The 144,179-nt window shown below is 35.3% G+C and overlaps 4 protein-coding genes and 11 pseudogenes across 4 annotated transcripts; 3 read left to right on the top strand and 12 right to left on the bottom strand.

Moving 5' to 3' along the window:
* Positions 1 to 6,672: 6,672 nt before the first annotated feature.
* On the top strand, positions 6,673 to 7,536 carry OR4C11D (olfactory receptor family 4 subfamily C member 11D). Its single transcript, NM_001391208.1, is given in 1 exon segment — positions 6,673 to 7,536. A coding segment is annotated over 1 exon segment (864 nt).
* On the top strand, positions 32,098 to 32,985 carry OR4S22P (olfactory receptor family 4 subfamily S member 22, pseudogene; annotated as a pseudogene).
* On the bottom strand, positions 33,978 to 34,845 carry OR4P75P (olfactory receptor family 4 subfamily P member 75, pseudogene; annotated as a pseudogene).
* On the bottom strand, positions 45,775 to 46,698 carry OR4C1D (olfactory receptor family 4 subfamily C member 1D). Its single transcript, NM_001391680.1, has one exon. It carries the CDS (start codon positions 46,696 to 46,698, stop codon positions 45,775 to 45,777), a length of 924 nt encoding a protein of 307 aa, NP_001378609.1.
* OR4C230P (olfactory receptor family 4 subfamily C member 230, pseudogene) lies at positions 52,041 to 52,972 on the bottom strand (annotated as a pseudogene).
* On the bottom strand, positions 74,212 to 75,106 carry OR4A152P (olfactory receptor family 4 subfamily A member 152, pseudogene; annotated as a pseudogene).
* OR4AZ1P (olfactory receptor family 4 subfamily AZ member 1, pseudogene) lies at positions 85,178 to 85,856 on the bottom strand (annotated as a pseudogene).
* Positions 87,963 to 88,886, bottom strand: OR4A47D (olfactory receptor family 4 subfamily A member 47D). The gene has a single exon (NM_001391852.1). The coding sequence runs from the start codon at positions 88,884 to 88,886 to the stop codon at positions 87,963 to 87,965; it is 924 nt and encodes a 307-aa protein (NP_001378781.1).
* Positions 101,172 to 102,062, bottom strand: OR4A141BP (olfactory receptor family 4 subfamily A member 141B, pseudogene; annotated as a pseudogene).
* Positions 107,466 to 108,263, bottom strand: OR4C250BP (olfactory receptor family 4 subfamily C member 250B, pseudogene; annotated as a pseudogene).
* OR4A47 (olfactory receptor family 4 subfamily A member 47) lies at positions 110,356 to 111,287 on the bottom strand. Its single transcript, NM_001391853.1, is given in 2 exon segments — positions 110,356 to 110,382; positions 110,385 to 111,287. Coding segments are annotated over 2 exon segments (930 nt in total).
* On the bottom strand, positions 123,658 to 124,378 carry OR4BD1P (olfactory receptor family 4 subfamily BD member 1, pseudogene; annotated as a pseudogene).
* On the top strand, positions 130,016 to 130,920 carry OR4C308P (olfactory receptor family 4 subfamily C member 308, pseudogene; annotated as a pseudogene).
* On the bottom strand, positions 134,056 to 134,985 carry OR4C301BP (olfactory receptor family 4 subfamily C member 301B, pseudogene; annotated as a pseudogene).
* OR4C229P (olfactory receptor family 4 subfamily C member 229, pseudogene) lies at positions 142,211 to 143,102 on the bottom strand (annotated as a pseudogene).

Raw genomic sequence — 144,179 nt, forward strand, 5'->3', positions numbered from 1 at the left:
TGAAATCCTGGGCCTAAATTTTTGTCTGTAAACTAGAGATGAAAATAGTCCCTGTTTTATTGACTTGTCATGAGAATTAAACAAGATAGTATACATAAAATCTTAGGAAAAAAAAGAAAATTCAGCATATGCTATCTATTTTCATCATAATATAGATTTTTCAAAATATTTACTGAAATTTATATTTTTAAAAATAACAGCCACTATATATGTTTACTAAGTATTTTTATCTTATTCAGAAAATGCAATTTATGATTATAATGGAAGGTAAATTTTCAGTTAAAATTAAAAGTCAAGAACTGTTTTAATAGGATTAAATAGAAACCTAAGAGAAGGTTAAACACATTGGTATTGCTTAAGTAAAAAATAAAACAGAGTCTTGACAATATGCTCCAGCCTCTTTATGTTTTGCATGATCAGATTTAAAGATGACTTATATGGGGAATCTAAAAAATAAAGAAAGAAGGAAAAGTCAGACTTGTACAAATAGAAAACAGAAAAGTGTTTGCCAGGTGCTGGAGGGTGGGGAAAATAGGGAGAGGTTGGTAAAAGGGTAGAAATTTTCAGCTATAAGATGAATAAGGTCTGAGGATCTAATGTAAAACATGGTGACTATAGTTGAAAACATGGTGACTGTACTGTGTAACTGAAATGTGCTAAGCCTGTAGAACTCAAATGTTCTCACACACACCAAAAGATAAATATGTGAGGTGATGGATGTGTTAATTAACTAGTTGAGGGGAATCCTTTCACAATGTGTACAATATATCAAACATCAAATCACCATGATGTACCCCATAAATAACTTAGAATTTTATATGTCATTTATGCCTCAATAAATCTGAAATTAAAAAAACAAAAAGTGTATACCTTATATAAAGGGAGGAGAGGAACATCTGCTGGTTTTGAGCATGTGAAGACATATTCAAAAATGAGGCGGATGGACATAAACTCAGATTGGCATCTTGCATGCAATTGAGGTTTGAAAATAGAAGAGATAAGAGAAGCAGAAATCTCAGAATATTCACACATACAGTCAGGTGCTGCATAATGATGTTTCGGCCAATAATGGACCACATATATGATGATGGTCCCATGAGATCAGTACCATATAGCCTAGAGGTGTAGTAGGCTATACCATCTAGGCTTGTGTAAGTACATTCTATGATGTTCACACAATGATGGAATCACGTACTGATGCATTTCTCAGAACATGTGCCCATCATTAAGTGACTCATGACTGTCGTGTACCTTTGTAGTACTGATACCGACCCGGATATCAGTTTCCCCACATTAAACCCAGCATATATAGGGTTAAAACCAAAACACTCATTCCCTGCTTACTCTCTGGCTTCCTGGCTCCAGAATCCACTATTCCCCATGGAGACAGACACCATCAAGGACAAGCAGCTGGACTATCTCCCCCCACAAAGAGATACAGACTGGTGGGAAAGCTGCTGACCAGCAAGGTCGTGGGTTTCCTCCTCTCTGTAAGTCTCTCAAGGCCAAAGACAGGCTGGTGGGAAAGCTCTGACCAGCAAGGCCATATGCTCCCCCTCCCCTACCTAAAGGCCCAGATAAAAACCCTTCCTTTTAGCTTTTCGGGGAGTTTGGGATTTCAGTGTTAGCTGCCCTCTCTCCTTGCTCAGCACTGTGCAAAAATAAAATTCCCACTTTCTTCCACCACACCCGGTGTCAGAGATTGGCTTGCTGTGTAACGGGTGAGTGAACTCACTTCAGGTTTGGTAACAATACAGTTTGAAATTAGGAAGTGTGATGCTTCTGACTTTGTTTTTCATTCTCAGTAACACTTTAGGTATTCAAAGTCTTTTGTGATTGTATATAAATTTTAGTATTGTTTGTTCTATTTATGTGAAAAATGTCACTGAAATTTTGATAAGGATTGTGTTGAATTCTACAGATGGCTTTGAGTAGTCTAGTCAATTTAACAGTATTAACTCTTCCAATCCATGAAAAGGAAATGTTCTTCCATTTGTTTGTATCTTCTTTGATTTCTTTCATCAAAGTTGTTTAGGATTCATTGTATGGATATTTCATTTTATTGGTTAAATTTATTTCTGAGTATTTTACTGTTTTTGATGCTATTGTGAGCAGGATTGTTTTCTTTATTTCTTTTTTAGATGTTCTGTTTTAGTGTGCATAAACACAACTGATTTCTGTATGTTGATTTTATATCCTGCAACTTTACTGAATTTGTGGATTCATTCTGACATTTTTTTCAGTGGAGTCTTTAGGATTTTCTCTATATAAGATCATACCATCTGCAAACAGAAACATTTTTACTTCTTTCCAATTTGAATGCCTTTTATTTATCATGCCTGATTACTCTAGCTAGGATTTCCAGTACAATGTTGAATAGGAGTGGTAAGCATGGATATCCTTGAATTATTCCAGGACTTAGAGGAAAATGTTTCAACTTTTCACATTTTAGTATGATGTTAGCTGTGGGTTTGTCATATATAACCTTTATTATGTTGAAGTATGTTCCTTCTATACCCAATTTATCAAGTTTTTTTATCATGAAAGTATGTTGTATTTTGTCTAATGCTTTTTCTGCGTCTATTGAGACAATTGTATGATTTTTAGCATTCATTTTATTAGTATGGTGTGTCACATTTAGGGCTCCAAGAATACTCAATGGAGAAAAGACAGTCTCTTCAATAAATGATGTTGGGAAAACTGGATAACAACATGCAGAAAAATGAAATTGAACCTCTATCTTACACTCCTCACAAAAATTAACTTGAAATGGATTAAAGACTTAAACACAAGATCTGATACCATAAAACTTCTAGAAGTAAACAGAGGGAAAATCTCCTTGACAAAATCTCCTTGGCAAAAAGTTTTTGTATATGACATCAAAAGCAAAAATCAATAAGTTGAACTATAATAAACTGAAAATCTTCACAGGAAGAGAAACAATCAAAAAAGTGAAAAGACAACTTATGGGATGGGGGAAAATATTTACAAACCTTATATCTGATAAGGGGTTAATATCCAAAATATAGGAACTGAACAGAAGTTTTTTCAAGGACGACATCCAATAGCCAACAAGAACAGGAAAAAAAGTGTCCAACATCAATAATCATCAGGGGAATGTAAATCAAAATCACAATAGGATATCACCTCACACCTGTTAGAATGGCTATCATGAAGAAGACAAGAGATAACAAATGCTGGTGAAGATGTAGAGAAAAGGGAACCCAACTGCACTATTGGTGAGAAGATAAATTAGTACAGTCAAATTGAAGATTAAGTTCTTTATTACATCTGGCTCATATTTCTTAATTGGAAGGGAAGGGACTCTTAAGGGAATGACATTTCCCACACTCCTATATTTTGCATCATTCATGTTTAAGTACTCCTACAGGGAAGGCAAAAGAGGCATTTTCCAGTCAAAATCTTGTGTGAGAGTGGATTTCACAAAGCATGAAATAAAGCTGTGATCATCCCTTGTGCCTTCTGGCATGCAGGTGAGAACCTAGCCTCTTTGTGAGATCTAAGAAATCCTGATCCCAGATAATCAGGAAGAATATTAAAATCATTTTTTAAATCTCTTTTAGGTAAGGGTCCCCTTAATGTCTTGGGAAGAAAAGTGGGCAGTTGAATACCCTAACTTTTACATGAGCTCTTATCAAAACTGGTAAGATTTGTATTGGAGATTAACTTAGTTATATTTAGTATTTAGAGAAAATAAATCTGATGAATGCTGCAGTGTGCATCTCATACTTAAAAGGCACTTGTGGAAGGGTAAAATGTTTAGGAAATTTTCCAGAAGTGTTTTATGATCTAAACTGAGAAGATGGAAATAAAAGACATGCACGGCAGCTCATGATGGAAATGGACCCTAGGTAAGGGCTATTTTTAGACAGGAGTATGAGAGAGAAGCCAATGGAAATAATACCTGTTTGAGTGTTCCAGGAAATGTTCCAAGGAGATGATGACTTTGCTGTGAATATAGTAGGGTGTAGGCTTCCCTTCTCAATGATATTTGCTTACAGAATAGGGTTGAACACTACTGAATTGTATCTATAGGAAATTCTCTTAATTCTTTGACTATTTCAAAAAATATTTGTTATTAAATACATATTTTCTGCTAGATGCTTAAATTCAGCAGTGAACAAATAAAAATTACTTTCGTTATGTTGCTTCATTATAACGTATGTCACTCATATCTATCACTCTAATTTTTACATATATATGTATATACGTATATATCAATTTTGTGAGCTGTATAAACGTGTCAGTCTGTCTATATCTCTATCTTGTGACTTAGATACATAGATGATAGATAGATAGACTATAGAGAGATAATCATTTTATAATACTTAATTGCTAGAAACTGCAAACAACTTTTCACTTGTTTGCTAAAGAGTTTGACAAAGAGAATATTTGCAAAACTTCTAAGACTGCAAGTGAACCTGTAGTTAGTGGCATTCTGGGGCTATGTAACGTGGTAAAGAGTACCGAGTTCCAGAACTGCCTCTATAGCTGACTCACTGTCTTACCCAAACTCCTAGATCTTACTGTGATCTAAGAATTTTGCTGTCCCTCCAGCATAAATCACAAGACAGTGGTTATTGTTACGTAATATGCCAATGTGAATAACAAATCATTCCTAAGGTAAAGATTTTAGAAGCTTTACTTTTAATGCAGTGTGATTAAGACATTTTCAAATATTATCAAAGGGAATATATTAAAAGGCAGGTCATCTTTCCACCTCTGACATTAACAATGCAATTTCCCCACCTAGAGACCACAATTGTCATGCTATTTTGGTACTTTCCTAAATACAATTAATTTATATGTGTATGTGTATGTGATATATATTATTCTACTGTTAATGAGTATATTAAATTCTTAAGCACAGCCTTCTGAACTCTTTCACTTTACAACATATTTTAGAAAAAATGTCATCTATATCGTTCATTTTGATTCATAATTGCATAAAGAACATTCCATGATTTATGCAGCTTCCTTCTGATGGCCATTGAAGTTGTGTCCTGTCTTTTGCTACCATAGAAAAGGATGCAAAGATTGTCTTTGTGCCTGTGAGTGAGATTTTCCACAGTAAATGAAACCGCTAGACTTACATCCATATGCAGTTGTAATATCATGGATGTTGAAAATCACTCCCTAAGAGATTGCACCCACTTAAACTCCTACCAAAAATGTGGAGATTGATCATTTCCCACATTATTTTCAGTACTATTTGTTAAATGACACTTAGCAAAAAGATCACTGTTAATATGATAGGTGAAAAAGATATCTAATTGGAATTTAAATTTGAATGTATTTAGCTGTGAAGGAAAGGTTTTCTTTGAAATCAGTTTATTGTCCATTACTCACTTATGCTGTCTTTGTAACAATTGATCTCTAAAATCCATCTATGGATTTTATCCATCGACGAGATTATGCTTCTGTCTGGCATATATGTCATATATATATTTTACCAGTTTGGTGCTTATCTTATGCTTTTCATTGTGCTATTATCTGGAGAATATACATGAGAGGAACGTAAAAGAATTCGTCTACCGTTTGGTATATATGAATGAGTATTAATTCCCTTCTATTTATATCTTTTCTTACTGAAGTCAATGTATGGGAAATTCAAGAATATAGATCCCAAAAATTTTATTGAAAAGTTTCAGCTATGACTTGGAGCTTCTTGAGCTCATTTTCTAAATCCCTGGTGCTTAACATTACAAGAAATTTGAAAGAACATTCTGATATATGGCAAACATTCTCCCTCTATTTTTTCTTAGTTTTCATCTCAGTATCTCCTTATGTCTTAATAAAATATGTTGAAAGACTCAGAAAAATAATGAATAATGGGATGAATTTAACTTTGGACACAGAGTATAATTTAAAAAGTATAAACTTTAATGATAGAAGTTGAATTTAGGACTGTAAACTATGGGAAAAGTTTGAGAAGTAAAGTGAAAGGAAATAAACTTCATCAAGGAAAAAAATTAAAATAAGTCTCATGATCCTGGATCAACTAACCCAGTGTTCATTGCTAAATTTGTGTCTGTTTTTATCTCAGTCTCCCTCACTCTCTCAACCTGTGTGTGTGTGTTTGGGTTTTATTAAGGAAGTTTTGTTTTGATATCATTCCTTGAATATTCAGAGTATTTACCAGAAGATATTTTATAACTGGACTACCAGGTTTATGTAATGTGAAAGCATATTAGAATAAATCATTCACAAGTTTTCTCTATTTTTTCAACATGCTTCTAATAGGTCTTCACTGAAAACTAAAGAAAGACATTCAGCTCAAGAAGTTATCCATTCATACTAAAACTCCTAAATCAATGTTTATTATGCCTGAAGAATCATTTAATTTTTCATTATTTATATATTTTGTTGTTTTCATAAACAGTCAGGTAAACATATTGAATAAATCTTTTCATTTCTATTTTATTCAGAGAAAACAACACAGAAGTTGGTGATCACCCGTGGATAAGTGGCACTTCCACAATACAGTACATGTATTTGACCTTCAAATGTAGTATTTATTTCATAATTTTTCTCCTTTGCAGATTACCTATTTCTACCCCACATTTTGCCTGCTTCGACTGAAACAATGAAAATAACAGTGTAACTGACTTCATACTGTTAGGATTGACACAAGATCCTGTGAGGCAGAAAATGGTGTTTGTAATCTTCTTCATTTTCTATGTGGGAACTGTGGTGGGGAATTTGCTTATTATTGTGACCATCAAGTCCAACCAGACGCTTGAGACCCCCATGTACTTCTTCCTATTTTACTTGTCCCTTGCTGATTCGTGCTTTTCAACTTCCACGGCTCCAAGACTAATTGTGAATGCTCTCTCTGCCACAACAATCATATCTTACAATGAGTGCATGACCCAAGTCTTTGCACTACATTTATTTGGCTGCATGGAAATCTTTGTCCTCATACGCATGGCCATGGATCGCTATGTAGCCATCTGTAAGCCCTTACATTACCCAACTATTATGAGCGCGCAGGTCTGCCTCACCCTGATTGTTCTTGCATGGATAGGGTCTTTTATACATTCTATAGCTCAGATTATCCTGGCCTTGAGATTGCCTTTCTGTGGACCCAATTTGATTGATCATTATTGCTGTGATTTGCAGCCCTTGCTGAAACTCGCATGCATGGACACTTATTTAATCAACCTGTTGTTGGTGTCTAACAGTGGGGCTATTTGCTCAAGTAGTTTTGTGATTCTGATGACCTCATACATTGTTATTTTGCATTCACTGAGAAATCACAGTGCAGAAGGGAGGAACAAAGCTCTCTCCACTTGCACTTCCCACATCATTGTAGTTATCTTATTTTTTGGTCCATGTATATTCATATATACACGCCCCCCAACCACTCTCCCCATGGACAAGATGGTAGCAGTATTTTATACTATTGGCACACCCTTTCTCAACCCACTCATCTACACACTGAGGAATTCACAAGTGAAAAATGCAATGAGAAAATTATGGCATATCAAAATTACCTCCGGAACCAAAAAATGAATTGCGGGCCTCAGTTGATTATTTATTGAGTCATGGTTCAACTCAATCTGTACAGATATCAAATATGATAGTGTACATCCTGACTCCCCCATGCAATCTAATAAAATGTGCCTGATTGTCTTACCTTTTTCTGTGCTTCTGCCCTCAGATAGTAGCTCCCCTCCTATCTTCAGCCTCTTTCTCTTCCGACGCTTTCTCTACCTGAGAGCTCAATTCTGCTTTTGCAGATGGTGAAATACACTTCACAACACTGTCTATACTCTGGTTCAATAAGAAGAGAGACACTACACGATCACAACTGTTCAAGCATGTGGGCATCTATAAGTAAAGTGTAGCTAGTTTTCTATGATTAGTAATTCCCTCTTTAGCACCTCAGATAAAGTATTCTGTTTTTTCTTGAACACTTCCAGAGCAAAGGAACTTTGTGTATCAAGAAGTTCATTACATTACCTCATTATTTTTTCTTGAAAAGTTGCATATTATTGAATCAAAGGATTTTTTTATATAATAATATTCTAAAATAGTTTTTCTTAATGTTTTCTTTGCTTGTTAAGATAATTGGGGTTTTATGTATGGGATTTTATAAATGTAATGTGACAGAGACCTTGAGATAGTCAGCTGTTTGTGTGATTGTATATAGGAGCTACAACAGTAGAATCCTACAATTCTAAGAGGTAAGAAAGTAAAATAATGTATGTTGTCAGGACTTAATGAAAATTAAAAATACACAAGAGATACTACCTATACTCTGAGAATGAAGTGTATAGAAGTAGAACCCGGTTTGAAGAAAAAGAAATGTATATTATTTTTTAAAGTGGGATTATGTCAATGAAACAAAAGAAAGTAACATGGACATTAAAGAAATACTACTCTTGTCTATAATTAGTGGAGATAGAATCCATTACTGCAGCAGGAAGCTGCTTTCTTTCTCTATGTGTGCTTCCCAATACAGGGGTAGTACAGAATCATAAGTTAGAATTGCCAATAGAATGTTGGTGCCCAGAGTGGGCAGAGCAGATTAACACCTGTGCCTTGGATGTGAATGCTGGGGGTAATATCATGGACTTTTAATATTTATCAATTTCAGTATACTAAAGTGTATGACAATCTTAGTAACTCTTACAAGATTCCGTTTCATTTTTAATACTGATTCTCCTTATTTAAATGGAAAACCTTACCAATACTAATATTATTCTCCTGTCAAAGATTATTTTAAAATAAATTCATTTAAAATAACACAAGTTTTCAGTTTTGTCACTTCTTTTTGCTTCCCAAAACATTATGAAGCTCAGCGTCTGCACTGGTGTCCCATAGTGGCATGTCGTGCATGAGGAGTGTCATTAAATTAACTCTGAGTGGAGATGTTATGATTCATCATAAATTTACCTAATTTACTTCTCTATAACACCAGCACTGGCAAACACACACATGCACACACACACACACACACACACACACACATACTAGACAGGCTTTCATGGTGATTTGCATCTTAGATGAATAATTGATGGTAGGAGGTATAGAAGAAAAGAAATAAACTAAAATATAATGAAAAACATCAAAACTGTAAAATAGAAGTCAAAGCTACAAAGGGGAAGAAAAATTGGAAGGGTTTGAGTGGTTCAAAAGCACTTTTAGTCAAATTAAAACTGGGAAAATGAAGTAAAATTTTTTAAATTTCTGGATATCATATCCATCCAATAGATGCCTTTGAAGTGATTGCCAGCCCTAAAAAGCACTTCATCTAAAAGAAAAACTATGAATTCTAGTTTTCCTTTTATTTTAGGAACAACTAGTGTCTGATATATGTCCAAAGCTTTCTGGTTATCATGTTCGTGTCTCACAAAAATAGTACAAAGTCATGTTTTCCTATGGAAAATATACGGATGAAAAATCTAAAGGTGAGAGAAATAAACAAATTCCTTGGGGTTGTTTTGCTAAGTATGGTAACCAATGTTTTAAACCACTTCTATGTGTGATTCCAAGTCAGTAACAAACACCTCTATTCTGTATTGTGTCTTATTTCAAATATCTTCGTAAATGGCAGAAAACACCGTAAATATTAAGAAGTTGTTGCAGTGATCATAAACTACACTCATTTTAGCATCAAGGTAGGTGATAGACTGTAAAGATTAAGAGTATAATCTCTGAAGTCAGACTGCGTGAATCTGAATGCTGACTTTAACACTTTTGTTAACAGCTTTATTGAGAGTTTTTGGCAACAAAAATTGCATATATTTGACTTTTACACCTTGATGTTTTGAGATATCTATAATGTGAAAAGATAACCCCAATTAAACTAATTAACATACCCATTGTCTCTACCTAGTTTCCACTGTGTGTGTGTGTGTGTGTGTGTGTGTGTGATGACATTTAAGATCTACCCTCTTTGCAAATTCAAGTATACAATATGGTATTTGTAATTATAGTTTTCATGCTATATATTAGATCTCTAGAACTTATTCATTCTACATAACTGAAACCTTGTACCCTTTGACCAACATCTTTCCATTTCCCATAACCCCTGTACCCTGGTAACCAACATTCAGTTCTCAGCTTCTATGACTTGAGGTCTTAGGGGTTTGGGGAGAGCCTGGGGGTTTTATTGAGGTCGAAGGTGAAGACCTAGGGTCTCTAGAACTCACTGTTCATTGGCAAATTCAGAACATAAGAGAGGCAATTTAAAGAATGAGAAGAGAGAAAAAAAGAAGAAAAATAACAAGAGCCTCAAATAGCCAGTTATCTAAATCAACCAGGATCTCTAAAAAAGGGAGCTTCATGGGGTGGGGTGGAGGCCCACATCCTGGCTCTTTATCTACTCACATGGCTGGGAATATATTTATTTAAGATAGCCTGCCTTGAAGTGGATGCCTTTTTTTTTTCTTCTTAAAGATTGACACCTGAGCTAACATCTGTTGCCAATCTTTTATTTTTCCTTCTTTTCTTCTTCCTCTTCCCAAAGCCCCCAGTATGTAGGTGTATATTCTAGTTGTAGGTCCTTCTGGCTATGCTATGTGGGACGCCACCTCAGCATGGCCTGATGAGCTGTGCTATGTCCATGCCTAAGATCCGAACTGGCGAAACCCCAGGTTTCTGAAGTGGAGCGTGCAAACTTAACCACTAAGCTGTGGGGTGGCCCCTGGATGCTTCTTTAAAATGGATGTGTTGGCAGTCAAAGCTTAAGTCAGGCACTTACATTATAAAAAGAATATGCATATGAAAGATGTATGTATATTTACATATATATCAAATATATGTACAAAAGTATATATGCACACATACACTCATAATGTATTTTCTTTTCTATTTATTCATCATTTGACAGAGATTTAGGTTGTTTCCATATCTTGGGTATTTTGACTAATGCTGCACTGAAAATGAAACTGCAGAAATCTCTTTGAGTTCCTGTTTTAATCCTTTGGATGTATTCAGAAGCGGGATCGCTGTATTATATGGTAGTTTGATATTTAATTTTTGGGGGAACCTCCCTACTGTTTTCCATAGTGGCTGTACCAATGTACATCCCCATCAACAGTGCACAAGCATTCCCTTTTGTCTACATCTTAACCAAAACTTCTTAGCTCTTGTCTTTTTGATCATATTTATTCTAAGTATAAGATGATACCTCCTTATGGTTTTGATTTGCATTTCTCTGATGATTAGTGATGTTGAGCACCTTTTCATGTACCTGTTGGCCACTTGTATGTCTTTGGAAAAATGTCCATTCCATTCTTCTGGCTATTTTTTAATCAGATTATTTGTTTTTATTGGTATTGAGTCATACGAGTTCTTTATATATTTTGGATATTAACCATTTATCAGGTAGATGGTTTGTAAATATTGTCTCCCACCCTGTAGATTTACTTTTCATTTTATTGATTGTTTCTTTTGCTGTGCAAAAGCTTTTTAGTTTGCTATAGTCCCACTTGTTGATTTTTGCTATTTTGCTTATGCTTTTGATGTATCCAAAAACTTTTTCCAAGACTAATGTCAAGGAGTTTTTCCCTATGTTTTCTTCTAGGAATTTTATGATTTCAGGTTTAACATTTAAGATTTTAATACATTTTGGGTTAATTTTTGACAGTGATGTAAGATATGGGCGGAATTTCATTTTTCTGAATGTGGTTATCCAGTTTCCATACATCATTTATCAAAGAGATTATCGATTCTCCATTGAGTATTCTTATCTTTGTCAAATATTCGTTGACCATACATTCCTGGTTGTATTTCTGGGCACTTAATTCTGGTCCATTGATGTGTGGCTATTTTAATGCCAGTCCCAAACAATTTAGATTATAGTGTATGGTATAGTTTGAAATCATGAAGTGTGATACCTCCAGTTTTGTTCTTCTTTCTCAGAATTGATTTGGTTATTTAGGGTCTTTTGTTGTTCCATATTTATTTTAGAATTATTTCTTCTATTTTTGTGAAAAATGCCATTGGAATTTTTGTAAAGATTACAGTAAATAATAGGTTACTTTGGGTAGCATGGACATTTTAACAATATCACTTCTTTCAATCTGTGAACATGAAATGTCTTTCCATTTGTTGGTTTCTTCTTTAATTTCTCCCATGAAAGTCTTTTAGCTTTCCATGTTCCAGATCTTTCCCCTCTTTGGTCAAATTTATACCTAAGTGTTTTATTGTTTTTTGTGCTATTGTGAATGTGATATTTTTAAATTTCTTTTTCAGGTGTTTTATTGTTAGTGTACAGAAATGCAACTGATTTAAGTATGTTGATTTTGTATCCTTCAAATTTAGTAAGTTTGTTTATTCATTCTAAAAGTATTTTGGTTGAGTCTTTAGAATTTTCTACACATAAGATCATATCATCTCTAAACAGATACAGCATTAGTTTCTCCTTTTCAATTTGGATGCATTTTATTTCTTTTTCTTGCCTAATTGCTCTGCCTAGCATTTCTGGTACTATGTTGAATAGGAGTGGTGAGAGTGGATACACTTGACTTGTTCCCTACCTTGGAGGAAAAGCTTTCAAACTTTCACCATTGAGTATGATGTTAGTAATGGATTTGTTATATATGACCTTTATTATCTTGTGGTATGCTTCATGTATATGCAATTTTTGAGTGATTTTATCAATGAAAGGATGTTGTATTTTGTCAAATGTCTTTTCTGTATCTATTGAGATGATGCTATGATTTTCCTCTTTCATTCTATTAATGTAGTATATCACATTTGTTGATTTGTGTATTTTGGGCCATCCTTGCATCCCAGAGATAATTCCCATTAAACCATAGTGTATAATCCTTAATGTGCTGTTAAATTCAATTTACGATATTTTTTGCATCTTTATTCATCAAGTATATCGACCTGTAGTTTTCCTTTCTTGTAATCTCATTATCTGGCTTTGATGTCCGGGTAATGTTGGCTTCATAAAATGAATTTAGAGTACACCTTCCTTTTTAATATTTTGGAGATGATATATCATTGTGGTTTTCACTTGCATTTCTCTGATTAATTGAGATGTTGAGCACCATTTCAGATATGTATTAGCTATTTGAATTTCTTCTTTTGAGAAGCATCTATTTATAACTTTGGCCCATTTTTAATTGAATAATTTGTATTTTGGGTGTTGAGGTACATATATTCCTTATATATTTTCAGTATTAACCCCATATTCAATGTATAGTTGGCAAATATTTTTCCTTTCTGTACGTTGCCTTTTTATGTTGATTTTTATTTATTTATTTGTTTGTTTGCTTGTTTATTTTTGAGGAAGATTAGCCCTGAACTAACATCTGCCACTAATCCTCCTATTTTTCCTCAGTCAGATTGACCCTGAGCTAACATCTGTGCCCATCATTCTCTACTTTGTACATGGGATGCCTGCCATAGCATGGCTTGATAAGCTGTGCATAGGTCTGTGCCCAGGATCTAAACCTGTGAACCCGAGGCTGACAAAGCAGAGCAGATGAACTTAACTGCTACACCACTGGGCCAGCCTCTGTTGATTTTGTTTTCTGTGCAGAAGCTTCTAAATTTGATGTAATCACACATATATTTTTATTTTCATTGCTTTTCTTTTTCATGTCATATCCAAAACAATTATTGTCAAGGCCAACATCAAGAAAGTTTTTCCCTGTATTTTCTCAAGAATTTTATGGTTTTAGGTCTTACATTAAAGTATTAATCCATTTTGAGTTGATTTTTTGTACCTTGTAAGGTAGGCATCCAGTTTCCATCTTTCCCTCTAGATATGCAGTTTTAACGACCCCCTTTGTTGAAGAGACTATCCTTTTCACATTATGTGTTCTTGTTTCCTTGTTGAACATCAGTGGACCATACCTGCATGGGTTTATTTCTGGGTTCTATATTCTGTTCCAAGATGCTTGGCTATTAGGGGTCTTTTGTGGTTCCATATGAATTTTAGAATAGTTTTCTATCTATTTCTGTGAAACACATTGGGATTTTACAGAGATTACATTGAATCTGTAGATCACTTTGGGTATTAATACATTTTAACAGTATTAGTACTTCTGACACATGAGTATAGGATGTCTTTCCGTTTATGTGTGTCCTTTTAAATTTTCATCAATGTTTTATAATTTCAATGTAGAAGACTTCCATCTCTTTATGTAGGTCAATTCCTAAGTATTTATTATTTTTATTTCTAACATGGATTCTGTTCTTAATTTCCATTTCAGGTACTTCCTTGTTTTTCTATTGTAATGCCATTGCTTTTTATACATTGAATATGTATCAACTTTACTGAATTTATTAGTTCTAATGGTTTTTTTGTACAGTCTTTGGGTTTTCTAAGTATATAATCATGTCATCTGGAAACAGAGGTAATTTTACCTCTTCTCTTCCAACTTGGTTGCCTTTTATTTTCTTTACTTGCCTAAGTGCTCTGGCTAGGACTTTCAGTACTCTGTTTAGCAGAAGTGGTGAGAGTGGGCATCTTTGTTTTGTTCTGGATTGTAAAAGAAAAGCTGTCAGTTTTTCATCATAGAGAATGGTAGCTGTGGATTTTTTATATAAAACCTTATTTTATTGAGTTCTGTTCCTCCTATACTTATTTTGTTAAAGAGTTTTTATCACAAAAAGGTGTGGAATTTTGTCAAACACTTTTTCTACATCTAGTGAGATAATCATGTGATTTTTGTCTTTCATTCTGTTAATATGGTATAAGACTTTTACTAATTTTCATATGTTTAACCATCCTTGCATCACAGGTATAAATCTCAGATGGCTGTGGTGAATGATTCTCTTAAGATGCTATTGAATTTAGTTTGATAGTGTTTTATTGAGGACTTTTGCATCAATGCTCATCGGGGAAATTGGCATAAAGTTTTCTTTTCTTGTGTTGTCTTTATCTGATTTTAGCATCAGCAATGCTGGTCTCAAAAATCTTTGGAAGTATTCTCTCTTCTTCTACTTTTTGGAAGAGTGTAAAAAGTTTTGGTATTTGTGGTTATTTGAATGTTTGGTAGAATTCATCAGTAAAGCTTTCTGGTCCTGGACCTGTTTTTGTAAGAAAGTTCTTGATTCAATCTTCTTGTTTGTTATTGGTCTGTTCACGCTTTCTGTTTCTTATTGATTCAATCTTGGTAGGATGTTTCTAAGAATTTATCCATTTCTTTGGGTTATTGTTTATGATAGTCCCTTATGATCTTTTATATTCCTGTGTCATCCATTGAACTATCACCTCCTTCATTTCTGATTTTATTTGTGAGTCCTTTTTGATTCTTAGTCTAGGTGATGCTTTATTGATTTTGTTTATCTGTTTAAGAAAACAAATCTTATTTTCATTGATTTTACTGTTATTTTTCTTTCCACTATTTCATTTATTTCTGCTCTAATATTTCCTACTTCCTTTCTCATGCTATTTTTTGGTTCAGATAGTTAATATGTATTCCATTACTGTTGGTGCAAATTTCTCTATATGTCTGCTAGGTCTATTTAATCTATTGTGTTAAGTCAGCTGCTTCCTTATTGATGTTGTGCCTGGATGTTCGATCTAGTATTGAAGTGGGAGTATTGAAGTGCCCTACTATTATTGTATTGCTCCATCTTTCTCCCTTCAGTTATGTTAATATTTTCTTTATATATTTTGGTGCTCTGATGTTGTGTGCATATATTTTTATAATTGTTATGTTCTCTTGATGAATTCACCCTTTTATCATTATATAATGTCCTTCATTTCCTTTGACCATTTTTGACTTAAAGACTATTTTTTCTGACATAAGTATAGCCACACCTGCTCACTTTTATTTATTGTTAACATTGAGTAGTATTGTGTGTATGTGTATGTGTGTGAGTATATACATATACATAAGGCATCTTATTTATCCATTCATCTGTAGAAGGGCACTTGATTTGCTTCTACATCTTGCCTATTGTGAATAATGCTGCAATGAATATAGGAGTGAATAAACCTCTTTGGATCATTGATTTCAAGTTCTTGGATAAATACCAAGTCGTGGGATAGCTGGATCATATGGTATTTCTGTTTTTATTTTTTTGAGAAGTCTCCAAACTGTTTTCCAAAGTGGCAGCACCAGTTTGCACTCTGATCAGCAGTGCATGAGGGTTCCCTTTTCTCCACATCCTCTCCAACGTTTGTTGTTTTTTGTCTTGCTAACTGTAGCCATTCTGACCAGTGTAAGGTGATATCTAATTACAGTTTTGATTTGCATTTCCCAAATAATTAGTGATTTTGAACATGCTTTCATGTTTTGTTGGCCATCTGTGTATCTTTTTTGGAAAAATGTCTGTTCCTATCCTCTGCCAATTTTTTTGATTGTTTTTTTGCTGTTGTTGAATTGTATGAGTTCTTTGTATATTGTGGGGATCAACCAATGTTGATAAATGATTTGCAAATATTTTATCCCAGTTTTGGGGTTATCTTTTTGCTTTCTTCGTTGTCTCCTTTGCTTTGCAAAAGATTTTTAGTCTGATGTAGTCCTATTTGTTAACTTTTTCTTTTGTTTCCCTTGCCTGAGTAGACATGGTATTTGAAAATATGCTGCTAAGACCGATGTCAAATAGTGTACTCCCTATATTTTATTCCAGGAGTTTTGTGGTTTCAGATCTAACGTTCAAGTCTTTGAACTATTTTTAGTTAATTTTGTGTATGGTGAAAGATAGAGGTCTATTTTCATTCTTTGCATGTGGCTGTCCAATTTTCCCATTATCATTTATTGAAGAGACTTTCCTTTCTCTATTGGAAGTTCTTGGCTCCTTTGTTGAAGATTAACTGTCCATAGATGTATGATTTTATTTATAGGCTTTTAATTCTGTCCCATTGATTTGTGTCTGTTTTTGTGCCAGTACTATGCTGTTTTGATTACCATAGGTGTGTATTATATTTTAAAATGAGGGATTGTGATGGCCCCAGCTGTGTTCTTTTTTCTCAGGACTCCTCTGGTTATTTGCGGTCTTTTGCTGTTCCATATAAATTTTAGAATTCTTTGTTCTATTTCTGTGAAAAACGTTTTTGGAACTTTGATAAAGATTTCATTGAATCTGGAAATTGCTTTAGGAAGTATGGACATTTTAACTGTGTTAATACTTCCAATCCAAAAGCATTGAATGTCTTTACATTTCTTTTCGTTGTCTTCAATTTTCTTCAACAATGTTTTATAGTTTTCAGTGTACAGATTTTTCAACTCTTTGCTTAAGTTTATTCCTAGGTATTTTATTCTTTTTGTTGCAATTGTAAGTGGGATTGTATTCTTAATTTCTCTTTCTGCTACTTCTTTGTTAATGTATAGAAGCACAACTGATTTTTGTATGTTGATTTTTGTATCCTGCTACTTGACCATACTCATTTATTATTTCTAAAAGTTTTTTAGTGGATTCTTTAGGGTTTTCTGTATATAAAATCATATCATCTGCAAATAGTGACAGTTTCACTTCTTCCTTTCCAATTTGATCCCTTTTATTTCTTTTTCTTGCCTGATTGCTCTAAGACTTCTAGTACTATGTTAAATAAGAGTAGTGAAAGTGCACATCCTAGGCTGGTTCCTGTTCTTAGAGGGATAAATTTCAGGTTTTCTCCATTGAGAATGATATTAGCTGTGGGTTTGTGGTATATGGCCTTTATTATGTTGAAGTGCTTACCTTCTATGGCAATTTTATTCAGAGTTTTTATGATAAATGGATGCTAAATCTTGTGAGATGCTTTCTCTGCATCTGTTGAGATGATAATGTGATTTTTATTCTTCATTTTGTTAACATGGTGTATCATGTTGATTGGTTTGTGGATGTTAAACCATCCCAGCATCCCTGAAATAAATCCGACCTGATCATATTGTATGACCTTTTTAATGTATTATTGTATTTGATTTGCTAGTATTTTGTTGAGTATTTTTGCATTGATGTTCATCAGTGATATTGGCCTGTAATTTTCATTTTTTTGTGTTGTCCTTGCCTGGTTCTGGTATAAGGCTTATGTTGACTTCTTAGAAAGAGTTAGGAAGCTTCCTTTCCTCTTTAACCTATTGGATGAGTTTGCAAAGGAGAGGTATTAAGTATTCTTTGAATGTTTGGCAGAATTTGCCAGGGAAGCCATCTGGTCCTGGATGTGTATTTTTTGGGAGGTTTTGGATTACTATTTCGATCTCCTTACTGGTGATTTGTCTATTCAAATTCTCTATTTCTTTTTGATTCAGTTTTTGAAGGTTGTATGACTCTGAGAATTTATCTATTTCTTCTAGATTATCCAATTTGTTGACATATAGCTTTTCATAGTATTCTCTTATAATTTTTTGTATTTCTGAGGTGCTCATTGTAATTTCTCCTCTTTCATATCTAATTTTATTTGTAAAGTATTCTTTCTTTTTTTCTCGGTGAGCCTAGATAAAGGTATTTCAATTTTGTCTGTCTTTTCAAAGAATCAGCTCTTGATTTCATTGATTTTTTCTGTTTTTTTTTAGTCTGTTTCATTTATTTTGCTCTGATTTTTAAAATTTCCTTCCTTCTACTCATTTTGGGCATTGTTGTTCTTTTTCCACTTCCTTTAGGTGCACTGTTAGATTGTTTATTTGGGATCTTTCTTCTTTGTTGAGGCAAGCCTGTACTACTATAAACTTCGCTCTTGAGAACTGCTTCTGCTGTATCCCACAGACTTTGGCAGGTCGTATTTTCATTTTCATTTGTCTCCAGGTATTTCTTGGTTTCTCCTTTGATTTCTTCATTGACCTGATCATTGTTCAGTAGCATTTTGTTTAATATCCACATATTTGCAGCTTTTCTGATTTTCTTCCTGTATTTGATTTCTAGTTTCTTAGCTTAGTGGTCAGAAAAGATGCTTGGTATTATTTCAATCTTCTTAAATTTATTGAGACTTGTTTTGGGGTCTAATAAGTGATCAGTCTTGGAGAATGTTCCATGTGCATTTGAAAAGAACATGTATTCTTTGGTTTGGGGATGGAATGTTTATATATATCTACTAAGTCCATCTGGTCTAATGTGTCTTTTAAGACCAATGTTTCCTTATTGATCTTGTTTGGATGATCTATCCATTGGTGTAAATGGAGCGTTAAAGTCTTCTGCTATTATTGTGTTACTATTTCTCCTTTTATGTCTGTTAATAATTGCTTTATATATTTAGGTGCTCCTATGTTGGGTGCATAGATATTTACAAGTGTTATGTCCTCTTGTTGGATTGTTCCCTTTATCATTATGTAGTGCCCTTCTCTGTCTCTTGTTACAGTTTTTGTTTTAAAATCTATTTTTTCTGATATATGTATTGCTACCTCTGCTTTCTTTTCTTTGCCATTTGCATGGAGTATCTTTTCCCATCCCTTCAGTTTCAGTTTGTGAGTGTCTTTAGGTCTGAGATTTGTCTCTTGCATGAGGCATAAATATGCATCTTGATTTTTATCCAACTGACCATCCTATGCCTTCTGATTGGAACATTAAGTCCATCAATATTTAAGGTAGTTATTGATAAATATGTACTTATTGACATTTTGTGGTTTTTTTCTATGTGTTTTACTAGTACTTCTTTGTTTCTTTCTTCTTCCCTTGCTCTCTTCTCTTGTGGTTTGATGGCTTCCTTTAGTATTATGTTTGAGTTCCTTTCTCTTAATTACTTGCCTATTTATTACAAGTTTCTGGTTTGGGATTACCATGAGGTTCATATATAATAGTTTACATATACAGCAATCTATTTTAAGTTGATGGTCGCTTTAGTTTGACTTCTTTCTAAAAGCTCTATTCTTTTACTCCTCTCCTCCCAGATTTTATGTTTCGATATCATATCTAACCTCTTTGTGTGTGTGTGTGTGTGTATCCACTACTCTCTTATCATTGAAATAGGTAATTCTAGTACTTTTGTCTGTTGACCTTCATAGGTGTTGATCTGCAAACTTTACCTTATTTTTGCCTTTATCAGTGATTCTATTGCCTTTTTGTTTCTGATAATTTTCTTATTCCTATTTGTAGTCTTCTCTTTCCCACTTAAATAAGGCCCTTTAACATTTCTTGTCAAACTGGTTTCTTGGTGATAGACTCCTTTAATTTTCTCTTGTCTAGGAATCTCTTTATGTCTCCTTCCATTCTGAATGTTAACTTTGCCAGGTAGAGTACTCTTGGCTGTTGACTTTTTCCTTTAAGCACTTTAAATATATTTTGCTACTCCCTTCTGTCCTGTAAAGTTTCTACTGAGAAGTTAACTGATCGCTTTATGGGCTTTTTTGTATGTCACCTGTTGCCTTTCTCTTGCAGCTTTTACGATTCTCTCTTTATCTTTAATTTTGGACATTTTAATTGTAATGTGTCTTGGTGTGGGCCTCTTTGGGTTTATCTTGTTTGGTACGCTCTGTGCTTCCTGTACTTGCATGTCTGTTTCCTTCATTTGGTTAGGAAAGTTTTCAGCCATGATATCTTCAAATAGATTTTCTGCCTATTTGTCTCTCTCTTCTCCTTCTAGGACACCTATAATACAAATGTTTCTGTGCTTGATGTTGTCCAAGAGGTCCCTTAGATTGTTCTCATACTTTTTAATTCCTTTTCTTTTATCTGTCCAGCTTGGGTGATTTCCTCTAGTCTTTCATCCAGCTCACTGATCCATTCTTCTGTATCATCTACTCTGCTATTGAGTGCCTCTATTGAATTTTTCATTTCCAATATTCTATTCTTCATTTCTGATTGGTTCTTATTTATATTTTCCAATTCGTTGTTGATGTTCTCACTGTGTTCATCCATTCTTCTCCCAAGATCAGTGAGCATCCTTATGATTTTTGAACTCTTTGTGAGGTAGATTGTTATTCACTTACTTCTTTCCTGGAGTTTTGCCCTGTTCCCTTGCTTGGAATATTTTCCTTTGCCTCCTCATTTTGCCTCTTTCTATGCACTTATATCTGTGTAGCAGGTGAGTCAGCTATGTCTCCTGATCTTGGAGAATTGACCTTATGTGGGAGACACCTATTGAGGCCCAGCCATGTGCTACCCTCTTGTCACCACTTCTAGATGTTCCATGAGTAACTCCTGTGTGGGCTACATGTGTCCTTCTGCTGTGGCTGGGTTACTCCTGCTGCAAGTGCCCAGGCAGGCTACGCTATCCCCTGGTCAGCTGGTTGTAATGCTCAGCTGCATATTGCTGTTATGGACCCTTCAGTCAATTTATTTGGTTTGGTTTGCCCCAACAGTTGGCTGCAATGTCGAATAGCACATTTGTGGTGCAGTTTTTGTGTTAAATGTGTGGTGCCCCATCATGGTTGGTTGATAGGTTCAGGAGCTTACAATTGCTCTAGGCCTCTGGGCTGCACTGTTATTGTCAGCTGTCTCAGGATTACAGCTGAGTGGCACTGACCCCAGGCATGGGAGTACCCAATTCTTTCAGGCTTTCTAAAGTGGGGGCAGATCCCTTATGTGGCTGTTTGAGATGCACAGGTCTACAGCCTCTGATAAACCCCATGGCCCATGGATCCAAACCCACCATCAACACAGTCCTGGCCTGTCCATACATCCTGAGTCTCTGGAGTGGACCCAGTTGCCCCACTGCAGAGGCCCCCACACACTCCACCAATGCTCCACACACTCCACAATCTCCTCATGCCTGCCCAGCCCCACAGAGAGGAACCACTCATTCGCCTGCAGAGGATCCAGGCACTCAGTCTATGCACGTCAAAAAGTTGCCCTAGGGCTTGCTGTTGAGTGGAGCCAGGCCCTTGGTTGGACTGCCTGCCCCAGCTCAGATGGATTAAATGAACTCTCCAGCGGGTGGGGCAGACCCTGAGCTAACAGGCCAAGTGAAGAACTCCAATGGCGTCTGCCAGTATCTTTGCCAGCATGCCTGTACTAGGTCACAATATTGGCTGCTGTCAATGTCTCAGTCCTTTGGGAAGTCTCTTTTCACCAAAGAGCCATAGATCTTTCTTTCTGGTGATTTTAGGTTGTTTTCTGAAATGGGTCAGTTTTTGTGTGGACCCTTTAAGAGGTGACTTTTATCTGCTTATGTCTGATAGCTCTTCTAGAGGTATTCCCTGTTGTAGTTAATAGCCAGCAAAGCCAGATATTATGACACTTGTCACAGTTGTGTCGAGTCTGAAGAATGCTTATAGCAGTAATTTTCCTCTACTCAGTTTCCCCACTCCTCCAGGAAAGGCTGCCTACCTTCAGATTGCTCCTGCCTGGCTGTGAAGCTCCATGGACCACAAAGGTGGCTTTTTTCTCTCCAAACAGGAATTTCTGTCTCTTCTGCCTCTGTCAGGATTGTCCCTTGATGCAGAGGTTCTCTTTAGCCAGTTTGCTGTTCTCTCTCAGTGGTAATTGTTCCAAAAATAGTTGTAACTTGGTTGTGTTAATGGAAGGAGGTGAGTTCAGAGTCTGCCTATGCCACCATCTTAACACCAACCTCTCTTTGCTCTTTCTGAGTCAGCAGAAAGTACCAGATTCAAATAATTAGTGGGGATATTAATAATGGGAAAGCTATTCATGAGTGGAAGTGAGGGTACTGTGTACCTCTGCTCAATTTTGCTGTGAACCTAAAACTCCTCAAAAAATAAAGTCTATTAAAAATAGATGTCAATAGAGAATATAGAGTTGAATGCTAAACAAAAAACACCTACTCACTTAGCTCAAAAGAATAGAGGAGAGAAAGAAAATAATTTAAAAAGGGGACAAAGGAAGGAGTAAATTACAATAAGATGAACTTAACTCCAAAAATGTACAATTGCATTAAATGCAAATACTCTGGATATAAAAGACAGAAGCTGTCAGAATAGACATAATAATCTTCAGCAAAAGAAAGAAATGAACTAATGATACTCACCTAAACACCATGAATCTCAAAAGTAGAGAGACCATACACAAATGGGTAAATGCTGTGGTTCAATTTATGTGAAAAGTTCTTGAATAGGCAAAAGTGAAATAGAGTGAAACAAATCAAAATAGTGGTTGCATCTTGGGGTACTTACTGAAAGGGGCATGACAGGACTTTCTGAGTTAATGAAAGTATTCTGGATCTCGAATTTGTTAATGGTTACATGAGTATATACATTTATCAAACTCATCAAACCATATATTAAAAGCTATGCATTTCATTGTATGTAAAATTTTTCTCAGAAAAAGAATTCTATTAAAGAAAAACTTATCAATATCTCTACATCCCAATAAAAATTGCTGATCAATCTATTGATCATTTCTATAGAAAAAAACAGAACTGCAATTGTCATTAAGAATTTCATTCTCATAAGTGGAAAACGTATGAATATTTTATTGAAAATTAGTACATAATAGTGACTTTGAATAGTTCCATTGGACTTCACCAAAATGAAAACTTTTGTACTGAAAATTATGTCACCAACAAAGTGAAGAGCCAACCCTCAGATTGGAAGAGAATACTTGCTAATCATGTGTCTGAAAGGAACTTGTTTCTAGAATATATAAAGAACTCCTATCACTTAATAATAAAAAGACAATAATCCAATTAAAAGTTGGAAAAACATCTGAATAAAGAGATCTTCACAGAATAAATACAAATGGTCAAAAGCACATGAAAAGGTGGTCAACATCTTCAGTCATTAGGAAATGTAAACCTAAGCCATACTGAGATACCATTTCATATCCACTATGCTGTCAGAATCAAAAGACAGACAACAATAAGTGTTGGTGAGGATGTGGAGTAATTGGAATTCTTGTACAATGCTGGTGGTAATATAAAATGCTGCAATCACTTCAGAAAACAGTTTGGCATTTCCTTAAAAGATTAAAGATATAATTACCAATAACCCAGCAATTTCACTCTTAGGTGTCTATCCAAGAGAAATGAAAATACATATTCCACAAAAACTTATACATCAATGTTCATAGAAGCATTATTCATAGTAGCCAAAATGGCAAAACAACTCACATGTCAATTAACTGCTGAATGCATAAATGATATACATAAAGTGAAATATTATTATTAATAAAAATGAAATAAATACTGATACTTGCCACAACATGGATGAAAATCTAAGAACATGATGCTCAGTGAAAGAAGCAGGTTATAAAAGACAACATACTGTATGAATCCTTTCATATGAAATGTCCAGAAAAGCCATAGTGAAAATCCATAGTGAAAGAAAGCAGATTACTGCTTGACTAGGGTTGCTGGTGATGGTGGTAGATAATGAAGAGTGACCGCTAGTCGCTATGAGATTTCTTTCTTGAGTGACAAAGATGTTGTAAAGTTAGATAGTGTTGGTGGTTGCACAGATATACATACTAAAAACCATTAAGTTATACACTTTAAATGAACAAACTGTATAGGATGTGAATTATATCTCAACAAAGCTGTTAAAAATAGATAAACACTAAACCTAGAGATCATTAACTATCATTAAAAATTTATTTTCCAGGAATGTACATTGTGTAAATATGTTATTAAAAAGTTAGTATATAACAGTGACTTTGAATCCCTAATTATCATGATTAAAATTTCAATTGATCAACATTGTATTTGATAATTTAATGTATATAATTCATACAGAATGACTGCTTGTAAATTTTATTATTAGGAATATTATTTCTCATGTAGCAAGAGAAAAGCCCACCTGTTTTTAATCTGTAAAATGGTACCATATGAACTTCACCTTTGACATCTTCTTCAGCAGCCAAGTTCAGAGCACAATGCTGCCCATCAAGGGCAAACGTCCTACATGTTACTAGAGTTCCAGGTGCCCAAGGTGCCTCAGGGTGAGAAAACATGAGAACTTGGACCTTCAAATTATCTTAACCTTTGGACTGGCAGAGTGATTCCCTTATCCATGCTCCAAAATAATAGCATACCTTTGAGTGGATAATACACAGTAACTTCACCTGAAACAAGATCCTCAAAAGATTCATATTTTTGTTTCTCAATATCAAAGGCCACAACCCTTATTACCTAGACCAATAAATAGACTCAAATATCAACGTGACACAAGTAAAGCTCTGAATGTGAAAGGAAACAGCCTCTACCCCCAATGTATTTGCAGGACTTCACAAATCTAAAATTGTGGGAGCTAGGAGAACAGTTTTGAGGAATGGATCTTGAAAGTGTCAGATTTGAGTGGCAGGAGGAATCTAATTCTGGATAAAGATATTCTGGATATTGAATAAGGACTTGGTATTCAATATTTTGGCAATCTCCATGGGCAGACATCTCCTTGGAGCTTGGATAAGATTATGGATTATAACAAATTACATGGAGGTGCATGAGCTTCCTGGGAGAGAGGAGAGGCTGACAAGGGATCAGTTTGCCAGAGGAACTGTGTTGTTGAGGATAGGAGAATACCCAGACCTCTTGAGAATTATTCGATATAATATCTGACCTTGCACTGATAGAAGAAACTTAAAATACTATCATAATCCTCCAGTTAGACTGGAGGCTTATGAAGGCCACATGATAAATTGAGTTTTGGTACAAGACTGCCTCAGAGTAGGTTTGATGTGTCAATGAATATATGCTGTGATTATTTCCCCATTCCTCAAATATTTAATTGTAATATATGTATACATAACACCTGGAAGAAACCGCTTGTTGATTCTTCCATAATAAGAGCTCCTATGTCAAAGACAAAATAGGAAATCAGAAATGAAACCATATTTTGCAAGGAATTTCAAAGATAAAAGTAACCACAAAAGATTTGAAGGATTGAAGTTTTGCATAATATCACCATTTAATTAATTTGTCTCACCCATGCAAAAAGCAGATGGATTATAGCATATGACTTACATGACTTTGGACTGTTATAATATCATTTAGGTAGTATTCCCAGTGGAAGATTCAGTGAATGATGTCTTAACCTTATTGGAGTATCAGATCCTCTAGTACTTGGTTTGTAGCTCTTCGCCAACACAATGAGAGAGTAGAAGAAAATAAATTCACCTTATGAGGCAAGGACAATAGAACCTTGCCTGAGGGCCATATTATCTCTTGTCATTTTTTTCATATCAGAATCCCAGCAAATTTAATCTTCTGAACACTGTGCAAAACATCCAATTGTCCAATATAGTGATGACACCATTATGCTAAATGGACTAGTGAGCAAGAATTAACAAGTATCCTATATAACCCAGTGTATACATTGGCCACAACTCTTGCAATTCCTACCATTAAAAAGCAGAATATATCTCTATTTACTTTTATCTGAGCTAACCTTTTGACACATGTCACGTGTAACCTTTCAACCACATGAGTAGAATGTGGTAAAAAGTGATGTTGTACGATTCCTGAAGCTTGGCTTGAGAAGCCTTGAAGATTTAGTTTTCATGAAACAATAACTTCCTTGAAACAATTATGGTGTGCTGGAGCCCAATCTACACTACTGGAGAATGAGAGAGAACTGAAGTATCTGAATCAATTGCCAGATATATGAATGAAGGCATAGTGGACCTTCTACTCCATTCAAACCATCAGTGTTTCCAGGTAGAATCAGTAGAAAAAACACCCAGTTTGATCCAACCCAAATTGCAGAATCATAATCACATAAGTATTTTTATTTTGAGCCTTTAAGTTTTGGTTTTGTGATTTAAAACAACTAACTTTTGGATTAAATTGTGTGGTTTTAAACCACTAATTTTTGGCTTAGTACTGTTATCCAGTACATAACAATAGGCAACTTACACACTTCCAAGTTCATACAGGCAGAAAGCAGAAGATAGCCATTGTGAAGTTTCAGGGGATTGTCACATGGTTAGAGTTCTTAGGAGTCCTGTGGTCTGGAGGATGCAGAGATTCCCTCAATGTAAAAGTAGTGTTTTCTATTCATGTCTTCTACCATTAAGAAAGAGGCATAGTACTTCATGGGCCTTTAAATTTCAGAGATAATATATATTGTAAATGGGGGTGCTATTCCAAATCATTTATTTGATGACTAGGGAGACTGCTGGTTTTCAGTAGCTTCTGCTGACAAAGGCAAAGCAAAAAAGAATCAAATCCCTTTTGTGTGAAGTTAAATTTACCTGAGATTTTAAGCAACTGAGACGTAACAGCTAAACGTAAAGGAGATCAAGTCCCAGTGGTTGGAGTAGCAAGTTGATGAATATCAGTTATAGCCCTAAGAACAGCCACGGCAGTAGAGAATATGTTTTGATTTTTTTACCCTACTTCATGTCTTATGAGCAAACTAGAAGTGGCTAGCTTCTTGAAGAAGTCGATTTATGCCTCTGATCTCTCCTTTAGTGGAAGAAGGAATTTCCCTCTCCAAAAAGACCCTATTATCATTATAAAATACAAGCAGATATAAGTAGCAAAAGGGTGAACTCTACTGAGCTTCATTTGTATGAAGAATCACCCAGATTCCTATACTTGCCTTGCTTGTAGCCAGAGACAGTCTATCAATGGTCCACACTTTACCATGATATTAAGAGATCATAGATGAAACTATTCTCCATCTTAAGTTCACTTATGGGTTTGACTTGACAGGACCTTGGCTTCACCCATGTGGGCATTTCTGGAATCCTTCCTCAGAGATTCTGTGTTGTTCCTGAGGTGATAGATACTATGTTTCATGATTGGAGCCTAAGTATGCCTAATGGCTTTCCCATCAAGCTTACATCTTGCTGTGAATGCCCCAGATGCTAATTTGGACTATTCCTTCCATTACAACTGCAGGAAGTGTCCAGGACATGGCCAGAAACTGTGGGGAAAGTGGCTCACTGTGGGGAGAACCTTGGCCAAAGGGAAAGGGGACATAATGGATACACTGTTTACAGATGGTTTGAAAAACGAACATATAGCCTCTCTTAAAAGGTCCAGTGGATCAAGAAATCAGCTGTGCTTACTACCAAGTGGTGGCAGCTCATAAGTTCCCTCTAAGAATATGAACAATTAAGAGTATTATGACTTTTGGGACATTGCAAGAAAAAGGAAGAAGGAGGTGAGATGAGGATGGAAAGGTGAAAGAAAGAAAAGCAAGAATGAAGGGAAAGAAAAGAGTAGGAATAGAAAAAAATAAAAAAGAATATTAGTAGTCAAGAGTCAACCTTAATGGTTTGCAGTCAACAAGTAAAAGGAGGAAAGCCTGCACTATGTTTCATCCCAGGTATAGGCTGGAATTGAACTTCTTCCCATCATTTTCTCCAGAAAACAGCAGAGATCCAACTGCAAACAAAAGCAGTGAACCCCAATAGACTATTGAGTCCACTATTTTCCAATCAAATAGAACTTTCAAATGACTAGAATAAGTAAAATTCAATAGCGATATAGGCCAAAAAGAGATATTTTAATATATGTTATATTAAATATCTATTTAATATATATACTGAAGCACATTAGTCCAATGAACAATCATAAAACAATTACTTCTTTTTGTTCAACTTCTTTATTTTTATTGAGGTAACATTGGTTTATTATATTATATAAATTTCAGTGTATATCATTATATTTCATTTTCTGTGTAGACTACATCATGTTCACCACCCAAAGAGTAATTGACACCCATCACTGTATGCATATGCCCTATTACCTCTTTCATCCTCTTCCCTCCCTCCTTCTGTTATAATTATTTTTGTTTGCAGAAATGCGTAAGATTAGTGTTTGGTCTTAAACATAAGAATTGATCAGGTTTTAAATTTATCAAATAAAGGAAAATTTTCAATTTTTTTTTAGCAAATTGAAAAGGCATCTGGAAATTAAAACTCGTTAGTTTTCTGATGTGATCCTGATTATGGAGGGAAACTGGGAGAAAGACTTTCTCCAAGGTCATTAACATTTTGCATCATTCTCTTTAAGAAGACCTTACACGAAGTAGAGAAAAGAGCATTTGTTGTCAAAGATACTGTGACATGGCAGATTTCAGTAGGTGAGAGACAGAACCGTGAACAATAAATACAACCTCTATCAGCCTTTGAGTTTTTGGGGTCAGAGATTCTCTGGTACTAATAAGGCAATTTACAAAGCATCACTCTCACTTTATTTTGGACAGCCGTACCCAAATTATCTCAGGAAAGACAGGAAAATAAAGCAAAACTCAAGCCCTGGACAAAACTAGTGAGATTGTTTTTATTCTAAAACTAATATAAAACATTTGCAGAAAAAGAGAATTCAATTAAATATCTATATTGTGAATAACTGTAATACAATTGCAAGACATTTGTAGGGGCACTAGCCAGTGTGCCCCTTTAAAAACAATGTATCCTTGAAGCTCCTTGTCTGGACTACATGCCAGCACTCATGATGATAACAGTCCTGGGCTTGGCCAACCCAACTGCTTTCTCGTGAGATAGTTAGAACAAGGACCCTCACAGTCTGAGGGAACATAGAGGCCCTCTAATGGGGGCTCTGGCCCTCGGAATGCAGGTCATACAGGGACAGTCCCCCATGGCAAGCATGCAGCCTTTGTTCCTCTGCCTACTTACACAAGCTTCTCTCAGGGGGCAGTAGTGGATGCATATTGCCTGTCCCACCAGCCACACTGGACCTTCCCTGTAAGTTAATTCCCCAGTGAACCAATATGTCTTGTTTGCTGTCTCTGGGTTTTTTCTTTGGTCTCTGGGCAACCTGTCCTGCACTGGCCACCCAGCTGGGCATGTGGTAGAACAACCCTGTTTTCAGAAATAAGGGGAGAATACAATTATTAAGATGATGATAAGGTAATGAAATGCATCCATACGTGACTATCACATAGGGTAACATGATGGTGAATAAGAAAATGCCAATAATTTCAAAATAAATTGAGGCATTACCATGTTTGAAATGCTCAGAAAGTTGACAGAGGAATTCTTTGAGATGGGTCTTGATTCAAGGAGAAAGAAGAATTCCTTTAGGACTTAGCGTATGTACAGTGGTGGAACAAGTCTCAGTCTTCTAGATGAAAAGCAAGCAACACAACTCATGGTTGTCAAAAACTACTAGGATTTGAGCTCTCTAAAGTTGAAGGACTCTCTCAGTGAGAGTAGTAATTTTTAATTCAGAAAGAAAAACCAGAGGGGAATGAGCATGTAAAAAAAACATAGGGATGTGCTTGAGTCTGAATTTGAATTATTCCTATTCCTATTATTATTATTTTGTAATATATAAGAAAAGGTACACTTGTACTGACTGCTCTGTCAACACTATTATACAGACCTGAGGAAACACAGCCCTGTAGTTTCCCAAAAGCTAGAAGTGCAAGGCACAATGTTTCTTCAAAGGGATAGCCAAGAACAGAGATCAGTCAGAGTTGTAAGCACTAACTTGCAATGAAGTTGCCTTAGGTGGGCAAAATTCCTAATAATTATATAAGATTCTGTGCAATCCTATCCTAACCTAAAAATAAAGGAATAATTTACATCTGTGGCTTGGTTTGAGGAATAACTTGTAAGCCCCTTTGATCAAAACTATTCCACATACCCCTTTCCACATATACATTCCAGTGACCCTGTTAGAGTACCCGAAATTCCATCACTGAAGACTTATCCATTTAAACTAAATATTGTCCTCTTGCTAAACCTGTCTTTCAGTATACTAAAGTATCTTTCAGTGATGAACTCTTCCAGGAATATTTAATTTATCCTACATGGAAGAGCTAATATAGACTAGCATGAAACATGAAAGATTAAAAGGATACATGAAGGAATGGTGAAATTAAAGGGCAGAGGTTTTCTTTTTCTTTTTCTGATTAACAGACGAATCTTTAAAATATCAAGGCAAAGTAATTTCTGAGGAATCCAGAAATTATCAAAGACTTCTCCTTCCCTCGATTCAAATCAAACAGATCTTGCTTTGCCTCCAGCGGTTTATTTTATTGCTTTATCTTCTCTTATTTCTGCCTCCTTATCAGAGTTTTATGGCTATTCCAGGCTGAGAGAATTGATTTAATTCATGGTAGAAATTACTGTAAATATGATAGATGATAATGAAATTGAAACTATATCATTTCACAAATTGGATTACAGAAGCCCCAAGAAGATAAATGATTTATCTAGAGTTACAGCACCATTATCTCAGAATCAGGTTTGTATCAGGTCCTCTTTCTACTGCACCACACCACCTCTTGACTCTGAGAGCTTGATATTGTGGGGGATGGGAATTGGCCACCTCAAGATGTGTCTCTTTGGCATGAGGATTATTTTAGGCTGATTACTTTTAATAAACTGCAGATAGGAAAGCAACTGAAAAGCGGAATTTACTTACCCTTTGTTAAGAGACATTTACATTGTAAAGGAAATCTCCATCTGTAAAGGTGTCTCCCTGTCCATACCAGGAAGAATGGGGGATGACCTTTTCTCTAGAAACTCTTATCAATGCAGAAGGCAAGGACTTAAATCTGTGTAATAACTTATTTCTGTTTACTGTGTTTGTCTGGTAACCTCCTGTAAGTGACTCCCCCTACCCCCAACGTCCTCCTTTGTCTTTAGCTGAAGATTATATTTAAGGTGGGGGCTTCAGCCATTTTGGCAAGTTGCTCAGGTTGCCTGAACCTCTCCCATGTATGCATGTTATAAAGCTTTGTTTAATTTTCACCTGTTATTCTGTCTCATGTGAATTTAATTCGTTCTCTGGCCAGAAGAACCCACAGTGGGTAGAGGAAATGTCTTCCTCCCGTACAATATCAAATAGGGGACCATAAATTCATGTACAAAAAGATCCACGTTTCTTAAGAAGAACCTGCAGAGGTCACCTGGTTTCAACTACTTGAATACTCATGGCAGTATTCAGAAGGAAAAATGCAGATATATGTTTACATTTCTGTGTCAAAAATAAAGTGAATCTTTTCAGATATCTAAATGTTACAATATCCCCAAACACAGAAGGTGTTTCAAAATTACATTGAGTGCCTTGGACAGAATAAGAACTAACTAAATTTTTAGAAACAAACAGATGAAAAAACCTAATAAAAGGTGAGGGAGGTGAGATCCTTGGTTAGATGTGTGACTAGGGGATTTACTTTATTTCGCTAGACTTTGTTTCCTCATCTGAAGTGAATGAATCGACTATCATGTGGAGGTAAGATGATCAGAATATGTGAATTTCAATTTCTTTAAGTACACATGCTAAGAAACAGTAAGCATCCATTTTTGCATTTTCAACTACTGTGACTATACATTTGTTTTGAGTTAGAAGTAAATTTTGCTGGTCTTTCTTATGTTTTTCTCTCTCATAATTTAATTCTCTTGGGAACTTGGCCTCATAGATTAATTCCATGGAAAAAAATTAACAATGTAACTCAATTCATTTTCCGTGGTCTTTCTTAGAACCTAGAGGTTGAAGAATTATGCTTTGGGGTGTTTTCTTTCTTCTACACAGTCGTTCTGGGAAACCTCCTCATCATGCTGATAACTTACATGGGCAACCTTTTCAAGTACCCTATGTATTTCTTTCTCAATTGCTTGTCTTTTGTGGACATTTGTTACTCTTCAGTCACAGCTCCTAAGATGCTTTTTGACCTACCAGCCAAGAGCAAAACTATCTCCTGTGTGGGTGCATGTTGCAACTCTTGGGGGAACATTTCTTTGGTTGAGATCATCATCCTTACTATAATGGGTTATGATGGTTATGTTGCTATCTGTAAACCCCTGTACTATATAGCTATAATGGGCCAGGACAGATGCAATAAAATGTTGCTGGGAATCTGGGTGGGAAGTTTCTTATACTCCACTAACCAAGAGGCTCTCGTAGTCCAACTATGCTTTTGTGGACCCAATGAGATTGATCACTACTTTTGTGCTGTCTACCCTGTGCTGGAACTTGCCTGCACAAACACATATGTGGTTGGTGGTGTTGTAACAGCAAACAGTGCTGTCATCACTGAGGATATTTATTGTCTTGCTAACCTCATATACCATCATCCTGGTGTCCCTGAGAAAGCAGTCAGCAGAAGGCAGGTGCAAAACTCTCTCTACCTGTGGCTTCGACATTGCTATGGTCATCCTCATTTTTGGTCCCTGTACTTTCATGTGTATGCACCCTGGTACTGCCTTTTCAGAGGATAAGATGGCAGCTGTATTTTACACCATTGTCACTCCATGTTAAACCCCCTGATTTATACACTGATAAATGTACAAGTAAGGAATGCAAATCTACCCTGAAGTCTGGAATTAAGCCCCATCAAGCTCAACCTAGATCAGCTGAACCCCAGCTTACCCAAGAACACATAAGTGATAATTAAATGCTTAGAGTATAAGACACAGGTTTTAGAAGGGCTTGTTACATGTCAATATAGAGCTGGCCTATCCAAGAACAGCATGGTCAAACTGTAGAATTTGGGATTATGAGGTATATTCTTGAATTAATCAAACCTCCAATATGTTAATTTAAAGATTTAAAATATACAACACACATAATTTTATCATTGCTTTTTTTTTTATTGCAATGGAGACTTCAAAAATATGGAAACACTTGCGGCTGGCTGGATGGCACAGTGGTTAAATTTGCATGTTCCGCATTGGCAGCCCAGGTTCACTGGTTCAGATCCCAGGTGCTGACCTCCGCACCACTTGTCAAGCCATGCTGTGGTAAGCATCCCACAGATAGAGTGGAGAAAGATGGGCATGGATGTTGGCCCAGGGCCAGTCTTCCTCAGCAGAAAGGAGGAAGATTGGTGGCAGATGTTAACTCAGGGCTAATCTTCCTCAAAAAAGAAAAAATGGAAATGATTAGGACCTCTATCTGTGAGAGGTATCTCAGTCAAGATACCTGTTTCCTAAAGCAGGGCACAACTGCCAAACCATGCAGTCTTTACAATTTACCCACAATTTGCCCTGATAAAAGTGCTATAATGCCCACTACGTCATGGATCATAAAAAGCAGAAGGGTTCAAAAGTCAGACATAAATTCCGGATTGTCAGAGCTGGAAGAGATCTGGAGATCATCTGGTCCACCTCTCTTCTATACAGTCTCAGAAAAGTAACAGAAAGAGAGTGGCTGACGGTCCTTATCTCTTCAGGGCTTGCAAATTTTCATGACAGCCCACCACATCTCTGTATCTGTGCATTTGTTGGCATTAATGATTCTGTAGATAGAACAGGATCTGCCAAAGGTTTGAACACCATTGTCTTCATTTCCCTTGAAACAATGTATCTCAGCACACTTTCCTCATGGTGTTCTTCATGTCTGTGTTTCTCAGTGTGTAGATGAGAGGGTTGAATATGGGTGCAATCATGGTGTAAAATAGGGCAAAAAGCTTATCATCACTGAGAGAATCAACAGTGGGGACGTAGGTGAAGATGAGGGGCAAGAAGAACGTGAACACAGCAGTGATGTGTGAGCTGCAAGTGGAGAGGGCTTTGCAGTGGCCCTCGGATAAATGAGTCCTCAGGGTTGACAGGACGATGATGTAAGAAATTACCAAGGCAACAAAGGTCAAAATGGACATCACTCCTGTGGTGGTAATGGTCACAATGACCAATAAGCTGGTGTCCATGCAGGCCAGCTTCAGCAAGGGGAATACATCACAGAAATAGTGGTCTATCTGATTGGGACCACAGAAGGGAAGTTCAATAATAATCAATACATGCAGGATTGAATGGATAAATGCTGCCATAATAGAGGCCATCACAAGGACATAGCACACTTGTCTGCTCATGATGACTATGTAGTGAAGGGGCCTGCAGATGGCTGCAAAGTGGTCATAGGCCATGGCCACCAAGATGAAGGTCTCAGTGGCACCAAAGAAGTGAGCATAAAACATCTGGGGTGTGTAGCCATTGTAGGAGATTGTCTTTTACTGGGCCAGTAAGTCTGTGATCAGTTTGGGGGCCACTGTGGAGCTGAAGCAGACATCCATGAAAGCATGTAGGCTACTCACTGAGGTGGCTGCTTCTGATGGTAAGAAGAATGAGCAGGTTTCCTGAGAGAACTGCAATATAGCAAAGCGAGAACAGGACAAACCAGGCAACCTTCACATCCTCATAGCTAAAATGTCCCAGGAGGATAAATTCTGTGATGTTTTTCTGTCCTATTGCTTCTGTGAGTTTGATCATATAGAGAGGGAAGTTAATATACTCGAAAACATTGAGCTTTTTAAAATTATTGATTTATTTTAAAAGCCATTTATTTATTCAATGAAAGTATGTTGATGGTTTATTATGATACAACCCCTGTAATTGGTACTAACAGTATAGCAGTGTACAAAATACATACAATCTCTACCTACGGGTAGAGCACAGTTCACTTCCCAGTCTAAGCAAGGAGTTCTCATCATTTTTCTCCTTTGGTCACATTTTCTGACACTTTCTTTTATGGCAGCACACTTGAGGGGCAAACTGCATCCAGACACTCTTCTTCACTAGATCTGTTCCACTATCTTGTATCTCTTTGAATTGAGCCACTAACTTTCTTTGCCAGGCTCATTACAGGCTCCTGGGACCAATCCTTATAATATTTTAGTTAAAAAGAAAATATTTCTTTGGTGTAAAATATTATACTACATCTCTTACTTCCTTTCTCCAAACTCATCTAAAATGTGTCACAAACAGCTAAACTCGAGGTTCATTTTTATAAAAAGATTAACCCAACACATTGATAAAATCTGTCAGCCTAATTGTGAAGAGCTATAACAGCAATTGAACACTGTCCATTATTCCCTCTGAGTTCCTGTGACATTGTGTTAGGAAAATGCACATTTGACATATAAAGATATTTTTAATAGGATTTTAAGAGGTTCATGGACTTTCGATTGAACTTGAATCCATGAATCCCAAGTTAACACCCTGTGGTCTGATTTTTTGCAAAATCTCTGGCAATATCACTGTCACACAAGCAAAACTCCAATTGCAATGGTTCTGAGCTGCAGTGTGATTTGTTTAAAATAAAATGTTAAAGATTCTTTTAACTGTGGTTATTTGTCCTTACAGATAAAATTCCCTCCTTGAATATAGAATGGTGTTAAAAAATATAAAAATATTGAAACAAGTAAAAAGATATACCATGTTAATGGCTAGGGGGGATCAATATAGAAAAGATGTCAATTCTTCCCAAATTAATCAATGCATTCAATAATTAAAACAAACATTCTGACAAAAACTTTCATGAAACTTGAAAATCTGATTCCAAAATTCAGAAACAGTTAATATCTACAGTAGTTAAGCTAACTTTTTAAAAGAAAGAATGAAGAATATAGACATACCTTTCAGAATGGAAGTATATTAGAAAACTATGACAATTAAAGAATTGATGAAAGCAGATAGCTAGACAATAGGACAGCCAATAAATAAACACATAAAATATTGGAATTTATTCTATGTCTGAATTGAAATTTAAAATTGATGTGAAATAATGAACTTTTCAGTAACTGATGTTAGGACATTCAATCTCCCTCTGGAGGAAAAAAATACCTCACAAGTCATAAAAATTATATTCCAGATGGTTGAAAGATATAAATGTGTCAAATAAAACTAGGAAAAATATTTGAGAAATAATTATAATGGATTTATTTCATAGAGTAGGGATTTGTTTTAAGCAAATTACAGAAAGCAAATTCATAAAATATATATTTATACTTTCTGTATGAAAAAATTCTATATGAACAAAGTGTTTTTTTACTTTTTATTGAGATTATGATAGTTTACAACGTTGTGAAATTTCAGCTGTATGTTATTATTTGTCAGTCATATTATAGGTGCACCACTTCACCCTTTGTGCCCACCTTGAACAAAATATTTAAAAAAGTGACAAAATGAGTGTAAATATAAATCCTACAAAGCAATAATTTAAAGATAAGCAACACACTTTTCTAAAAAAGAAAACATTTGACTAGTCAATACACAGAAAGGAAATTACTACTAGCCAATATCATATATAAAAACGCCCAACCTCATTAGAATCAGGGAAATAAAGCTTGAACAACAATGAGATACTACTCCTACTCATCAACTTCATAAAAATAAAGTTAAAAAGGCTGTTTATATAACACTTTGGTGAGTGGCCCAGTGAAAATACTCCAGAAAACATAGAAAAATATATTCATAGCAGATTTTCAAATTTGGAAAATGGAAATGATCTATCTGACAGTAGAATGGAAATAAGATGTGGTACGTTCTTATTATGGAAAACAAGGTAGAAATTTAAATTTTGGATCCTTGTGGCATATTTACTATGATACAAATCACTAAGATATATTTTTGAGTGGAAAATATAATAAAGTACACAAAGGTAATCAGTATGATAACTTGTATGTTAAAATAAATCACAACCACAGACTACTGTGTAGTTTCTATGAGAACATTTGTGCTCATAAATTAATTGGAGAATGTGTGGAAGGAAAGATTTACTTCTGAGAAATAAAGGGGGTGATGGCCAAAGGGGCTTTTAGAGGTATACAGTATTTTTATTAAAGAGTTTATGTTTCAGTATCAGTTCTGTAATTAAAGTTAATTTAAAAACTCCTTATTTGGTAATACGTTTATGAAGACTACATAATGAATGAAATTAAATTAAATATAAACACAATCGTTTACTGGAATTCAATAAACTCATGTAACTTACCACATTGTTTCCTCAATTACTTTAGTAAATATAGACATAGATGCTATTCTCAAAGCAGTATATACCATCAATTGTCATAAAAAAATAAACATGACTAGACAGATACACTGCCCCCTCTCCTCCAGGAGGAGATATTTGATATAAGGAAACAGAAAACACCTCTGCATCTGCATCTACATTTATACCAGTGTCTGTATCTCTTTTTACAGCTATATCTGGATTTGTTTCTTATATCAACATTAAAAAGTCTAGTTATACTTTTATAATTTTGAGAGGATTTAAATAAATTCCAAGATGATCTGTTAAATCTAATGGTTCTTATTATTGAAGACTCAAGTTTATAATTTACTCTTTTATACGGCTCTTGTTTTGCTGAACTAACACTGGTGCTTATTATAGTTTCAGTGAGAGGAAAAAGTAAATTTGTCATAGAGGATGCTGAATAATCAGGATCTGCTACATGAAAGGTTAACAGCCTCTGATATATGTGGACTCAATAGAAATGCCACTATAAGTAAAACTTCTGATTATCTGAAATCATCCTCTCTGCTGCAACAAGCTCATTAAGAAAATCTACATTGGACAGCATCCTAAAAAGGATAGTCAGCACACTGAAGTTCACCCTGCTTTACCACAACCTCTACAATAAAAAGGGAAAAAATACTCAACTCTGATTTTCAGGGTCATCTTGGTGTCCTTAGTCTCACAGAAAGCCATCCCTCTAAGAACAGGAACCAGACAAGGATATCCACTTCACCACTCTTATTTAACATAGTATTGGAAGTCTTAGCCACAGCAACCAGGCAAGAAAAAGAAATAAAAGGAATCCAAACTGAAAAGGAAGAAGTGAAACGATCACTATTTGCAAATGACATGATTTTATAGATAGAAAACTCTACAGAATCTTCTAAAAACCTTTTGGAAATAATAAATGAATATAGTCAAGCCGCAGGATACAAAATCAACATATAAAAATGAGTTGTGTTCACTAACAATGAAGTAGCAGAAAGAGAAATTAAGAATACAATCACATTTACAGTTGGAACAAAAATAATAAAATATCTAGGAATAAGCTTAACCAAAAAGGTGAAAGATCTGTACACTGAAAACTATAAAACATTTTTTAAACAAATTAGGGAATACATCAAGAAATGGAAAGATACTCCATGCTCCTGGATTGAAAGTATTAACCTGGTTAAAATGCCCATACTTCCTAAAGCACCCTACAGATTCAATAAATTCCTTTCAAAGTTCCAACAATATTTTTCGCAGAAATAGAACAAAGAATCCTAAAATTTGTATGGAACAACAAAAGACTCCAAATAGTCAAAGGAATCTTGAGAAAAAAAGAACAAATTTGGAGATATCACTCTTCCTGATTTCAACATATACTATAAAACCATAGTAATAAAACCAGCATAGTTCTGGCAGAAAAACAGACACACAGATCAATGGAACAGAATTGAGAGCTCAGAAATAAACTCATACATCTATGGACAGCTAATTTTCGACAACGGATCCAAGAGCACACAATGGAGAAAGGAAAATCTCTTCAATAAATGGTGTTGGGAAAACCAGACAGCCAGATGAAAAAGAATGAAAGTAGACCATTATCTTACACCATGCACAAAAATTAACTCAAAATGGAATAAAGACTTGAATGTTAGACCTGAAACCATGAAATTCCTAGAAGAAAACATAGGCAGTATGTTCTTTGACATTAGTCTTAGCGGCAGATTTTCAAGTACCATGTCTGACCGTGAAAGGGAAACAATAGAAAACATGATCAAATGGGACTACATCAAACTAAAAAGCTTCTGCACAGCAAAGGAAACCATCAACAAAATGAAAAGACAACCTAACAACTGGGAGAAGATATTTGCAAGCCATATACATGATAAAGGGATAATATCCAAAATATACAGAGACCTTATACATCTCAACAACAAAAATACTAATAATCCCATTAAAAAATGGGCAAAAGATCTGAACAGAGATTTCTCCAAAGAAGATATACAGGTGACCAACATTCGCATGAAAAGATGTTCAACATCATTAGCTATGAGGGAAATGCAAATCAAAATTACAATGAGATATCACCTCACTCCCCTCAGAATGGCTGTAATTAACACAACAGGAAACAACAAGTGTTGGAGAAGATGTGGAGAGAAGGGAACTCTCATATACTGCTGCTAGGAGTGCAAACTGGTGCAGCAACTATGGAAAACAATACGGAGATTCCTCCAAAAATTAATAGAACTACCATATGATCTAGCTATTCCCCTGCTGGGTATTCATCCAAAGAACATGACAACACAAATCTATAAAGATACATTCACCCCTATGTTCATTGCAGCATTAGTCACAATAGCCAAGACTTGGAAGCAAACTAGGTGCCCATCAAGGGACGAATCGATAAAGAAGATGTGGTATATATCCACAATAGAATACTCCTCAGTCATAAGAAATTATGAAATCGAATCATTTGTGACAATATGGATGGACCTTCAGAGTATTATGCAAAGTGAAATAAGTCAGAGGGAGAATGTCAAATACCGTATGATCTCACTCATACGTAAAAGAGAAAAACAACAACAAATGAACATATAGAAACGGAGATTGGGTTGGTGGTTACTAGAGGGAAAGGGGGGAGGGAAGAGGGTGAAAGGGGCAATTAGGCACATGTGCGGTGATGGATTATAAGTATTTGGGTAGTGAACATGATGTAATCTACACAGAAATCTAAATATAATGACTTACACCTGAAATTAACATGCTATGAACCAATATTACCACAATAAAAAAGGGAAGTTATTTTGATAGAATCAGAGTTTCTAATAATTTTAAAGAAAGATTTGAAATATATGCTCTAAGTGTCCAACGACTTAAATAGAAAACAACCCTTGTGGTTGGCAGAGGAATTTGAATTTCATGTAAATAGAAAATACTGCCCCAAAACACAGCCAGGTAAACTGTTTACAAAATAATTTGTGGAAGTATGTCTGCCATTTGGCTACATTTTGAGCTTAATTTGTAAACAATATCCAATCCACATCTTAGAAGAAACGTCATTAATAATATGTTCTCCTTTGGGTAGTAGCCCTAGGCCTTCAAAGGGCATAGAATTTCAAAGTGTGCACACTTGCATCACTCTAATTGTATTCCTTTGAGGCTATGTTTCTACTGACTGAAGAGCTAATCACCATACCAGTGAATTCCCAACCACCCCTGCAATGATCTGCTTTTCCCAGGGGCGGAACTTCACTGGAGCCAGGTCAAGCTCATGCTCCACAAACACAAAATCAGATCACTGTATTAACCATTCAATTATTTGCTCCACAACTAAGATCTCTTCTTCAATAACAGAATGGCCATACAATGATCCATCTGCCCATTAATGTAAATGAAGAAAAGTCAATAGGATTTATTCTTGACTACATAGCACGTATCAAGACTGAATTTTTCTATCACCTAATTTGGTGCTCATTCATCTTTTAAGAGTATTATTAAAATTGTGTCATATCTAGTTGAAGTACAGTTGCAAGTATTAAGGATTAAAAAAGGTACCTCAGCCAGAAAAAATAAGAACTAAATTCTGTCTCACCCCATAACAACTTGTACTCCCAAATGACATGTTTTCAATTTAGAAATATTTGGGGCTACAGTATTTATTCTTTTTCCACTTTCAATAGGAAAAAAATATCAATATGCTACATTTACAATATACTCCACAGATTACACCTGGTCATTAACATTTGCCCACATACCCTGGGAAGTCTCCTGAGAAGGAACAGTCTCTCAGCTTTACTAAATATCATCCTCACAGGTGATGCACCAACCTCTGCAATTGGATTATCTTTACTAACATTCTAACATTACTCCATGTCCTTACCTAACTATGTGTTAGGCAGTGCTCCTCCACCTTTTTTTTCAGTATTGCCTGCCTAAGGCACCTTTTTAGATACTCTTTCCCTAACAACCGCCCTACAATCTTAGCATCACAGAAATACTATTTATGTACTTTATGTATATCTATGCTTTATATGTAAAAGCAGTAAGATATTTTCGTCTCCATAGAAATCATTTTTACCTACCTTTGGGGAGATAACATCGCCGTTGCAAATGCATGTGTTAAAGAAATTTACTTACAAAAAGAAAGGGGAGAAATAATGTGTTTTTTTAATCTTGATCTTAACTAAAATTCTAGGTGTGCTTCAAACTACACAAATCTATGTCTAATTCTTCTCCTCTGAGTCACCCTCTCAATAAAATGTTTTTCAGCAAACTGATTACTAACACAATTACATTTTTATTTATGTGTTAACTTGTTTATTATCCTTCTATTCCGCCCTGAATTTAAGATCCATACTGATGAGGATTTTAGGCTGGTTAATTTTAAAACTGCAGATGAGAAGCAGGCTCCGAGGACTGGAGTGTGATTGCCCTTTGCTGAGAAACATTTACATTTGTAAGGGAAACCTCCATCTGTAAAGATGCCTTCCTCTCTGTGCCAGGAAGAAGGGGGATGGCCTTATCTCTAGAAACTCTTAATGGGGAAGGCAAAAACTTAAGCTGGTTACTGTCTGGCAACCTCATGTAACTGATTTAGGGTGGTGGCTTCTGGCCTTTACTTAATCCGATTTGATTCTTATCTAAAAGTTGTGGGACCACCCAATGGCCAGACCCCACCTGCACTGATACCATTTTAATTTTTTTACATGTTCTTTCCTTTGTTTTGTAAACAGATGGCTCACATACCTATGCCTTAAATTTAGCCTTACTCTCCACCTATGTTTGCAGCAGAAGCGGCAGCAGCAGCACCTCCTCCTGCCTGTGGGCCCTGTCCCCACGAAGCAGCTCTGACTACCCATGGGTCCTGTACCCAAGCCGGCAGCAGCAGCTCTGACTGCCCATGGGTCCTGTCCCCATGCTATTCCACACTATTCTCTAAATAAAATAGCACTACTACCAGATCTTGAGAGTCCAAGAAATCTTTCTTTCGACTCCTCGGCTCACCGACCCTGCATCACATACAAACACAGTTCTTGTCTGTGGTATTCAACAGCCCCCAGAACTCTCCAGCACACTTTTGGCACTGAACAACATATTTTGATAAATGAACTAAGTCAAAATTTGCTGAACTTAAATGACAATGGATCCTTTTTTCAAGTAATAAATATTAGCACTATGAGATAATAATGGGAAAAGTCCTATAGAAACAACATTTAGCTCTTCAAAGTGCTACCCTCATGCCCAGAGTATCAGTCTCCTCAATGATCGAGTTCCTTATTCTTCCTCCAAACATGTCTCTCACCTGTGTCACTTTCTTTGAAATTCCTCCTTTGACTTTTATTTCTTGAGCCCATTACATCTCACTTTCCATGATGCCCATGTAGGGAAATACACCTATAGAAATGAGATTGTGGGGAACTGGTCTTGGCCACGCCAAGATATGTCTCTTTGGCATGAGGATTATTGGGCTGATTGCTTTTGATAAACTGGGACAGGGAAGGAGGCTCTGAGGGGTGGAACTTGCTTGCCCTTTGTTAGGAGACATTTACATCGTAAAGGAAATCTCTATCTGTAAAGGTGCCTCCCTCTCTGTGCCAGGAAGAAGAAAGGGGATGACCTTCTCTCTAGAAGCTCTTAATCAATGCCAAAGGCAAAGACTTAAATCTGCATTTGTTTACTGTACTTGTGTGGTAATCTCCCATGATTGACCCCCCCTCCACCCCCAACATCCTCCTTTGTTGTTAGCTGAGATGATATTTACGTGGGGACTTCAGCCATTTTGGCGAGTTGCTCAGCTTTCCTGACTCCTCCCATGTATACATGTTATAAAGCTTTGTTTAATTTTCTCCTGCTATTCTGTCTCATGTGAATTAACTTCGTTCTCCAGCCAGATGAACCCATTTCGGGTAGAGGAAATGTCTTACTCCCCTACAAGATCATCAGATGGCTTTTCTCTAACACATGAGGAATCAAGAGAATGGAAGTGACCTAGGAGAAGGAGGTCAAGGGACAGCCGAGGGAAGAAAGTGATGCCCCAAAATAAGGGATGAATGCCTCAAGGGCAATCTTGACAATGCAACCAATGATCAGTTCTGTGTGTTGTAATTTTGACATCATGCTGGCAAGCAGTATTGTGAAGTGGGAAGAGTAAAGATGACAGAGTCTAAAAGACTTGATATTGTTGCTTAACTTCACTGAGCCTCATTTTCTGCTCGTATAAAATGGAATAAAGACTAATAAAACTTGTTGCTACACTAAAAGAGTTAAAGTATGTAAAGAACCTATCAAAACTTATGCCTTATGGTTGGCATTAAACACCTGTTGTTGATCTCTCCTCACTTAATGCCTATTTTCACTGAATTAAAAGTCCATATAAACCAAAGCATCCTTATACAACAGATCCAAATATTATTTACCTTATTAATTGTTTGTGGAAAATATACTTACTTCCTTATATGTTGTTTTAAGTATCAGAAAAAATCAGATGGCAGTTGGACCTCATGAGAGATTCTTGATGATGAATAAAAAGGGACATCTTAACATGACTTAAAATTATTCGCAAACCAGAGGTTTCCATCTACTGAGAATGTCAGACTGACTTGCATTTCCTCCTTCAGTTCTCACAGCTTCCAAGGGTGCTGTTGACAATTTATAATTTGTGTTTCATTAATCTTATCACCCCTCCCCTGAGCACTTGGTGTTACCTATAAGACACAATCGTTGGCCTTATTTTCCCTCTTTTGTCTTAGAGTAGAAACAACATTTACTCAATACTTTTTCCTCTCCTTACCACTGGCTTTCTCTCATCTCCTATCTGACAGTCAAAATGAACCACATCATTTAATACAGATTCTGCTGAAATGTTTGATTCTCCCCAGCAATTGTAAACTTGATCCTTTTTAATATACTAAGTCCTGTTTATATGGTCTTTCAAGCCTAGAATCTGTGGGAAAAGGTCCTATTTCTTACAAATTTGGTAGAGCCATGCATACTCTAGAACACCTAGTCACCCAAGAGAACAGTGTACCATGCTCTGGCGTTACTGTATGGTCAAAATAAAAAATAGCTCTAGAGGACCACACTTTGAGAAAGGAAAATTTGTGAGAAGTAACACAAGTTGATGTGGTATAGTCAGAGAAGCTTTGATTTATAGTGTTATGTACTAATGTAGAAAGATCTGATTATTTTCCTTGTCCATAGAGGAGTATAATTGCTTAAATATATTGCTACATCTGAGACAAGGCTACAACAAATTTGACACAATCTTTATTAAAGGACAACGTGAATCATTAAGGCTGAAGACAAGTTTCTTATCTATAGACGTAAACATGGACAACTGAGTTTTATTTCAAAGAAAGTAGGACTGAGATCTGAAAGACCTGGATTCAAATTTTGTAGCTGAAACATTAGATATGCGACCTGAGCCAAGTAAATTAGTAAACTTTTCTTGGCATCAACTTCTCTGTAAAATGGTGACAGTAATATTGGAACTACCAATTTAATACATGAAAAATCAACTAACTTAAGTGAATATGCCTGATAGATAACACAGTGTTCCTTTAGTGTAAATATACGTATCACATATACAGAACAATACCTTTGGAACTTAAGTATATGCCTTTATGTTGAGTTTAAATAGAAGAATGTTCATCTTTATTGCTTCAAATGGTTCCTCAAGTCTTGGTAAGGCAAAAGAAAAAACTTCCTTTGTATTCAAGAAAAACTGTGAGCCATAAGGATATTTATGAAAATAAGACAAAATTAAGAGTAATTTCAACATTTCTGGCTTATTTCTTGTGCCAAAAAAACCCATAAAGTTCGGTTATAAATTATTCTTTCTTCTTTTTGTATCTGTATTTTTTGCTTTTTGTAAATTCATAGTGCCAAAAGTAAAAAATCTGTAGTGAATTTTTTCACTCCCCATCTGTCCCTTCTACGTCCAGCTAAGAATTTCTATCCTTTTTTTCCTTTACAACAGACAAAGCAAAAACAAAAGAAGTTCTGAGATCATGGTTCTATGAAAAAGCTGATTTCATCCAAGTAACATATGTATGAAAAATTTAGTAAAGTAGCAGTGGGATTCGAGAAAAATACACTCTAGAATCATCAAACTAGGGATCAATAGTTGTTCTTTCCATTGCATATCCTGAATCTATGCACATGACCTTTGAAGCCTTGGTAAAGTACATTAAAAGCTATCAAAAGAATGTATGAAAGAGCTTAACCACTGTTAAGTATTCAATAAATGTTAGCATGTGGGTTTTTTTTTTCTGTCAGTGATCTGCAGAATTTGTTAACTTTCTTTAACAGTTTACAACACATATAATCCTCCCTATATATATATATATATATATCACCACTTTCTTGGTGTTATGAACAGCCTAAGTTACTCTCATCTTCAACAAACTTCTCAGGGCATTTTTCACCTCTGTATTTCTCACTGTGTAAATGATAGGATTTAACATGGGAGTGAAGATTGCAAAGAACACAGCCACCAACTTGTCCATAGGGTAGGTGGCCAAAGGACGCACATAGGTGAATATGCAAGGCACAAAATAGAGTGCAACTACAGTAAAGTGGGAGCCACATGTAGAGAGGGCTCTGCGTCGTCCTTTGGAGCCTTGGGATTTCAGGGAGCTCAGGATGACTATATAGGAGATGAGCAGCATTGAAAAAATGAGCAAGCACATAGCCCCACTGTTGGTTGTCACCACAATTCTGAGCCTGTAGGAGTCCCTACAGGCAAGCTTCAACAGTGGGAAGAAATCACACATGAAGTGGTCGATGACATTGGGGCCACAAAAGGACAGGTTGACCATGAAAATAACCTGCACAGTGGCATGCAGTATTCCCCCAATCCAGGTCACAAACACCAGGAGACAGCAGAGCCCCTGTCTCATGATGGTCATGTAGTGCAGGGGCTTGCAGATGGCCACATAGCGATCATAGGCCATGACAGTGAGGAGGATGACCTCTGATCCTCCCAGGAAGTGTTCCACAAAGATCTGAGTCAGGCAGCCACCCAAGGAGATAGTTCTCCTCTGGTACAGCATGTCAATGATCATTTTTGGGGTGGTGACAGAGGTAAAGGAGGCATCTATGAAGGACAAGTAAGTAAGAAAGAAGTACATGGGAGCTGAAAGTGTGGGGCTGAGGGAGATGGTAACGACAACGAGCATATTGGCCAGCACAGTAAATAAGAAAATGAACAAAAAGGCAATGAAGAGTATTTTCTGCAAGTGTGGATTCTGTGTGAGTCCCAAGAGAATAAATTCAGTCACATTGTTGGGAGTGAGGTGATCCATTTAGGAATTAACACCTGGCTGAGGCCTAAATTACCTATAAAGGGATAAAGAAAGATACCTATCAATCATGCAGGGATTGTACTCTGAGTTTGATAATACGAAAACAGAGCAGTCACTGTAACTATGGAGCAGGTCCTTGGCACATCTTGCCCCAGTAATAGTTTCAATTCTTTCTTATTTCCTCCATGATATTTTCCATCTCTTCAAATATCTAATATCTGTCACCTATAAATCATCTATAGGGCAGCATTTGATTTGTAATTTACTGAGAAAATACTGGGCTATATACATGATATCTGGACTCTTCGGGTTCCAACTCCGTGACTTTACTTAGTCATTTCAGTGTCCCATCCTTCTCAGACCTCCTCTGTGTCTATGAGCTTACAAATTGCAACTCTCAGATGTATTTTCTAAGTTAAGAGTTCCTCCCTCTTCTAGGAGAGTTCACATTTGAACCCACAGCTCTAAGTGTGGAAAGAAAGACAGGGTCAATAAATATCTGTCATAAGAAGACAGATTAGGTAAAATATATGTCGTTGCTGACACACCCTGCCTGATACCTACCATAAAACCTATGCTATTCATGTGTGTTTCCTCTCTGTGCCTACCATAGTGCCTGGCAGAATATCTGCACTATTTGACTCCTACTGGGTGGTGAATAAATACTTAGTGAATCGCCACTTCTTTGTGTGTAAAACTACGCATGTTTCTCCAGCCCACAAACCCAGGTATTCATGTGCTCTCATCCTCCCACTCTGTTTATCATTACTCTCTACTTTAGGAGAAATGTAAATAAACTTTTGAAAGAAAGCTGCATTTCAGTTTAATAGTTTCTGACACACTTTTTAGGGTAAGTTTGAAAATGTTAATGCTTCTAGGAAAGGGTATGTTACTGGGTCATTTTACTTTCAAGATAATTATTGTGTTTATTCTTCAAAATTCTGCTCCACATACAATTTAGCATAGTCACATCAGTAAATTTATAGCTTCAGTAGACTGAGATTAAAAGAAAAAAACTTTTGGATAGTTGTTCAATACATGAGGATCTATCAAGCAAAGGAAAGTCTTATTTTCAAATTTTAAAAACAGAAATTTTGAGTGGAAAAGAGAAAGAAATAGTGTACTAGATATGATAGACACATAAAGTACTATACACATACACACAAGTGTATAAAGTGTATTACTTATGGTAAGTACCTATGACATGTTCACTCAGTACACAAATATTTTTTGGACACTTACTATGTATATTAACGTATGTTCATCCATATAAAGCCATAAAAAGTATCCCTTTTGAATGCCCTTCATAATCCCCCCAGACATTTTATTACCAAATGGCAGCAGCTCTTCCATCCATGAGATCCTCCCACTCCTTTATGTTTCTGCCTATGCAATCTCATGTCTTCTCCTCCCATCCTCCCATAACATCGATCATCCAACATTTCTGGTTACAGGATATTGCATTGCTAATAGAATGAGGAAATTTGGGGACATAAATTTCCCAATGGAAATAAAAGAGAAAATATTGATATAACAAAATGTACTCTGCAAAAAATATTTCTTTTCCTTTCAAAGATAATGAATAAAGAGCTTCATTTTTTTAATTACCCAAAATGAAGATCTTACACAGACATGAACACAAAGTGCACAGCTTCACTGCATTCCCTTATTCTGAGGTGGACTCCTCAACAGATCAGAAGAGTATAGTGACAGAACGTTAGAATAAGACACAGTTAATAAAAATGATTTAAAAATAACTATGGAGAGAGATAAATTAGTTTGTCTTTTTACTTTGACGCCACAATAATCTGTCCATGAGTAATCCTCAAAAGAAAATATTTTTAAAAGTTAAAAATCGTTACATACAAATATGTTTGATACAATTATTAAGAGCTTTGGGAAATTAGAAATTACATAGAATGTCCAACATTAAAGAAATGGATAAGTAAAATATAGGGCATCTCTTTGAATAATGTGTAGTTTTTAACAGGGATATTTTTTAAAATTGTTCAATAACATAGCAAAATTCTTACATTGTAATATTAAGTGGAGAAATATCTTAAAGCAATTTGAAATAGATAATATGATTCTAACTAATTTAAATATGTATTAATAAGAAAAAGCAGACCCCAACACATTTTTAGTTATGAATTGGTAGCAGGGTAATTGATTCTATTATCCTTGATACTTGACATGCTGAAGAGATTTAAAACTCAGATTGGTGGGGGTGAGAAGTGATTATGTGATTTGTAAGATCCATTTAAACCTCAGATTCTATAATTATATTATTTCTTGGAAAAAAAATCTCACCCGTGAATTTGTCTGAATTAGCTCCAGGGCCAGGCCCCCAGGCAGCTGTTAGTTCACCAAGAAAGAAGTCAAGTTGTAAGATTAAAAATGCCAACTAGCTCAGCTACAGTAAGTTCTTTGTTGATTTATAAATGGCATCCTTCGGATAAGGCCTTTCTCTTGAGCCTCATAAGTGCTAACACATATCCTGTTTGTAGGTAAATCCTGTGGAGTTTCTTAGCTGTGGCTAACTAGACCTCTGGAGTATTTCACTGTCATTAGCAGATCTTTCTAACAACCCAATTATTTCATGTAATCTAAGTGAACATCAGAAGACAACTTTTATAACATTCATCTTTAATTTTTAACACCTTCCTTAAGTCTACATGAAGACAAAACACCATGACAAGAGAAAAATAACTCAACCACATAAATTTGTATATTTGATAACAAATGAACTCAACATAAAGTCTATATATCTGGTATTGTATAAATTAAACATTTAGGTTGGTAACTATCTGAATCAAACTTTTCATTATAATGTTTTGTTTTAATTGAACTACCATTCATGATGATCATAGTTTTTAAATATTGTTTTCAGAGATGCATTGTGATAGTTACAAACTCTACTATAATTTTGGCACTTCACACTGGCTAACGTTTACAGTACTTCTTCAATGTAGTTGTTTCTTATGCCAATTGTGGAATTAGATTAACATGATAATGAAGAAAATATTATGGCTACAATGGTGAGTGGAAAGATTGCTTTAGAACCCAAATACCTGTCTAGCTTCCCAAGGCCTAGAGTACTACAAAATGGAAAAAGTGCAGATTTAAGTCTAAACAGTAAGGGCTGTCCATGAAGGAACTTTCAAAAGAGAAGTTCCTGGGGCTATTCCAGGATAAAGCTGTTTCTTCTTTTTCTTTTCCTTCTTCTCCCCAAAGCACCCCAGTACACAGTTGTATATTCTAGTTGTAGGTCCCTCTGGTTCTGTTTTGCAGGATTCCACCTCAGCATGGCTTGATGAGCCGTGCTAAGTCTGCGCCCAGGGCCTCACCTGGCAAAACCCTGGGCCACTGAAGCAGAGCGCGCAAAATTAACCACTCATCCACAGGGCCGGCCTCTCCAAAAAAAATCTGTTTCCATAATACAAATCTAAGGAGAGGGTGGTTTAAAACCCTAGAGAGATAGCAACATATATTTTCAAATGGGAAGGGTAAACCAGAATGAAGGCAGAAGAAATTATATATGGATCATATCCCAGTTGGTCAGAAACTAGTTGGGGTATGGTTTGATGTTTGATAGTTTCAAGGACTAATTTCACAAAAACCAGGTACCTGTCAAAGTGTTCTTATTGGCAGCTTCATGCACTTCAATAGGTAGAGGAACATGTTCTCAAAGTAACAAAATGCTCAAGAGCAGAGCTCATCTTGTCTTAATCCAATCCAAAGATCTTTTCATCCCAGAAGGACTTCTCTTAAATTGTTTACTGGGAGTGGAAAAGTTTGGGGAGGTGGGCTGTAGTCTATTGCCAGCCTATAGACACATAATTTCTCATAACTCTTCCAATTTTACTTCTTCTAATTGAAGTAGAAGCAAATATAGTGATATTTATGGTAATAAAAATATTGGCATCAGCAGAATAACAGAACTTGGATACACCTTCTAAATTAACTAAGTAAACTACTTGTAGAAAAAGGGAGCATTGTTTAACGTCATAGAATGAGATGATGGCACCGTGAGAAATAAAACCCATGTCTCCTGATCCTGAAGCTGGTGTTCTTACTCTCCATTATGTTTCCATAACCATAATACGCTTGCTAAATATTGTTACGTGATGGAATTCATCAATTTTTTCAATAAAACATGCAGTATCCATGAGGTTGGAGGCTGGATCTTTCTGTCAAAAGAGGAAGCTATAGAAACATCTATGACATGTACACATTTGTATTTTGGTAGCAGGTTTCATTTTTGAAAACAGCCAAAATAATTCACAAGAAAGTCTTAAAAGTTAGGTCAGTTGTTTAGCTGAGAAATAGATTCTTTGGTCAACTATGGAGTAACGATTACTGTTTGATGTTTTTTTTTTCCCTTATAAAAGATCGCCCACAGCAGTTTTCAGAGAAGGTTCTAGATTCAAGAAATTAGTATATAGGAATCTTTTTAATAGTAAATTATTTTAGAGATGTATTTTGCCATTTGCCTTTGGAAAAAAGCTACATTTTATTGCCACTAATAACTTTCAATCTAATAAATTGTCTCTTCCTATGGTATATAATCAAAAAATCTTTTAATATACCAAGCCATAATCACATACTAGCTCCAAGGAATTCTGTATAATGAAAAGATCACAGGATACGGAGTAAGAATATTTGGGGTCAAGGCTGACTTACATCTTCCATGATCTAGTTATTTAAACTTTTTGAACCCCCATTCTTTCTGTAAAATAAGAACACTAGATTTCAATTTTACAAGGTTGTTGTGACCATGTGAGGACATATTAAAAATTTAAATAGGTTTAAATACAATTAATTTTTATAAACACTAGCAATTTTTGCTCAACAGAACAAGATACCCAATATAATTTTAAATATTAGGTAGATTAAGGGTGTGCCAAGAGGTACTGGCAAGTATTTTCTTTCTAAATTATATTCCACAGTGTTCTAGACACCAGTGAAAAGAATGGCTTTCTGAATACCGAAGTTTATATACGCAGGCACATGATACGACTCTGAAATTAGAAAAGAAACTGTTTCAATGTGCTACCAAACAAGAGAGGTTCTGGCGTAAATGCTGCCTTTTGTCCAATAACCTTTGAAATGGTTGAAAGAGCATCAAATTTGGATTTAAGTGAATACTAGCTCTGTCTCTGACATTGGGCTGGTTATTTAGCTTTTTTGAACTTCATTTTCTTTCATCTGTAGGGATAATCATAATAATACCTACCCTGCAAAGGTGCTGGAAGTGTCAGGTGAGAGGTATGGGAAGGGCTTTAAAATAATAAAACATAAAAATGCAAAGATCATGATAGAAATAAAGTGTTCATCTTGAGTCATTCATTATCTGAAGTTATATTCCCTTTTAACAAGCTTCTAATGGCATTTTTTACCTCTCTGTTCCTTACTGTGTAGCTAACAGGGTTTAACATGGGAGTAACAGGAATATAGAATACTGCTATGGTCTTATCCATGGGAAAGGTAGCTACTGGTCACAGGTACATAAAAATACAAAGCACAAAGGAAAACACAACAACTGTGATGTGGGAGCCACAGGTAGAGAGGTCTTTTTCCTCCCTGCAGAGCTGTGAGTCCTCACGGAGCACAGGATGACCACATAGGATACCAATAACATTACAAAAGTGTTCACAGGAATTACCCTATCATTGGCAGAAACCAAGAGACAAATAAGGAAAGTGTCCACGCAGGCAAGTTGTATCAGGGGGAGAACGACACACATGAAGCGATCTATAATGTTGGAGCAACAGAATGGGAGCAAGAAAGAAATAGAATCTGTACAATATAGTGGAGAAAAGCCACTGCCCAACACTCCCCCACCAGGAGGTAGTATATGCGGTGGTTCATGATGATCAAATAGTGCAGAGGTCGACAGATGGCCACATAGTGGTCATAAGCCATGACGACAAAGAAGGTTAAACTCTGAAGCTCCAGAGAAATGTTCAATAAAGAGCTGTGTCATGCAGCCATGGAAGAAGACAGCTTTTGAACCCAAGAGCAAATTTGCTAGCATTTTAGAGATTATGGAAGAAAAATAGCATGCATCTATCAAAAACAGGAAGGCCAGGAAGAAATACACTGGGGAGTCCAAAGTTTGGCTGCAGATTATAGTAACCACAATGAGCAGGTTGCCTATGACAATGACAATGTAGGTGATAAGTAATACTGAAAATAGGATTTTCTGCATCTGAAGATCCTGTGTAAGTCCCATTAGAATGAATTCAGTCACATTCATTCTGTCTTCTTTCATTTCAAAGCTGATGATGAATTCAGAAGTGAGGAATTAACCTGTAAAGACAATATTTTCAATAGCAAAGTGATGAGAACTTTATATTTTGAGTTTTCAGATAAGACCAAAGCGTTTCAATAATATAAGCTATTTTCTTTCATGGTGTGCCAGAGGAGAAGACACATGCTACTTTTTTATTTTATAAAAAGAGAGAACTTTTGAAGCTGCCTAATTCACATCCTTACAAGGATGGTGAAATCCTTCTTCAATACCTTCTCTTTTTTTTTTTTTTTTTTTAAGATTGGCACCTGAGCTAACATCTGTTGCCAATCTTCTCTTTTTTTTTCCCTTCTGCTTCTCCCCAAAGCCCCCCAGTAAATAGTTGTATATTCTAGTTGTAGGTCCCTCTGGTTGTGCTATGTGGGATGCTGCCTCAGCGTAGCCTGATGAGCGGTGCCATGTCCGCGCCCAGCATCCAAACCAGCGAAACCCTGGGACGTCAAAGTGGAGCGTGCTAATTTAACTATTTGGCCACGGGGCGCCCCACAACACCTTCTGACAAGTGGTCACTGGAGCTTTGCTAGAGGACATCCAGGCACAAGGAGCTCACCATACAGTACACTGATGGCTTTTCAGCCAGTAAAAAATGTTAAGTACTCTTCCTTAAATATAAAAAACATCTATTTGTACAACTATTGGTTCTGGTTCTGCACACTGCTGATATAGAGATTAAGTCTAACTCACCCCTCTTCCATTTCAAAGCCCTTTAGGTCACAGAGAAGTGGGACTGTATCTGTCTTGTTCATCTTTTTATCCTCAGTACTTGGTTCAGTATGTGACTCATTTATTTATTCAATTAATATTAAATTAATAACTAAGTTGTGAGGCTCTTTACTTATTTCCTCTGTGTTTTATTGTCCAGGTAACTCCAAAAAAAAGTGTTTGCTCTCTTTCATAGAAAAAAGATTGATAAACTGTTGGAATGTTAACTATGGGTACTCCTTTCACCCCTTCACATCTGCTGTTACTCTCTCCACCTTGAGCAGCTGTCATCCCTGGTCTGTTTCCTTTACCTTCTGGACAACAGGTAGTACTATCTCAATGTTAGAGGGAAGGTGAGAAGAAAAGAATGCCAGAGTATTTATTGTCCTGTTTCCCTCCTGTGAGTGTCTTTAACTGAGACTAGTCTCTTCTGGGTGGACCCTCTGGGTTCCTGTGATCACTCTCTCCCCTGCCCTCTAGGCCTAGTTGTGGGAACGGCTTCCTACTGTCCTTAGTCTTGGGGTGCTTTACCATCCCTTATTAGCACACCTTGATAACCATCATAAGTATACTCTTTTTAATCTCTCATTTTAAGTATGCTTCTTCAGGGCTCCAGTAGATACAGAAAGTTGCACTTTTCACTTAGTAAATAAATAAAAATAAATGAGAAAATACTTTCCTTTTATATAAATTTATTTAAAAAGCATCTTTACTTCTTTTGATGTATAGCTGCTAAATAAATTTAACTGTAATCAAGGAAAAGTATTGTACAAGACTTTGAAATGTAATATAAAGATATGGGGTGTCCTTAATGGAAATCTGTATATTATCTATAGCACTCTCTTTTTTTTATAATTATATATAGGGTTTTATAATTGTATAGTGTTTGTGCTTTTACTACCTTTAAGCTATTTTACAACTCTTTACATTGTAGAAAACTGATAACGCAAATAATTCTTGTCTATAGAAATGCAAATGTTGTCTGGTGGAAGTTCAGTTGATTACTCTGAACATTACATATAAAGCCAGTTTTGTATTTCTTTGTAAATTTATTATACACCCCTGATTGAACAATGTAAATGTGGTACATTGCTTTAAACTGATTACATCTTATTTGTTTCCTCTTTAATTAATGGGCTAAAAACAAATCTTTGTAGTGCTCATTTTATATTTGTATGAAAGTCATGATTTCACTTTTCTTATAATTTGTTGGCTGTTGGATATTAGAATATTATATTTTAGAAAGATCAGCTAAAAGACTCATAAAAACCGAGATAATTCTTACTCTGTGTGTTATTTCACAATGAGTGTTTCTGTTTTATTTTGTTTGGGATTTGTTTCTATTTAATCAATTTATTAAAAAATCTCCTTTAAACCTGTTTTGCAGTCAAATGGAAACAAACAATGTTATTAAAAAACATTTTTATTAATCTCTCTATTCCAGTCCTACCCTTACTTAGCTAACATGAGTATCCTTATCAATCAAAATAAAACCAAGCTATGGAACAAATTATGTCAATTTGGCCATTGTGTGTGTGTAGGATGAGGGGTGAAGGATTATGGGATGGAATATAGTTTTATGCTCTATTTAATCATTAATTTATAAGTTCATTTCCAAATATTTATTGATTATCTACCACATGCCCAAGACTCTAGGAAGTGGGATATAACAGTAAAACAAAACAAAAGAAAACAAAATAAAAAGACAGATAAAGTCTCTACTTTCATGGAGCTTACATTGTAGTAGGTAGAGAAAGAAAATAAATTAAAAAGGAATTATGTAGTATGTCAAATATTAATACCTGCTATGAGGAAAATAAAGCAAGGTGAAGGATACATGGAGTCTGGAAAGAAGGATTATTTTCTATAAGGTGTCAGAGAAGGCTCTTTTGAGAAGGATACCCAAAAGCCAAACTTGAAGAATGTTAGGAAGGAGCTACAAAGACATCTACGGAAGGAAAGTTCCAGATAGGAAGATCAGCAAGTGGAAAATCCTTGAGGAGGGAGCACAGCTGGTATAATAGATCAAAGGAGGTGAGGGTAGCTGGAGTGGAATGAATAAGGATTGGTTGATGGCAGATCTTACAGAGCATTGTAGATCATTGTAAGAGAGATGATTTTATTCCAAGTGACAAGTAAAGCCATTGGAAGGTTTTCCATGGAAGAATGGCAGGTTCTGACTTAAGTGTCAAGTGGATTATTCTGGCTATGTATGGAGAATAGGTTACAGAGGAGCAAGAGTGGAAGCAGGCAGACTAATTAAGAGGTTATTGTAAACAACCAGCTGAAAAGTGATGGTGGTTTGGACCAGGATGGTAGGAGCAAAAGTGGAGGATGGTAGCAGTGGAGGTTGATGTATTACAAAAGCACATCCCATAGAGCTTGCTGATGGACTAATGTGGATGTAAAGAGAGAAAAGAGTAAAAATTACTCCAAAGATTTTGGATATCACCTTAAGGCAGTGCTGTCATTTATTGAGACAATTTCATATCTAGATGTCACAACTAACACAGTCAATATTTCCTTGAATGTTTATCAAGTGCCAGACACATTTAATCTTTACATCAACATTGAGTCAGACACTGTTATCATCCTTATTTAGCAGATGAAATAACTAAGACTTAGAAAGGATAAGGAAGCTCTTCAACTTAAGTCAGTGGGCTGCAATCCTAGCCTTTCATTGAAATAAAAAGCAAAAATAATTCTATAAAATCTATCTAACTTTTGAATCTCTTGACTGTTTATTGTAAAATGAAGATAATTGATTCAAGTGATGTCTGAGAGTGAGAGGGCTACTAGCTCGGCAATTGGCACAAAGCAGACACAACATAGGTAATTGGCAATATCAGTTATTTTCATTCTTACTGAACATTTTTAAAGAGTAGGTTATCATTATTGACTGTGAAAATGGAGGACACTTGAGTATGACTCTTATTATAGTGTTCTTTCTATGAGGCTGCATGTATGCCATCCAAAGCAATGGATTATTAAAAAGAATGAGGACATGTTTGCCTATGACTTATCTACATGGTTTTTAACTACCCAGCATGAATCTTTTTTTACTTCTTTACCAAAGTGACTGTTTGTGTGCTATTTAACACACACACACATACACACACACTCCACACATATCAGAATTAGTTACTTTTGGCATTAGACAGAGACAGTGTCACACATGACTACAGTTTTAACATGAGTGGCAAATGTAATATTCTGACGTACAGAAATAGATTTACTTACAAGTGTTCTCCTTCACTGATACTCTCTCCTTCAAACCCATTTTCTTCTACCTTTTTCTTAGCACACCTCCTCCCCAACAAAAGAGATCTCTACTTGTCCAATGCTCTCCATCCCCTTCTTATGCCTCTAGATTTTGTTTTCCTAGAGTTACTGTAATGTATAATAGCGTATACTTGAGGAGTAAATAATATTTCTCCCCTTAGAGCCCCAGAAAATATTGCTATGGTATTTTCTGAAGAAAGACTGGTAAGAATATTCTGAGTAGACTCTAGTAGAGGCATAGCTACCAAGAGGGCCACAAAATGTGAAGAGCCTTATCTATGCCCATCAGTGATGCACGTGATAATATAGAAACCAAGATGGATATACTGCTAGCACTCAATCAGTCCCCTTTAAAGCTATAAACCATTTCAGTGCATTTAAATAAGGCACCCCTTTTTGCCTTCAGGAATTAAAGAAGCATTTCTCCAAAAGCTTCAACTTGGTAGAAATATGCTTATTTACTATATTTTAAATCATGTACGTTTTTTGGAAAAATATAGGTACAGTTATGTAAAAGTATGTATGAAAAAATACAGAAACTAAATAGAGCAAAATTGTATTATTTTATAAAGTTATTGTAATGCTGAAACTATCTTTTTTCTTATCTGTATTTTATATTTTTCTATGATGATTATATATTATTCTAATTAGAGAGTTAGAAAAGACACTTCTTAAAAGCATTTTAATGCCCTTCTAAATGTTCTAATAGCTCCTTATCAGCTCTATTTCCATTTTTGTGGTGTCAGAAATATTAAAGTTCTGAAATAATTAAGGACTAAGGAAATTAAGCCTACTTTCCTCTTAAGATATGTGAATCATTTTGTAAATTATAGAGTTCTGTGAGAAGGCCTTTATTACTATAAGTGATATCAAAAATGATATTCACGGCTTCATATATGCTAGGCATTGTGCAAAGAATTTTACATAAATTATCTCATTTAATATTTTTAAAATATAATCATACATGGTTGGAAGTTTCTTCCTTCCAACAGATAAGAAAAATTGAGACAAGGAGAGGTTAAGCCTTGTAGCCCAGGACATACAGGTAGTGAGGAGCAGACCTGAAGATATAATTCAAGTCTGTCTGGCCTCAAGTATTCATCTTGACTTTGGCTCCACATTACCTTCCATGTAAAAGCTTACTGAGGTAGTTAGCATGATCTTTCTTTAGCATCCATCTTTCAACAAGGCTTTAAAAAGATGGTTTCTCATCCTGTCTCTTCGAGGCATTAAAAAATGGATTCAAAAAATACTTGGAATTTGAAACATGTCAACTTCTTCCTCTGAGAGTTTCACATCTCTCCTATTAGATAATTTAGAATTATTATTATTTATTTGTTTACTTTGTTAAGTCAGTTAATGGCATGTTACTATGCCTGTCCATTTCTAATCTGCCCTAAATTCACTATTATAAGGAAGTATCATATATTGAGCATGTACTATTTGCAGTGCTCTTTCGTATGCAATGTCAAATAACCCTATGAAATGAATACACTATTCTCAATTCATAGATAAAAAAGCTGAGGCTTAGAATGGTTTATTTCACTTGTCCAGGATAGTGAGGCTGGTAAGTGGTAGAACTAAAAACCAGTCTGTGTTCTTTAAGTTCAGTGATCTCTGTCTAATTTAAAAGCTTTCCAAAATCAGAAGTCTCTGGAAAGTGTTGAAGCATGTTTCAATTGAAGCAGAATGATAATCCTGGATTTCAAGTTATAATGAGAATATTCTGAGAATTCAAATACATGGAGGCCATAATTTGATCTATAAAGAAATAAATTTAAAAATCTTAGGCATTGAGAATTGAATGAATTATTAAAGACTATCGAATTCATTATTTTTATTTTTCATATGAAGAAAGTGACCCAGGGAACGAAAGAAATACTCCCCAAGTTGCACATTCAGATGGTGACACATTAAAAACAAGAAATTAGATTTCCTAAATCTCAACCTGTTTATCTTTTCCCTACATGTAATAGCTGGAATTCTCACTTGTTAAACAGTAATTTAAACAAAAGACATTGTTTTGTTTGTCTAATTGATCTATATAATTATTTCAATGAACCTCATTATTTTCCAAGTGAGACTTGCCTTGGGAAATGAAAACATTGAGAGATCGTAGCCAAATATAGCCTTTGACTCTCTCCTATAGGATTTTCTCATAGAACGGTAAATCACAAAATGTCAAGCTTATGATACAGAATTCTTTTAAGCTTCCATTTTCCACACAGATTTAGCCTGTCTCTCCATTTTATTCCGAAACCAAACAAGTAAATTAAGTGACAGTGTGTTAAGATTCACTTTCTGCATCTGTCAAATCTTTTTGATAGCCCAGGCACATAGTACAGATTTTTTGCTTACTATTTTGGAAAGAAAGATTAGTTCTAAATACTTCTACTCAGTCCTTCATACCATGATAACTTTACTGCAGTGGTCAGGGACCCACTATGGAAATGTATGCCTCCTGTAGAATACATTTAGTCCGAGTGTATAGACAGAACTGGCCCAGTGTGACAGCTTCGGGCCAATATTCTTTCACCTTCCCTCTGCTTTCTGACCAGTGCACTATAGTGGCATTCTGCCACCCAGGAATGAGCATTAGTTTAGAACCTATTTCCAGTAATATCCAGAAAGATTTGAGTATTTTTCTTTGCCCAGAGCACAGTTACCTGGTAAATAGTCTCAGATCCCTCAGAGAAATGTTTAGATGAAGATTTATACCACCAATTTGTGGTGATATCATAGAGTTCTTATTCAAGGATGCCTGATGACACCTTCATTCAAAAGGCTCTGGATTCAGAAACTATTCACATCTGGTTATTAGATGAAAAACCATGCTTTTCCTGAATTGAAACGTGGTGATTCAATTCAGACTTCTGTTCACCAAAACAAGATTATTTTTATCATCATCAACATCATCATCATCATCATCGTATTAGTCTGTTTGGGCTGCCATAACAAAATACTACAGAATGGGTAGCTTAAACAACAGACATTTATTTTCCCACAGTTATGGAGGATAGAAGTCCAGATCAAGGTGACAGCAGGGTTGGTTTCTGGTGAGGTCTCTCTTCCTAGCTTACAGATGGCCACCTTCTCACTCTGTCCTCATACAGCCTTTCCTCTGTGAACACACATGCAAGAGAACTCTGGTGTCTTTTCCTCTTCTTACAAAGACACAGTTCTATTGAATTAGGGCCCCACCCTCATTATCTCAAAGAGTACCAGCCATTGCAGTCCCCATTGTTCAGGACTTTCAAACCTAGTACCAGATATATACGTATGAAGAAAATTTTTAGGGGGCCTGGCCCAGTGGCGCAGCAGTTAATTTCACATGTTCCACTTCAGCAGCTGGGGGTTCACTGGTTCGGATCGTGGGTGTGGACATATGCAATCCTTGTCAGCCATGCTATGGCAGGCATCCCACATACAAAGTAAAGGATGACAGGCATGGATGTTAACTCAAGGCCAGTCTTCCTCAGCAGAAAAGAGGACGATTGGTGGCAGACGTTAGCTCAGGGCTAATCTTCCTAAAAAAAAAAATCAATAAAATTTTTTAATCTCAAAAAATTATCAAAATATAGTAAAAGATCAAAAAATAGTTTAATCTGAAAGAAAGGAATAGAATGCCTTGGACCTAGCCTCTAGGAGTAGCCACTTGAATATATGAGATAAATGACATATACTAGTTGTCAGAATAACAACATATTACACTGACTCAACCAAAGTCACTCATGTGTTAGAGACTAATGTGCTATAATAATAACAGAAAAGCTGTTTATAATCATTTGAGCAGGCTTTGCTAGGGCTAAGGATCACCACATAGCTTGTAGGGATGTTACAAAAGACCATTAGGCATGGCTCCCCGTAGTCTCCAATGGATTTATCTTGAAGTGGACTTTTAATTCCACTCTTGACTTCAGTTAGCCTGTGATCCATATCACAAATGAAAATGCTATCAAGCTATTTGAACAATACATGGTGTGCCAATTTGTTCCCATAAGTTACATCCTAATGAACCAAGGCACAAATTTCCCCATGTCCAGTGCACATAAATGGCTAAGAAGTATATCACATGAACATGTTATCCTCCTTACAATTGATATAATAAGGGATTATTCAAAGTTCAAAATTGGGATCAGATGGGTAATAAGTGGTTAAAAGGGAAAATCATGACAAAAAGGAGAGAAGCACACAAATGGGTGATAACTCTTAGGAAGGACACTATTATTCTTTACCCATGAGATTATCTTGACTCTAGAGAATAAAATTCAAGTATTTCTCTTATATGTGACATTAAGTCAGTTTATGCTAGGAAAAGGCGCTCAATCCCTTTTTGACTGAGTGGGAGAACATGACTGAAGTTTATTTAGTCCTTTACCTGAGAATTATATTATTTTTAGGAAAGATATAATGCAATGCATCTACTGACCCACCGGAACTATCAAATGGTGGAAATCATAAAGGCTAAAGAAGGAAAACTGGTAGTCCAGTTGGTAGAGGAATGCCTAAAAGTCCTATAGTATAGTCCAGAATCCTGGGATGTAGACAGCAATCCTGAGGCATGGACCTTCTTGAGTCTCAATGGAAAGTCTAAGGCATTTAATTAGTCCCTCTGAACTGGTAGAACTTGAGCTCCAAAGTCTTCTGCCGTGCCTCCGCGTTGGGAGGCTACTGAAATTTCTGCTCACTCTTTCAGCCTTTTAGCTATTTTTCAGCTGGGCTGAAGGTAGTCTCAACCTGTGTATATGCAACTCAGGAGTAAACTCAGTATTTGAGGGGTGGAAAAAGCCCTAGCCAGCAGAAGTACACTGCAAGAAATGCAAAAAGAAGTTATTCAGGCTGAAAAAAACAACATCATATAAAAATCAGGATTTATGGAAAAGAATGGAGAAAGTGGAAATGAAATACATGGATAAAACAGAGATTCTTTTTTCTTAAATGCTTTTCAAATTAACCATTTAAAGGAAAATTAATAATATACTCAGGAGTTTATAACATTTGTAGCAGTAAAATGTATGACAACAATTTCAAAAGACAGTCGGATGTAATGGGAATTACAATTTGAAGAGATTCTTAATTTATGTTGAGAAACTGAATTATGCCAACAATTATCTGAGCAAGCTAAGTGGATCCTTCCTCAGCTGAGCCTTCATATGAGACTGTAGCCCCAGCCAACACCTTGGTTATAGCCTTGTGAGAGATGCTGAAGTGAAGAAAATAGCTAAATCATGCCCAGTTTCCTGAAATAAAGAAACTGTGAGGTTAGAAGTGTGTTTTGTTTCAAGTCACTAAGTGTTGGAGCATTTGTCATGCAGAAATAGAAAGTAAATACAGATATCCAGAAAATTTTCCAAATATTTAGAAATAGCAATAAATAAAGAACTCATGAATCAAAGAAGAAATCATATTAGAAATAAGTAGATGTTTATAACTAGCTAATAAAAGCATATTGGGATGTGTGAGATGCAACCAAAACAGTACTTAGAAGGAAATTTATAGTTTCAAATGCTTATATTAAAGATAAACTCTTAAAAGCAACTATCTGAGCATTTATCTTGAGAAGCTAGAACAAGTGGTGTAAATTAAAGCCAAAGTAAAAGAAAGGACACAATAAAGATAAGATCAAAAATCAGGCACTGGCCCAGTGGCGCAGCATTTCCCACGTTCCGCTTCGTTGGCCTGGGATCCAGCGCGGACATGGTACCGTTTGACAAACCCTGCCATGGCAGGTGTCCTACATATAAAGTAGAGGATGATGGGCATGAAGGTTAGCTGAGGGCCAGTCTTCCTCAGCAAAAAGAGGAGGATTGGCAGCAGATGTTAGCTCAGGGCTAATCTTCCTCAAAAAAAAAAAAATCAAAAATCAATAAAATATAAAAGGAAAATGGAGGGAATCAAAACAGCCAAAAGCTGGTACTTTTTAAGCAAAATTGATGAACTTCTAGCAAGAGTGATCAAGAGAAAACAGAGAAAAATCCAAATTACCAGTATGAGAAATAAAAGAGGAGATAAATATCACACAGATCCCTCACACTTAAAAAAAAATAAGGTTGGGTGCCGGCTCCACGGCCGAGTGGTTAAGTTCGCGCGCTCTCCTGCTGCGGCCCAGGGTCCGGATCCTGGGCGCGGACATTGCACCGCTCTCAGGCCACGTTGAGGCGGCGTCCCACATCCCACAACTAGAAGGACCTGTAACTAAGACATACAACTGTGTACAGGGGGGCGTTGGGGAGATAAAGCATAAAAAAAAAAAAGATTGGCAACAGTTGTTAGCCCAGGTGCCAATCTTTAATAATAAAAATAATAATAATAAGGTTGTTATTAAAAAACCTTATTCCAATAAATTTGATAACCAGGTAAAATATAGGAAAAATACATACTTCTGAACATGACTCAAAAAGAAATTGAAAAGGAAGTACTCACATCTCTCGAAGAAATGAACTGTCCTTTTTTAGTGGACAACATGATTGTGTCATAGAAAATCCTAAGGAATCTACAGAGATTATTAGAAATAGTGAATTTAGAAAGTTTGCAGGATCCAAGGTCAAAATTAAATAATCAATTGGATTTCTATATATATATTAATATCAATAACAATTGGAAAAAATATTAAAGATCTGTTACAATGGCATCCGAAACATAAATATTTAGGAAAAGATGAGCAACATCCCTATACTAAAAACTACTTTTCAAAAATAAAATGAAAAGAAAATATCTAAATAGATAGATAGTATTCAGGAATTAGAAAATTCAATATTGTTAAGAATAGTGTTCACTCCAAAATGATCTATAAATTCAACTTAATCTGAATGAAACTCCCAGCATGCCCTTTCAGAGATGTAGATGACTATATTTTCCAAAAATGATTACAACAATATCTCCCATCCCACATCCTGTTCTGCAATTTGACTTTGCCAGTCTGCCATCAAATGATGTCATCTATTTCTCCACCACCCCAAATCTGGGCAAGCCATGTAACTGCTTTGAGCAATAGACGATCGTGACAGTGACAGTATGATAGTTTGGGACATAGCCCTTAATTTGCCTGACACTTTCAACTTTCTACTGCTGGAATCCCTGAGTATCACATAAAAAGTCTAACTATCCTGCTTGTGGCCCTGCATCTAAAGGAATAGGGAGAGGGACCCCGGAGGTCCCTTCCAGTCATCACTTCCAAGATAACATGATTGTGAATTAAGGTGTCCTGGATCTTACAGAGCACCCAGTTGTCAGTTGAAAGCAAGATGTTAAAGCACCATTTTCCTTGAAATAATTATGTAGAGTCGTGAAATTCTGAATATATTTTTATGAGTTTTCAAACTTTACAAAATGACCCTAAAATTTATCAGGAAAAATAAATATTTGAGAATTGCAAGAAACTTTTGAAAATGATAACTAATTAGGGGAGACTACCCCTGGTAAGCATAAATATACATTACAAATCCTTGGCTACTGAAATAGTGTGCTATTTGTAGGGGAATACACCAAAGAAGAAGAAGGAACATGAGGATAAGGAGAAGGAGGAGGAGGAAAAGGAGGAGAAATGCTCCCCAAATTAAACCTTTTAAGTGTGTAAAATGACACATTACATAGAAAAATTTCAAATTATTACTGAAATTAATAATAATGCTGGCAGATTGTTTTACCTGTTTTGGGGAAGTAGGCTTAGATATTTCCTAACTGCAAACAAAATTAAATTCTAGAAGGATTAAAAAATAAAACTTTTTTTTAAAAGTTATCAAAACAAACCCAAGAGATTAAAATTTATAAAATCACTGAAAAAAAAGGAATTTTCCAAGAGTGATGTGATGGAAGAAATCAAAAAGTATAAGAATATTAGAATATAACATCTTTATATACAGTCCCCATAATTACAGCCTAAATATGGTTAACATTTGTAGCAAATATCAAAGAAGAGCAAATGTTTGTAGCAAATATATATATTTAATGTAGAAAGAGTTCATCAAAATTAATCAGTAAAAATTCTCACTCCAGTACAGCAAGAATTCAAGGAGACAAGTAACAACAAAGTTTATGGAGAGGATTCTGTGTCCCAGACATTATGCAGGGAACAGACAGCACAAAGACGACTAGGTTACTTTCCCTGACTTCAGTCAGCTTATAGAACAAGGAACAGAGGCAATTGATAAAGATTTTTATCTCATTAATTGAAATAACTATACAAGCTTGAAAATTAACTGAAAGTCTGTCTTAATCAATTTGGGCTGCTATTACAGAATACCATTGACCGGGTGGCTTAAACCACAAATATGTATTTCTCACAGTTCTGGAGGTTCGGAAGTATCAGATCAAGGTGCTGGCTGATTCCGTGTCTGGTAACGACCTGCTTTCTAGTTCATAGACAAGTACATTTTTGCCACGTCCTCACAAGGCAGAGGGTCAAGTGAACTCTCTGGGGTCTCTTTTATGAGAACACTTACCTTATTCCTGAGGGCTCCACCCTTGTGACTTAATAATTTCCACAAAAAACCACCTCCAAATGCCACCACATTATAAAGAATTTAACTTGTGAATTTGGGGCGGGGGGTGGTTCTTAAGCATGGTTGATTAATTCCACCTCACTTTCTGAAAAATATATTATGAGAATAGATGCATTTCCTTACTACAAAATAAAAGTATAAATCTTAAACCTAAAATTGGTAACGCGATTAATAGTGAAACATTAAGCCTGTCTTATTTCAGCTTAATTTTAAAAGCAGAATTTTCCTCCTGTTTATGTGAGTTTTTATGCTTAGGTCAGAACAGAAATACATTATATACCACTAGGATAATAACGTTTAAGGGTGCCTCTGACCCTCTTGAGAACGAGTAGTAAAGAAAAGGCATGAATCCCAGACAAAAAGTAGAATTATAGGATATGAATTCTCAAAACTCTCAGCAAAATGTGTATGCTTACACTGTGTGAGGTAAGGAAATAGGATGTCATTGTGAATGTCCCAGGCCTCCAGTCTCTTCTTCTCTGACCAGCATTTCTGTCAGAGGACTTCAGCACTCACAGCATGTGCAGTACAAACAAGCTGCATGTTCTGCTATTTTATTCTGTCCAGTAGGACATTTGACTATTTTGGGGGCAAATACCAGTTAAAAGAGAAAGATAATAATGAATAATAAATGCTAAAAATAAGGTAATAAATTCTAGGTATGATTCTTACTCACGAAGCTTCAAAGAAAATATCATCCCAATGCTATTTAAACTGTTTAGGTAAGTAGATTATTTCAAAAAATAAAATTCCTAATTCTCTCTATAAGGCATTCATTCAATTATTTGCTATGCCAAGCACTACTATAAGTGCTAAGGATCCAACAGGAAACTTACATTCTGATGGGAGAACAGATGATACACAAAATTTTAAAAATATATGTATAGTGCATCAGCTAGTCATAAGTGTTAACATTAATTGTGAAAGAAAACATTACATGGGACAGAGAGATAGGGACTGTCCGTATGTGTTGTAACTTATGAAAATCCATGCAGGAATGCTTTAAAAACATCTCACAGAATCTAGCAATATAAAAACATGGTATAAAGTGACCTAGAAAAGTTCATTCCACAAATGCACCGGTGATCCAATACAATAAAATCCTCTAATATAATTAATTACATTAATATATTTTAGGAGAAAATAGTGCAATCGTGTCAATAACTGATGAAAAGTCATTTTGAATGATAACACCATTCTTGATTTTTAAAAAACTCACTAAAATGCAAATTGTGGGAAATTTCAGCTACTAACAACTTTATTTGATATTATTCTGAGTGTAACAACCAATGTTAACTCCACAAGAGAAATAAATAAGAAGTATTAGAATTTGGAAAGGAAAAAGTGCAGATGATGTAATTATGTACCTGTAAAAACAGAAAAAGAGAAAGAAGCTATTCCTAAAATTTGAAGGAAAAAAACAACCAAATGATTTTAACTTATATAAAGTTGGTGGCATGACAACAGAGAAAAATGGATATCTTAAGTTAATTTTAAACAATATTCTAATTGAAATCTCTACTAGAATAAATTCTACAGGCAAAAAGAACTGCAAAGTAATCTTAAACTGCATTGAGTAGTAGTAATATTAATATTGTTACTTTTTGGAAGTACCAAAAAGTAAGGAACAGGGGCTGGCCTGGTCGCGCAGTGGTTAAGTGCGCACATTCTGCTTTGGCGGCCCGGGGTTCACCAGTTTGGATCCCGGGTGTGGACATGGCACCACCTGGCATGCCATGCTGTGGTAGGCGTCCCACATATAAAGTAGAGGAAGATGGGCACGGATGTTAGCTCAGGGCCAGTCTTCCTCAGCAAAAAGAGGAGGATTGGCAGCAGTTAGCTCAGGGCTAATCTTCCTCAAAATAAAAAAAAAGGTAAGGAACAACTTGAACACTACTATAACTTGAACTCAAACAATTTTAAGCTTTTGAACATTCTATAAGACTGGTGACCTGGTATCTCTAACAAAACAATAATGTTAAAGCGGCCATTAAATAGATCATTTGTGGATTAAAAAATAAGATATGTTAAGTCACTAAAATAGATTAAAATGAGAGAGATGAATATTACAAAATAAAAGTAACCTAAGAGAATTTCTAACAAATACAATGGCTGGATCTTGTTTGCATGGTGATAAAAACAAGCAATTGTAAAGAGACGACTTTCAGAAAATGAAATCAATAATTCTGCTAAATATAAATGGTCCAAACACAATAAGTAAAAGACAAAGATTTTCAGATTAGAAAGAAAGCAAGACCCAATATGCTTGCTGTCTACAAAAAAATCAGTTGAAATATGAAGATAGATATACCAAAGTGAAGGAATGGACAAAAATATACCATGCCAACACTGATCAAAACTGAGATGGAGTAAATATATTGATAAAGCAGGCTTCAGAAAAATAAATATTACCAGGAATAAAGATGACTATACCATAATGAAAAGGAGTCAATTCACCAAGAACATATGACAATCTTAAATGTGTATTCACCGAACAAGAGAAATTCAAAATACATGCAGCAGATAATAATAGAAATAAAAGCAACATAAACAAATCCACAATTTTAATTGATAAATACAACTCATTTCTCCCATTAGTCAATATAAATGTAGACAGATAATCAATAAGGAGATCAATCCAACTGAAGAGCACTATGAACCAACTTGACCTTTATGACACATAACAACAGAACACATATTTTCTCCAAGTGCGTATGTAATATTTACCACTCACAAACATTAAGCATATTGGGACTACAAAATGTTGAATTCCTAAGAATTCTAATCATGTATACCATATTCCTTTGCAAGGCAGAAATTAAATTCAAAATCAATAATGAAAAAATCTATAAAATCTACCAAATATTTGGAAATTAAATGACAAACAGAATATTCACTCTTGTCACATAAACACGGAACATTCCCCAAGATAAAGTACATTCTGGGCAATAAAAAAATACATTAACAAATGTAAAAGGATTCAAATCATACATAGTATATGCTTGTATATTAACAAAATTGAACTAGAAATCAATAACAGGAAAAAAAAAGAAAAAATCACCAACTATTTGGAAATTAAACACAAGCTTATAAATAACACAAAGCCAAAGAAGAAATCAAAACATTTTAAATTAAATAAATTAATCTAAAATTAAAATAAAAGTAAATTAAATTAAATAAATATTTAAAAACAGCATTTTGGTGGCCAGCCCCATGGCCTAGTGGTTAGATACAGTGTGTGCCACTTCAGCAGCCTGAGTCTGGTTCCCAGATGTGGACCTACACTACTCATTGGTGGCCATACTGTGGTGCTGACCGACATACAAAGCAGAGGAATATTGGCACAGATGTTAGCTCAAGTAAAATGTTCTTCAGAAAAAAACAAAAAATGCGGGATGCAGCTAAAAGTCTTCAGACATAAATCACCATTATACTGTCCTTAGATGTAAATTAGCATTAAATGCATGCCTTAGAAAAGAAGAAACATCTCAAATCAATTATCTAAGTACCTACCTAAAAAACTGAAAAAAAAAGAACAAATTAAATCCGAGCAAGGAAAAAGAGAGAAACAATTAAGAGAACAAATCAATGAAATTGAGAACAGAAAAAGGTTAGAGGAGAACAAATGAGATGAAGAGCTGATTCTTTAAAAAAAAATTTTAAAGTTGGTAAATTTCTACCCATACTGATTTAGAAAGAAAAAGAGAAAACAGACAAATTGCAAATATCTAGAAAGAAAAAGAGAAAACACACAAATTGCAAGTTATAAATCACAAATATCAAGAGTGAAAAAGGGGAAATAAAAACCTACAGACATTAAAAGGATAATAAGGAAATACGATAGATTGCTGTATGCTCATAAATGTGACAACTTAAAGAGAAAGTTCTTTGGAGCACATAAGTTGCCAGAGCTCTCTCAGAAAGAAATAGATAGCATGAATATCCCTTTTGCTATGAAATAACTTGAATTAATAGTAAAAATCCTTTCAACAAAGTAAAATCCAGAGGTAGATCACTTCATTTGTGAATTCTACTAAACACTTAAGGAAGAAATAATATCAATTCTATAGCAATTCTTCCAGAATATAGAGGAGTATGAATCAATTCCTAGATCAGTTTACAAGGCTACAATTACCTTGATACCAAAACTAGACAAAGAGCTTAACAGAAAAGTACAGATTCTTACATGAACACAGGCACAAAAATACTCAACAGAATTCTATCAAATCAAAATTATATATGATGACCAAGTAGGATTTACCCTGGGAATGCAAGGCTGACCCAATATTTGAAAATCTACTTATGTAATTCATCCTATCAAAGTAGTAAAAATGTAAAATCATATGATCATCGTAATAGATGTGAAAAATGCTGAGACAAAATTCAACGTCTAGTCATGATAAAAAAACCCTTGGCAGATTACAAACAGAAGGACACTCCCTCAATATGATACCAGATATCTCCAAAACCCTACAGCTAACATGATACTTAATCAAAAAAGCACAAATGCTTTCAATCCAAGATCACAAACAAGGAAAAGATAGCATCTCTCACCACTCATGTTCAATACCACATGTAGGTCCTAACTGAAGCAATAAGGCAAGAAAAAGAAATAAAATGCATCACATTGGAAAGGATGGAATCAAAATGTTCCTATCCACAGAGAAGAATTATATACCTAGAAAATCTCAAAGAATCTAGAGAAACAGCTATTATAACTAATAAGTGAGTTTAGTAAGGTCATAAGATACACGGTCAAAATTAATCATATATCTATACACTAATAAGGAATAATTTGCAATTGAAATTTTCTTTTGAGGAAGATTAACCTTAGCTAACATACACCGCCAATCCTCCTCTTTTTGTGCAGGAAGATTGGCCCTGAGATAACATCTGTACCTATCTTCTTCTATTTTATATATGTAAGACAAATACTGCAGGATGGCTTGATAAGCAGTGCATAGGCCTGTGCGAAGTATCCAAACCAAGGAACCCCAGGCCCCCAAAGCAGAATGTGTGAAATTAAGTGCTTCACCAATGGGCCAGCACCTGAAATTGAAATTTTTAAATGTGCCATTTAAGCTAACAAGAAAAATCATGAAATCCTTAGTCATAAAACTTATAAATATTGCCATAGTGTTCTGAACTACAAAATACTGATAAAAAACAAAAGAAAATGAAATATGTAAAGAGATATACCATAGTCATGAATTAGAAGACTCATTATTGTTAAAATCTCAGATCTCCTCAAATGGATCTATAGATTCAATGCAATCCTAAACAAATTCCCACTACAATTTATTTTGTAGAAATTGACAAACTGATTCAAAATTTTGTATGGAAAAGCAAAAGAACTAGAATTGCCAAAATAATTTTGAAAAGAATAAAACTGAAGAACTCACATCACCTGCTTTCTAGAAGTAGTATAAAGTGTAGTATTGAGGAAAGGTTATACATGTAGATCAATGAAATAGAATAGATAGTCTAGAAACAGACCCACACATTTGATGATTTATGACAAGTGCTAGAGGTAATTAACTGTAGATATAACAGTCTTTCCAATAAGTGGTACTTCAATAATTAGATATCTATTTGCAAAATGTGAACTTTGATCAATACATCAAGCCATAAACAAAAGTTAATCCAATATGGCTCACAGAACTAAATGGTAAACCTAAAAATAATATTTAAAAAAAACCTTCTAAAAGCAAACATCCGAGAATGTCTTTGTGACCTTGGATTAGTCAGAAATTTCCTAGATATGACAATAAAAGCAGGATAAATAAAATAAACAGATGATACATTGGAGTCTATCAAAACTGAGAAATTCTGATCTTCAGAAGATATTTTAAAGAAAATGAAAAGATAAGACACAGACTGGGAGAAGATACTTGCAAATCACATATCTGATAAAGGACTTGTTTTCAGAGTATATAAAGTACTCTCAATTTTCAATAATAATAAACAACTAAGAACAAAGTGGCCAAAATAATTGAACATAAATATCACTAAGGAATGGCGAAAAATGGCAAAAAAGCACATGAAAATTGCCCAACATCATTAGTTATTCAGGAAATGCAAATTAAAATCACAACAAGATATCACTACTGACTTATTGGTATGGCTGAAATAAAAATCTTGAGAATATCCAGTTCTAACAAAGGTGGAGAAAGTCTGAAAAATATCATGTGTTGCTAGTAGGAAAATTATGTGCTATGCTTTGGAAAATATTTTGGGAGTGTTTTATGAAATTAAACATACACTTACTATAAAACCAAGCTCTCCCTCTCCTAGGTAATTATCCAAGTGTAAAGAGAACTTATAAAATCTATACATGAAAATTATAGCAGTTTTATTAATAACTTCAAATATCTAGAAAAAATAAAAATGTCTTCATTGAGAAAAGGATAAACAAACTGTGATACATCTAAAAAAATGGAATACTATTCAGCAGTAAAGTGAATGATCTATTGATGAGCACAATAATGTGCATGAATCTCAAATGCATATACTGAGAGAAAGAAGCCAAATTTAAAAGACTACATACTGGACATATACTTATGTATAGAAAACTCTGAAGACTCCATCAAAAACTGGTAGAACTAATAAACAAATGCAATGAATTCAACAAATAAATAAGTTAGAATATTATACATACTAATAGTGCACTATCCAAAAACAAAATTAAGAAAATAATCACATTTAGAATAGCATGAAAAAGAATAAAATATTTAGGATTAAAATTAACCAAACAGGTGAAAGATTTGTACACTAAATTTCATGGAACCACAAAAGACCCCAAATAGCCAAAGCAATCTTGAGAAAGAAGAACAAAGCTGGGTAAATCACACTGTCTGATTTAAAAATATATTACAAAAGTAATCACAACAGTATTGTATCAGCATAAAAATAGACACATTGAAGAAGGGAACAGAATACAAAGCTCAGAAATAAACTCATCATATGCAATCAATTGACCTTTGAAGAAGAGGCCAAGAATACACATAGGGAAAGGAAAGTCTCTTCATTGCACTGGGAAAACTGGGATATCCATATGCAAAGAATGAAATTGAACCCTTGCTGTGGTTTGAGTGTTTGTGTCCCCTAAAATTTGTATGTTGAAATCCTAATGTCCAATGATGGCATTAGGGGTGGAGCCTTTGGAAAGTGATTAGGTCATGAGAGTTGAGCCTTCAACAATGAAATGAATATCCTTATAAAAGAGACATGTTGACAAGGATGTAGAAAATTTAGAACCCATGTACACTGTTGGTAGGAATGTAAATTTGTGCAACTGCTAGGGAAAACAATAGCTAAAATAGAACTACCACATGATCCTGCAGTCCCACTTCCGGGTATATATCCAAAGGGTATGATATCCATATCTCAAAGAGATATTTGTACTCCCATATTCACTGAAACATTATTCACAATAACCAAGATATGGAAACAACCTAAGTATTCATTAGGTTTATATGTCATCTGCCTGTCGACAGATGAATGAACAAAGAAATGGAGCACATAGAAAAACTGAAGTCTTATTCAGCCATAGAAACGAAGAGAATTTTGCCTTTTGGGACATGGGTGAACCTGGAGGATGCTAAGTGAAATAAACCAGATAGAGAAAGGCAAATACTTTATGATCTCACTTATATGTGGAATCTAAAAAAGTCAAACTTATGGAAGCAGAGAATAGAATGTTGATTGCCAGGGACTGGGGGTGGGGGTAGGGGATATGGGAGATGTTATTCAAAGGGTACAAACTTCCAGTTATAGGATAAATAAGTTCTGGAGGTCTAATATATGGCATGGTGGCTGCAGTTAATAATGCTGTATTGTATACTTGAAATTTTCTGGGATTGTAGATTTTAGCTGGTGTTACAAAAAATGGTAATAATGTGAGGTGGTGGATGTGTTAAATGGGCTTGATCACTGTAAACATTTCTCAGTGTGTGTGTATATATATATATATATTAAATCATCACATTGTACATCTTAAATATATACAGTTTTAATTTGTCAATTATACACCAACAATGCATCGAGAAAAAAGATGACATTCTTTGTGATTCAATATATATGACACTCTGGAAAAAACAAAACTATAGGGATAGAAATAGATCAGTGTTTGCCAAGATATGGAGGTGATGGAAGAAGATGACTACAAAGGTGTATAGGGAAATATTTTTGGTGATGAAGTGTTCTGTATATTGATTAGGATGGTGGTTATGCAAACTCTGTGTATTTGTCACAACTTAGGCTAAAAGAAACAATAAATGATGTTCTGGGAAAATTATATCTCATTTTAAAATCTTTTTAAAAAATTGCTACATCCGAACAACAGACACTCAGAAATATAATAGAAGATAAGATCCTATTTACAATAGTACCATAAAAAACAAACCAAAACAGACTGAATTTACAAAGAAACTTACTAGATCCATATGACCATAAAAGAAGACCAGTTAAATGAAAATACCTGCTCAGTTTGTGGATAAAAGAATTCTCAATTCTTCAAAGATACAAACTCTTTCTAAATCAAATGTTACTGAAAATACTAACTAAACTTAGTTTTTACTAGACTGAATCTTTGAAATTTAATTTTAAAACATAAATATGGAAGAATAGACATAGTTTTGATAAGGAATAGTTATGAAGGTGTGCTAAGCTTCTCAAAGTGTATTATAAATCAAATGCAATCACATCCACAAGATATGACATTTCTTCTCAAGAGCTTCTTCATAGCATTAGTCATTTCCGAATTTCTCAGAGTATAAATTAATGGTTTCAGCATGGGGGTTACAACTGTACAAAACATAGCCAAGGATTTGTCATTGGGGAAGGTCTCCGCAGGGCTGGCGTACATGAAAATACAAAGAATGTGAAGAAGACAACCACAGTGATGTGGGAACCACAGGTCTAGAAGGCTTTCCACCACCCTCCCTGACTATGGTTCTTCAGGGAGCACAAGATTACACCATAAGAGATGAGTAACAGCAGACACACAATGGTGCAAATCAGTCCTCCCATGAGAAGCCAATGACATAGGTGTCAGTACAAAGTTTCAATAAGGGGTACACCTCACAGGAAAAATGATCAATGACATTAGGTCTACAGAATTGGAGCCGATAAATAGTGCTAAGTTGAGTTACTGAATGAAGAAAACCTCCAACCCAACACACTAATAACAACACAATACACATTCATTGCCTCATGATAACCAAATAATGCAAGGGCTTACAGATGGTCACATAGTGGTCATAAGCCATCACCAACATACTAAAAACCTCTGATCCACCAACAAAATATGCTATAAAGACCTGGGTCATACAAGATTGGAAAGATATAGTATTTTCCCCAAAGAACAAATCTGAAATCAATATGGAGGTAACGGAAGAGGAATAAATGGCATCCATAAATAAGAGGCTAACAAGAAAAACGTACACGGAAGAGTCTAGGGTCTTAATGACAGTTACGGTCATAACAATGAGTATGTTGCCCCCATGGTCAAAATGTAAAAGAGAAAAAACATGACAAACAGAACTTTCTGCTGTTTTGGATTCTGTGTGAGACCCAAGAGGACAAAGTAAGTCACACTTTTCCTTGGTTCAGTGTAATTATTTTAGGGGCTGACTTCAGAGATTAGAAGCAGTTTACCTACAAAACAGGGGAGGGGGGACTTTTAAATGAATCAGTTTAATCTTTTACTTATTCATTCAATTAAAAGACCTTGTGCAGAATATCTATTTCTGTCAAGTGTGTCACAATTTGATTACCAAGTTGAATAAGACATAATTCCAAACATTCATTGATACGATGCATAATTAGGGATCAGTCAATTCCAGAGCAATGTAATATGTGCCATTGTAAAAATATTCACACTGCTAAAGGTCACAATATATGGATATATCAAACAAATCAGAGAAGGCTTCCCAAAGGAAGCAACGCTATAGCTGAATTTTAAAGGGAGAACTGAACGAAAAAGAGACGGTGGAAGGGAATTCCATGAAAAGATTCACCATATGTAAAATCACAAAAGTGTAATACTTGAGTCTCATTTAAGGTAATTTACATATTCAAAGTGAGTATATCAAATTATGAATGGAAAATCCCTGTCCTGGATTGTCTCAGACCTCATTAAGACCTTTTCCTTTAGGTCTTTAGACAGATTTCCCACTTTCCTGTGACCAACAAATGCTGAGGCACTTCAATTTTGTCTCTCCAACCCCCATCTGTCCTCTAGTTTTCAAGGATCTGTGTGTAACATCTCCAATTTTGGACATTTCCAACTGGATATCACCGTGGAGCTTTTAAAACTAAATTTTTAATTTTCTGCCATAAACATAGGTGTTTCTAATCTCAGTAAATGGTTCCACCTTCCATGTAATTGTGCAGACAGTAAATCTTACCATGTCCTTCACTCCTTTAATACTCTCAAATTACTTATTCAGATCTTAACAAATCCTGTTGACTCTACTTTCTAATATTTCACAAATTTTACCATTTCCCAACCCCCATTTCCTTCGTGGCCCACTGCAAAAGCCTTCTGCCAAGTCTCTCCACTTTCATTCGGGCCTCCAACACCTTCTTCTCCTGAAGCAGCCCAAATGGTTCTTTTCAAATCTTATTGAGGATATATCACTCCACTGATCAAAACTCATACAGTTGATTCCAATCCTATTCATAATTTATCACATTTAATATTTACAGTAACAAGGACTGCAATCTCCATAGTTGAAGAAACTGAAGTTCAGTACATCTAATTCATTTTTCAAAGGTCACACATTTTTTAAGTGAGAAAACTAGGACTGGAATCTAAGTTTGATTTATTTCAAAGTGATTCAATTTCTTACATAATGAAGAAATTCACACAATTGTGCAACTTGGTTCCCACTATTTACTGTTACTCTTACCTTGGGGAGGCTTGTTCACAATCTGTAGGAAGACATTTTAACTCCCTCAGAGAGACCTGGAATTCTTTCTTCATCCAGTGTGACAACAGAGGACAAAACGCTGTAATATTTCTCGAAGATATATTTTGTTTCATTCTACTATCTGTCCATTTTCTCCATGGAGTCTTTGATTATTTAGAAGACTGTTTTTATTGGCACTGTAGATTATTTAATAGAAATACCATGGTGCACACAGAAAAACAAGAGTTTACCATTTAGGATACTTCATCAAAAAGGCAAGCAAATCTTATGTTTACATAAGAAGATGGCAACCAGCCACTTGGAAGGAAATATTTCTGCAGTAACTTCATTCCTACTAACTTCAAGCTAGGAAAATATTCAATTGTTTCACCATTCTCACTCTATTGTTTGTATAGCTGGATTATTTGCCTTGAAATTTTGGGATACATTTTTGTGTATGTTTTTTATGTCATGCTTTAAAGGACATCCTGAAAAATTGATTTCACTTCTTAAGATGATAGCATCTTCTTCCTGACAGAGTCAAAGATCATTGAACATTTTCTCTTATAACTACAATTATCACCAAGTCCTAGAATTGAAATATATTCATGACTAATTCTAGCTTAATTAAATTCACTGACATTTTTCCAACACATTTAAAAGTATATCTATATGTAAACATATTACTAGGCCAAATCAGATAATTAGGATCAGAAAGATGTAATGTGGATAAAAAATATGTTTAGAACAATTATGGTACTATTGCTAACTATGAATAAAATATCAGCCCAGACATTTTGTTCCAGTGAAGATTGATTCATCAAGTGTTTCCCTACTCGCCATAGCAAGCTTCCCTCTCCTTTCATTTAATACTCAATTTATTCTGCCTTGAAATGCAGGTAGATATGTTAAAAATTTTATCACCAATTTACATGAAATTACTAATTATTTATCCAATTTTTAATTATTAATCTAATTAATTAACCTGTGCTTATACAGCAAACAGGATACTGTGACAGAAAATAAGAGAGAATTCTACTATGGATAACGTAATCAGAGGATGCCTTTCTTAAAAGGTGATGTTAAAGCTGAGATCCAAAGGGTAGGAAGTTGTTACCAGGGGAAGCAACACTACATGTAGTCGCAACAGTGAAAATAGCTTAGCAAGTTAATGACACTGACATTTTCCTTTTTTGTGTTGTCCTTGTCTGGTTTTGATTTCAAGGTGATGTTGGCCTCCTAGAATGAGTTTGGAAGCATCCTGTCCTCTTCAATAGTTTGGAACAGTTTGAGAAAGATAGTATTAAATCTTCTTTGAATGTCTAGGAGAATTCACCAGAGAAGCCATCTGGTCCTGGACTTTTGGTTTTGGGGGAAGTTTTGATTACTGTTTCAATCTCTGTACTTGTGATTGGCCTATTCAGATTCTCTATTTATTCTTGATTCAGATTTGAGAGGATGTATGATTCTGAGAATTTATCCATTTTTCTAGGCTACCCAATTTGTTGCCATATAGCTTCTCAAAGCATTCTCTTGTAATTCTTTGTATTTATATGATGTCCACTGTAATTTCTCCTCATGCCCTTCTGATTTCATTTATTTGAGGCTTCTGTCTCTTTTTTTAGTGAGTTTGGCTATATGGCTGATGCACACAGATGCAAAAACCCTCAGCAAAATATTAGCAAATTGAATACAACAATACATTAAAAGAATCATACACCACCATCCAGAGAGATTTATTCCAGGGATGTAGGGATGCTTCAGTATCTGAAAATCAACCAATGTGATACACCACACTAAAAAGTGAAGAAAAATAATGTAATAATCTCAATAGATGCAGAGAAATCATTTGAAAAACTTCAACATCCTTTTATGATAAAAACTCTCAATAAAAAGGGTATAGAAGGAAAGTACTTCAACATAATAAAGGCCATATATGACAAACCCACAGTCAACATCATACTCCATGGTGCAAAACTGAAAGCTACTCCTCTGGAACAGGAAAAAGACAAGGATGCCCACCCTCACCACTCTTATTCAACAGAGTAATGGAAATTTTGGCCAGAGCAATTAGGCGAGAAGAAGAAACTAAAATGATCAGAACTACAAAGGAAGAAGTAAAACTCTCACTATTTGCAACTGACATGATTCTATATATATGAAACCCTAAAGAATCTGCAAAAAAACTATTAGAAATCATCAATGAATATTGTAAAGTTGCAGGGTACATAATCAGCTTACAAAAATCAGTTGCATTTCTATATATTAACAATGAACTTGCAGAAAGAGTATTCAAGAATACAATCTTATTTACAATCACAACAAAAATAATAAAATACCTAGAAATAAATTCAACCCAGCAGGTGAAGACCGATACACTGAAAAATACAAGATATTATTGAAAGAAATTGAAGAAGATATAAAGAAATGGAAAGATTGGAAGAATAAACATAGTTAAAATGCCCTTGCTACCTAAAGCAATCTATAGATTCAGTGCAATTCCAATCAGAATTCCACTGATACTCTACATGGAAATAGAACGAAGAATACAAAATTTATATGGAACAATGAATAGACAAAGCAATTCTGAATAAAAAGAATAAAATCTGGGGTATCTCATTCTCTGAATTCAAAAGATGCTACAAAGCTACAGTAATCAAAGTAGCATGATACTGGCAGAAAAACGTACACACAGATCATTGGAACAGCATTGAAAGCCCCGAAATAAAACCACACATCTACGGACAGCTAATCTTTGACAGAGGAGCCAAGAATATGTTGTGGGGCCAGCCCAGTGGTGTATCAGTTAAGTTCACTTACTTGTGGTTCTTTATGCCCTCCTTCTTTTTTATGTGTAGGGCAAAGAGCAACAAGGACAACTATCTATCAGATAAAATAAAACACTTTACACAAGTCCCCACCCCCTAATGTAATGAAAATTGAAGGTGTGGCTACCCAAAATCTCTGAATGCACTCAGACATTTTGTTAGTACCCCAGATGATGTAGTACCCACTTTTCTGAAATAAAATTCAAAGGACTACTTTTTCCAGATATCCTTGACAATTGAGTACAGACGTGTGACAGGGGTTCTGCCAATCAGGATCATCCATGCAAGTCTTCAAATTGGAAATTAGTTATCTGAGCCTGGGTTCTTGTATGATGTCAGAGTCAGAGTGGTTCCTAAGTCAGCACAGTAGGGGCACCTTTGCAGTTAGTCAGTACTAGCATGGCCATGGTGTCAGCAGAGGCAGGATCTCCTTTAGCATGCCAGTCCTGTTAGATGTGCTTTTACAAATTGTTCCTTGCCAATCCGTCTAGAATCTGTGACTCTAGTCCTTACAAAGATTATTTATGCTATAATTTAATATAGTAAATACCTTCCAATTGAACTTTCTAGGTATAATTCTGTCTCTTCAAATAAGAACCATGACATATACCAGCTAATCTAAAATTCTCCATTTCACTTTATCACCAAGGTGGAAAGTCATCAATTTCAGAGGCATTCCTATTAACAAGCCTTCTTTTTACAAATACATTTATTCTAAAGAATGTTACAAGGCCATGATTCCAATTTATTGAGTAAATATTTATTAAGCATTTATTCTGTGTTGATCTCTGTTCTAGAAACTTAGAGATGTGGTAGTGAGTATTACAAGTAATGGCCTGTACTTTTATGGAGTTTGCACACTAGTTGGAAGACAGAGAAAATAAACAGATAAATCAGATTTCGAAAATGCTGTAAAGAAAATTAACAGAGCTGTTTGACAAACTGCAACTCAATGAGAAAGAGAATGGCTTTACATGGATGGTTAAGAGGGACCTCTTTTAGAAGGCGACAGAACTGAAGACTGAGTGATGACAATGAACCAGTAATGTGGACATCTAGAAGACAAGCATTTTAGGAGTAAAGAAGAGCTGCTGTAAGTGTCCTGAGGCAATAAGGAAGCCATTGGGACTGAAACATAGGCACTCTGGGAGACAGTAATACTGAGTAAGTTTAAGGAAACGTATTTTTGAGTGGAAGCCATTGCATATAGTTTTAAGGCTATGAAAAGGTCAGTTATATTTTAGTGTAAATTTGGTTAAAGAGATTTATTTCTTTCTACAATTCAGCTTAGTTCAGCATCTTGAAATAATATTTGCTTAAATAAATATGATAAATATGTATTATACATATATATGTATATAACGTTTTATTTAGCTTCATGCTGATTTCGTTGGAGCTGAACTTATTAAATAAATTTTAGATTGTTTGGTGATCTTTGAGACAGAAGAGACAAAAATAGTTAATGATATTCATCCAGGCCGGGTAAAATTCCCCTTCCCATATACAGAAATTCCTCTCCAGTGGTTCTATCCATGACCTTCAGCTCATTATCTCTCATCTCTGGACATAGTTAGATAAATGCTCTAAATTATTGCCCCTGGGTCTTCTTTGAAGATCCAATTTAAAGTGCTCTCCTGTCTTCTGTGTCACTCTCTATCACATTACTTCTTTTTTAAGAATTTTTTATTCTCTTTATCATCTTCATATATATTCACTTATGTCTCACCACTAGAAAGTGGTTTTTGATTCGCATAAGGGTCATTATCATATTTACCATAGTGTTTAAGAGCGCAAGTTCTGGAACAAAACTACACTGGTTCAAATCCTACCTTAGGCATTTAACAGCTCTGTGACCATGGGTAAGTTAGTTATTCAAGTTTTCCAAACTTCAGTTGGTTATTCCTGAAAAAGCATTAATTGTAGCTATTTCATAAGTCTCTTATGAGGATTAAACAAAGCAGTGTTTTCATAGCATGTCCTACATTATAGTACATGAATAAGAGACTACAATACAATTATAATTATGCCACATCTTTTTAATCTGACATTAAAAACTTCATTCAATCATAAGGTTTTCCTTAACTTTGTTTTAATTTGTGTGACACGGACATTTTTAAAATAAGTTATTCAGAGTTAATATCATTCATCTTATATTATTTTGTTAGATTTGCTTTCTGATTTATGAAACTTTTTCATGGCCTTAATATAATACCTATATATAATTGAATGATGAAAATAAATCATACACTTCAAAAAAGTTAGACAAACTAGACACTGAGTAGAAGTGAGGGAGGCAACAAACAGTGACATCAATTAAGCACCTACCGAGCACCAGACATTTTCCTCAATGCTTTGCATATATAATCGCATCAAATGATTAGAATACCCCTGTGAAGTCAGTACTACCATTTCTTATATTTAATAACTGAAATTAAAATAAGCCTGAGATTGAGACATGCATGCAGCATTTCATTAACTAGTGAGATAGAATATGCTCCTAATTCAATTGACTCCAGACTACTAAATGCTGCCATATCATCTGAATCTCTGCTGCTTAGAGAACTTGCTGAGGCTCATTAATGACCCTGAGACTCCATACGCAACTGCTTGAACATCAAGGAAAAAATTATGTTGTTCATAATTTGATTTGCGTTAGTCATACAAGAAACAAGTTTTTTTACCCCAATCTGGAAGTTGAGTCAATACAAGTCAATATTTTTTGCTTTAAAAAGATTGTATAATGTTTTCTATGTGTCAGGCACTATTATAAGAACATAACACGTAACTCATTTATGTGGCCCAGCCTCTTGATGAGATGGATACCATCATGACTCTTTCTACAGGAAAAGAAAATGTGGCATAGAGAGTTTTAAAAAATTTCCCAGGTCACATTGAAACAGGAAATCTGACTCCAAAACCTTCTCTTAACCACCACATCATACTGTCTTCTCTAGACAAATATCTTTCTTTATTTTGACACTTCATATTCTAGTTGTCTGCTATTTTGACCTCAGGTTCATAGTAAATGGCCTTCTGACTGCTCGAAAAGAACTTGTCAGTAGAAAATAAGACCCACAAATGGCTCAGCCTCAGGAACATAGAGGCACAGGACAAATGTAGGTTAGAAAACCAGGAGGGGCCAGCTGGTGGCCGAGTGGTTAAGTTGTGCTCTGCTTTGGCAGCCCAGAGTCTCACCGGTTCAGATCCTGGGCACGAACCCACCACTGCTCATCAAACCATGCTGAAGTAGTGTCCCACATAGCAGAACTAGAGGGACCTACAACTAGAATCTACAACTATGTACTGGGGGCTTTCGGAAGAAGAAGAAAAAAAAAAAAGATTGGCGACAGATGATAGCTCGGGGCTACGGTTAAGAAAAGAGAAAGAAAGAAAAGAAAACCAAGACACGGAGGTTCAGTAGTGGACAATGTCTTTGTAATTGCAAAGACAATAGGCTTACTTTGCATGATTTATCAAAATTTGAGAATTTCATGATTCCTGCAACTTTAGCTGTGAAGGACACTTCTTATGAAATGCTGTAACAATGTACCTCCAGGGAAGGATGGCAAAAACATGATAAAAAGGCCTTTCTGCTCCTTTGAATTCTATGTGAGACCCAACAGGACAAAGTAAGTCACATATTTCCTTGGCTCCATCCATTTATAGTAGCATCAAAAAGAATAAAATATTAGGAATAAACTCAACTAAGGAAGCAAAAGCCTTGTACATTGAAAACTACAAAATGTTGCTGAAAGATATTATAGACAACACAAATAAATAGAAAGACATTCATGGACTAAAAGAATTAATATTATTAAGATTTCAATACTACCTAAAGTGATCTACAAATTCAATGTAAACTGTATTAAGTCCTAAAAATGTTTTCTGCAGAAATAGAAAATCTTGCCCTAAAATTCATATGGAATCTCAAGAGATCCCAAATAGCCAAAATAATCTTGAAAAAGAAGAACAAAGTTGGAGGTCTCACACTTCCTGATTCTAAAATTTACTCCCAAGCTATGACAATCAAACATTGTGGTACTGGCACACAGATAGATGTGTAGACTAATGGAATAAACTAGAGAGTCTAGAAATAAACCTTACACATGGTTTCAAATGATTTTTGTCAAAGATACCAAGAACTTTCAATGGGGAAAGGAAAACCTGCTCAACAAAGGGCATAGTGAAAACTGGATATCCACAAGCAAACAAATGAAAATGAACCTTGAACTTACACCATGTACCAAAAAAACCTCAAAAGGGATCAAAGACCTAAAATACTAGATAAAACCATAAAACTCTTAGAAGAAAACATAGAAAAAGCTTCGTAACATTGGATTTGGCAAGGATTTCTTGGGTATGACACCAAAAGCACAGGCCATGAAAGAAAAAATTGATGTATTGTACTTTATAAAAATTAAGAGTTTTTTGCATCAAATGATACTATAACAGAGAGAAAGGGACTCCCACAGAATGGGAGAATAGATCAGCACATACTATATTTGATAAGGTATTAACATGCAGAATAAAGAACTTCTACATCTCAACAACAACAAAAAAATCAACTGATTAAAAATGAGCAAAGGATTTGAGTAAACAGTTCCTCAAAAAAGATATATAAATTCCCAGAAGCACATAGAAAGATACTCAATGTCAGTAATCAATAATGAAATGCAAATCAAAACTATAATAAAATACCACTTCACACCCACTAGGATAGCTATCATAAAAAATAAATTAAAATAACACATGTAGGAGAGAATGTGGGGAAGTTTGAACAATTGTACATTGCTGGTAGAAATGTAAAAGGACATAGCTGCTATGAAAATGTTATGGTAGTTACGCCAAAAATTAAACAAAGAATTATCTTATGATTCACCAGTTCTACTTCTAATATATATCCAAAATAATGGAAGGTAGGGACACAAAAATCCTGCTATTTATACACTCATCTTCAGGGCAATATTCTTCACGGTAATCAGAAAGTAGAAGCAATCAAAGTATCTACTGATAGAGAAATGTATAAACAAAATGAGGCATATGAATACACTGGAATATTATTCAGCCATGAAAAGGAAGGGAATCTTGACAGATGCTAAAACATAGATTAACTTATATTACATTATCCTAAGTGAAATAAGGCAGTAACAAAAGGACAAAGATTGCATGATTTCACTAACACGAGATACTTAAAGCAGTCAAATTCATAGACAGAAATTAGAATGTTGATTGCCTGGGGCTGAGAGAAGGGAAATGGGGAATTATTGTTTAATGAGTATGGAATTTCCATTTAGGAAGGAGAAAATGTTCTGGAGATGGATGGTGGTGATGTTTGTACAACAATGTGAATTAACTTAATGCCACTGAACTGGACACTTAAAAATGGTTTAAATTGCAAATTATATTATGAATTTTACCACAATTTAAAAAAATTTAAAAACTAAAGTGACTTCATTAATAAGCTCTCGATGTGAACATAAACTATAGCACACAATAGCTCAAAGTGTATGTGAAGATCATAGGCTTCAGATATACCTGGCGTATTTGTTTAAAAGGTAGATATGTCAATCCAACAACAAAACTGCTCAATTTAAATCTTTATTGCTGTCTCCTGAGAGTCTGCATTCTACAAGAACCTTAACTAATTTTGATAGTTTATTAAAGTTTGACAACCAGTTAGGCAAGACATATATCTAATAGGGTATCTTTATGATAATAAATAGTTTTCCCCCTGGCAATTTCCCCAGAGTGCCTATATGACAACATCAACATAGTTTTGACAAATAGTGTTGATTTGTTCCTGGACTATAAAAATTATCTTCTTTCCTCTTCTCCATTTAAAGGAAAAAGTCATTTTATATTGTAGTGATTATATTTCAAAGTCACTTTTTTACTACAGAACTTCCTCATAGCATTTTCACCTCTAAATTTCTGAGTATGTAGCTTTAAGAAATTTAACTAGGAAGTTCTCATGGTATAAAACACAGCCACAGCTTTATCAATGGAGAGGGTGGTGATTGGGTGCAAACATATAAATATGCAGGGCACAAAGTTTAGGATGATCACAGTGATGTGAGAGACACTGGTGGACAGGGCATTGCATCCACCTCCAAGCTATAGTTACTTAGGGAGCACAAGAAGACAGAATAGAGACCATCTAGAGGACAATGATTAACAGGCAGATGAACCTACTGTTGGCAGCAACAGAGAGACCAAAGGCATGAGTGTCCAGGGAGAAGAGTGTCAACAAAGGGTGTAAGTCGTACGTGAATGGTCTGTGACGTTGGAGCCACAGACAGGCAAGCAGACCTTGAAGAGGATCTGATTGGTTGCGAGGACAAAGCCTCTGGCTCATGCCACTGAAAAGAGGAAACCTCATCCCTGTCACTCATGGGAATTTCATATCACAAGGGTTTGCAGATGGCCACATAGCACTAATTAACAACCACCATGGGCAGAAGAATCTCAGCAGCACCAAAAGATGCTCAGCCAAGACTTTTGTCATGCACTTCCTGGAAAAGATGGTTTTTCTTACAGTTAAAGTGTCAACTAGCATTTTAAGGGCCATGGATGAACAACAGCAGCTATCTCTAAAGGAAAGTAACACAGGCAGGAAATGGAAGCACTACCCAAGGGTACAAAAGATGACCCGATGAATGAAAAGATCTATTCTGTTCGTGGATAACAGTTTTCATGACTCTAAAGATATAACTCTTTCTAAATTAATCCTGTTAAATTGAATGTTATTCAAAATAATAACTGAACTTTGCTTTGCAACTAAACTATTTTAAACTTTTTACCTTAATTGTAAACTTACTTTGACTTTAAACATACTATTTTCTTATTTAAATTTATAATTTTATTTTGATTTTGAAATATATATATGAAGACTAGACATAATTCTGAAAAAGAACAGAAATGAGGGACTGCTTGCCTTTTCACATATCAAAATGTTATATATCAAAGCAAGTATATTGTGTATCATGTGGCACATGAATAAAGAGATCAACAAAATTGAATAGGGTCCTGAATTGGATCCAAATATATATAGTAGTTTAGAATACAGTAGTCAGGATTTCAAATCAATAGTAAAAAGAGAATCATGCAAGTATGAAAACAACTCAAATGGAATGCCTATTTAACTCTTATATCAAAATAAGTTCCAGATGGATCAAAAGATTTAAAATAAGATACAGACCAGAAAAATGCTTTAAAAATTAAGTGTTAAGTAATAGTTGAAGAATATTTTATTAGAAGTGATGAGAGGAACGTCATTTTAAGCATGATACAAAAACCAAAATAAAAATTAAAGAAAAAATGTAAAGGAAAAAAATATATATGCCAAAAGCAATATACACAGTATTAAAAAGTGAAGACCATAGCAAAAGCCAGAAAAATAATAATTACATATACAATAGTAAAAAGAATCATTTTTAGCATAAAATTAGCTTATAAAAATCAGTATGCAAAAGACCAACAATTGAATAAAATAGATAAAAGACATTAATAGATGATTTACAGAAAGAGAAATACAAATTATTCTAAAAAGATGAAAAGATATTCAAACTCAATGATATCAGAAGGATTTCTTTCAAAGTATAAAAAATGAAAAAAATAACTTTAGTCAGATATTATATGCCATAAATATTTATCAGGTACTGGTTGCTGAGAATGTGGACAAAAGCATCCTCAGAGATGGTGGGCAGTAGTGCAGCAATTAGTGCAACCTCAACGATGGCAGTTTGGCACTAACTGTGAATACCAATATTTTATATGCATACGCTATCTGACCATTGATTCAAATACGTATATTACAATTTCACTTCTAGGAACTCATACTTGCACATATTCAAAAATGGGTATTTATGACAAAATTATTGGCGTAGAAAAATATAAGGAACAACCTGAAGTGGGATGGATACATTAATTTTAGTATGTATTTATAAGGCAGTATAACAGTATTAGAGATCTGTGTGGACTTGCATGCAAAAATCTTGAAGATGTTGCGTAGTAAAAGCAAACATTTACATACACATGGAAAAACACAAATATATTTGAGTACATTTGCATTTGCAATGATTATTATCTGATGAATCTTAAAAAACAAATTAAGTGACTGCCTCTGTGGAAGAGGACTGGAGACTATAATGAGGGACAAATAAGAAATTTATTCTACACTTTACCATATTTTGTATGATTTTTATTTTTACTACTTATTATATCAGTTGCATTTCCATTTTTCTTTAAAAAGTAGAAGTATTACACTAAAACTGTTGTATATAATGCAACTGAAAATTCATAAAGTCTTTACAGCATTAAACATCTTGAGTACAGTAATAATGACAACTTAAGTGACAAGAATATAAATAAAAATGATATTAAGTCTCAGAAAAAAGTAAAAAAGATAAATGCATACACTGATTAAAATTTAGTTTAACTATATAAAAATTTCCTCTCTAATGAATTACATATTATTGACTCCTTCTATATAGGCATTATGGCTTTCTAGCTGAAGTGATGAACAAGACATTGTAGACCTCACATTCTAGCAGGGAGAGAAACAGTAATTAATGGCAAAATCACATAGTTCATTCCTAAAGTGTAATTATCATAAATTCTTTGAAGAAAAGAAAGTAAGCACCAGATTTAAGAAGACTTCTACATTTCAAGGAAATGGACTCTAATGTCAAATGGCTATCTTCATGGTGGATGATGAACTTATTTACTACAAGATATGACCTTTCTTTGTCCAGAACTGCTTCATAGCATTTGTCATCTCTGAATTTCTCAGAGTGTAGATTAGTGGGTTCAGCATCGGGGTTACGACTGTATAAAACACACTCAATGGTTTGTCAATGGGGAAGGTTTTAGCAGGTCTCACATATGTGAAAATACAGGGAACAAAGAAAAAGACGACCACAGTGATGTGGGAACCACAGGTCTGGAGGGCTTTCTGCCTCCCTTTGTGACTAAGGTTCTTTAGAGAGTGCAAGATGACACCATAGGAGATGAGTAACAGGAGAAACACAATAGTGCAGATTAGTCCTCCATTGGCCACCACTAAGACACCAATGACGTAGGTGTCAGCACAGATGAGTTTCAATAAGGGGTACATGTCACAGAAAAAATGATCAATGACATTAGGGCCACAGAATGGGAGCCCATAAATAGTGCTAAGTTGAATTATTGAGTGCAGAAAACCTCCAACCCAACAGACTACCAGCAGCACGATGCAAACCCATCGCCTCATGATAACCAAATAATGCAAAGGCTTACAGATGGCCACATAGCGGTCATAGGCCATCACCAACAGAATAAACACCCCTGATCCACTAGAAAAATGTTCTGTAAAGAGCTGGATCATACAAGATTGGAAGGATATGGTACTTTCCCCAAAGAACAAGTCTGAAATCAATCTGTGGGTAATGGAAGAGGAATAAATAGCATCCATAATTGATAGGCTGGCAAGAAAAAAGTACATTGGGGAGTTCAGAGTCTTACTGAAACTTACAGTCACAACAATGAGCATGTTGCCCACCACAGTCAAAATGTAAAAGAGCAAGAACATAACAAAAAGGACTTTCTGCTCCTTTGGATTCTGTGTGAGTCCCAAGAGGACAAAGTAAGTCGCATTGTTCCTTGGTTCCATATAATCTTTATAGGTGCTGATTTTAGATATTAGAAGCACTTTACCTACAAAGCAAGAGATAAATCTTTTAAATGTATTGTAAGTTTAACATTTCATTTATTCATTTCATTATTACAATGTGTACAGAGTTTCTGTTTGTGTCAAACGTGTCATAGACACTGTGGTTACCAAGATGAATAAGACATAGTTGTCTACCCGCAGTGATTTGATATGTAATGAGGCATCAGTCAATTCTAGGTTAATGTATTTTGTCATTATAAAAATATTCACACAATGCTAAAGGTCATAGTGTATGAATATATCAATCAAACTGGAATGAGAGAAGGCTTCCCAGAGGAAGGAATGTTGTAGCTGAGTTTAAAGGAAAAGTAAAGGAACAGGACAAGATGGGAAGGGAATTCCATGAAAAAGTGAAGCATTCATAAACTCACAAAAGTGCAATGCTTGATACTCATTGAAGGTAATTTACATATTCAAAGTGAGTAGATCAAGTTATAAATGGAATGTCACTGACCTGCATTGTCTCAGTTCTCACTGAGACCACTTTCTTAGGGTCTTTAGATGGATAATTCACCTTTCTGTGACCAATAAATTCTGACGCACTTCAATTTTGTCTCCAGCCTGTATCTCTACCAGAAATTTCAAATATGTACATGCAACATCTCCAATTTTAGACATCTCTAATTGGATGCCAATTTAGTATTATAAAACTAAATCTTCAATTTTTCACAGTAATTATGTGTTCCTCTTCTCATTAAATGGTGCCACCTTCCACGTAATTTTTCAGACAACAAATCCCACAGTGTTCTTCACTCCTCTATTGCTCTCATATTACCTACTGATCCCTTTATCGATTGGATTTGGTATCAAATCCTATTGACTCTACTTTCTAACATTTCACAAATTTGATCATATCCCAGCCACTATTTTCTTCCTGGTCCACTGCAACAGTCTACTGCCAAGATTCTTCCTGTTCATTCTGCCCTCCAACAATTTCTTCTCCTGAAGCAGTGCAAACGTTCGTTTTGAAGTCTTCTGATTATATCACTCCACTGTTCAAAATTCCTATAGTGGATTCCAATCACCTACTCACTATTTAATTGTATCACATTTAGTATTTACAGTAACAAGAACTATAATCCCCATTTCATAGTTAAAGAAATTGAGGCTCAGAACATCTAATTAATTTTCCCAAGGTCCCACGTTTTTAAGGGATAAAGCTAGAATTGGACTCTGTTTTATTTATTTCAAAGTCCATTAATTTCTTACATAATGAAAAAATGCACACAATTGTGAAGCCTGTTTCCCACTATTTACTGTTACTCTTACCTTGTGCAGGCTTGTTCACAATTTGAAGGAAGAATTTTTAACTCATTCAAAGGAAGCTAGAATTCTTCATTCATCCAGTATGACAGCAGAGGACAAAAAGCTGCATTATAAGTTGAGGGTATATTTCCTTTCATTTGGCTATCTGTCCATTTTCTCCAAGGAGTTTTTTGATTATTTAGCAGATTCTTTTCACTTGCAGAACAGATAATTTAACAGGATTTCCATGATAAACACAGAAAAACAAAAATTTGTCATGTCAGGGTGATTTAAAGAAGGCAAGAAAATCCTAATTTTACATAAGAACAGATACTAGTCACTCCCCAGGGAAATATTTCTGCAGCAACTTCTTTGCTAAAACTTCAGAAGAGAAAAACATCATTCAATTGTTTAGTCCTTCTCATACCATTGTGTTGATATGGCTAGTCTATTTGAACTGAGATTTTGAGAGAATCTCTTGTGCTTTTTTTAATGTCACACTTTAAGCCTAACAAAGGACCTCCTCAAAATTTTATCAGTTCTTAAGATGATACCATCTGCTTCCCAAAGGGACAAAAAACATTGGACGTTTTATCCCTTCCAACCACATTTATCATTGATTCCTGGAATTGGCGTATGTCCAATACTAATTTTTCCTTAATTAAATTCACTGGGATTTGCCAGAAAATTTAAAAGAAGATTTATATGTAAAGGCACTACTAGTCCAAATCACATGATTGGCGTGAGAAAGATGTAACAGAGGAAAAAAAGCTTTAGAACAATTACAAGAGTATTTCCAGTCAAGAATAAAATCTCAGTCCAGTCATTTTGTTCCAGTGAAGATTACTTTATCAATATTTCCTCACTTGTCATAGCAGATTTTTATTTCCTTTTAGTTAATTCTCAATTTATTTTGCCTTGAAGTGTGATAATATATGTTAAAAAAAATTGTCACCAATTTAGATGTAATAACTGATTATTTATCCAGTGATTCATTATTTTTTAAAAATTAAGAGCACCTATTTTACGCCAATGTCAACTTAAGAAGCAAATTCACCTATTTTACCCTCAAAATAAGTTTTTTTTGGGAATAGCCAAAGGAATTGCAATTTGGGCAATTTGGGATGTGAATGCTATGGAAAACCATGGGCAAATCTGGAAAACAAAGGAGGATACTTCGCTTTTATAGAGAAAATGAGGGAGTAGAGAGGGGCTGTTCTAAACGAAAGTACCTGGGGGAAAGTAACAGTTCAGGGAAGCAATGACTTCTCCTTAGCTGAGCTGTGGCATTTCTCACTGGCTGGGCTGTTGCAGGGGAGAAGAATCTTCCCTGAGTAGTAAAGTACATCTACTTCCTGTTGAAGAAGTAAGCACAGGTCTTTTCTTATTTGGTGTATTTAAGAATGTTTGAGAGAGTGTGAGAGTGCCCCCTACAGTCTTCTGGACTCAAATTTAGTTAAGGTTTCTTTATCAACTTCTGCACCAAGAAGTGTGCTATGAGTGAGGACACAGCAATTAATAAAATAGGAAAAGCATCATGTAAAAGGTCCTTCTTGCATGGGCCTTACATTCTTATGATAAAGTCAGATAAATATAAGGGGACAGATTAATAAAGTAATTATTGTCTTATTCAGTGGTTATAAGATAACAAGCAGGGTACTGTGAGAGAAAATAAGACAAGGAATTCTACTATGGATAAGGTTATCAGAGAAGGTCTTTCTTAAATAGTGATGTTTAAGCTGAGATCCAAAGGCTAGAAAGTTGCTACCATTGGAAGCACTGTTACATGTAGTAATATTAAGTAAAAATTAATTAAGTGAGTAAAATTATCTCACCTCACAGATGACATGATTTATATGTGGAAAACTAAAAATTTCACAGGAGTTTTTATTGCAGTACTATGTCAAAAACGAGCAGTGAGAATGGTCACTCTTATCTCGTTCCTGATTTTAGTGGGAAAGATTTCAAACTTCGACTGTTGAATATGATGTTACCTGTGAATTTGTCCTATATGGCATTTATTATGTTGAGGTATATTCCTTCTAAACCCAATTTCTTGAGAGTATTTTATCATAAAAGAATGTTGAATTTCTATAGTATCTATGAATGACCCAAAAACCGTACTAAGAAAACAATTCCATTTACAATAGCATCAAAAAGAATAAAATACTTAAGAATAAACTTAACCAGGGAGGCAAAAGGCTTGTACACTAAAAACAGCAAAATGTTTCATAAAGATATTATAGTAGACACAAATAAATGGAAAGACATTCATAGACTGGAAGATTTCATATGATTAAGATGTCAAACTACCTAAAGTGGTCTTTGGATTCAATGCAATCCTTTTTAAATCCCAAAAGCGTGTTTTGCAGAAATAGAAAAATCCATCCCAGAATTCACGTGGAATCTCAAGGGACTCCAAATAGCCAAAACAAGATAGAAAAAGAAGAACAAAGTTTGAGGTCTCACACTTCCTGATTTCAAAACTTACTACAAAGCTATGGTAATCAAAACAGTGTGGTATGGGCATAAAGACAGACATACAGACTAGTGGAATAAAATAGAGAGCCTAGAAATGAATCTTTGCATATGTTTTCAATTGATATTTAGCAAGGATGCCAAGAGCATTCAATGGTGATAGGACAATCTGTTGAACAAATTGCTTTGTTAAAACTAGATATCCAGAAACAAATGAATGAAATTGAACTCTGAACTCACACCATATTCAAAAAACTAACTCAAAATGGATCAAAGAACTAAAATACTAGCTGAAACTATAAAACTCTCACAAGAAAACATAGAAGAAAGTTGGATTTGGCGATGATTGCTTGGGTATACACCAAAAGCACAACGAGAAAAGAAAAGACAGACAAATTGTACTTTATCAAAATTAAGAACTTTTGGGCATCAGATGACTCAACAGCAAGCGAAAAGACAACCCACAGAATGGCAGAAATGATTTTCAAGAAATATAGATAATAAGGTATTAATATACAAACAACTTCTACATCTCAAAACAGCAAAAAAAAACCCCAAACAACCAACTAAAAATGAGCGAAGGATTTAAACAGACATTTCTCCAAAGAAAATATATAAATGGGCAGTAAGCACTTGAAAAGATGCTTAACATCATTAGTCATTAGGGAAAGGCAACTCAAAACCATAAGAAAATGCAGCTTCATACCAATTAGTATAGATATTATAAAAAAAAAAAAAACAACAACAGAAAATAACACGTAGGAGAGAATATGGAGAAATTAGAACAATTGTACATTGCTTGTAGAAATGTAAAATGATGTAACCTCTAGGGAAATATTATAATTGTTCCTCAAAAAATTAAATAAAGAATTATCATATGTTTCAGCAGTTCCATTTTGGGTATATATCCAAAATAATGGACAGAAAAGACTCGAACACTCTGATATTTCTACACTCTGTTATTTCTACACCTATTTTAATGGCAATATTATTCACAATAGCCAGAGAGTAGAAGCAACCGAAGTGTCTACTGATAGAGAAATGTATAAACAAAACAAGGCATATGCACACAGTGGAACATTTTCAGCCTTAAAATGGAAGAAAATCCTGACACATGCTAAAACATAGATTAATCTACAATACATCATCCTAAGTGAAATAAGGCAGTCACAAAAAAACAAAGATTATGTGATTTCACTTACAGGAGGTACTTAAAGTAGTCAAATTCATAGACAGAAAGTGGAATGTTGGTTGCACGGGGCTCAGAGAGGAGAAATGTGGAATTACTGTTTAATGGGTGTGGAGATTCAGTTTGGGAAGAAGAAAAAGTTCTGGAGATGGATGGTGGTGCAGTTTATATAGCAATGTGAATTAACATAATGCCACTGGACAGGATACTTAAAACGATTAAAATCATAAATTTTGTTATGTGTGTTTTACCTCATATTAAAAATAAATTTAAAGACTAAAGTGATTTCATTAATAAGCTCCTGATGTGAACATAATAGCTCAAAGTACATGTAAAGATCTTTGACTTCAGATACACCTGGGTAATTTGCTTAAAAGGTAGATATATCAATCCAGCAACAAATCCACAAAATTAAAATCTTTATAGCTGTGTCCTTGAAGATCTGCCTTTTACAAGAACCCTAACTAATTCTGACAAAACACAGCCACAGCTTTATCAATGGAGAAGGTGTTGATTGGGTGCAAATATATAAACATGCAGGGCACAAAGACTAAGATGACCACAGTGATGTGAGAGAGACAGAAAGGGCTCTTCATCCCTCTCCAAGCTACAAGTCCTTAGGGATTACAAGATGATTACATAGGAGACTATCAGGAAGAAAAAATTTAACAAGCAGATGAATCCACTGATGGCAGCAATGAAGAGACTGAGGGTATGAGTGTCTATGCAAAGGAGTTTCAATAAAGGGTTTAAGTCACACATGGATGGTCTATGACACTGGAGCCACGGACAGACAGCCAGACAGTGCAGAGGACCTGAATGGCTGTAAAGATGAAGCCTCTGGCTCATGCCTCTAGAGAAAGGAAGGCAAGTCCCTGTCACTCATAGTACAGGGGTTCATAGCACACAGGAAATCATATGATTTCATAGCACAGGGGTTTTCAGATGGCCACATAGCGCTCATTAGGAACCACCATAGGCAGAATGATCTCAGCAGCACCAAAAGATGCCCAGCAAAGACTTCACTTGTGCACTCTCTGAAAAATATGGTTTTCCTTAAAGAAAAAGTGTGAACTAGCTTTGTAAGGGTCATGGAAGAAGAATACAGTTGTCTCTAAGGGATAAGTAACACAGGCAGGAAATGGAAGCACTACCCAAGTGTATAAAAGCGGACTTGTTAAATGAAAAAATATATTCTCTTCATGGATCATAGTTCTCTGAACTCTAAAGATATAAACTCTTCCAAAATTAATCTTCTTAAATTGAATCTTGCTGAAAATAATAACTGAACTTTGTTTTGTCACTAAACTACATTAAACTTATTTTAACTTAATTGTAAACTTACCTTTAATTTTGTTTCTATTATTTATATTATTTAAATTAAAACCTTATTTTATTTTCAACTTAATTTTGAAACATACATATGCAAGATTAGGCATAATACTGAAAAAGAAAGTAATGAGTCCTATCACATACCAAAATGCACTATATATCAAAGCAATTATATTGTATGTCAACTGGTACCTGAATAAACAGATCAATGAAATAGAGTCCTCAATTGGATCCTAATACATATGAGACTTTAGAATACAGTACTCAAGATTTCAAATACATGATGAAAAATAATTACACAACTATAAAAGAAAACCCTAAAATTTAGAACAACTAAAATTCAATCCCTATTTAACTCCTGTACCAAAATAAATTCCAGATGGATCAAAAGTGATGAAATATGGGGGAGAATTCAACTATGAATAATATAATCAGAGAAGAGCTTTCTTAAAAGGTGATGTTTAAGCTGAGATCCAAATGATAGGAAATTGCATCCATTGGAAACACTGTTACACATAGACTTTCAACTTTGAAAAGAGGTTATCAAGTTCAAGACACTAAAAGGTGAGTATACAAGGAGGTGATAGGAAAGGCAGAGAAGAAAAACTGAAATTGAAGGGATGATTAGGAAGTATACTCCAGCGCAGTACAGAGCTTAGTAAAGAATTTAAACTTTAAGTCTCCTAAATTGAGAGTAAATAGAGTCTTTTTCTTTGTCTTTAGTTTGGGAAATGTTCCATCTAAAACATTAAGAAAGTAAGATAGAAGATAGCTTTAAAAAAATGCTTTTCTAAAATTGCTACCAAATCACATGCTATACCATACTGAGAAGGTTAAGAAATATCTCAGTTATTTGTGTTTCTCTTTGAGCACTAAGCACAATGCTTACAGAGTAGGTGTTCAGTAAATATTAATTGAATATATCAATAGCTCTCTTTAGTATCAATAATTTTTCTGCTCACTCATCTGCTTGTGATTCTTTATGTCTCCCTGCTTTCTTATGTGTGGGGCAAAGAGCAACAAGGGCAACTATCTATCAGATAAAATAAAATACTTTACACAAAGCTCCATCCCCAAATGTAGTGAAAATGGAAGGTTTGTGTGACTACCCAAAATCTTTGAATGCACTCAGACATTTTGTTAGTACCCAAGATCATGTAGTATCCACTTTTCTGACACAAAATCCAAAAGACTACTTTTTCCAGATCTCCTTGACAATTGAGTGCAGACATGTGACTTGGGTTCTGCCAATCAAGATCATCTGCACAAGTCTTCAAATCGGAAATTAGTTATCTGAGCCTGTGTTCTTGTATGATGTCAGAGTCAGAGTGGTTTGTAAGTCAGCACAGAGGTGGCACCTTCACAGTTAGCCAGTGTCAGCATGGTCATGGTGTCAGCAGAGGCAGCATCTCCTTTAGGATGCCAGTCCTGTCAGATGTACTTCCACAAATTGCTCCTTGTCGCTCTCACTAGATTCTGCGCTGTAGCCCTTCCTAAGATTCTTTATGCCTTAATTTCATATACTAAATCCCTTCCAGTTAAACTTTCTAGATATAATTCTATCTATTCAGATAAGAACTATGACATACACAAAACTAATCTAAAATTCTCCATTTCAATTTATCACCAAGGTAGAAAGTCATCAATTTCAGAAGCATTCCTGTTAACTTCTTTTTATAAATTCATTTATCAGAAAATATTTTACATGGAGATGATGGCAATTTATTGAGTAAATATTTATTAAGTATTTAGTCTGTGCAAATCTCTGTTTTAGGTGCTTGGAGATGTGGTAGTGAACAGAATAAGCAATGCCTCTACTTTTATAGAGTTTATATTCTAGTTGGAATAAACAATAAACAGATAAATCAGATAATGAAAATGCTGTAGAGAAAATTAACAGATTGTTTGATAGTAACTCAAGGAGAAAGAGGATGGCTTTACATCATTGGTTAAGAAAGACCTCTCTTAGAAGGTGGCAGTTGGACTAAGATTGAGTGATGATAATGAGCCAGTCATATGGGCCTCTAGATGACAAGCATTTTGGGAATAAAGAAGAACCCTAGCTAAGCCCTAGCTAAGAATGAAGCCTCGGAACAGAAACATAGGCAACGTGGGAGAGAGTGATACTGGACAAGTTCAAGGAGACATGTATTCGAGTGAGGAGCAATTGAGCACAGTCTTATAATCTATGAAAAGGCCATTTATATTTTAGTGTATATTTGATTAAACAGATAACTTTCTTTCCACAAATATGCTTAACTCAGCATGTTGAAATAATATTTTCTGGAATATATATAATATATGTTTACGTGCGTGTGTGTATGTTGTAATGTTTTATTTAGCTGCATCCTGATTTTAGTTAGTGCTGAATTCATTACAATAAACTTAAGGTTGCTCAGTGATCTTTGAGTCAGAAGAGACAAGAGTAGTTCATGATATTCACCCAAATCAGATAAAATTCCCATTCCGCAAACAGAAATTACTATTAGTGCTTTTGCTCATGAACTTCAGCTCATTATCTCTCATTCCTTGACATGGTTGATAAATGCTGTAAATTCTTGGTCTTGGGTCTTCTTTCAACACCCAATCTAAAGTGGACCCTTGCCTTCTGCGTCACTCTGTATCACATCACTGCGTTCTTTTGTAAGAACTTTTCACACCTTCATCTTTTTTGTGGATGTTTACTTATTCATTGCTTATCTCTCCCCACTAGAAACTGTTTCTTTATTCAGGTATGTGTCATTAATGTAACATTTACCATAGTGTTTAAGAGTGCAAGCTCTAAAGTGAAACTTCATCGGTTCAAATCCTACCTCAGGTATTTGCCAGCTCTGTGACCTTGGTAGGTTATTTAAGTTTTCCAAACCTCAGTTAATTATTTCTGGAGAACAGGGAGAATTGTAGGTACTTCATAAGTCTCTGGCGAGGATTATACAAAGCAATTCTTTCATAGCATGTGCCACATTATAGTACGTAAATAATAGGCTTTAATACAATTATAATTATGCCACATCTTTCTTATTTGACATTAAAAATTTCATTCAGTTATGAGGTTTTCTTTAACCTGATTTTAATTTGGATGCCATTGACATTATTAAAGTAAATTATTCAGAGTTAATCTCATCTATCTTATATTAGAAAATAAATCACAGAGTTCAAAAAAGCCAGACAAATTGGACACTGATGTAGAAGTGAGGGAGGCAACAAAAACAGTGACATTAATTAAGCACCTACTGAGTGCCAGACATTGTCCGAGAGGCTTTGCATACATTATCTCTTCTAATGCATAAAATAAATATAATAATAATAAAGTATTACTATTGTATTATATTTAATAACTGAAATTAAAATGGGACTGAGTTTGGGACACACATGTAGTGTTGCATTAACTAGTGAGATGGAACACAATCTTGATTCAGTTGACTCCAGACTACCAAATGCTTCCACCTTATCTGAAACTCTCCTGCTTACAGGACTTCCAGAGGCTGAATAATGACCCGAAGACTCCATACACAAGTATTTGAACTTTAAGTAAAACATATGTTGGTCATAATTTGGGTTAGTTTGATCATACAAGAGGGTACTTTTTTCACTTAGAAAGATAAAGAGAGGGCAAGATCCAATCCCAACTGGAAATTAGGTCAGTACAAGTTAGTACTTTTTGTTTTTACAAACACTTTTATAATGTTTTCTATGTGTCAGGCACATTTATAAGTACTTACCAAATATTAAATTGTTTATATGGCTCAATGACTTTATGAGATAAGTACTATCATTACTGTTTTTATAGACGAAGAAAATGTGGCATAGGGAGTTTTAAAAATTTCCCAGGTCACGTTCAAACCCAGGAAATCTGATTCCATAACCTTCTCTTAACCACCGCGCCATACTATGTTCTCTAAAAATTATCTCACTTTATTTTGTCAGTTTGTATGCTGGTTGCCTTCTCGCTTGGCTTCAGATTCACAGCAAAATGACCCTTTGGCCACGCACAAAGAACCTGTCAGGAGAAAATCAGACCCACAATTGGCTCAGCCCCAAGAACATGGAGGCCCTGGACAAATGTATATTAGAAAACCGGGAGACAGAGGTTCAGTAATAGCCAAGGAGGTTGGAAATCATTCCAGTCCTCAAGAGCCTCTTAAATGACAGTCAGCTTTCAAAACATTCTTCACAACAGGAGGATGCAGAGTACCATTTCTTCTAAATCTCACAAAAAGTTTAGATTGATGGATATTTCTGTTGTACTTTTGAAGACTCCAGTAATAAAGAATGTTCATAATAACTGACAATTATTAAGCATTCAGTGGTACTAAGAGCTTTACAAGGATTACTTATTTGATCCAGGTAAGATCTAGATCATTACTCTTTAATTGAATCCTCAGTATGCTGTGGTTTGCAAAAATTCACACTATAAATGGAAAATTAAGTCTCAGGGCTGTTTCACTCAAACAATGTGCTCTAGTATTTCTAATCATATCATATTATATAATGATGAGAATGCTCATAATCATGAATCATTCTAATATACTTACTCCTATCATCTACTTCTCCTAAATGTTCTTACAAAAATTATACGGAAAATCTTGTTCACACAGCAAAACCATGAGAAAAAGGCTCTCAATGAGAATGACTAGTTAAGACAACTATAACAATGACTTTTAGTCCAATTAATATGGCAAGAATAATGGTAAAACTTCCCTTTGGGGGCAGAAAGAGAAAAAAGGAGTCAGCCCACGTGTGGCAGAAGATTGGGAAGTAGAAGAAAAATATATGGAGAATACAGACCTACACCATTTCTATGCACTCAGATTTTTTGTTTTGTAATTGCAAAGACAATGAGCTTGCTTTGAATGATTTATGAAAATTTGAGCATTTCGTGATTCTCAAAACTTTATCTGTGAAGGGTGCTTCCCAAGAAATGCCTTGATAATGTGCCTCTAGCAAAAGATGACAGATTAGGATGTTCCAGGTCCTAGATTCCCCACAGAAACATGAGGAAAACCACTGAACTGACTAAAATAACATTATAGGAGCTTGAGAAACTAGTCACAGATATCAGCAACCAAATATCCAGTCAATAAAAAGCCACATTCAAATGATGGGATATTATGGCATGGCTTATGGCAAAGTTTATTACTTGAAGAATCTTACAGAATATATGACTGCATCTAAAGAAGTGGAAGACTCTGATGAGGGATGAGTAGGAAGTTGATTCTAATACTATTACCATTTTTGTATGGATTCTGTATTAATTTTTAATTTATATTAATTAATTAGTAATATTTAAAATACATAAATATAAAAGTAAGTATTAATTTAATTCATTATTAAATTTTATTACCTTAAATCCAATATTATTAAATAAATTAAATTAATAAAAATAAAATTTATTGATTGATGTAATATTTATTATCTATTGCACTTTCAATTTTTATTTAAAAAGTAAAAATATGACACTAAAAAGCTCATATATAATGTAGATGAAATGGAAAAAATAGAATGGGTTACATAGCATTAAATTCTTTGACTAGTACAATAAATAGAATGAAGATAAAGGACAAGAATCTGACTAAATACAAAATTAAGAACTATAAGAAAGTTATAATAGTAAATGCAGAAATTAAATAATAGCATGACTGTATAGAAATTTCATTGACTAATTAATTACATATTATTTACTGATTCCCTGCTGTACATGCATTTCACATTTCTAGCTACAGAGTTAAGACATAGCGCTTACATTCTAACAGGGAAACTGTTATTAACAGAATGTATAATTAATTCTTTAATTATAATTAAAGTTCATTTTATGTACATATTAGTTATATATATTTACTAGATAATTATAGTACATTCTTTAATTATAATTATCATAGATCCTGTGGAGAAAAGTTTGCATCACTTTTAAGAAAATTTCTGCATACTAAGGGGATTCACCTTAACGTCAAAGGACTTCATGGTGAATGGCAAACTTAATTATTACCAGATATTACTTTTCTTCTCCAGAGCTTCTTCATAGTATTTCTCATCTCTGAATTTCTCAGAGTAGATTGGTGGATTAAGCATGGAAGTTATGATTGTATAAAACACGCTAAGTAATTTTTCAATGGGGAAGGTCTCTACAGTTCTTGCAAATCTGAAAATACAGGGAGCAAAGAAGAAGACACCACAACCATGTGGGAACCACAGGTCTATAGGGCTTTCCACCTCCCTTCCTAAAGTTCTTTAAAGAGTGAAAGATGACACCGTAAGAGATGAGTAACAACAAAAAGAAGGGTGCAGATTAATCCTCCATTGGCCACCACTAAGACACTAAATGACATAGGTGTCAGTACAGATGAGTTTCAATAAGGGGTACATGTCACAGGCAAAGTGATCAACGACATTGGAGTCACAAAATGGAAGCCCATAAATAGTGCAAAGTTGAATTACTGAGTGCAGAAAACCTCCAACCAAACACACTGCCGGCAGCACAACTCACACCCAATGCCTCATGATAATGAACAAATGCAAAGTCTTAAGCATGGTCACATAGGGGTCGTAGGTCATCACCAATGGAAGTAAGTGTCCTGTAAAGAGCTGGGCCATACAAGATTGAAAAAAATCTGTTTGTCCCAAAGAACAAGTCTGAAGTCAATCTGGTGGTAATGACTGAAGAAAAAATGGCCTCTAGAAATGATATGGTAGAAGAAAAACTCCATCAGAGAGTTCAGTATCTTGCTGACAATTACAGTCACAATAATGAGCATGTTGCCCACCATGGCCAAAATATAGAAGAGCAAAAATGTGATACAAATGACTTTCTGCTCTTTTGGATTCTGTGTGAAGCCCAAGAGGACAAAGTAAGTCACATTGTTCCTTGGCTCCATCTAACCCTTATAGGTGCTGACTTCAGTTATTAGAAGCACTTTACCTATAGAAAAAGAGTGAAAACTTTTAAATGTGTTATAAGTTTAATCTTATATTAAGTCATTCAATTAAAAAACTCTGTATGGAGTATCTATTTGTGTCAAATATCTCTTAGACATTGTGGTCACCAAGTTGAATAAAACATAGCTGCCTACCCTCCGTGATATGATGCATAATGAAGGATCAGTCAATTCCAGATCAATGTAATGAGTGCCATTATAAAAATATTCACACAGTGCTAAGGGTCACAGTGTAGGAAGATGCCAGTCACACTGGAATCAGAGAAGGCTTCCCAGAGGAAGCATTGCTTTAGCAGAGTTTTAAATGAACATGAAAAAAGGGAAGATGGGAAGGGAATTCGATGAAAATGTGCACCATTCGTAGAGTCACAAAATTGTAATACTTGAGACCATTTGAAGGTAATTTACATACTCAAAATGCATAGATCAAATAATGAATGGAAAGTCACTGCCCTGGATTGTCTTAGATCTCTTCGAGACCTCTTCTTAGAACCTTTGGATGGATAGTCCACCTTTTTGAAACCAATCAATGCTGAAGCCCTTCAGTTTTGTGTCTCCAGCCCCTATCTCCCCACAAATTTTCAAGCGTGTATATGCAACATCTCCAATTTTGGACATCTCCAATTGGATATCGATATAGTACTTATAAAACTAAATTTTTCACAAAATTAGAGATGAGGAACACCAATAAACATAAATATTCCTCATCTCATTAAATGATACCACCTTTCATGTAATTGTTCAGACAATAAATTTCACAGCTCTTTCAGTCCTTTGTTGCTCTCATATTACTTAGTGATACATTTAACAAGCCCTGTTGACTCTGGTTTCTAATATATCACATATTTGATCATTTCCCAGATTTTCTTCCTGGCCCACTGAAATAGCCCCCTGCCAAGACTCTCCAGGCTCTTTCCGTCCTCCAACAATTTCTTCCCCTGAAGTACCACAAGGGGTCCTTGTAAAGTCTTATTGTGAACATATCACTCCACTGTTCGCAACACCTGCAGTGGATTCCAATCACATGCTCACAATTTAATGTATCACATTTAATATTTACAGTAACAAGAACTTTAATCCCCATTTCACAGTTGAAGATACTGAGGCTCAGAGTATATAATTAATTTCCCCATGGTCACACATTTTTAAGTGAGAAAACTAAGCCTGGAATGCAAGGTTGATTTATTTCAAAATGATTTAGTTTCTTACTCAATGAAGAAATTCACAAAATTTTGAAGCTTGGTTCCCACTATTTACAGTTATTCTTACCTCGTGGAGGCTTGTTCACAGTCTGGAGGAAGAGTAGTTAACTCACTCATAGGGACCTGTTATTCTTCTTTCACTCAGCATGAGAACAGAGGACAAAAAGCTGCATTATTACTTGAGGATATATTTTGCTTCATTCGGTTGTCTGTCCATTTTCTCCATGGAGTCTTCTGGCTATTCTAGAGATAATTTTTATGTGCACCACACGTTTTTAAAAAGAATTTCCACTGTGTACAGGGAAAAACAAAAGTTTATCATTTAGGATAATTTACAAAAAAGACAAGAAACTCCTAAGTTTATATTAGAAGATAGCGACTGGCCATTTCCCAGAAATTTTTTCTGGAGTAGCATCTTTCCTATTAACTTCAAAATAGAAAAATGCGATACAATTGTTTAGCTCTTCTCATTCTATCATGATGGGATAGCCGGATTATTTGACTTGAGATTTTTGAGAGATATTCTTGTGCGCTACTAGGCCAAATCACATAATTAATATCAGAAAGATCTAACATGGGGAAAAAATAGCTTTAGAACCATTGTGAGACTGCCGCCAGTCAAGAATAAAATTTCAGCCAAGTTGTTTTGTTCCAGTGAAGATTAGTTTACCAAGTATTTTCCCACTTGCCATAGGAAATTTTTCTTTTCTTATATTTAATACTCAATTTATTCTGCCTTGAGGTGTGATAACATGTTTAAAAAAAAGTTACCAATTTAGATGTAATAACTGATTATTTATCCAATTATTAATTATTTTTTAATTAAGAGCATCTAATTTATGCCATTGCCAACTTAAAAAGCAAATTCACCTGTTATTTTACCCTTAAAATCAGTTTATTTGGGAATAGCCAAAAGAACTACAATCTAGGATATGCATGCTACAGTGAGCCATAGACAAATTGATAAAACAAAGGAAGGGAGCTCCTTTTACACAGAGAAAGTTGGAGTAGACAGGGGCTGTTCTAAAAGAAACACCACTGGGGGAAAGTGACAGTTCAGAGAGGCAATGACTTATCATAGGCTGAGCTGCAGCATTTCCCAATGGAAGGGCTGTTGCCCGATGGGAAGAGAAATCTTCCTTCAATAGTAAAGTAGTTTTACTTCCTGTTGCATATGGAAGCATAGGCTTCTTCTTCTTTGATGTAACTCAGAATGTATAAATAGTAAGTTAAAGCTCCCACTACAGGCCTTCTCAATTCCGGTTTAGTTAAGGTTTCTTTGATTAATTTCCACATCAGGAACTGTGCTATGAGTGAGAACACAGCAAATAATAAAGCTGGGGGGAAAAAACAGGTAAAAGGTCCTTCCTACATGGGCCTTATATTCTTATGATAGAATCAGACAATCAATAACAGCATGATGTAATAAAGTAATTATAGTCTTATTCAGTGCTTATAAGACAACAAAGAGGGTAAGAGTTAGAAAATAAGAAGGAGAATTCTACTATGGATGAAGTTATCAAAGAAGGTCTTTCTTGGAAGGTGATGTTTAAGTGAGATACAGAGGATTGGAACCTGCTACCATTGGAAGCATTGTTTCATGTAGTAAGGCTAAGTAAAAATTAATTAAGTAAGGAAAATTACTTCACCTGAGATATGACATGACATATAGAAAACTAAAAATTGCACAGGAATTCATGTTGCAGTACCACGTTGAAAAAAATTGGTGAGGGTGGACACTCTTATCTTGTTCCTGATTTTAGTGGGAAAGTTTTTTAAACTTTCACTGTTGAATATGATGTTACCTGTGAATTTGTCTTATTTGGCATTTATTATATTGAGGTACATTCCATCTATACCCAATTTTTGGGAGCTTTCTATCATAAAAAGATGTTGAATTTCCACACCATCTATGAGCAACCTGAAGAGGAAATTAAGAAAATAATTTCATTTGCAAAAGTATTAAAAACAATAAAATACTTAAGAATAAACTTAACCAAGGAAGCAAAAGGATTGTAAACTGAAAACTAGAAAATGTTGATGAGAGATATTATAAAAGACACAAATAAATGGAAAGACATTCATGTATTGAAAGATTTAATATTGTTAAGATGTCAAACTACCTAAAGTGATCTATGGATTCAGTGTAATCCCTATTAAATCCCAAAAGTGTGTTTTGCAGAAATAGAACAATCTATCCTAAAATTCACATGGGATTTCAAGAGTCCAAATAGCCAAAGCAATCTTGAAAAAGAAAAATATTGTAAGAGGTCTCACACTTTCTGATCCTAAAACTTGCTACAAGGCTGTGGTAATCAAAACAGTGTGGTATTTGCATAAAGGCAGACATATAGACTAATGGAATAAAATAGAGAGTCTAGAAATAAACCTTTGCTTATGCTTTCAAATTATTTTTGACATGGACGCCAGGAGCATTCACTGGGGGAAGAACAACCTGTTCAACATATGGTGTCATGAAACTAGATATCCACAAGCAAGGGAATGAAACTGAACACTTAACTTACAGCATATACAGAAATTAACTCAAAACGGATTAAAGACCTAAAATACTAGTTGAAACCAGAAAACGTTTAGAAGAATATGTAGAAGAAAAGCTTCATAATGTGGAATTTGACAATGATTTCAGGGTATGTCACTAAAAGCAGAGGCAAGCAAAGAAAAAATAGTTGAATTGTACTTTATCAAAATTAAGAACTTTTGTACATCAAATGACACTACAATAGAATAAAAAGGCAATCCACAGGTTGGAGGAAATGATTTGCAAACAATACATATGATAGGGCAGTAATGTGTAGAATATATAAATAACTTCTACATCTCAATAACAACATAAAAAGCCAAAAACCAATTTAAAATAAGCAAAGGATTTGAATAGACATTCTCTAAAAAGGATATAAAATGGCCAGTAAGCACATGAAAAGATGATTAACATCAATAATCATTATGGAAATACAAATCAAAACTATAATAAAATACCAGTTCATATCCATTAGGATAGCTATTACATATATTTTTTTAAAACCCAGAAAATAAAACATGTAAGAGAGCATGTGGAGAAATTGGAACAATTGTGTGTTGCTGGTGGGAATATAAAATGATTTAGCTGCTATGGAAAACATTATGGTAGTTCCTCAAATAATTAAACAAAGAATAGTCATATGATTCAGCATTTCTATATTTCGATATATATTCGAAATAATCGGAAGCAGGGACTCAAACCCCTGCTATTTCTACCCTACCATTTTCCTGGGAGTACTATTTACGATAGCCAGAAAGTAGAACCAACTGAAGTGTCTTCTGTTAGATAAGTGCATAAACAAAATGAGGTAAATACATACAATGGAATATTATTCAGCCTTGAAAAGGAAGGAAATACTGACACATGCTAAAACATAGATTAACCTGTATTATCCTAAGTAAAATAAGGCAGTCACAGAAGGACAGATATTGTATGATTTCACTTACATGAGTTACTTAAAGTAGTCAAATTCATAAATAGAAAGTAGAATGTTGATTGCCTGGTGCTCAGAGAGATGGAATGGGGAATTATTGTTTAATGAGAGGGGAGTTTCAATTTAGGAAGATGAAACAGTTCTGGAGATTAATGGTGGTGATGTTTACATAACAATATTAATTAACATAATATCACTGAATGGAGACTTACCATGGTTAAAATTGTAAATTTGGTTATATATATTTCAATGCAATTTAAGAAGATTTGAAAACTAAGGTGACTATTAATAGGCTCATGATGTGAACACAACAGCTCAAGGCATATGCAAAGATCATTGGCTTCAGATACACCTGAATAATAGGTTTAAAAGGTAGATATGCCAATCTAACATCAAAACTATAAAATTAAAATCTCTATTGCTGTGTTCTGAGAATCTGCATTTTACAAGAACCCTAACTAATTCTAACAGTGAATCAAAGTCTGAAAACCAACTGGGCAATACATAAATCTAAAAAGGATATGTTTATAATGACAAATAATTTCCTGCCTGGACCTTTTCTCAGAGTGCTTATAGGTCAACATCAACATACTTTTGACAAATAGTATTCATTTTGCCCTGAACCATAGACATTATCTTCTTTCCTCTTCTCCATTTAAAGGATAAAGTCATTTTATATTGTCATGATCATGTCTCAAAGTCACTGTTTTACTCAAGAACTCCCTCATAGCATTTTTCACCTCTAAGTTTTGAGTGTGTAGGTTTAAGAAATTTAACAAGGGAGTTATCATGGTAAAAAACACAGCCACAGCTTTATCAATGGAGAAGGTGGCGATTGGGTGCAAACATATAAACATGCAGGGCACAAAGACTAAGTTGACCAGAGTAATATGAGAGACACAGATGTAGAGGGTGTCGCATCTCCTCTCCAAGCTATAGATCCTTAGGGAGCACAAGATGACCACATAGAAGACCTTCAAGAGGAAAGAAAAAATAATAGGCAGATGAGCCCACTGTTGGCAGCAAAAGGAGACCCAGGGTACAAGTGTCCATGCAGATGGGTTTCAACAAAGGGTTTAAGTCACACATGGAAGGTCTATGATATTGGAGCCACAGACAGGCAGCCAGACTGTGAAGATGATATGAATGGTTGTAAGGCAAAGCCTCTGGCTCATGCCATTCAAAAGAGGAAGCCACATCCCTGTCACGCATGATGATTTCATAGTACAGGGGTTTGCAGATGGCCACGTAGTCGTCACTGGCAACCGCCATAAGCAAAATGATGTCAGCAGCACAAAAAGTTGCACAGTAAAGACCTGATCCATGCACTTCCTGAAAGAAATGGTTTTTCTTACAGCAAAAGTGTCAGCTAACATTTTAGTGGTCATGAGTGAAGAATAGCAGCAATATATAAGGAATAAGTAGCACAGGCAGAAAAAGGAAGCACTGCCAAGGATATAAGACATGACTTGTTAAATGGATCTATTCTGTTCTTGGATAACAGTTTTCAATAATCTAAAGATATATAACTCTTCCTAAGTTAACTTTCTTAAATTGAATCTTATTGAAAATAATAACTGCACTTTTTTTTGTGACTAAACTATCTTTAACTTATTTTAACTTACCTGTAAACTTATTTTAATCATATTATTTATCTTGTTTAAATTTAAATTTATTATTTTATGTTAAACAATTTTGAAACATAAATCATGTAAGACTAGGCATAATTCTAAAAAGTAATTCTAACGAGGGACTGCTAGTCTTATCATATATGAAAATGTTATATATCAAAGCAATTATATTGTGTCAATTGGAACGTGAATAAAGAAATCAATAAAACAGAATAGAGTCCTCAACTGGATCCACATACACAAGAGACTTTAGAATACAATAGTCGGGATTTCAAATCAATATAAAAAAGATAATTATGCAACTATAAAAAACAACTAAAATTTATAAAAACAGCTAAAATTAAATCCCTATTTAACTCCTATATAAGGATAAATTCCAGATGAATCAAAAGTTTTAATATAAGACCACAAAAATCTTAAAAAATTAAATGCTAAAATATTCTTGTAGAATATTTTGGTAAGAGTGAAATAGAGGTCTTTTTAAGCAAGATTCAAAAACCAAAAACATACAAAGTGTAAGGAAAAAAATTTTACATAAAAGAGCATTTTACATAGCGTAAAAAATGTAAAAACTGAGCACAAGCCAGAAAAACAATAATTGCATATACAATAGTAAAAGGGGTCATTTTTAATTATATAATTAATGTTAGCTCATAGAAATCAGTGTGGAGAAGACCAACAATGGAATGAAACAGAAAAAACATATGAATAGATAATTTACAGAAAAAGAAATGAAAGTCATAATATACGTGGAAAGATGCTCTAACTCAATAATGTAAAAAGGATTCTGATTAAAGTGTTAAAATAAAATAACTGTAGTCAGATTGTTATGTGCCATAAATATTTGTCAGGTACTGGTTGTTGAGAATGTGGAGGAAAATATTCTGCCAGACTGTGAGCAGGAGTGCAACAGTTAGCACAAACTCAAGGGTGGCAGTTTGGCACTAACTATGAATACCAACACTTTATAAACCTATACTATCTGACCATTGATTCAAATACATACTTTGACAGTTTCACTTCTAGGAATTCTTCCATGCACATATTCAAAAACGCATATTTACTGCAAAATTATTTGTCATAGCAAAAGTTGAGGAACACCATGAAGAGGAATGGATACATTAATTTTAGTATATATTTATAAGACAGTATCATACAGTATGAGAAAAACTAAGAGATCTATATGGACTTGTATGGAAATGTCTTCAAGATGTTCCATAGTTAAAGTAAACATTTACACACAAAGAAAAAAAATTATTATAGTTAAATATATTTGCATTTGCAAAGACCATTACCTGATGAAACTTAAGAAACAAATTAAGTTACTGCCTCTGGGGAAGAGGACTGGAGACTATAATGAGTGATAAATGAGAAATTTATTCTACACTTTATCACATTTTGCATGGGTTTTATTTTTACTATTTATCTGTCACACTTCAATGTTTCTTTAAAACAGTAGAATTATTACACTAAAAATTTTGTATACAATGCAACTGTATTTATTAGAGAAGAAAATCTATACAGCGTAAAATATCTTAATTACTAAAATAAAAAGAATTAACTAAATGAGAAGAACCTAAATAAAAATAATATTCTCAGAAAAAAGTGAAAAACATCAATGAAATAATTGATTAAGATTAGTGTAACTATATAAATTTTTTCTCACTAATTCATTACATATTATTGACTCCTTGCTACATAGTCATTACAGCTTTCTAGGTGAATTGATAAACAAGACATTATAGTCCTTACATGCTAGCAGGGAGAGAAACTGTTATTAATAGCACGATCACAGCATTCATTTTAAAGTTATAATTATCATACGTTATTTGAAAGAAGGAAATCCAGCATTGGATTTAAGAAGACATCGGCATTCCAAGGAAATGGACTCTAATGTCAAATAACTCTCTTGTGGTGGAAGATGCACTTATTTACCACAGGATATGACATTTCTTCTCTCAAGAGCTTCTTCATAGCATTAGTCATTTCTGAATTTCTCAGAGTGTAGATTAATGGGTTCAGCATGGGCGTTATGACTGTGTAAAACACACTCAGTAATTTGTCAATGGGGAAGGTCTTAGCAGGTCTCATATACATGAAAATACAGGGAACAAAGAAGAAGACAACCACAGTGATATGGGAACCACAGGTCTGGAGGGCTTTCCACTTCCTTTCCTGACTTAAATTCTTCAAAGAGTGCAAGATGACACCATAAGAGATGAGTAAGAGGAGAAATACAATAGTGCAGATCAATCCACCATTGGCCGCAACTAAGAATCCAATGACATAGGTGTCAGTACAGATGAGTTTCAATAAGGGGTACATGTCACAGAAAAAATGATCGATGACATTGGGGCCACAGAATGGGAGCCCATAAATAGTGCTAAGTTGAATTACTGAGTGCAGAAAACCTCCAATCCAGGAGACTACCAGCAGTGCAATGCACACCCATTGCCTCATGATGACCAAATAATGCAAAGGCTTACAGATGGCCACATAGCGGTCATAGGCCATCACCAGCAGAAGAAAGACCTCTGATCCACCAAAAAAGTGCTCTGTAAAGAGCTGAGCCATACAAGATTGGAAGGATATGGTATTTTCCCCAAAGAACAAGTTTGAAATCAGTTTGGGGGATATAGATGAGGAATAAATGACATCTATAAATGACAAGCTACCAAGAAAAAAGTACATTGGTGAGCCCAGGCTCTTACTGAAAGTTACAGTCACAACAATGAGCATGTTGCCTATCATGGTCAAAATATAGAAGAGCAAGAACATTAAAAAAAGAACTGTCTGCTCCTTTGTATTCTGCGTGAGACCCAAGAGGACAAAGTAAGTCACATTGTTCCTTGGTTCCATTACCTTGGTTCCATCTATTCCTTATAGGTTTTGACTTCAGATATTAGAAATAGTTTACCTATAGAACAAAAGGAAAAAAAAAAACTTTAAATGTATTGTACGCTTTATCTTTTTTATTTACTTAATCAAAAAATGAGCACGGAGAATCTATTTGTGTCAAATCTGTCATAAACATTGGGATCACCAAGTTGAATAAGACATGGCTTGCTATTTCAGTGACTTGATACATGATGAGGGGTCAGGCTATTGCAGGCCAATTTCATGTGTCACTATAAATATCTTCATGTGTCACGATAAATGTCTTCATGTGGGCTGAGAGTTCACAGCACAAGATCTAAATCAACATGGAATCTGCAAAGGCTTCCCAGAGGAAGCATTCATTCAGCTGAGTTTTAAAGGGAAAGCGAGAGAAAAGAGGATGAAAGGGAATTCCATGAGAAGATGCACCATGTATAAAGTCACAAAAGTTTGATCCTTAAGTGAAGAGTCACTTAAGATAATTTACATCTTCAAAGTGAGGAGAACAATTTATGAATGGATCTGTGTATATAACTACCTAATCAATATCTCCAATGGATATCAATTTAGTATTTTATAAATTTGTTTTAATTTTTCACAATAAATCTATTCCTTACCAGATGTTCTTCATCTCATTACATGGTGCAAAGTATTTTAATGAAACAAAATGTTAACATTGCAAGAACACCTATCTTTGTTATGAGGAACTATATATCAGATGCTATGCTCATGTTTACACTGATCTTTTATTTATACAGAAACATATATACTTACAAATATGTGTACATCTATATGCATACATATATATAAAACGCTTTTAATGTAACACTTAATCTTTACAGTGATTAGTATTATCCTCATTTTATAGTTGAAGAAACAGACTGTTTAGTTGATTTTCTCAAAGTCATACATTTTTCAGCGACAGAAATGAATTATAAACTTTTACTTCCAGAAGTTTTTCAACATTTCAATTTTTATAAACTAAAATTTATAATAACTTCCAATTTAATAAAGTAATTCACACAATTGAAAAGTCTGGCTTCCATTATTAATTGTGATAGGATTACCTTTTGGAGCCTTCTTCACAATAAGCATGAGGACTTTTCCAAGTAAATCATAGGGACCTGGAAGTGCCTCTTCCATCTGATAGACCACAAAGAACAAAAAGCTTCATTAGTCCTTAAGGATCTATTTAATTTCACTTGACTGTTTCTGTCCATTTTATTCACATAGCGTTTTAAATACTTTAGAAAACTATTACTTTCACTGTGGATCTACTTAAAAGGAATTCCACAATGCAAATGGAAAAACAAAAATTTTCCACGTTAGGATAATTTATTTAACAGGCAAATAAATCCTATGTAACATAAGAAGTTGGCAATTAGCTATTTCACCAAGGCAATTGTTCTCTGGTAACTAACTTCTTTTCTTGTAACTTCATAAAAGAAAAAATAAAATTCAGATTGTGTTGCCATCTCATTATATTATGTCAGTATGGTGAAACTAATTGTACTGAGATTTTGAGAGGGCATTCTTGAAATAGTTATTGCTCCTCCTGAAAGAGTTACGTCTGTTCTGAAGAGGAGAATATCTTCTTCCTGATAGGAGTAAAGATCAGGGGACATTTTATACCTTCTAACCAGAATATGCTTGAGTCATGCAATTGGAATGTGTCCAAGACCAATTCATACTTCATTATATTCACTGTAATTTTGCACCAAATTTGAAAAGAATATCTATATGTAAAGATACTGTTAGACAATCACATAATTAGGGTCAGGAAGATGTAACAAAGAGAAAAACATAGCTTCAAAACCATTGCAGAACTTTTGCCAGTAGGGAATAAAGTATCACTCCTGTCATTTTGTTCCAAGGAAAATGAATTTATCACTTATTTCCCCACTTTGTCATAGCAAGATTTTCTTTCTTTTTATCCAATACTCACTTTTTCTACCTGTTAGTGTGGGGTTCTATGATAAAATTTAATCTCCAATTTAATGCAATAACCAAACACTGATCCAAATATTATTTTTTAAAATTTTTACTTACCAGCTTCTTTTTGTCATGCTGTATGCTATGAGCTAGGTAAAATACTAGCAACTAAAACAGAAGAAAAAGTCAAGAGAAAAGTCCTGTCTTCACTGACCTTATATTCTTTTTTTCTTTTTATTTTTCTTTTATTGCTAACATTGGATTATAACCTTATATAACTTTTGGGTGTACATCATAATGTATTTTGAATTCTGTGTACATTACATCATGTTCACAACCCAAAGACTAATTACAATCCATCCCCACACACATGTTCCTAATCACTCCTTTCGCCCTCCTCCCTCCCCCCTTCCCCTCTGGTAATGATGAATCCAAACTCTGTTGCTATGTGCTTGTTTGATGTTGTTTTCATCTTCTACTTATCCGTGAGATCATACGGTAATTGACTTTCTCCCTCTCGCTTATTTCACTTAGCATAATACCCTAAAGGTCCATCCACGTTATCACAAAGGGCCAGATTTCATCATTTCTCATGGTTGAGTAGTATTCCATTATGCATATGCATCACATCTTGCTTATCCAGTCATCACTTGATGGGCCCCTAGGTTGCTTCCCAGTCTTGGCTATTGTAAATAACGCTCTGCTGAGCATAGGGGTGCATGTATCTTTATGCATTTGTGTTTTCAAGTTCTTTGAATAAGTACCCAGGAGTGGAATAGCTGGATCACATGGTAGATCCATCATTAATTTTCTGAGGAAACTCCATAACGTTTTCTGTAGTGGCTGCACCAGTTTGCACTCCCACCAGCAGTGTACAAGGGTTCCCTTCTCTCCACATCCTCTCTAACACTTATCTATTCTTGTTTTCTTAATTATAGTCATTCTGATGGGAGTGAGATGATATCTCATTGTAGGCTTGATTTGAATTTCCCTGATAGTTAATCATGTTGAACATATTTCCATGTGCCTGTTGGCCATCCATTTATTTTCTTTGGAGAAATGTCTATTCAGATCTTTTGCCCATTTTTCAATTGGGTCGTTAGTTTATTTGTTGTTGAGATGTATGAGTTCTTCGTATATTTTGGATATTAATCCCTTATCTGATATATGGTTTGCAACTAAATTCTCCCAATTCTTAGGTTGTCTTTTCATTTCGTTGATGGTTTCATTGGCTGTGCAGATTTTTAGTTTGATGTAGTCCTATTTATTTATTTTTTCTATTGTTTCCCTTGCCCCCTCAGGTATGGTATTTAAAAAGATGCCGCAAAGACCGATGTGAAAGAGCGTACTGCCTATGTGTCTTCTAGAAGTTTCATGGTTTCGGTCTTACATTCAAGTCTTTAATCCATTTTGAGTTGATTTTTGTGCATGGAGTAAGATAACGGACTACTTGCATTCTTTTGCATGTGGCTGTCCAGTTTTCCCAACACCATTTAGTGAAGAGACTCTGCTTTCTCCATTGTATGCTCTTGGCTCCCTTGTCGAAAATTAGGTGTCAATATATATGTGGGTTTATTTCTGGGCTCTCAATTCTGTTCCTTTGATCTGTGTGTCTGTTTTATGTTTTTGTGCCAGTACCATGCTGATTTGGTTACTATAACTTTGTAGTATACTTTGAAATCAGGGAGTATGATACCTCCAGCTGTGTTCTTTTTCCTCAGTATCCCTTTTGTTATATGGGGCCTTTTATTGTTCCATATAAACTTAGGGTTTTTTGTTGTATTTCTGTGAAAAATGTTATTGGAACTTTGGTAGGGATTGCATTGAATCTGTAAATTGCTTTAGGAAGTAGGGACATTTTAACTATGTTAATTCTTCCAATCCAAGACCACAGAATATCTTTCCATTTCTTTCTGTCTTCTCCAATTTCTTTAAACAACGTTCTACAGTTTTTGGTGTACAGATCTTTCACCTCTTTGGTTAAGTTTATTCCCAGGTATTTTATCCTTTTTGTTTCAATTGTAAATGGGATTGTATTCGTAATTTCTCTTTCTCCTTCTTTGTTGTTAGTGTATATAAACACAAGATTTTCACACGTTGATTTTCTATCCTGCAACTTTACCGTATTCATTTATTATTTTTAAAAGTTTTTTAGTGGATTCTGCAGGGTTTTCTATATTTAAAACCATGTCATCAGCAAATAGTGACACTTTCACTTCTTCTTTTCCTATTTGGATCCCTTTTATTTCCTTTTCTTGCCTGATTGTTCTGGCTAGCACTTCCAATACTATGTTAAATAAGAGCAGTGAAAGGGGCATCCTTGTCTGGTCCCCATTCTTAGATGGATAACTTTCAGTTTTTCTCCATTGAGAATGATATTAGCAGTGGATTTGTCATATATGGCCTTTATTATTTTGAGGTTCTTTTCCTTCTAGACCCATTTTATTTAGAGTTTTCATCATAAATGGATGCTGTATCTTGTCAAACGCTTTGACAAGATGATCATGTGATTTCCATTCTTCATTTTGTTAATGTGGTGTATTATATAGATTGATTTGTGTATGTTGATCCATCACTGCATCCCTGGACTAAATCCCACTTGATCATGTTGTATGATCTTTTTAATGTACTGTCCTATTTGATTTGCTAGTATTTTCTTGAGGATGTTTGCGTTGATATTCATCAGTGATATTGGTCTGTGTTTTCCTTTTTTGTGTGTTGTCCTCATCCGGTTTTGGTATCAGGATAATGTTGGCTTCATAGAATGAGTTAGAAACCTGCTCCCCCCTCTTCAGTTTTTTAGAAGAGTTTGAGAAGGATAGTTATTACGTCTTCTTTGAATGTTTGGCAGAATTCACCACGGAAGCCATCTGCTCCTGGACTTTTATTTTTGATGAGGTTTTTGAGTACTGTTTCAATCTCCTAACTAGTGATTGGTCTATTCAAATACTGTACTTCTTCTTGACTCAGTTTGGAAGATTGTATGATTCCAAGAATTTATCCATTTCTTCTAGATTATCCAATTTGTTGGCATATAGCTTTTCATAGTATTCTCTCATTATCTTTTGTATTTCTGAGGTGTCTGTTGTAATTTCTCCTCTTTCACTTCTCATTTTATTTATTTGAGCCTTGTCTTTTTTGTTTCGTGGTGAGTCTCTCTAAAGGTTTGTCTATTTTATCTATCTTTTCAAAGAACAAAGCTCTCGGCTTCATTGATTTTTTCTATTGTTTTTTAAGTCTCTATTTCATTTATTTCTGCTCAGATTTTTATTATTTCCTTCCTTCTGATGATTTGGGCTTTGTTTGTTCTTCTTTTTCCAGATCATTTACCTGCACTGTTAAATTGTTTATTTGAGATTTTTCTTGTTTTTTTGAGGTAGGCCTGAATTACTATAAGCTTCCCTCTTAGAACAGCTTTTGCTGTATCCCATACATTTTGGCATGTCGTATTTTCATTTTAATTTGTCTTCAGGTATTTTTTTGGTTTCTACTTTGATTTCTTCATTGACCCAATCATTGTAAGTAGCATTTTTATTTAATCTTCACATATTGTGGCTTTTATGATTTTCTTCCTGTAGTTGACTTCTAGTTTCATACCTTTGTGGTCAGAAAAAGTATTTGGTATTATTTTGGTTTTCTTAAATTTATTGAGACTTGTTTTGTGGCCTAATATGTGATCAATCTTGGAGAATGTTCCATGTGCATTTGAAAAGGATGTGTATTCTTCAGTTTTGGGATGGAATGTTCCATATGTATATATACTAAGTCTATCTGATCTAATGTCTCATTTAAGACCAATGTTTCCTTATTGATCTTCTGTTTCAATGATCTCTCCATTGGTGTAAGTGGAGTGTTAAAGTCCCCTACTATTATTATGTTACTGTCTATTTCTAATTTTATGTCTGTTAATAATTGCTTTCTATATTTAGGTGCTCCTATATTGGGTGAATAGATATTTAAAGTGTTATATCCTCTTGTTGGACTTTTCCCTTTATCATTACATAGTACCCTTCTTTATTTCTTGTTAGAGTTTTGTTTAATTTTTTTTTTGAGGAAGATTAGCCCTGAGCTAACTAATGCCCATCCTCTTCTTTTTGCTGAGGAAGACTGGACCTGAGCTAACATCCATGCCCATCTTCCTCTACTTTATACATGGGATGCCTACCACAGAATAGCTTTTGCCAAGCTGTGCCATGTCAACACCCAGGATCCAAACTGGTGAACCCCAGGCTACCGAGAAGCAGAATGTGTGAACTTAACCGCTGCACCATTGGACTGGCCCCTAGAGTTTTTGTTTTAAAGTCTATTTTGTCTGACCTAAGTATTGCTACCACAGCTTTCTTTTCTTTGCCATTTGCATGGAGTATCTTTTTCCATCCTTTCACTTTCAGTTTGTGATTTTCTTTAGCTCTTAAGTGTGCCTATCGTATGCAGTATATATATGGGTCTTGTTCTTTTGACTGGAGCATTTAGTCCACTGACATTTAAAGGAACTATTGATATATTTATTGCCATTTTGTTACTTTTTTCTGGGTGTTTTATTAGCTCTTCTCTGTTCCTTTCTTCTTCTCTTGCTCTCTTCCTTTGTGGTTTGATGGCTTTCTTTAGTAATGTGTTTGATTTCTTTCCTCTTACTTATTTGTTTATTTATTATAGGTTTCTGGTTTGTGATTACCGTAAGGTTCATATATAATATTTCTACATGTTAGCAATCTGTATTGAATTGATAGTCTCTTTAGTTAGACCTCTTTCTAAAAGCTCTACTCTTTTACTTCCCTCCACCCATATTTTATACTTTTAAATCATTTCCAATCTCTTATTTTGCGTGTGTCTATCCATTACCGTCTTTTCATTGATATAGGTAATTTTAGTATTTTTGTCTTTTAACCTTCATAATATATTCATAGGTGATTGATCTGCTACCTTTACTGTATTTTTGCCTTTACCAATGGTTTTATTGCCTGTTTGGGTTTTTTTCCCCATAATTTTCTTATCCCTATTTGTGGTCTTCTCTTTCCCAATTAAATAAGTCCCTGCAGCATTTCTTATAGAACTGGTTTCTTGCTGAAAAACTCCTTAATTTTTATGTGTCTGGAAAAGCCTTTATCTCCCCTTCCATTCTGAATGATAACCTTGCTGGATAGAGTATTCATGGTTATAGGTTTTTTTCCTTTCAGCACTTTAAATGTCATGCCACTCTCTTCTAGTCTGTAGGGTTTTGACCGAGAAGTCCACTGATAGCCTAATGGGCTTTACTTTACTTGTCTCTTGTGGTCTTTCTCTTGCAGATTTTGGGACTCTCTCTTTATCTTTAATTTTGGACACTTTAATTATAATGTGTCTTGGTGTGGACCTCTTTGGGTTTATATTTTTGAGCACTCTCTGTACTTCCTGTATTTGGCTGTTGGTTTCTTTCCTTAGGTTAGGAAAGATTTCAGCTATTATTTCTTCAAATAGCCTCTCTCCACCTTTATCTCTCCCTTCTCCTTCTGAGACACCTGTAATGTGAATGTTAGTGTGCTTAATATTGTCCCAGAGTTCCCTACACTGTTGTCATTCTTTTAAATTCTATTTTCATTTATCTGTTCAGCTTGGGTAATTTCTTCTAGTCTTTTCTCCAGCTCACTGATCCATTCTTCTGTTTCATCTACTCTGCTATTGAGTCCCTTTAGTGAATTTTTAATTTCTAGTATTGTATTCTTCAATTCTGATTGGTTCTTTTTTATATTTCCCAATCCTTTCTTGACATTCTCACTGTGTTCATCCAGTCTTCTCCCAATATCAGTGAGCATCCTTATGAGTTTTTGTTTGAATTCCTTGTTATATACATTGTTCATTTCTGTTTTATTTCATTCTTTCTCTGGGGTTTTGTCCTGTTATCTTGCTTTGAATGTATTCCTTTTCCTCCTCATTATGCCTCTTTCTCTGTGCTTATATCTATGTATTAGGTGAGTCAGCTATGTCTTCTGTTCTTGGAGAAATGGCCTATGTAAGAGACACCTTTTGAGGCTCAGCAATGTGCTTCCCTCTCATCACTAGTCCAAATGTTCCAGGAGTGACCCCTGTGTGTGCCACTTGTGTCCTTCTGCTGTGGCAGGGTTGCTCTTACTGCAGGTACCCAGGGAAATTAGGCTTTCCTTCTCTGGGCTGCTGCTTGTAAATCAGGTTTAGGGAACCCCAGCACCATTGGCTACAAGGTCTAATAGCACACTCTTGTTGCAGTTTTCCTTTGAAGTGAGTAGGCACCCAGTGTAGTTGGTTGCTAGGCTTAGGGGTTTAGAGTTGCTGTAGGTTTCAGGCCTGCAAGGCAATTGTCAGCTCTCTTAGCATTGCAGCTGAGTGAGACTGGACCCAGACACAAAGACACCCAATTGTTTCTGGTTTTGGAAGGTGGGGCTGATTCCCTTTGTGGCTGTTTGTGAAGCACAGGTCTTCTGCCACTGATAAGCCCCACCCCCCACAGGTCCATATGCAGTGTCAACATATTCCAAACCCATGCTCACTTCCCGACCCCATGGAGCATACCCAGTCACCCCATTGCAGAGGCCTTCACCTCTCCACCACTGCCCACCACAGTTCACCTGGTCTTCATACAGGTCCTGCCCAACAGAGTCAGATATACTTGCCTGCCTGTAGAGGTTCAAGACCCCCAGTCTATGCAAGCTGAAAAGTTGCCTGAGGACTTGCTGTTGTGTTGGGCCATTCCATAGGGGGGGCTGCCTGCCCTGGCTGAACTGGATTAAATCTGTGCTCTAGTGGGTGTGACAGACCCCTGGGCTAACAGACCAGGGGAAGAGCTCCAATGGTGTCTGCAGGGTCTGTGTCAGCACACCTGTCCTGGGTCACAACAATGGCTACCATCAATGTCCCAGTCTCCAGAGAGGTATCACCTCCCACCAAGATGCACCTACAGCCTACCAGGTGAGTCTCTTTTCACCAAAGGACTGTGCACATTTCTTTCTGGTGATTTTAGGTTGCTCTCTGAGATGGGTGAATTTGTGCGTGTTCCCTTTAAGAGCTGGTTTTATTCCACTTACATCAATAGCTTTTCTGGGGGGTATTCCCAGTTGCAGTTAGCAGCCAGTAAATCTAGATACTATGACACTCATCTCCGTTGTGCTTAGTCTGAAGGGTATTTATAGCAGTAACTTGCCTCCACTCAGGTCTGCTCTTCTCCAGGGAAGGCTGTTTACCTTAGGGTGGCTCCTGCCCAGCTGGCTGTGAAGCTCCACCACCTGTGAAGGTGGTATTTTCTCTCCAGATGGAATTTCTGCCTTTTCTACCTGAGTCAGTACTATCCCTTGTTGTGGGGGTTCTCTTTATTCAGTTTTCAGTTCTTTCTCTGGGGTAATTTTTCCAAGAATAGTTGTAACCTGGTTGTGTTCATGGGAGGGGGTGAATTCAGTCTGCCTACACCACCATCTTAATGAGATCTCTCTGACCTTATATTCTTTTCGAAGCCAGGCAATAAAAAAGGGAATAACTTTATAAAGTAATTGTACTCTGTGATCGGTGCTAATGAGACAAAACACCATATACTGTGATATAAAATAAGAGGGCGATCATATTGTAGATAAGGTAGTCAGAGAAAGTCTTTATAAAAGGTGATATTTTAGCTGAGATCCAAGAGGTGAAAAGTAGCTACCATGGGAAGCACTGTTATATGTGGAAAACCCCAACATTGAAAAGAGTGTGTCAAGTTCCAGACACTGAAAGGTCATTGTGCCTGAAGAAAAATGGGAACAGAGAGAACACAACAAATTGAGGTTGAATGTATGGCCAAAAACCAAACTGTGAAGAGCAGTACATATCTACAAAAGGAATTTGGGTTTCATTTAATCTTCCTTTAAAATTAGAGAAATCAAAGTAAAACAGGATTTTTTTTCTCAGTTGAGGAAAGCTTCCATCTAATAGCATTCAAATTAAGGTAGAAGAGTTACTTGACAAGTGTTACCAAATCATAGGCTATACTACACTATCACCAGAAGGTTAAAGACTATTCTATTCAGTCGAGTTTCTATTTCTGCACTAACCACAATTAGTACACAACAGGTACTCAGTAAAATTAAATGAATATATGAATTAGTCTCTATGGTATCAATAAATTTCTTGGTCTCTGGATTCCTCGTGGACCATTATTTCTGCCTTTTTTCTTATATGCAAGGTACACAAAGGGACATTCTTAAGTTTTCTAGGAATAAACAACTATCTAAGAGGTAAGTGAAACCCATTTTATGAGATCCCATCCCCACTTGTAGTGAACATCAGGGGTGTATGGCTTCCCCAAGATCTCTTAAAAACATCCTGCACATGCTATTAATTTCCAAAGTTGGAATTGACTTTCCCAACATTAAATCCAAGTACCTACATTTCTCTAGACCCCTGCAAATTGGGTGAAGACATGTTTTGGGTTCTGCCAACCAGGAACATTTGTCCAAGTTTTTGAGTGGAAATTAGCTACCTGAGGCTAAGTGGTTCTGAGAATCAGCATGGTTCTAAGGTCAAGAAAATACTGGTACATTTCCAGTTTTGCCTGGGGCAGAGTGATCCTGGCATCAACAGTATCAGCATCGCCTTTAGCATTCCAGTCCTGCCTATGTGTGCTTCTCAAGTTCTTAATTATAGCTCAGCCTAGAATGAGTAACTCCAGCCCTTCCAAACATTTTTAAAGCTACTTAATTCCATCTAATACATATCTTCTACTTAGCATACCTAGGCATGATTCTGTATTCAGATAAAGTCACTAACATATACCAAACAGACCTAAAATTCTCCAATTCAATTTATCACCAAGAATGGAATGTCATCATTCTCTGAGGCATTCTAGTTGACAAGTGTCATTTTTACAAAAGCACTTAATCTTAGGAAAGTTTAGAAGGAATAGTCATTCCTTCAGTAAATATTGATAAAACATTTATTCAGGGCCAAGTTTTCTTCTAGGCTGAACATGTGATATTGAACTAAACATACACTATATATCACTTCTGAACAGATAACTTCCTGTATTTTAAGTGTTTACACATTCTGCTTCTATGCTATGTTGCCCTCATTTTCATAGTAAAATAATGCTATGACCCTTCCCACAGGTGTTTTCATGGAAATCAAACCAACAAATGCATCACTTTCAAGTCTTTGGAGGTACGGGGCCAATATATATCAGAGAATAAGAGAGATTCTGGTATGCTAAGAAGATTGGAGACCATTCCAGCCCCAAGACTCTTTCAAGGCCATTCAATTTTCAGAGTGTTCTTCTCAGCAGGGATAGAGAAATCATGTATACCTCTTTTTAAATCCAAAAAAAAGTTAGCTTAACATTCTAGGCCAGGTGAATAGTTTCCTAACAATTTAAAATATTGCAGCAATAAAATGTGTTCATAATAACTAAAAATTTGAGAATTTGGTTGTCTAAGAGTTTATATAAATTATTTTATTTGATCTTGGGAATATCTCCATCATTCCTCGCTAACTGAAACCAAAAGGTGTCATATTTTGCCAAAATTAACATGACACACAGCAAAGCTATGATTGTCTAACCCAATCACTATGCTCTTACCCGTTATAGTGTAATAAGCCCTATCACCCTTTCCTCAAAAATGTACATAAAATACATGATACATAAAATCTCCTTCACAGGGAAAAACAGAAAAATAATGCTCTCAATGTGAATGATTAGTTAAGATTATAATAGCCATGAGTTTTAGTCCAATTTGTGTACTAAAAATAGACAGTAGAACTTTCCTTTTGGAAGAAGAAAGAGAAAACGAAAGAATCAGACAAGGTGTGCCATATTCAAAAGTACAGAAAGAGAAATTGGATAACAAATACTAAAAAATTTCCTATTTTCCCAGAGTTTTTTATTTTGCCGTTGCACAGGTAGTGAGCTTGTATTATATGAATTATGAAGATTTGAGAGTTTCATGGTCCTCATAGCTTCTGCTGTTAGGAATTCTTCCTAGGTAATGCCTTAATAATGTAACTCCATTAACAGACTCAGCTTGTGAATGTAATCTATAGAACTATTGTTCAAATTGGTGCAAAGATTACCTACTTCAGCAACATGAGGGTAATTGTTTAAAAGGCAGTTATGCCTATCATTCAAGAGCATCACTCAATTAGAATCTCTAGACCTTTGTCCTTGGAATCTGCATTTTCACAAGAACCCTAACTGATTCTCATAGTACATTAAAGAATGGCAAACATATGGGTGATGATTAAATCTAACTTGGATATATTTATTATGATAATTTCTTACCAAGGCCTTTCCTTAGAGTACCTATATGCTGATATCAAAATACTTTTGAAATAAAGTGCTCTCTTGGTCCTGAATGTTAGAAATTATTATCTTCTTTATTCATAATCTTTGGAAGGATAAAGTCATTTTACATTGTTGTGATTATTTCTCCGTTGAAGTCACTTAGAATATCTTCGTAGCATTTTTCACCCCTTCATTTCTGATCAATGGATTAAAGGGCTTGATATAGGAGTGATCATGGTTTAAAACATAGCTGTGGATTCATCAAGAGAAGATGGTCACTGGGCACAGATATACAAATATGCAGGACACAAAGAATAAAATGACCATGGTGATGTGAGAGGAGAGTTGGAGAGGTCTTTGTGCCTTACCTCCAAGTTATGAGATTTCAAAGTATGTAAGATGGTCACATAGGAGACCAAAAGAGGAGGAAACTTAATAAGAAGGTGAATCCTTTGTTGTCAGCAATAAAGAGACTTAAGGAATGGGTATCCATGTAGATGAGTTTTAACAAACAATTCGAGTCACACATGAAGTTATCTATGACATTGGGTCCACAGAAGGACAGCTAGACTGCAAAGATGATATGAATTCTTAAATACAAGTAGCCTTCAGCACAGATCAGTCTCATGAGATAGCCAAACTCATAGTGACTCATGAAGATTACATAGTACAGATGACCATGTAGCAGTCATAAGTCACACCTCTCAGCAAAAGGATATCAGCAGCACCAAAAGATGCTCAAGTCATCTTACATCATGCACTTCACGAAAGAGATGAGCTTTTTTACAGCAAGAGTGTTAATTGGCATTTTAGGGTCCAGGGAGGTAGAACAGCCGTCATCTACAAGGGATAAGTAACACAAAAGACATTGTAAAGCACTACGGAGGAGCATAAAGAAGACTTGACTAAATGTAAACACGTATCCTCTTACTGATTAGGAATTCTCAAATCTCTAAAAACATAAACTCTTCCTAACTTAATCTTCCTAAATCAAATTGCATTGAAAATAGCTGGACTTTTTTGTGACTAGCCTAGCTTATTTTAAATTTAGTTTGGCAACATCAGCATAGAAGAACAGGCATAATTCTGAAAAGAAAGGTAATTAGTGAGTAAGAGGTTTTTCAAATATCAAAATGTAGAGAAAAAGGCAATTATATCATGTATGAAATAACACATGACTGAAGAGATCAATGGAACAGAATGCAGTCCTGAATTGCGTGCAAATATATATGGCACTTTAGAAACAATAAAACTGGGATTTTCACTCAGTGGTGAGAAGATAATTATGCAGCTAAAAAAATTTCACTTAGAAAACAAATAAACTTCATCCTTATTTAACTCCAATCAAAATAAATAGCAATTGGGTCAAAAATTTCATATAAAATATAAAATCACAAAAGTGCAAAAAAAATTAAATGCTAAAAAGTATTATTGTTAGAGTGAAGCAGGCAAGTCTTTTAAGGAAGATACAAACAACAGATAAAATATTCATAAATATGACTAGGTGAATATAAAGAAGTCAACATGGCCAAAAAAAGATTACCAGGCAATTTATAGATAAGCAAATACAAATATCTTTAAATATGTGAAGAGATGCTTAAATCAGTATTGAAAGAATTTCAATTAAATATGCAAAGCAAAATCAATTTCTTTAATTAATCGACTGTCATATACCATAAATGTTTACCAGTACTGGTTGTTGAGAATGTGGATAGGCAGATATTTTCCAAGACTGAGGGCAGAAGTGTATTTGGAACACCATTTGACCAAAAATTCTACTTCTAGGAACTAACATTTCTAAGAACACATATTCAAAAACATATGTATTTATTGCAGAAAATAAATAATTTACATGTATAGAAAAAGATCAAAAATAACATGAAGAGTACTGGATACATTATTTCTACGAAAATTTAAGGGAATGTTACATATTATGAGAATACTGAGAATCAGTTTACCTATATGTATTGGTAAGAAAAGATCTTCACAATATTGAGTAGCAAAATATAAATGTTTACACAGAGAAGTATACATACACACATATGTAAATATGCTTGCAATTGCAAAGATTAGTACTTGAAGAATCCTAAGAAATAGACTTGTGACTACTTGGGGGAAGAACACTGGGAAACACCAGTGAGGGATGAAAAATAGATTTATTTTACACTCATAATTTCACACGGTTTCTGTTTTTATATCCATCATCGTTTGCACTTTTTCATTTTAAAGAACAGAAGTTTACGTTCTAAATATTCCATATGTAATGTGACTATAATTGAATAAAGAAGATAATATATATATTTATATATATGTATCATTACATATTATAACTAGAAAAAATAAAAAGAATGAACAAAAAGGACAGGAAACTAAAAAAATAAATCTAAGGTGGCCCCATCCACAAAATTGCTTCCCACTGAGTGGCAATCGCTCAGCCTGTGTGAATGTGCCCCATCCAGCAAGCACAAGAGCTTGGCCAACCTGCCCATGACTGCATCACTAGCTTGTATGAAAGCACCACTCTTGCCTAGCACAGCAGCTTAGCTGGACCCAGATCCACTTGCCAAGTGAAGCATCTGGCATCAACCCACTCACACAGCACATATGCCCTGCCCACATGAGCACAATCTGCTGAGTTCCTGTGTAGCCCACAGGAACAGAGAGCGGCCTGACCAGCACAACTAGTAGTCAAATTCATAAAAACAGAAAGCAAAACATAAGTTTACAAGGACTGAGGGAGAGGAGAATGAAGAGTAATTGTTTCATGGATATGGAGTTTCAGTTTGAGAAGATGAAAAAGTTCTGGAGAGAATTGGTGATAATTGCACAACAATGTGAATGTACTTAATGCCACTGAACTGTACATTTAAAATTGCTTAAAATGGTAAATTTTATGTTATGTATGTTTTGCCAAAATAAAACAAATAATACCAAGGAAGAAGGACAGACTGTGAGTGAGGTTGGCAGCAAATAGAGAAGCAAAATTGTTAACTGTTGAGGATAGTACTTAAGGCATGGCTTCCCTCTCAGGTTCTGGACTCCAGAAGTGTGTCAATTTGGTTTAAATACAAAGGTTGATAACAAAGAAAGATGACTCTCTGCAGGATTCCAGCCAGCTGTCCATCACCTCAGAAGCTGAGCAAGAGGCTATTGTAGTGGAGCCTCCTTTCTATAGTGTTTCTATTCTCTACCTCTGGAGGTCTTTATACCTGAGTGCTTCGCTGAATGTGATTTTTTTCAATGGCTGCTGTCTGAAAGTGTAGTGCTTAACTCTAAATCCTTAGGATTATCTCTCTGTAGGGTAGAGAAAAAAATCTATATTACCCTGAATACATCACAAGAATCTGTCACCTAGGAATTCATCCCAAAGGAAATTGCTATGTCTATGACTTTTAAATTACTCAGTCTTTGGTAGATGAGAATCTTGCCTTCTAAGTCTCCTCAGTCAGGCACTAATAAAAATGTCACAATCTCCCAAGTTAATCTGCCACATAACCTTGGAGACTGGCGTTTCCATTCTCAGGGCAACCATATCGTTTAAAACAGTCATGTTTTCAGAGAAAAATTCATTCTCTGAATTCTGGCCTATGCTTAAAACCACCCCATATCTTATGCCAGACTCACAAATGTCAAAATGAGTGACAAAGCCTTATAATGAACCTTTCCAACTCAACCTACCCAAATCTCACCTCAAACTATAGTCAGAGACATATGTTTAACCAAAGCTGAACAGCATTTCTAAAACTAGCCTCCAATGATGTTTGTGGGTGCCAGGTGGGAGTAAATGAAAGACCTTGGCTGATGCCTCAGCAAATACTCCAACAGAGAAAATTGCTAATCCCCTGAGGACTTTTGAGGTCAATACATTACCAAATCCTGCACTTTGTGAAAGTCTATTTAACCATTTCTCTAGAGTCAATGAAGAAAAATCACAAAGAAGGACCTTTAAGTAAATGACAGCAACAGAGCCATGTACTAACAAGATGAAGATTTGTATGGAAGACACCGCTCCCAACCTTGGTGGGTTAGAAGGAGGACTTAAATCAGGAATAAAAGGAATTCTCTCTACATTGCTCATGGACTTTTTGGGAAATAAATATTTGGCAGAATTGATTTAAGAAAACAATGTCCAATCAAGTGGATTTGATTCACTTATACATTTTATAGTTCCATATACTAGGTTTTTCTGATTTGAAGAATTTATCATCGCTCCCATTGTTTTTAATTTGGATTTGATACAGTTCTAAGAGATCTGGAAAAAAAATATATATAGAAGATGTATTTATAACTTTATAGAAAGCTAAGAAAGTAAGTAGAAATTATATACTAGAGCTACTGAAGTTTCCTAACTAAAACAGCTCATTTTTTTAATTGATTTCATAATAGTTTACATCAATGTGAGATTTCAGTTGTACATTATTTCTTGTCTGTCACCACGTAAGTGCTCCACTTCACCCACAGTGCCCCCCTACCTCCTTGCCCTGGTAACCACTGAAGTGTTTTCTTTGTCCTAGTACTTGTTTATATCCTACATATGAGTGGAATCATCTGGTGTTTGTCTTTCTCAGTCTGGCTTATTTCGCTTAGCATAATTCCATCTAGGTCCTTCCAAGTTATTGCAAATGGGATGAATTGTCCTTTTTTCTGTAAAACAGTTCATTTTCTTGAGTAAATCCAGACTGATAATGGAAACCAAAATAAAGTAAAATGTTCAAGATTGACAGAGTTATCTAGAAAGATAAAAATGTCAGTGTCTCCTTGACAACTCTTAGAGTCTATTTGTGGCTGTGGTGCATATGCCCTGAGAGGAAGAAATCAATGACTAGGCTCAATATGAAAACCGAGGAATCCATAGTCAACTAGATCTAGGTCAGTGATAATTAAATCTTTCTCCTGATTTTAATCAGATTAACTTAATTTAGCCAATTTATTTTCACTGAAATAAGTTTTGTAGTTATATTCTGTGAATTGAAGGTTAATCTTGTCTCTAAAAATGAATTTTGATACAATGACATGAAAATATCGACAGAAAAGATTATCTGTAATATTGCCAGATAAGACACTGTTGAGAACTACTAAAGTCACTTTTACAATATTGTTGTTAACATTTATATTCCTCTAAGTAGATTGATTCTGTAGATTTCTATTTGTAATGGTTTGTAAATCTCTCCCCTTTTCATGACTTTCATGTTGCCATATTAAAGTTAGAATTTGTGAGTTGAATCTATTAAAAATGATTAACCACATAATCACCATCTATCAGAGCCATGGAGAGAGAAAACAACTAAGAGACTGAGCTTTCCTGAAAACTAAAAATATCTTTCCTCACCTTTATTGAAGCTGAGAGATCATGATGCTGATTTTTGTGTCCAGAAATTTTTAAAGAAAAATATGTGCTTATTTTTTTTTAGCAGGGATTGGAGAAAAAAGAAAAAATAAGGAGAGAGGAATAAAATATCTTGTGATCTTTTGTGACAACATGTACTCACTCTTGGAAGTCTATGTATGGATCCTTCCAAAAACATAGAATTATAGTGCTGTATACAATCAATATTTCCACTAGTTACCAAGGAAAATTTCAAGTTCATCTTAATTAATTAAACTTATGCTGAAACGGAACACTGTATTGTCTTAGATGACCCTAACATTTCTGTCTTGTCAATAGGAAACTCAGGGAGACTTCATGACTAATTTAATTCCATTTGTAAAATGTGACTAGAATAATATATCTAATCCAGAGCATCATTCTATACGTGATGAAAGACCAACTGCACGGAAAATTTACTTAAGAAACATTGAGGTCTTTTCAGGAAATTTACAGCACTTACATGTCCACATTCAAAGATGTGGAAAGAGTGAACGTGAAAGTGTCATGTGAAGCCAGACACAACATCCAGAGCTGTTGAATGAATGCTGCTCAATGAACTGTTATAAAGATAGTCCTTTGGTATTTTGAAGGGAAAAAACTCCGTCTGTAGTTCTGTGTGTGTGTGTGCATGGACACTCATTTGACAGCATGGAATAACAGTTCATGGAACACCGTTGGTATAAATATAGTAAGTCTTGGTACTTTCATATCTGATGCACAGTTGACTTGTAAAAGAATATTATGTTCATACACCTGCAAATATTCATGCCAACAGAAAGGTGTAATTTCAGAATAATTGTTATTGATAAAATTTGTCCCAGAGAGTGAAATATAGCCTTCTGTGAGATCATGGGGCCAGAAAGTTTGGAAGTCAACCAATATTCAACATTCATAGTAACACTTTGCTTGTATTCTGGTATTTGTAAGGTATTGTCACTATTCAATTAATATGAATAAGGAGAAATTTAACCTCGTTCTCTTCTTCTTTACAACTATCTTCAAAATAGCAGAAGTGAGTGGAAAGTGTAGCTCCATCAATCCCAAATACAAAGACTGAAGAGATGACAGAATATTTCAGTATTGAATTAAAAATATCACTTACAAATACAGTGATCTTTCAAGATGGACCATGTGCTCAGAACCCAAGCTGAGTCAATGGAAAAGATGAGCTATGCAAGGTAATTCATCTTGCTGGGTCTGACCCAGAATCCAGAGCCACAGAAAGTCTTATTTGCTGTGTTTTTAATCACCTGCTTGATCACATTGGCAGGTAACCTGTTCATCTTGGTTACCATCTTCATCAGCCCAGCCCTGGGTTCTCCAATGTACATTTTTCTGTCCTGTTTGTCCCTTATAGTTTCTACTCATCTTCCATAGCACCCAAAATTATCTTTGACTTGATCTCTGAAAAGAACACCATATTCTTCGGTGGCTGCATGACTCAGCTCTTTGCTGAACATTTCTTAACTGGAAATGAGATCATCTTGCTAATTGCCAGGGCCTGTGACCGCTTTGTAGCTATCTGTAAGCCCTAGCACTGTGTGACCATCATGAGCAGACCTGTGTGCTGTTTCCTGGTGGGAATGGGTGGGGTTGTAGGGTTCTTCAGGGAAGGAACCAGACTTGCTCATGGTCCAGTTACCATTCTGTGACCCCAATGTCATTGACCATTTTATGTGTGATTTGGTTCCTATCTTGGAGCTGGCATGCACTGACACACACTTTGGGGCCTCTGATTGCTGCCAACAGTGCATCCTTCTGTTCACTCATTTTTTTCTATGCTGTTTTTTTTCCTATGGCAACATACCATGCTCAATGAGGACTCATAGCTCTGAAGGGCATTACAAAGCCATGTCTACTTGTGCCTTTCATGTCACTGTTGTCATCTTACTCTTTGTACCTTGTTCATTCCTGTACCTAAGACCCAAGACTTCCTTCGCAAGCAACAAAGCTGTGATGTGTTTTGCACCACAGTAACTCCTATGTTAAACAATTTGATTTACACCTTCAGAAATTCAGAAGTGAAAAATGTCATGAAACTCTGGGGCCAAATAATTAAAACTGGAGATAATTAAATATCATGATTGAAGTATTTAGGCAAAAAAATCTAGTGATCTTTTATAGACATTTATTCCCCTCCTTAGTTGGTTAAACTTGGGACAGTAAATTATCCTGTCTGGATCCATTTTCTCCAGGGCCCCCCATGCTATGGGCAGGGCTGACATATTCATCAAGGCACAGGGGTCACAGTGCCAAGAGTCCATGATAGTTTTAGGAGATCCTGAAATTTTTTAATTTCTTTTAAAATAAGAAGATAAAATGAATATAACCCAAACTCACCTTGGAGTATAGTCATCTTTATACCCTTACAGTCATAAAATATAATTTTTAATAGTTTTATGGAGGAAAGACCCATGAGGACAAATGTACCAAAGGTCAACAAAAATCGCGATGTTACCATGATTGTAGGTATGAAACAGATCTATAACAATATTCTTGAAAATGCTCTATACACTACAGATAGGAAGAAACTTTAAACGAGGAAAAATAACTATTTATGATTAAAGTGTAGAACATTAGGGAGAGAGCCTTCAAGAAATACTTTTATCAAAATACTTTTTTTCCAAGCCAGTCCTGATGGCCTAGTAGTTAAAATTCAGCACACTCTACTTCAGTGTCCCTGGTTTGGTTCCCTGGCGTGGAACCACATCACTTGTCTGTCAGTAGCCATGCTGTGGTGGCAGCTTACATAGAAGGACTTACAACTAAGATATACAACTATCTACTGGGGCTTTAGGGAGAAAAAAGAAAGGGATATTGGCAACAGATGTTATCTCAAAGCAAATCTTTCCCAGCAAATAAAAAATACACTTTTTTCATCTTTCTAAGTTTGAGAGGTTTATAATGTTGTCCCACCACAGCAATAAAAAATTTTACTTACTACAATCTCATGAAGAGAGCATTTGCACTTTGTAAAATTTGCATTTTGTGAAAATTGCATCTTCACCATTCCCTGTAGTATACAATTGTCTACAAAAAGAATTAGAATCAGAAGCGGCTGAAGTGAAAGAAATATCATTAAGTCTGTAGAGTTAAGGCAGAAAATACCTATAGATTAAAATCTTATTTTAGATGCAAAAGAAAAGAAGACTCTGAACACTGAACAGCTGTTAAAGAAAATTGCCAGCAATGTAAGAAGAAGTTTGTGCCATGGAACTGGACAACAGAGTTCACAAATCTGGATTGGAGAAAATAGTCCATATCATGAATGTAACAAAATTCTAAGAGATTTGGAAATAGATGCTTTGAAGTCAGAAATAAAGAGCTTTGCATCAAATAGGCTTAATTTTTCATCTGGTCTTTAGCATTAACTAGCCTTGTAAATGTAAGCAAGTTGCTTCACCTCTCTGTTTTTTCAGTCTGTAAAAGAGAAATAACATTCATACTTTAAATTGTAATAATTAAATGATTTAAATTGAGTAAATGAGTCAGCTGAAAAATAGTGAAAATTGCTCAAACTCTGAACAGCCTTCAGAGATGTCATCAGAGCATAAGATATGCTGGGGAATGCAGTTCCTGACAGAGGAACCCAAGAACACCACTACAGTCAACCACTAACTGTGATCACAGAGGACCAAAAGTTTGCCCCAGCCTCATTTGACTTAAAAAAATGCCACAAATGTCATTAATTGATAAGTAGGGACAGCATAATGGTGAGTTATTATTTCAGCAAGGAAACTTAATGGGGCCAGCAATCAGGTGTCTGGACACTAAAAGCTAACTCATCACCAACTACCTATTCTGGGCTAAAATTGCTGTTAAATATCTCTGCAGTTACAAATAGGGGCCTGGTTGGAGCAACTGTGAGATACCGAGTGGAACTTATTTCAGAATTTCTCACTAATGATGGATCCTGTCTTGTTCGGTCCTCTGGAAGAAGGAGAAAAAGGGAGAACCCAGTGCTGAGACTAAAAGACCTTCCTCTGTACAGAGTTTGTGATTCCTGGGGAAGAGTTCAGAAACCTGTTTTCAGGAAGAAATTTCTCACCCAGGAATTCGAATATCATGTGATGCTGACATTTCTCATGTTTACAAGACTTTGTATCAGGTTAGATCTCACCATATATAAAGACCTTTAGAAAATAGATGTTTTGCCATAAATTCCTACATGTGACCATCTTATAAATATATGCAAGCAACAGTATGTTTTAAAAAATCAAAGCTATCTCTTAAACATCTAGTAGTTCCCATGAAAGACAGAACCAAAGAGGATAACGTTAAAATAAGGATGCTGATGATGAAGAGGAGGTAGAGGATGATAGCTAATATTTATCGAGCACTTTCTGTGAATAAAGTCTTGACCTAAGCACCCACTTTATATGTTTTGGAGGCAGCTAACTTCTGACCCTAATTTCTTTCTGTCCTTAATTTATTTGAAACCCCAAACTATGGAACTTACTTCTGTCTAACACAGTTTGAAATTTGGACATAATGGTGACCCTACCCATAGGATGGTGTGAGCATCAATAAAACAATCATAGTATAAATAATTATGACAGAATTTTAAATTTGTTTGTTTACTAAGCACAAAGGGATGGATATACTTTCTGTTATTTTATTGTCACTACAGCCCAATAAGTGCAGTAATATTGATATTCTCATTTCATAAATTAGGAAACCAAGAAATGGAGAGACTATCAAAATGTGACAAAATGAAAGAAGACAATATTTATTTCGCCTAAGAACTCTGGAAATGTGTAAAATTATTTGCCTTAAGCAACATTTTGCTTGACATTTCTACTGCTCCATTAATTATCACACAGACTCAAATGACATTAACTTAAATGCAATCAATAGATTGCATTTAAAGATCTGGATAATGGATCAAAACTAACTGATTTTGAGTTTCAGTTTAGGTACTTAAAGCTTGATAACCTTGGTAACCACACCAGGAGATGATTTCCTCATTTCTGAAACTGGGATAATAATCATTCATGCCGTATATATTTCATATAGTAGTTTTTTTTATGATCAAAGTGTGCAATTTAAATGAAAAGACTAAGTAAATCATAAAAAGTCTATAAGATGAGTGGATAGATATCACTGAATAAGATAATATGTGTTAATAAAAAGCAAGCACTGGTCTGTTCCACTTAGAGAAATGAAGTCATTTTTATTTCCTGCTTTCCACTTATTTACCACCTGCAATTTATAACTGTGTGAAGGGCTTTCTCATGGCATTTTTCTACCTCTTCATTTATTAGGGTATAAATGAGTGGATTCAAGACAGGTGTCAGAATATCATAAAATACTGCTGTGTTTTTGTCTATAGATGAAGTAGAGGTTGCAAGTATATAAGTAAATATGCAGGGCACAAAGAACAGGGTAACAACAGTGAAGTGGACCCCACAGGTGGAGAGGCCTTTGTGTCTCCCTTCTGCACTGTGAAACCTCAAGGAGTGATGGATGATGATGTAGGAGGCACCCAGCATGAGGAAGTTCAACAGACAGATCACACCGCTGTTGGGAACCACCAGCAGACTGATGGCACATATGTTGGTGCAGGTGAGTTCTAGCAAATGTTATAAGTCACAGATAAAGTGATTTATCATATTGGGCCCACAAAAAAACAACTGAAGGACCAGGATGAGCTGAATCAATGAATGCAGAAGCTCCCTAGCCAAGGCACACTCACCAGCAGGCCACAGAGATGCCTGGTCAGGATGATAGTATAGTACAGAGATCTCCAGATAGCCATGTGGTGGTCATAAGCCATCACTGTGAGCAGAATGATCTCAATACCTTCAAAAAATGGGCTCCAAAGAGTTGAGCCAGGCAGCCCTCATAAGAGATGACTCTCCCCTTGTACAAGGAGTCAGCAATGAGTTTAGCGACCATAAAGGGAGATTAACAGGCACCGATAAAAGACAATTTGGCCAGGAAAAAATACATATACATGGGGAAAGCCACGCAGGAACTGGAGGTGATGGTGACCAAATGAGCATGTTGCTACAAACTGTGATCTCATAGATGATTGAAAAGACCAAAAACGGAACTCCCTGTACCTCTGGGCTCTGTGAAAGTCCCAGAATGAAAAATGCTGTGATGTTGTGAGGTATTTCCATAGATGCCGCTGCATTTTTATTTGAGTTTCATTTTTCTTTTATTTAATTTTAAAAATAGGTTTTAGAAAACTTACATTGAGTGTATCTGAGGATGCCAACAGGTCACCAGGGTTTTTATTTTTGTTTTTTAACATCCTAACATTATGGAATAGTGAACCTGGAAGAGTTCTTAAAGAGTCATCTAGGCCAGCTCCAAGCATAGCAAGCCAAATTTCACTGGAAGGAATTCAAATTGTTTTTTACATTGAGGCAAAGCACAGATTGGGCAATTGCTGTTGAGTACAGAAACTCATCTGAGCTGAAATTTTCTTAGAATAGCACTAGTTGAAAACTCAAAAGGGAGTCGTTCATTTACCAGCAGCTGGGAATTCTTTCCATTATTCATTTCCCACTTATTTGCTGCAGAACCCTATGATATTTAAAATCACATTTTCTAATTGTCTTCATTTTAAAGGTGGTAGATTGAAGACTCAGAGAGATTAGATGCAGCTGGTACAAAGTCACATGGGTGATTCATGTCAGAGGTGAGGCTGGAATCCAGGTTGCTTGTCACTCCAGCCTGTGTGCTTTCCAATATAACCTCCACCCTCAAGTATCTACTTTCTCTGTGTTTGACAAGCCAAAAACATTGCTGCTGCTAATATTAGGGAAGCAGTTCTCACAGAAAGAGTAGTTGGCTTGTTATCTCTGCTTCATGCTAAAAGTACTTGTCCACATAGTCTCAGAAAATCTGCATCTTTCCACTGGAATGAGTTATTTATAAGGTGGGAATGATAATGTCAGGATTATCAGTGCTATGTGCTTTCTGCCTAAGGGAGGCTAATTATCCCCTCACAAGATCACTTGCTGAAGCAGTTTTAGAACTAGGTTTGCCTTGTTCACAGGTTAGAACAATGTTGATGCCATCATTTAATTAGTCCCTTTGAATACACCTTTTGTCTCAGGGAAATGACTCTCTTCTGTTTCTTAGAAGTGCCCAGTGCCCTTCCACTGTCTAGACAGAGTCCACAAATTGTCTGGAGGAAAAGGGAGTTAGGCTATTTCAGGAATTCATATTGGAGGATCAACATCTTTAGGGAAATTACTGACTGAACAACCACAAAAATCAGCAGCATCTATTGAGCATCTTCTGTGTTCTAGGCATGGATCCTAGGCCCTTTCACACATATCCTCTCTTTCGTTTCCTCCCATAAAACTAAGAGAAAAGTATCACTGTCCTTTACCCATATTTCTGTGTGGTGTGCTAAAAGATCAAGAAAACTAGAGTTGGAATAACCTGAACTGAAATTACACTTCCACCATTTCAATCATTCACTAAGCATTTTTTCAGGGACCACCTAATAAAATATAGCACTTTGATAAATGCAAGGAATATCATAGTGAATAAGACAAACAGGGTCCTTACCAGGAGGAAGCACATATTCTAAAAGGGGCAGTAGCCACCTCTAAAACAAAGCAGGGGCATAAACAAATAGAACAATTACAAAATCAACTATATGAAATTGCTGGATTCATGCATTTTATATGTATTTTAATGCTGATAAACAGTGACAGAGATATACATGTTAATATTTATTGGTATATGCAGCAAAATGTCCTCCAAAACAATTTATAACCATTAACATTTCCAACACTCTGGCCTGTTCAGCACATCAGTACAACAATTCCACAGTACTGAATGAATCCTATCCTAAGCCTTCTCTAAACCTGTTCCCTGAAAACTTCTAGAAAAAGTCACAAAATAGGGATGATTTAGTCCAATATAAATTCATGTCATCAGCTTCAAAGGGCCCATCAACGTGGCCCAGCAATCCTACTACATTTCTTTAATCAATACATTTTCCCAATTCTCCTCAAGAACAATTTAAAATCTTCAATTTCTTCAAAATTCCCTTTCCCAACCTCGTTTCTATTCTTGACTTTTATCTCAGTCTGAGTTAAAAAGTCTGAAAAAACTTCTTAGAACTACATTTCAGTCTGTGATCGTCCCTCCTTCTTTTTATCCCTCTCTGCTTCACAAGAGTCAGACCTGCATCACTCCTGGAGGCTTTTCCCACCTTCCCTCACCAGCGTTTCCCCCAATGAATCTCTTACACATCTAATCTGTCTGAGCTTCTGCTGCTCAGAGAACCAGGACTGATATAAAATTTATAAAGAACTCTTGCAAGCCAATAAGATAAACACAGACAGCCACATGAGATTTGAACAGATCTTCAGCAAAGAAAATATTGAATGGGATGAAAACATATAAAGGGGACTCACTTCTTTAATCATCTGAGAAGTATGATGTAGAACCACAATAAAATGCAACGTTCCTTCTACATGGCTAAAATTAAAAGGACTATCAAGGGGCTGACCCGGTGGCCGAGTGGTTAAGTTCGCGCGCTCCGCTGCAGGCGGCCCAGTGTTTCGTTGGTTCGAATCCTGGGCGCGGACATGGCACTGCTCATCAGACCACGCTGAGGCAGCGTCCCACATGCCACAACTGGAAGGACCCACAACGAAGAATATACAACTATGTACCGGGGGGCTTTGGGGAGAAAAAGGAAAAAAAAATAAAATCTTTAAAAAAAAAAAAAAAAAAAAAAAGGACTATCAATACCTAGTGTTTATTGTCGATATGGAGGAATAATCTCTCTCATATGCTGCTGGTGGAAATGTATAATTTTTTTCCAAGAACATATTGGAAGACTATTGGAGATCATCAGCTAATGTCAAATATACATATAACCTATGACTCAGATACTCCACCCTTAGATATAAATCCAAGAGAATTGTGTGCATCTATGCACTGGAAGACACATTACTGAGAGTGTTCATAGAGCTATTTGTAATAGCACAAAACTAGTAATAACCTAAATGTCCACCATCAATAGAACAAATAATTATTGTGTATTCATATAGTGGACTAACAGACCAATGAAAATAAGTGAACTATAGGAACATATAACAACATGAATGAATCTCACAAACACACTGTGGAGCCAAAGAATCCAGACACAAAATATTGCATACTGTGTGATTGCATTTATTTAAAATTTAAAAATAGACCAATCTGGGGGTGTGAACTTAAGTGGTAAATGTGTAAAAGTATAAAGAAAAGCAAAGAAGTTTTATTATAAAAGTCAGATTAACATTGACCTTTGATGGTAGAAAAAGAGATGTGATTGGGAAGAGATATAGTGGGTCCCAAAAGGGCTAGAAATTTTCTACTTCTTGACAAGGTTTGTGGTTCTATAGGTGTTCCACTTTACAATTCAAATATTTTGTTTTTCTTTGTCTTGGTTTTTAATAGTTTGATTATGGTATGTCTGAGGTGAATTTCTTTAAGTTCATCTAGTTTGAGATTTGCAGAGCTTCTTTAATCTGAAGTTTATATCTTTTACCAATATTTGGAAGTATTCAGCCATTAGTTTTTCATATGTTTTTCTCTGAACCATATTATTTCTTCTTTTTTCTTTTGAGACTTTGATAGTATGAATGTTATACATTCAGTATTGCCCCACATGTCTCTGAGACTGTATCTTTTTTAAAAATCTATTTTTATCTCTGTGGTTCGATCCATCTTCAAATTCACTGATTCTTTCTTTTATATTTCCATTGTGCCATTGAGCTCAGAAAGTATGTTTTTAATTTTGGTTATTGAATCTTTTAATGCTCAGAAAGTATGTTTTTAATTTTGGTTATTGAATCTTTTAATGCTCAATTTATGATTTTATTCTTTTTTATAATTTCTATTTTTTTGCTGATATTTTCTATCTTTCATTTGTTTCAAGTATATTTTCTATTACTTATCAGATCATGGTTATATGTTTGCTTTAAAATCTTTGTCTGAAAATTCCAATATCTCTATCATTTCAAGATTGGCACCTGCTCATTAATTTTTCCTTTGCAGGTTGAGGTTTCCTGCTTCTTTTTATACTAACATTGGATTGTATCCTGGATATTTTCAATATTATGTTATGATACTTTGGATCTTTTCACATTAAGGAGAATGTTAAATCTTTAGTTTTACCACGCAATTAACCTTGTTAGTTGCAGGTGGCAATTTCCAATCTACCTTCTGTGGGCTGTGATTCCAATGCCAGTTCAGTTATCAAATCTTTTGTAGTGTTATTCAGACCTGTTATGTACACCACTCAGTGGCCAGTTTGGGACTTGGGTGGTGGTGAAGCCTCTAATGTCATTCTCAAACACTGGTATGTTGTATGAAGTTCAGATTCACACTGTTGCAGCTCAGAGGTGGGCCCTGGAATTCATACACGACTTCATGAGATGACTCTCCTATGTGCCCTCATCTCTTTGATCTCCCTGATGCCTTCTGCCTCTTGAAATTTGGCTTTAGTTTTCTCATTGTGCTGCACACTTTCCACAACTGAGTCTGTGTCAATGGCAAAGATTCAGGAGGATTCAGAGATAATAAAACAAATAGGGATTTGTGCCATGCTCTTGAGATCACAGCTCCTACATTCAAGTAGAAAGATCCTCCTCCCAAAGTTTTGGGCAACTGCTCAGCCACCATTGTGACCCTTGTCACTGATTCTCTGCCACAGGATTGACTGGCATCTAGAACAGGAGATGAAAGAAAAAAAAAAGAAAAGGAAGAGACCCACCCCTTAAATCTGGCCCATTTGTCTGACCAACAAGAGAGAGGTTCTCTTGGAGGTCTTTCTATATGTACCCAGTGCACACTTCCAGGTCTAGAATGCATTGAGTTCAGGCCAAGTGATACAGAGGGGAAAAGATCAGAAACTTTAAATCTGATCTCCTTCCCCAATATGCCTGTTATCATTTACTTTTGAAAATCCTTGGATAGCTTTTCCATGCATTCTGTGTAGGATTTATAGCTTCATCTCTGCAGGAAAGAAAGGGTGAATTGTTCTTACTCCATCTTTTCTGGAACAGGAACTCTTCAAGATAAGTATATTTTGAAGTTAAGCTAAGAAGATTTGTTCATAGATTAGCCATTAGAAGAAAGATAGAAAACTTGATGATTCCAAAATTTGGGGGGCTGAGCCAAAAGAACAGTGAACGAAAGACTATGGTAAAGAACCTCTGCTGGAAAATAAATAGGTACATAGCTACATCTCATCATCTCCCTAATACTACGGAACATAATGGGACCTGAGGTGGCACCTCCTGTCTCTCATTCAGGAGAACACTATTAAAACCTGCAAACCTTAAAATTCTCATGTGTACACACACACACACACATACACACACACACACACACACACACTGCCTACTTGTTTTTCTCTACTCTCTCCCACCATTCTCATAAAATTGACTTTATAATAACCCTTTGGGGGTTACTTAATATAAACAGAGGGCACAATAAAATATTAACATTTGGTACTTAGACCAAATCACCTGCCAGGACATCTCCCACCCAGAAGAATTTCCAGGGACTAGGTCACTCCTTGAGGACAGGATTTTAGTGTGATTCCATGCAGTTCTGTGCCCCCAGAATCTAGAAGAGTGTCTGAGTTGTTGTTTTTCATCAAGAAAATAGTTTGAGTTTATGAGTTCTAGTATATTCTGTTTTAATGTGCTTTTTGGAAAAATCATGTGTACTTATTTTAAATGAAAAACACTTAAAGGTATAAATAGAGCTTCAAAGTAAAGTAAAATCCAAGCACTATGTTAATTACTGCTGGCATTTTGATAAAGCTCCTGGCAAACACTATCCCTATCTGTACCTGAACAAGCAGAAACTAGGAAGAAAATTTTCCATCGCTGGACCACATGTGGCTTCATAATCTGATTTTTAAATTCCGTACTATGTTGTAAAATCTTTCTGCAACAAAAAATATAGATAAATTCCATCTTTTTTAAAGTAAATGAACAGAATCTGTGTAACATGTAAAATAAAATTGAGGGGGAACATGTAACTTGCTGGCATCAGATGTGAAACAGCAAAACTATGAGCTACTGAAACCAGGAAAAACATCTATAGTATTGCACAGGAAATGTTATTACATCTAACGAAATTTTTTTCACCTGTGTCTACATTATTCATCCTTCCAGAGAAACATTTTTAAAATTTCCTTTCAACAAAATGCAGGCCTGAAGCAGAATGCCTGGGACAGCTGACCAGAGAACTCAACAAGTACAAATCATAATGAGACATACAAATGGAAAGCAAAGGCATCTCATGGTAACAAGTAACCAGGAACAAGCATTTCACCAAGTGGATTAGACAGAATCAAAGCCTCCTTGATTATATACTTGATAATGACTGTGGACTTTATGTAAATCTGGGCAAGTGCACATCAGAGATTGTCAATAAGGACATTGATAACAGGAAGCTTACAAGGAGAAAGCACAAATGAAATACAACATACAGAGGAAGATGGTAGATATTAAAACACTGTGCATTTTGGCAAGACCAAACTTGAAAGCAGAAATAGCTTCATTTAAATTCTCGCTCAACATTAGCTAAGTAATTCAGCCTCTGTGAAAACAGTTTCTTCATTTTTAAAAAGCTAACCATGTCAATTTTTTATGAGGACAATATGAGAGCTCATTTATAAAGTGATTAACATAGTACGTAACACCAAGTTAATGCTCAGTAAACCATGCATCATTTGTGTGAGTGTGTGTGTTTGAGGTCACATGCACACAGTATTTAGACATTGGTTTCAGAATTTCTCAACACATTATAGTTTATTATTTATAATCATGCTTATTTTAATTTTAGTATAAGCCTATTCTGTGCACTTCCGTCATTTGAGTTCAGTCCTTCCTAATTGTATTTCTTTATTCTCAAAGTCCCAAGCTAGATATTCTTTCTGATATTATTGTGGATATAAATAAGGTATACGTAAACTATCAATAACTACTCTGATCAAGTTCTGGCATTCAGAGTTGGAAGACCAGGTTAGTAACATTTCAACAAGGGAATTCTGCTCATCATAGACTCTCAATATCCCAGGTTAATGAAGACTTCATCTCGGACAAAGGTGAGGGAGAGAGAGGTGGTGTTTCCAGGCTCTACAATTTAGTGTAAACTGTTAAGAAGAAATCAAAATGATACATAATTATTTATCTATTCTATAACAGAGAACATAGGATAGATTACACCTAATCTACCCTAATTGAGTCAAATCAATTTTACTCTGAAAATTTTTGGTGATCTCTCAACTCTCATCATAATATTAATTCTTACTAAAAATGACTGTACATTTCTTTCCCTATCGAATCTGTATCCTCCAACCACAATGGCTTATTTTTTCCAAAGATTCTTCATGTCCTTTTTTACCTCTCCATTTCTCAGTGTATAAACTAAAGGGTTGAACATTGGCATCAAAATACAACAAAACATAGCAACTATTTTGTCAATGGACAAAGCATCTGATGGCCACATGTAAATAAACATACAAGGCACAAATAACAAGGCAACAGCAGTGAGGTGGGCCCCACAGATTGAGAGGCTTTTTTGTCTCCCCTCTGCATTGTGGGACCTCAAGGACAGCAGGATAACAAGTAGGAGACAGCCAGCACGAGGAAGTTCAATAGGAAGATCACACCACTGTTGGCGACCAACAGCAGAGCATTGACATATGCATTGGTATAGACAAGATCCAGCAAGGGGTACAAGTTACAGACAAAGTGATCACATTGGGCCTACAGAATGGCAACTGAAGCAACAGGAGGAGATGAAACAATAATTCAGGAAGTCCCTCAACCAAGCCACCCCCATCAACAGGGCACAGAGATGCCTGGTCATGATGGTCATGTAGTACAGGCATTTGCAGATGGCCACATAGTGGTCATAGGCCATCATGATGATCTCAGTTCTTCCCAATAAATTGGCAACAAACAATTGAGCCAGGCAGCCCTCAAAAGAGATGGGTTTGACCTCATATAAGGAATCAGAAATGAGTTTGGGGGTCATACATAAGGAATAGTAAGTATCAATAAGGACAAATATGAGAAGAAAAATTACAAAGGAGAGCTGAAAGTGAGGCTGAAGATGATGGTAAAAATGATAAGTAGGTTGCCCCCAACAGATACCAGATAGACCACCAAAAGAACACAGATAAAACTTTCTGCACCTTGGGGTTTTGTGAAAGTCCAAGCATGAAAAATTCCATGATGTTTCATGGACTATCCATGAATCCTGAGCTACAGCAAAGACTTGGGTGAAAAGAGAATTTCCGAGAAAAATTTTTTACTGCCTCTTTCAAGACATTTCAAGAAATTGGGGGAAATTATTGTTTGTGGAATATAATTAATCCAAATCCTGAATCCCAAAGCAAGGGTCTACTAATAATGCAAATCATTTCTAATTAGTAATTTCAACAAAGTAAAAAATTAAAGAACAGATAAAATCAGCAGCTCCCAAAATATTGCCTTTCTTGCATTAAACCCAATAGAAATGAATTCTTTTTTTCAGGTTGAAAATATCTTCAAGGAGTTTTTTTGAAAAAAAAATGATAGTTGTGTATATATATATATATATTTCAGTTCCTTGAAAATAAGATTAGGGGAAAATAATTTCTCTAAATAATTCTTACAATGGCTTTTTTAGAGCCACAATTTGAACTCCCAATTGTCCTTCTCAGTGCACATAGGCATCTCCTCAAAAATCGAATTCCTCTTCTCACAACATCTCACTTGCTATTCTTTCTAATTTCCTCCACCACCCACCGTAAACATGGGAGTCATCCTTGGCTTTTCTCTCTACTAGTCCATCTCATAGTTCCAAAATTAGTCACCACAATCTTATCAAATCTCCCTCTCTAACCTTCATCCATCCATCCATCTATCCCTCTATCCCTCCATCCATTTATTTCTTCCAAAAACTTTCTTGAGCAATTACCGTTCCCCAACCATTGTTCTTTGCACTGGATTTAGATCAACTAGCAAGGTAAGCTGACGGTTACATCAATAACATCATAGCTGGTCTCCCCTGCCTCATATCTCACCCAAACACCTCTCAATCATCCACACTATGGCCACAGTGATATCTATAAAATTCAATCATTCAGTCATGTCATTACCCAGTTTAAAATTCTCCAAAGGCTCCTCTTTACCTTCAAGGGAAAACATCACAAGTCCCGGGACCCTACTGACCTATCCATGTTATTTTTCAGCATCCAGCCCCGTCCACTATCACGTGCTTTAGCCATATTAAAGTAACCTAAATTCCCTGATCAAGTCATACTCACTATACCTCATTGCCTTCCACA

The sequence above is a fragment of the Equus caballus genome, chromosome 12, assembly GCF_041296265.1.
Source record: "Equus caballus isolate H_3958 breed thoroughbred chromosome 12, TB-T2T, whole genome shotgun sequence".
Taxonomy (NCBI): domain Eukaryota; kingdom Metazoa; phylum Chordata; class Mammalia; order Perissodactyla; family Equidae; genus Equus; species Equus caballus.

Excerpts from the sequence above, each read along its gene's own strand:
- OR4C1D (NM_001391680.1), bottom strand. The coding sequence starts at position 46,698 with ATGGATCACCTCACTCCCAACAATGTGACTGAATTTATTCTCTTGGGA.
- OR4A47D (NM_001391852.1), bottom strand. The coding sequence starts at position 88,886 with ATGGAACCAAGGAACAATGCGACTTACTTTGTCCTCTTGGGACTCACA.